Source organism: Ptychodera flava, chromosome 19 (assembly GCF_041260155.1).
Source record: "Ptychodera flava strain L36383 chromosome 19, AS_Pfla_20210202, whole genome shotgun sequence".
NCBI lineage: Eukaryota > Metazoa > Hemichordata > Enteropneusta > Ptychoderidae > Ptychodera > Ptychodera flava.
The window spans coordinates 32,163,419-32,307,597 of record NC_091946.1 but is presented as its reverse complement, the minus strand read 5'-3'; the positions used below and the strand labels follow the sequence as shown (position 1 = coordinate 32,307,597).

The following is a 144,179-nucleotide window of genomic DNA, read 5'->3' as shown; positions in this document are numbered from 1 at the left end:
GGTTCAATAACCGAACTAAGTTGTTACATTTTTCTGACTGCGACCCCTCCACACGCTGGAGAGTTCGTGAAGCACTCACGCTCGTACGCTCGCTATCACACATCACACACAAACTTTATCGAAGCGAAACAATGAATGCATCGCTTAAAGTGGGCGAAAGACAGCCTCGGGGACAATTACAACTGACTTTACAGAAGCATGCCTTTATAGACGGCAAGCAAAGATAACTCTCTATGCGTCCTCTGCAAAGTGATATTTTACACTTTATTAGCATTCCAACCAGTACTTTGCACAAAGACACTGCCGTGCTATTTCACAACACTAAAGAATTTATGTTTAAACACTCTACGATTTATGCTCGAATGGTGTAAATCCCAATCGCCGAGTTGACTGTATTAATACCCAGGTAGCACAGAGCAATGGAAGCAGAAACGATCAAAGATTCTTAAAATTGTTTCAGTTTCAACCCAAGCGGACAATCGCTATGCAGTTCTTCGCCCGTGGCTACACAAGCCGTACACGAGGCTACACGTGCATTAGAGCATTTCCACGCAGCAAGTCATCACTCATGCAACAAACGCGTACGCCACATTGACATGGAAACAGTGGCGTTGAACAATTTGCTTAATTCATAATTTAACTAATACATTGATGATAGAATTATTTACTCTTTTTGTAAATTGGCGTAGACATCAGAGTGACAGTTGCAATGGTTCAGCTTCAACTTAAGTATCTCAGTGTTCAGTAAAGTCAACATTTCTACAGATGTACACAGATATTTGGCACTGCCAAATTTACTAACCTCATATAGTCACTGACGATTGCTTGATGTCGACATATGTTGTATTTCCAAATCTTCCTGACGTATAAGGGTCCTACTGCATGTATTCTCTATCTGTGATCAAGATATTTGCTGTTGGCTTTGGACACAGCTCCACCGAAGGTTATTTAGGGACCGCTCATTTTTTCGACCCGGGCGTTTTTTGGTTTTTTTTCGGGAAAAGGCAAGATCACAGTAAATAAAGTAGCGGACCGTTTCCAAAGCAGCAATCAAATGAAGGGGGTCACTTTATAAAAAATGATTAGGTAAACCACGCCCAGAATATTTCGTTAATGGAGCAACAACGCCAAGGGCACCTTATAACGGGTAGATCACACAATTAACAGCTTTGTCTGCAATATATGAGCTCTACGCACCAGTTCAAAGACGTTTTGTGTAGAGATCTATCAGCTACCTCTACATATTCATCAAATAATTTTACATCCCCAAGGACCTGGGATCAGATTTCTTACACGAGTTGGGGATAGTATGTCTTGATTTGGATATCTATCAAATATGATAGATTTGTATACTGAAGTCGTTTTGGAGCTTAGTTTGAGGGGAAATGTTGCAAAAGGCTGGGGTCACTTCGGTTAGAGCTATGAAACATAAGAAACTTAGCCGAACAAGAAAAATTTTCGTCCATCCCTCCCGTCCGTTTAAAATGACTGGTCCCTTTGACCGGCAGAGGTCATACTTTCGCGCCAACGATTCAGTTTCCACTAATACACAAAGTTGGATTTGAAATTTATTTCAGTTATTAATTCGTTCAAAGCTCGATTTTACAAGTTAACATGGTACTAGTATTTAGCATATGAATAAATGAGATGCTGAGAGATAAATCAGAGCACCCAATAATAATAAACCAACTTAAAATCTAGATAAGGCTGAGCAATATAACTGTCTGAGGCGACCTCGTGGACTACTAGGGAATGAATAAGTTCTTTCACCACCTGTTTACATTTCTATATCATTCAGAGAATGGGTAAACAGGAAACGACCAGTTAAGTGTTTTACGAAATTGGCACAAATTTCACCGTTTTCAAAGATAACAAATTATAACGACCATGTCGTTGGGCAAACAAACACGTCAAACATGGCAGTACTTTGCGGGAAAAGATTAAAACAAGAACATTGCCCGGGGGCATGGCACTTCTACACTATTTTTGTTCACCCATGTTATCATGCGACACTCCCTGTCGATATTTACTGTTTCCATGTACTACCGATAACCCTAGAAAGAGCAATCCCCTGTAAATTGCGACCACATTTCTCACTCGCCTTAAATGTTTATATGATCGAGGCGACTATGGGAACATGTCTTCCTATGGCCAATAGCGCCAGGTAATTAGGGATAAACAGTTTCATAAAATTTGCATAAATAAAATCGGTAAGTTTACCGCCAACTCTCCAAACCAGGACTTCGAAAGACTGTTCCCGTAGGTACAATATCAGATCTAAGAGGGGTGACATTTTAGTGTGTGACTTAAACTGCTCATAATTGTACAACACTCATCAAATTCTTTGTCGATGAATGCGGTGATAATTGATAATTATATCTGTCTTTTCATACCACAGGTCATAAAGACAGGTACAAAAGACATGCTCACATGTTGCCAGAAGGCTTGGCAACTGTATTCGACAAAGTACTGACCGTTACAGTGTCACATTGACCTTGACTTTGCATGAATTTTTTTCTTCCTCTAAAAACCTGAATATACGTGATTACACCCCATCATTTAAAATATCTACAATTGAACATTTTATCATTTTTTCACTCGTCAATATCTTGACAAAATAGAATAGAGGTCATTCACTTTGACGTAAACTTTGATAATATGCAATATTTCGAAAATCGTACACTTCTTTCCTTTTGTCAATCACTCAAGAACTCATAACGAAAGCATTAACAATTTATGATGTTGACATAGAAATATGAGAGGTGTGATCACGGGTGATATCAACAGGTACAGGGAATGATATGAGGAGTTTACATTTTAACTAGGTGCAAATAAGTAATCATTGTATATAAAAGGTTGAAAGGTCAAAATCTCGCGGTATTAACGTCCATGTGTAATATGTAAACGCTGTTATCGTTGGAAACTTTGAGTCAATACTCTCTTTCTGTGTCCCGGTCGACGACCCCGCGTTGACTATTTCCCAATGAAAGACGATGACCCATAATATATGGTGAAGAATCCGGATACCGACTAAAATGCACGAAGAAACAAACACCTGTACCAACGACAAGAACCGAATTGTAACAACATTAAGAAAACACGTCAGTGAATCGCTTTTGTTAGAAACCCATGAGACCTTCCCTTTAAGTTCAACATGGTGAGGGTAGAACACTGTAACTTCAAGGCATAGTTTTAGCATTGTTCGTAATTAAGGCAAATTCCTGTCCTTTGTTAATATAGATGGTTGGTAGATTCTATTGTGATACTGTGATGTCCGTGATGGCGGCGACTGTCGATTTTGTTCACTAAATTTTCTCAACAAAATTATCATCACTATATGATCACGTCGTAAATCGCACGGAAAACCGTACTAAGAAAGCCCGAGCTATCCCCCATATCTTATTTTGTATATTGAGATAAGCACAACTTATTTTTAAATTCGTAGCACAATATACGAGCAGGTCTGTACGGCTTGTCGATTTAGACTTGAGCTTGGCTATCGAAAGCTTTGTAAGTTTGAAGCAGGATTTTATAATCAAGGCTACATTGAACTGGTAGAACTGAAATAGTCGATGCACACAACGCATAATTAAAGTCGAGAACCATGAATGTCTACATGCTTATACCCTAGATGAGCCGCAATAGCGATGATATCAATGATTTTTGGAATGTTCTGCCATAATGTAATTTGGTTGCCCCCCTACAGCTGTATCTACATATATATCAATGTTCGACAAGGCTCCGACCCGAGAGTCTGTCATCTTGTATCCAAATTGTTGAAGCCACGAAAGAAAGACTTTCAGATCAACTCCAACGTCTCTCGAAACGATGAAGTGGATATATTTTGGAGGATTCTCTCCCGCCAAAATTTTCTTCGCGCCGTAAATAATAAGAGGTCCGTCAAATTGTACGTCAATGTTGAGTAACCATATCTTTTTGTCAGGTATGACGTCATCCAGCCTCTTCATTTCAACCTTGTGTCTTGTTGCGTCACACTCCATGTTAAAAGTACCTGAAAATACGTAGAATTTCAAATATTCATCCTTCTATAAGAAAGTTAATTATTCACTGTAAAGAAACTGATTGAACACAACACGACATTTACGAGATCTCATTGGCTAATAATAGAGACCGTCACGAACATTGGCACTCTTATCACAGGATAACCGCAGCAATAAGTGGATAATGTTTATTTATTTTACAAAAATGCGTACGCGAGATCTAACAATTCATTTTCGGAACAATCAGAAGAACCTATGTTGTCTCAGGTACATTTAGACAATGCGTACAATGACATGAGGGCATATAAGATGACAAATTAAAATTGAACGACAAGAAAACAAAATAAATTAATACTTTTCAATATGCTAAGTTCTCTTACTTTTAAACTAACAAAATATAAGCCATTAGGGATCTCAATAAAAATGAACGAAATACCATGAAAAATTCGATCAAGAAGGAAATCGAATCTGTGTAATCACTCCAATAAAGAAAACTGAAGTAATACACTCACCAGCGTCGATCTTCGCAAAGGCTTGATTTCCCGTTCCAACGGACATGCAGTATGATGATGTTTCGTTACCAAGGGCAATGTTAAAAGTTTCAATCATAGACTGGTCTTCTTTATCATCCATACTGTTCAAGAGGATGCTCTCTCGTAACAGCCCATAGTTGTGGGCGAGCGGCTCCATTGCAATAGTTCTGTGACCACTTGCAACCATTGAAAGCGCCAAAAACCCTGTTTAGAGTGAGTGAAAAAAATTACATATGACAGTAACAGGTGTGCTTTTAGTTACAATATTACATTCCTCCAACCCCACCCCGAGTTATACGATTAACAAAAAACTGAATATCCTTGAACACTGTTCTAAAATTGACATCCACTTTCAAGTTTTCGAACTTAGATTTGTAGTGTTCTTGGCCTGTGTATCTACTGCAGATTTTGTTCTACTCCAAAAAGCATGCCACATTTACCGATAAAAAAGAAATCTTAATCTAAGGATATCATCACGACCCTTACATTATGAATTCTCCGCACTTTCTGCCGCAAAACTGAATATTGGCATCATTAACAAACATTTTCATTGACTGAACGTCATCACAAGATCAAACAGTGTCTTCTCGTGCCACCAATTTTACCTGGAAATCTACAATTTTCAACGCTCTTCAAAACAACACAAAAGTTATGGAACGTATTCACATATTTTCATGCTCATAAATGCCAAGCTGCGCTGATGTCATTCTCTAACTGTAGAAATTTCAGGTGCCGCAAATTACGCTGTTCGTAAAAAGAAGTGTTCGCGCGCAGTTTTTCAGTGGGCGGGCAAATTTCAAAACTAATCAGCGGGCGAGAAGAAAAAAAATCGATATTTACTGTGGGAGGGTAAGAAATTTCATTTTCTTAAATAGACCTTGAGGGGAGATTAAGCTCCTAACTTAGAGGGGAGCAATGTGCCAAGGTTATTGCTAGCTGCTCGATTTTGCGTTGATCTGGATTACCTATAGTGGGCCTCCGTAATAGGCAATGGGGAATTTCAGTAGTGGGGAGAGAGCAGTGGGAGGCTTGAAATGTTGTGGGGAGCGGGCAGACCATAGATACACTGAAGGGCAGTGGGCATCAAAATTTAGTGGGGGCACATTTTCCGTGTATGCAGGTGGGAGGGCAGTTACGAACAGCTCTATTTCCCCTTCCAAATTTTAGCTCAAGGTCAAGAAAATAAGTAACATCCTTCAAAATATGTTTTCTGATGGTTTTGCGAAATTTACCAGTAAGGCAGTTGGCGGCACCTAAAAGTTTACGTGGCGCATAGCACGAAGACTCGAGGATCAGATGAGCCCTCTTACCTCTAGTGAAGGGACGAATGACGTCATAAGTCTCGCTTTGTTTTCTTCAAGTCCACCAGTGAACAATGAATATTACTAGTATTGCCTAACACACTATCTTGATAGACTGAGTATGGTAGGGGTAATGTCGTTTGTAATGTTTTAGCAAGGAGAACAAGAATATTTTATAGCTGGAAAAAACAGAAACACTGTACTACTCATAAGGAAATCTCTACTGTGTCGAATTTGTCATCTGGTAAAACATCTCGATTTCAGCAGAGAAACAAAAGAGGAAATTAAATAAGAAAAACTAAGAAAGGAAAACTACCAAAAGGGGGCTCTGTTCAACAGAATTATGATGTAGTACCTATATGTGCCCCTACATCCACAAAGTAGTAGTCGTTTGGTGCGTCCGCCATGTACAAGAGTAATTTGCTGACCTTCTGACCTTCCCAGTGACCCGTTGACAGGATGACCTTACTGGCAAACTGGTCCTTGTCTGGAGGATGTAGAGACATATAGAAACCCGGAACCCTGAAAATATTCGAAATCGTCCACAAATAAAAAGGTCATTATTGTAAGTTACAAGGCGCGTTGTGAAGCCTATCATGCTAACTTCACCGCAATGTAAACATTTTAGTGTCATAACTGACACAGTTTACAGTAACGGTTTGCGGACGATGCTCAGTATTAGAGTCCCCTCTCTTGTTACAGATCCTGCTTTTACCGATCATTGAAAATTTATGACCAGATGCATTATGTATTCAAAGATTCGACATCCATTTTAAGGAAGTTAAGTAGTGTTTTATGAACATTGCGTTCATATCCGTGTTCTTGACAAATGACCAAAAACATTGAACACTTTAAAGATATACTTCTCCCACTAACAATCGCGCCATTCAATGACGCACTGCGACAAATGAGCAAACAAGTTCCCTTGGAATGCACTACAAACACAGATAATCGATGCACTCGAAAAGCACACTTAAATTCAAAACCTATACGAAAACAATACTGCCTTAATTAATTGTAGCTAGTCACGTTTCTTCAATAATTTGTTCAGGTAAATAACTGCTGAGGACTTCAACTTCTACTCCATACCAAAAGCGTTTTATTTAAATGAGATCACAAAATAAAGCTTACATTCAGTGTCAGTGTGGCTACTGCAATTAATATTGTATGGAGTCAGATCATAGCCCTCGTCAACAAAAGAACCCTTGTTGTTAATAAACTAGCCTTCTCAAAGCTATGTATGTGTTAATTGTACAATAATGTGCATGAATTTCTCTGCAACCCCTTTTCAACATTTATCTATGGGTCAAAATGTTTCTCCATGTGCGAAAAACAAACTTTATGAAAATCTTATTTGAATGCGTAACTACTTTTCAAGTCATGGTATTTCTGCATCTTTTTACTTTTTATAATTCAATGAAAATCTATGAGAGTGATATTAATCATAACATGATTCTACCGAACCATACCTGGTTATGCCTCTTGTTTTTGCGATGATTAGGGGATGGTTTCTCTGCTGCGTAACGTGCTCTTCCAGGAAAATCCTGATCGCTGGAAAATCGATTTGGCAGCTTTGACATTTTGGGCACTCTTGAACGGGTTCTTGACAAACTGGACAGTTGAGAGTACCTCTATTCGTGTCATCATGCCTAGTTTTCGTCTGTTTATCTCCACCGAAGACAAGCTTTGGTCCTTCAACTTGCGGCTCACCGAACTGCAGTAAGGACGTCCCGATGGTAATTTGGAAGACGAGGAGGGCGCCACCACAGGCTAACCACAACCAGACCATAAAATTCAGTCTACACTGCATGGCACTGTCGCAGTTGATGTCTGGAAGTTCCCGGTGATTAAAAGTAAGTTCTAGACTACGGTTCAACTTCTCAGAGTTCTCGCGACTTCCTTGCTAGAAATTGTTCCTGACACGCCGGCAAAATCGAAGGCTTCACTTGTTCCAAAACGTTGGGTTACCCGCAAATCAATAACCCTGCATTTAATCTTGTTCATGTCAACGCTGGGTCATTCATACGCAAAACATTTGGATCAATACACTCACTACTGACGTCATCAGTCTCAGTTTACCCTATGATCAATCAGCAGTCATCTATACTGAACTTCGAGAATTGATAATTAAATGATACACAACAGTGATAATATGCGGCATGTTGTGGTCGTCACACCCCACGAGCGTACTGTGTACCCTCGAAAAACTCACCACTTTTATTACACAATTCCCCCCTTACAACGCATTGTCAAAAGGCAACGGAAGATCTATAAAACTGCATCACAAGATTTAGAGAATACACACATAAAAAAAATACTTGTGTGCACATCGTGGAGTTTCGACCGAGACTGAAGACAAAAGACCTTTACACCAATATATACGCATTCAAGTTCAACACCTGGTGACACAAGCGTCAATCAAAGGAATTCTCTTATGTAACGAATAGATAGATATTCTTGGTCTCGCCTGTTACCTCATAAATCGTCCTGTTATCGTCGACGTTTATGAAAGTTACACGTCGCACATGTCATGGTACTTGATTACACAGTCTGATATATGTCAAATATGTCTAACAAAATGTCGATGTCGCGGGAAGCAAAGCATTACGACCGAAGAATTTTTCTCTTGTCACCTTTGAAATTACACGTATTTTGCGAATTCAATATAATTTCCCTTCTCATAGCAATGTGGCCGTAAATGGTTTCTGTGTAGTCAAAAATACTTTATCGAATTTCAGCCCCGGTCACGGCCAGCAAAACAAAATCAAAGAATTTCACAAGCTATATCTGCCAAATCCATATTTTTAAAACACATGTCAAAATTCTTTGGAGTATCAATGTTTGTCGAAGTCAGATATCTTGACAGAAACAAACGATTCGATACTTACCGATAACGTCGTCGGATAAGCTTGCGTCAAATGCCGCGGGGTCTCGCATCGAGCAAACGACTTCAATTGATAACAATTTAGCCAGGGAAAGTATCAATTTTCAGTATAAAGTGACTAAATGAGCTTTTATTTCACGGCGAATGCTTAAAGGGCCATTATTTGTAACTTTTGACCATTTTCACCTCGGAAAATTCCATGTTGGAGGCTCATATTTGTTGCAAAATGTTGTTTTACGAAGAAACAAACATGATTAGTGATGTTATAGCCACATAAAACTGCTAATTTTTCATTCAAACATGTTGCCCTTCCGAGCTCGTTTGTTGACGTCTGGCATGCTCAGCGTGCTGGGGAGAACGCAAATATGGTGACGCCGCGATCACACCAGTACAAGTTCACGTTTATTGCGGGATCAAAACAATATCGCGTCGCGGATTGCCAGACATCTGGCTACGCAACGTGCTCGGACAATGGATTACGACGTAGTTCCGGGCATAAGTAATGAATATTTATTTTGAATTTTTGTAAATGGCTCGCGCAGGTGCAGAAGAATGCCTACGTTGCAATCCGCGTGTCAACAGAGTTTGTATTTCTGTCCGGACAAAAATTGAAATTTTCGTTGTAAAATCACATGTTATTTAGTTGTAGGGCACGTAATGTTTCCGAATAATATGCGATTCTCTGTTATTTGACAGGCTATTCAACATGAGCCAGTGATCATTTCAATCAAAACTAACGAAAAAATCGCCAGAAGATACAGCTAATGGAACTTTAAATGGCAGTGCGAGTTTAACGAAAAAGGTAGACGAGTGTTATTTGTCAGGGTGTGCCCCATACTCAGTGAAAACATTGAAGTACAGAATCTTAATCATATCAATATCAATACATAGACTGTAGTTTCTCTAGGGTCTATGATTAATGTTATCTTTTCAAAGGGCATGGAAACAGCATAATGCTGAAACTAGATGCCTGGTAATTGCTGCTGTCAGTCTGACAGCAAAAGAAATACCGCCAGTACTGATAAGAAACCCTGTGATCGAATATCGGATACTGGTAACACAGGTTTATGTTTGAATGTTAACCTAGGTTTTCCAACTTTAAATTTTACAATCAGAGGAAAATAAAGAGAATTTCACACCAAAACTGTATATTCATGCGACGACCTCAACGATCTGATACCGAGAACTATCAGGTATGACGATGATATGGCAGTCACAAAAACTGTACAATACTGGATCGTCTTTGGCAGTGCATGGCGTCATTTTCTCCCTATCTCGATAGTCCTCTCAGAATATTTAATCTTTTACATTATTTCGTCTTTTCAAAAAGCTTCCTAGATGAATAAGGTTACGCAATGACGGAGGAGCGATAGACATTCAAAGTACAATCGTTGCTGTGATATTCAGTATCGACGTAGCGGTAATGGAAATCTGCCTTTGACGAACACTGTAATTCAGAAGAGTTTTGAAGGCGCTGTGCATGTATTTGTGTGGGCTCAGGGGTGTCTGCACATAACATTGATTCTCAAGCTAGCCACTGCCTATATTAAGGAAAATGTTATTCAGGAAAGCTTTAACGCGATGTGGTGCGGCCTATTTAACGCATTTTGTTGTGAGGCAAAGAGGGATAAACACTTTGGAAGAAATGAAATAAGTTACATTTCGGCAAAACTAAGTTGTCATGAGCGAGTATCACCATCAGTTCACTTACCCTATCTGGAGCCATATTGAAATTGCGCAGTCAGTGATGGAAACCAGATATAAAAACCTACTTCGGATGAGATCAATGGTTTGCCTTTTTTCAGGTATGCAGTAACTTTGTATTTGAAGCGGGGTTATAAATTAACTTGTATCACGTGATTTACGGGGGTATACAGTGTTGCAGCCAGGACGTGCCCTTGCGACAATGTCCCAAAACGGAACCCTTTGTCCTGCATTTTAGCGGGGCTAATGTGCAGCGCTGAAAAAGATCTGACCCAATTGGGTGGCTGAATGTGACCAATATAATGAAAACAATACAAATAGACTCCCTAAGTGGCTGTGAATAGTGAAAATGGACCAATTAGAGAAAGAGCTTATTCAAGCTGCACATCAGCAGTTTTAGCGCACTACGGGTCACCTCGGGTCGACTGTGTTCAATGGGTGTAGTCTGCAAGTAATACTTGTTACTGACGATGTCATTTGTTTTGTTTTGATTAGTTTCGGCTTATATTTACGTACTTTGGAGGCTATGATTAAAAGTAACTAAAACGCTGCACTTTGTTGTAGTCCGATTGAGCCCTGATTGGAGGCAAATACGGTATACTGTTACAATTGCCTGAAAATAAAGCATAGCGATGCGGTCCAGATAGCTTAAATTTTGTTTAGTGAAACAAATTTATGATAAAATAATGCATAATTTGATTGACAACTGACGCATGTTGTGCCCAAAATGTGCAAAATGTCCCCAAAAATAAACGGTAAAGGGACACAGTGTTCCCTGTTTTAAAATTCCTGGCTACAACACTGGCGGTAAGTGGACGACAAGCGATGCTGTGCTGTTTTAAAGCCTCTATTTTGGAAGTAAACATACCTGAATATATTTAGCATATAGCACGGGATAAGAATTACCTCATTAGGTAACAATCTATGACAAATTGCGTCCAGCCTACGGTTTTGAATTATAGTGTTCGTCATCTACAGTATTCCATTACAACCGCTACATCGATACTAAATATTGAATGTCGATAGCTGCCCCCATCATTGCGTAACCTGTTTAATCTAGGAAGCGTTTTGAACAGATGGAATGATATAAATAGATATTTAGACAGGGCTATCGAGATCTGAAGAAAATTACGCCATTATGCACTGCCAAAGACTATACCAGTGTTGTACTGTCTTTGAATTAATGACTGCCATATCATCGTCATACCGGATAGTTCTCTGTATCAGATCGTTGAGGTCGCAACATGAATGCAAAGTTTTGGTGTGAAATGGTCTCTATTTTCCTCTCTATAAAATTTTAAGTTGGAAAAACCTAGGTTCAACCATAAACCTATGTTAAAAGTACCCGATAATCGATCACAGGGTTTCTTATCTTTACTGGCGGTATTTCTTTTCCTGTAAGACTGACCGTAGCCAAATATCAGGTATCCAGTTTCAGTATTATGTTGTTTCCATGCCTCTTGAAAGGATAATATTAATCATAGACCCTAGAGAAACTATAGTCTATGTATTAATATTGACAAGATTAAGAAACTGTACTTCAATGTTTTCACCAGTATGGGGCACACCCTAACAAATAAAACTCGTCTACTTTTCTCGTTAAACTCGTGCTCGGTAAAATCACTCATTTAAGCATTGATCGTGCAATAAAAGCTCATTTAGTCACTTTGTAAGGAAAAATGATGTTTTCGCTGGCTAAATTGTTATCCGTTGGAGTCGTTTGTTCGATTCTAGACCTCGCGGCATTTGACGTAAGCTTGTCCGACGATGTTATATCGGTCAGTATCGAATCGTTTGTTTCTGTGAAGATATTCTGACTTCGACAAACATTGATACTCCGAGGAATTTCGACATGTGCTTTAAAATATGTGGATTTGGCAGATATAGCTTTCTTTGATTTCGTTTTGATTGCTAGCCGTGACCGTGGTTGAAATTCGACAAAGTTTATTCATATACCGCATGTCATAAGCCAAAGGGCCCCTTCCGTCCCTTTAAATATGGGATAATTTGCTTCAAAAATTACGCTGTTTAATTTGTGCGCACGTCCGCAATATTTCCATACGAAGAGAACAGAAGAGATAATATAATTATATATTATCGCTTCTATTCTCTTCGCATAGAAAGATTGAAGGCGAGCACACTAATTTCAGCGTAGTTTTTGAAGAAAATGAGGCCAATTTAAAGGGACTAAAGGGTTCTTTTGCTTCCCTTTGAAATTATTGCACTATAAAAGTCAATTGCAAATAGGTCATGACCCTATTCCAGCAGGTGCTGTAACGTCATAGCTGCCGCAACCCTCATTAGCAATACTCTACGACATTCGACTACTTCATAGATTCAAAACATAATACGCCATAAACCCAAAAAAAACTTCAAGCCCTTTAATCTTTTCCTTTTTTCAATGGCATTCACGCCCTCTGTCGTTCGAGGAAGAACGCATGAGCGAGCTCTTTTACAATCTTTTCAAGTTATTCTATCAATCAAGTCTCCACATTAAGGTAGCTCGCGCCTCGACAGTGAAAGACTAAACTTTTGTCCAAACTTTCCTAAAGCAAACTTTAGACAATTCCCTTTAAAACGAAGAATAAAAATCGGCAGTCACTGTGTAAGTCTGGTACTACTTACTCGAGAAAAAAATTACCTAAAATTCACAATGGCCGCCATCCCCCTGGCATTTCTTTATCTTTTGTAGAAAAATTTCCAAAATTTCACAATATTAAGCTGGTAAAAATTTGCTTTCCTCGGAGTCAATAAGCTTCGAAATGAGCCTCAACAATTGGTATGCCAAAATAATATTGTAGGATACATTAAGCAGCTCCTTTACTCAAGGACTCATTGCATTACACCAGCATGATTATCACTCATACGTGTAATTTGACGAAACCAGAAAGTTCATTTGAACTGGTCCCATTATGAATTGTACGAAATGATGCTTCTCCTAAAAAGGAAGGGAAGAAATGCAATGCTAAAACTGTCCTTAATATTGAATTTAATCTGAATTTTTACCGACACATTTCAAGAGACCTATTGACTTTCAAGATCAATCCGGGAGCGAAACTAGGAACGTCGTCCAGCTTTGACGGCGAGATCTCTTGTTCTTCTGTGCGAAAGGGGTTCCGTCTATGGAGACTTTAATGAATACATGTACCCTGTGATTCCATGGAGATCAAGTGGTTGTTACGTGATGTTGTCGTCGGTTATTTCAACTGCATTTCAATAAAAGAGGAAGTTATAATTCATCTGAACAATGAAGAAAGGCTACTATTAAATAACATAAACACTCATGACCCCTTCAACTTATTTTCTGCATGGAATAGAAGTCTTGAGTTTGATTTATTTAGCTTCCTGAACTCGTCAATCGTCTTCTCACAACAGTTTCGTTGCTGAAATTGCCATTCCCAAAATAAACAAACAGTTGAACAAATATAGTCGTGTCTCCGCGAGGTCATATATCTTCATGTATGGCTTCACTTCCCTCTAACCTTAAGAAAGTGACAAACCCTATGCAATATGTCACAGAAATAAAGTGCTCTACTTTTAAGTTTTCACGACATGTACTGTACATTTATATCCTTCATTTTATTATTAAAGTCACGTTTTCTCGTGAGCTCAAATAAAAGCAGAAATACATAGCCGCAACTGATTTGAAATTAAATATAAAACAAAGGCTCGCAAAGTATGGAGAACAATATCACTCAAAACATTTAGTCAAATTAGAGGCGACGACTCGATACGTATATATGGGTACAAGTTAAGGTAGCATGCGCCGAGAAAGTGAAAGGCAAACTTTTGTTCAAACTTTCCTTAGGAAACTTTTAACCTTTCTCTCAGCGAATAAAGTATAAAAATCAGTTGTCACCATGCAAATTTTGGTATACAGAAACAAATAACCTAACCTTTACCAATATTTGAAATTCAAAATGGCCGCCATTCCTGTGTTAAATCTATGCAGAAAAATAAAATTTTCGAAAAACCAAGAAGGTAAATAATGTACTACACCAAGAGCTTTAAAATGAGCACCCGCAAATGGCAGATCAGAAGAGATTTGTAAAAGTTTTTGAGTAGGAATATCTGTCCCCGAGGCGCATTCTACCTTACCATTCAAGGACGCTGTGCGTGCGTGGCCATAGATACATGCATGTAAGTGGTAAGTATGGGCAAAGGCATACACTGATTGCAACTATGATTCGTTTACGCAGGGAGTCGTAACCAATGAATGTTACTAGGCTGACACTCAATTATTACCTCCAGCACTACGACGAAGATATAATTACATAATGATAACGTGATGACATATCGAAATACACATTGCACGACATTTCAAAACATCCATAAAAGATAGGTTATCCTCAGTCATTTAGCCAGTAAACTTATCAAATGTAGTAAATGCAAAATGTTCGCCTGACAATTTTCACCTGAAATTAAATTTCTTTAAAAGCTACGATTCGTTTATATAGGAAGTTTTAACAAACAATAACCATATATTTGAGGTCATCTGGAGGCATTTTCGGTGACCACGAGCATTCATAACAATATAAATTCATAAGACACCAACATTACTGAAGTTCAGTTTGTGAATCTGAGGACGTTGATAATTACAACACGTGCGTAACAAGCGAAACTGCTGTGGCTAGGGGGTCAAGCTTCATTTCGATTATCTTGCTCGAAATTCACGCGAAATGTATACGCATGTACGGTTACGCTAATGACACAATGTATACGCTGTGTATACCAGTTGGATTTCGATATAGAAATTCCCGGGTTTTTTTTCTGTTGACAGCCTAAACTTCAAACAACCTATTTGAGTAATTCATCTTTTTTCAAAGGATTTCAAGTTCCAAACTTTCATTTTGAAAGTGAGTTGAGATGTCTTGAGATTAAACACAATGGATTTTCTTTATCAATTATCAACGACCTCTTAATTTGTTGCCGCGGTGTACGATCTAGTGGTCAATAATGAGCGATGAGGGACGTATGTCGTGATGGAGGTTATACACTCATTTCAATAAATCTTTAAAAATGTGCAAATGTACAGTACTCTGATATTCAAATTTTAATATTTAAGAAGATTCTGAACATTTTTTGCATAGAAAAGATTACGAAATACTTGATAAATGCGAGTGCACGATCGACGCTTGTCGATGTCATTTTATTTGACCGCCAACCTTTCAGTGACCGCTAAGATCGAAATCCGTAAAGCCTGACACAAAGAAAAGTCGGAAGCACGGAGTTACCATCGTTTATTGGTTGTTTTAAGTAGAAAAGGGGATGAAAACTTTCATATAATGCGTTCAGTCCCTTTCAGGTTAGGAAATGAAACAAGTACTTCGATTGACAGCTTGTCGATCAATGGACCTTGTTCCTCTGTGCATTCAGTTACTCACGTAACCAAAACTGCTCAAATATTCTGTTAATTTGTCGGTTGTTTTTGAAAACTCTTCAACAGATTTATTGATCAAGAGACATTTGTGATGGATATCTAAGAATTGGAGTGCAGTTCGTGTATATATTTGCAATGAACATTGAACTCTACAATAGTATAGTGAAAAATCGATTTCTATCGAAAATTAAAGAAACCGAGTCCTGCAGTTTAACTGAACAAGCTGTATACTGTGACTCGGTATGTAAGTGTAGAAAATAAGACACTGATCAACAAATAATTTAACAAAAAGAAAAAATCAGCTTAAGGTAGTGCGCGCCTCAAAAATGAAAGAGTTAGACTCTTCCTCAAGATTTCCTCAAGTTAACTTTCAACCATTCTCTCTAAAAGTCAAGAAAGAAAATCTTAGGTCATCATGCAAACTTTGTGCATAAGCTTCAAATTGAGCCCTTATGAATGGAAGGTCAAAAGGCCAAATGAATATTGAAAAAGTTTTAAAGTCCGAAAATCTTTCCCCGAGGCGCGGTCTATCTTAAGGTAAAACGTTTTTTCGTTAAAATTCAAAAATACATTAAGTTTTCTGAATGAATGGCAAATTCGAGCACATGCACATTCCTTTGGCGTGAGCGAGCAACTTTGGGTCCAACTTGAAAAAATTGCACTCGATTGTTCTCCAGCTTGAATGTGCAATATCTTTTCAGAAATCGGGTACATCGTGTTCGGGTTTCAGGATAAAGTAGTAAGCAACTGACATCATGAAGCTTAGGATGCCACATACTGCTGAAGCTATAGTTAAATCTCGAGCCAACGCAGATGAGGCCTCTGCTTTTTGTCGATTTCCAATCGTAATGGCCTTCTGTGTCTATTGATAAAATGGGGATATTAAAAAGGAATGATTAAAATCATTCAATATGGATATTTGCTTAGATAGATTGTTTTACAACACATATAATACTAGTACATGCATTAAAAGTTGTCTGGTTGCACATTTAATGACATTATCTACTTTGTCCATGTCAAAATTTCCAACGTTACTTCCGGGGCCGGTCTGTTTGTTCTTGTATTTGTTGTTCTTATATCATTCTTGTTTATAGATCTTCATGATAAAGTGACCGAATCAAATTTGATTGAAAACAAGCGTTGTTCTTACCTCTGAGGCCTCAATAATAGCGACCAATCCAATGGGAAAACAGCAACAAAGACACGTAAATACTGCAGGAATCATCCAAGTGTACGGCAGATTTTCCATCTGCTGATCGCCATACCAAATTTGAACGTGGATGTCGTTTGATTCTGGTGCAGTCTGTGGGGAGACACAAAGAAGTGAAGAGAAACTTGTATAACTTGCGACAAACATGCGATGAATGTGAATTTGGTGCGCCCTCAAGCAAGCCTAAGTGCCGACCAGTTTACAATGATGTGTTGTCCTACCATGATGATGGGAACTCAGTTTATCAGGCGAGTAAGTTTACTGAAAATATGACAATGCAAATGTTCGACATCGATACACTGATCATCGTACTGTGAAAGGCCGGTCAAATAGTGTTGTTTCGACCAGTTACATGTTTAAAGCCGTGATAAAATGTATTTTTTTTAATTCAACCATGGGAAATCCAGGCTGGTAGCGATTAATTTTAATAAACATATGAAAATTATCATCATCAAGTCAGTTTTTTTTTATGTCGTTTGTACGTGCGCTTGATATCTCAGTAGAGACTGTAAAATAAAGTAATATTTAAAGCCTAATAACCTCCGAGTCGCTCAATGATATTGCCTATTGTATGAAGGATTGGATAGGATGCCAGCATCGTTGCTTTACACCACGCACAACGTATTCCTTTACTAAAACCTAGTCTACCATAAATCTCAACCTTCCTAATCCTTATTAGACCAGTCCTCAATTTTCCCCATCCTCACATGAATTAAAATAAAGAACACTGAAAATTCATTTCACATTGTACTAGACTGCACCGTTGTATACGTCGCGTTCTCAACATTTTCACTAAGATAGGGGACAGCCCCTCTGCCGCTCCCCCAGCCTCTCGCGTGTTCTCCCCCACGTACTTTTAAATTCTGTCCTGTCAGATATCCTAGAATACCTATACAAATTAAACAATACAATATGGTTGGATACTGGATGTAGCGTCAACTTTTCTACCTGTATTTTGTTGTCACTTTCAACCGTCATGAGATAATCGATGATAATTTAACAGGGTACATTAGGCTTTGAAAGGTCTTAATCTTTACGGCCCTGTGCACGCATGGCGCATGCCTATGAAGCAATCTCGACATGACAAACATGTCTCTACAAAAAAAATAATTGTCGAAATGTCCTCTATTAATTCGACCTGAACATGACTTGGTTGGAGTTTCTTTTAATTCGACTATTTGAATTTCAAGCAAACGAAAGCAAGTGTAGGTAGTCCGATCCAAATAAGTCGCCGCGCGCTCAAAATTTTGCCAGGTGCATTAAAGCATAGCTTTGATAAAACATCCGGTAAATTACAAAAACCCAGTTGCACACTTGTGTAAAAACATCATATCAAGGTAAGAGCGACGTTGCTCCCAAGTCGTTAAGTTAAACATAGTACAGAGAGCTTCATACTGGTCAGCATGATATGAAATATGAGTTTTGAAACAAATATTTTATGCATTTACGTTGAACATTTTCAAGTAATTCCATATATGAGTTTCGCCAAGGGTTCCAGACAATAGAATATACTCAAGACAGCGCCTTACAAGAGAAGTTTAAAGAGAATTAAAAAATTCAACCTGAGTAAAATTTAGAGAGTTTCGTTTTATAAATCCCAACAGAAAAGATTTATTTACAGTAAAAGAAATATGATCTGAAAAACTTAAGTTTGAGGTTAAAAGAACTCCCAAATCTTTAACTTTTTGCTGTCTATTAAGAATTGTTTCTAAAATACAATAGTCAAAATCAATTAAAACCCTCTCGATGGTAAAAGAGATCACAGAACACTATTCGAAATTTAAATCGAGTTTCCAACATCGACACCAAATGGCTACTCTTTTAACATCTTCTAGAAGTTTTAAACAGTCTGAAATAATTTTGATAGGTCTAAAGATTTTAGCATCTTCTGCATATGAGATATATTGTGAATCTATACAAACATCTGGTAAATCGGTTACATAAATACTGAATAACAATGGGCCAAGTAGTGACCCCTTGGGAACACCCGATGATAGTGGGTCCCACTGAGAAAAGCGATTGCAATAACTACTCTTTTTGCCGGTTACTTAAATATGATTTTAACAACTGTAGAACTTGACCAGAAAAACCATAACGTTCTTGTTTATAAACTAACAGTCTATGATTAACAGAGTCAAAAGCCTTAAAGAAGTCAGTGTAGATGCTATCAACTTGTACTTTTCTGTCAAAACAGTTTGCAAGAAAATCAACATAGGTTACAAGATTGGTCTGAGTAGAGCGAGTCTTAATGTGGACATGCTGTGATATATGGTTAAATATATGGTTAAATATATCATCAAAGATCACTTTCTCAAATGTTTTATTTATTAATGAGAGAAGTGACACTGGTCTATAGTTTGTGACATCACATTTACTACCACTTTTGAAAATTGGTACAACATTTGCTTGCTTAAACCGGCTTTGAAATGTTGCTTTTCTCAATTGATTTGTTAAATAAAACAACCAGTGGGTAAGCAAGTTGATTTTCACAACGCTTTAATAAAATGCCTGAAACGTTATCTGGACTCGGGCTTTGTTAGGATCCAATGTATTGAGATGTTTGAGAATGATGTCTCCAGAAATAAGTACATTGCATAAGGCATTGCTTATGACATCATTAAAAGGTGGAACGGCTGTGGTTTGGTCGTCTTTTTTGAAAACGGACTGGAAGAAATCGTTAAATAAATCTGCAACTTCTTTCGATTTAGAGGCAAACTGATTGTTATAGCGCACTGAGTTTGGGACAGATTTTGATTTACATCTTGATTTTACATGTCCCCAGAAACGTTTAATATTGTTTTGAATGTCATATTCAACATTTTAATCATACTCTTTGTATTTAATTCTACTTCTACTTGCTCATTTAAATTCTGCTCGAGCTTCAGAAAATTCACAATAAGTAGCAGTACCCCATTTATAATTACGATAAGCAGATTCCTTCTCCCGAGCGAACAACTAAGATCACTGTCATACCAAGGAGGGAATTTCCGTTTGCCTGCATTGACTTTTTGGATGCAGTCATTGATCGCGGAAAACAAAAGATCATAAAGCAGGTCAATGCACTCATCAAAATCTTGTTTTGTCTTCTAGGATACACCAGGGTATACAAGCCAGTGTTTGATTTCAATGATTAAAATCAGCATTCCTATAATTATAGATTACTCTGTCAGATTTGAGGGGAGCACTGCTGCAACATGTGGCAGACAGTTCACACACTATTGCCTTATAAATTGAGTTAACCTTGGGTCAACACAATGTACTTCTATATTGTTGATGTTACAAAATACAAGATCTAGAAAGTTGTTGTTACAGGTTCTGTCTTTAACACACTTATAAAGTGCATGTTCAAAATAAAGCAATTTAAAAACATAATCTGACCTGTTCGATGACCATATTATAGGTTCAATTATGTTATCTTCTGACACAGACCATTCAATATCAAGGAAATTAAAATCTCCATAGATAAGGACAATGTCAATCGGTCGTTTGGATTTGTTGACTATTCTAATGATTATAGCTGTGTTTGGTGAATCACTTGGATGGTAAATACTTCATATGTATATAGTCTGTCTTGGCAGTTTGATTTCCATCTAAATAATTTCAGCTGATGTTTCAAATTCAGTACAGCGACGAGATGTAAGAATTGATTTCACCACGACCAATACACCTCCACCATCTAGTTTCAGTGAAGGAGACTAGATTCTGTCCCTTCGGTAGATAGAGTATGTGTCGACATCAAGCAGCTTGCCGTCATAAATGTTTGGATTAATTCATGTTTCAGTAAGGAGTAAAATGTCAAACGTAGCATCTGAGAAACTTGCATAAAAGTCTTAAAGCTTAGTTCTAAGTCCCTGGGTATTTTGATAAAAATACTGAGCGGTTTCCTCACATCTGTTGAAGAAGTATTGGGACGACGGTGATTTTATTCTGAATTTGGACCTGGGTATGGGATGAACTTCCCTATCACTCAATAATAAATTGAAGGTAGCCGTATGATTGCTGTAGTAGCAAACGCGAGCTCCATACTTCACTCTCTTACTGCCACAAGGATAAACATCTGGCTTGAAAAGTCTATGTACCGTGTACTTAGACTTCTGCTCAAGGTTTCCATAAGTAAACTTTCAACCACACGGTCTTTAATATCAAAAATGATAATTCGGGGTCATCGTGCAAACTTTGTGCATAAACTTTAAAATGAACCATAACAAGTGTTAGGCCAAAGAATATTTTAAAAGTTTAAGAGTCCGAAAATCTGTCTCCAAAGTTCTTTCTATCTCCAGATAAAAAAACATCATTTCGTTAAAATTCAAAGAAAATATATTTAGTTTTCTGATTGAATTGCCTCGTCATATTCAAGCACATGCACACCGAGCTGTGTGAGCATATTTGGGTCTATTTTGGAAAAATCTTACTCGATTCTTCCAAGCTTGAATGAGGAATACCTTTTCAATATTCGAGCACATCATGTTCGGGTTCCAAAAGAACGAAATAAAGCAGCTAACTGAGCGATGTAGATGCCCCTACTACGGAAGCTATCGTTAAGTCTCGAGCCAACACAGATGAGGCCTCCGCTTGTTGTCGATTTCCAGCCTTAATGCCGTCACGAGCCTATTGATAAATTGGTATATTGAAATGGGAAATATTTGAATACATTAAATAGGGATTTTGGCACCGATATTGGCTTGGATAGATAGATTGTTTTACAAGTCATATAATACCAGTACATAAATTGAAGTCATCTGGTTCCACGTTTAGTGTACAATATCTACGTGCTCCGCTTGTTGTCGATTTCCAGCCTTAATGCCGTCACGAGCCTATTGATAAATTGGTATATTGAAATGGGAAATATTTGAATACATTAAATAGGGATTTTGGCACCGATATTGGCTTGGATAGATAGATTGTTTTACAAGTCATATAATACCAGTACATAAATTGAAGTCATCTGGTTCCACGTTTAGTGTACAATATCTACTGTGCTCATATAAGATTTTATAACATTACCCCGAAGGCAAGTATTTTTGTGGTTAATTTTTTTTGTTCTTATATCATTCTTGTTTCTTGATCTTTATGATAAAAAGTGACCGAATCAAACTTAATTGAAAACAAGTATTGTTATTACCTCTAAGGCTTTAATAATTGCGAGAAGCCCAAAGGGCAAACAGAACAGACACGCCAGTACTGCAGGAATCAGCCAAGTGTACGGCGGATTTTCCATCTGCTGATGGCCATACCTAAAATGAACGTGGATGTCGTTTGGCTGTGGCGCGGTCTGCGGGAAGATATTCATAAGAAGACGACAGAATTAATCTTATCATTTGCGACAAACACGAATGTTGAATTTGGTGCACCCTCAAGAGAGTGCCACTGACCAGTTTACTTGTGATGTGTTGTCCTACTATAATGATGTGAAGTCAGTTTATCAGATGAATAAGTCGACTGAAGATATGACAAGGCAAACTTTCGACATCGAGACACTGATCATTGTACTTTGAAAGGTCGGTCAAACAATTTAAGTTTTTACAAGTTGCATGTTCAAAGTTGTTATAAAACGTATTTTATTCAACTACACAGAATCCAGTCTGTTGATTATTAATTTAAATGAAAACGTGAAAATCATCATCACCATCATCATCATCATCATCATCATCATCATCATCATCATCGTCACCATGCAGCAAAATTCAAACCAATGTTCGCCAACCCTTACGTAAAGTACTCCCTGTATACACACAAGGAATGCAACTTGCTCCTTGCTCTGATCCGTGTAAATCATCCTTACTCGCCTACAAAGTCACCAAATCAACATCTAAATGGCGAAATGTTGGCCTTTGCCAAGCTGTCATTTATCATATCATCGCACTGTGTTCCAGGCTTTACCTGGCAACATTTGCAAAACCAGAACATTGGTAGTTTTCTGCGATGGATTTTGCCATTGCACGTGGTATTATGCTTTGCCACCTCCTGTGAGTACCAACGTGGGCGCTAGCGCGATAAAGCCTTCGTGCCAGCCGATGGACAGCGCAAGACAATGACTGACAAGTTCTAGTGACCGAATACGTATTTTTATGTCTGATGGCAAAGACGGTATCAAAATTTCAACTTGGCTACCAGAACGCGAGAGGAACTAATTTGGGAAAATTGGATCTTCATATTTTTCTCAAAAAGGTTAGGTGCCCTATCGTTGAATGTTGCAATATAACAAATTACTAATAAAAACAATTGTGTAACGTAAAAAGAAAAGCAGATGAGGTTAGATTTGTAGATGAGATCGACATCGCTTCACCATCCAATTATCCCAAACTAGATCCAATCGTATTTTAGGTTTATGAATGAAAGTAGGCCAGTAAATCATTTGCATATCTCAAGGGTGATGGGAAGTTTTACTCATCTGGGAAAATAAAAACCCAGATCGTGGCAATACTTTTGCAATCTTCTACAATAATGCTGATTTATCCAAAGTAAACTAAAAGTAAGAGGACTCACTGTTCATGTGATAAACATATTAACCCATGGAATTTGTTTTGTTTGACGTCATAGTATACTCGTGTGTTTTTCGCGGTGTGGCATTACTTCACGTCTGGTGGCTCGAACTTTGTACGGCTCCGCTAAAAACAATCGTTGCGGCGTTCGTGTTGAAACTGTCACTACCGCGAACGAACAATCGAATTATACCACTGTAGAATCTCACAGAGCGAAGGGTAGAGAAATTTGCAAAGGTATAGGACAGTCATGGATGGCCTCACTGTGAAGCTGTAATTGATCGGAGAGAAACGAATCATGACTCTGCGGAAGGCATTACGAAAGAAGAAACAGTCTTTTCAGTGTCCACAAGCAAGGTGTACTTTACTAGTACTTTTCAATTTTTATTATTATTATTAATCTTTATTTCAGGCCATGAATGCCCATAATATAAAATAAATAGATGCAAAAATATACAGAAGTTAAAAAAGAGCAAAAAACTTAATAAAGAACCTTTCTACAATGTTTCCAAAAAGCTGAATGAAAATACGAATCAGACTCTACACAGGTACGGATAACTGGGTTTTCACTCACGGACAGACGCTTGCAAAATGCGAACAGCAGTCTGCGGTGAAGGGAAGCAAAATTAAAGATGTTCTTGGTCACAAAATTGTGACTAATACTGACGTCACGCTTCAGATCAAAAATCAACCTCAAGGCATTATTATAAGCTATCCTCAGTTTTGACATTATTTTAGCACTAAAATTACACCACACGTTCAAACAATAAACACTATACAAAAAACTTTTAAAAAGGACACATTTTACTTCTGAGAGCACTGGCCAAAGTTACGAACAATAAAATTGGCTCTCGCATAAAAAACTACGAAGCTGTCTTTGCATATCTGCATCGTCCATCCCAGTGGAGGACATAATGTAGCCAAGATATTTCTTCGAACTTACAAATTTAAGAGAATTACCATACAAATATACATGAGGAATCCTATCCTGCTTCCAAGATTTCGGAAAAATAGCCATACACTCAGTTTTCTCAGTATGAAAGAGAATATCATGCTCGTTACCATAGTGTTCACAAATGTTGATCAATTTTCGTAAAGCTTTCACAGATGGACAAATCAAGGCCAGATCGTCAGCATAAAATAAGTGATTCATAATATGATTCGCTAAATAACATCCTACGCCAGCAGACTGTAGCTTACTACTTAACTGGTCTACATAAATAGCAAAAAGTTTTGGTGAAAGAATACTTCCTTGTCGTACGCCATTAGAAACTTGAAAAGGATTAGAATCAGCTGATGCCCAGTGGACGAAAAACAGCTGATTACTATACCAGTACTGCAAAATACGAATAATAAACAATGGAATGTTGCGATTGATCAATTTTCTAAACAAAGTCCAGTGGTTGACCCTGTCAAATGCTTTCGTGGCATCCATGAAACACAGAAAAACTGGCGAATTTTGCCTTTTATAAAAATCAACAATTTCCTTAAGCACAAAGATACACATGTCAGTAGAATGTTTGCTTTTAAAGCCGAATTGAAGAGCACTAGTTTCTATAAATGAATCAATCCTGTGTAAGATACATAATTCCAAAGTCTTCGAAATAGCTGTTACAATTGCAATGGGCCTATAGTTGTCAACGGATGTAAGATCTTTTGACTTATCTTGCACAATAGGGCATATCGTAGCATACATAAATGTGTCGGGTAAATAACCATGTATAAAGAAACTGGTAAAACACAAACTCAATAGAATGTATAAAATTGAGCTAGCATAAATCAAATGCTCTGCGGCAATGCCGTCTTTACACTTGCTTTTCCCTTTTCAAGCATTTTAACACAGCGAGTAATTTCGTCTGCAGTAACCACTATATCTTTGTGAAAATCAATTTCTTTCAATAACGACAACACAAAATGCTTGTAATTGCAGTTTGAAACTGAGTTAAGCAGCTTCTCATAGTGATTTTTCCACATGTCAGCAATGTTGTCGTGCCCTCAGCAACCACCTACGTTAGTTGGAAGGGGACAGCTCCGAGTGGCGGTAACAGATTTCCAAAATTTGCGCGAACCTCCCTGCGTCAAATTGTTAGCTAATGCATCCGCCTTAGCTTGAACTTCATCCCTTTTACATGCCCTGAGTACAGACTTAAACTTAGCACGAGTTTTACGCATTAGGTCAAACAGCGGACCAGTTCTTGGCCTACCTTTAGCGGTCCATAATTTAAACGCATCGCGAGCGGCGTTATGAAAGTTACGCGAATGCTCATTCCACCCTGGAACTATGTTGAAACCCGTAGTAGTAATATTATTGTGAGCTGCTGTAGTGAGACCAGTAACAATATTTGAGTACAGAGAGTGCAAACCGTCAATATGGTCGATATTCTTACAATTACAGTCACGACACTTTAAAGCATCTACTAGCATATCTATAACACGAAGTAACCGATCTGAAATGTGCTTGTAAGTGGACAAATTCTGTGGAGTCGCTTTGCTCCAATTTAATTCTTCTTAACATTGTTGTTATCAAGACAAAGAGGATCAGTATGAACAAGATCTACAATGTCAATATTAACGGAAAGCGGAAAATGATCCGAGGAAATATAGTCGTACAGAATGCGAATACTAGAAACAGCCTTGTGCACTGCATGGGTACTCAAGATATGGTCTAACCAACAAGTACTACCATGAGCTTCACTAATGAAAGTAAAATTATCACTGCTTCTACCCAGCTTTTCGACATCAGAAACATGCAAATTATTATCAATACAGAAGTCAAAAAGCTCATTTGCAAATAAAGTGCCTGGGTTTGCATTAAATCGCCTAAAATAATCACATTTGCAGTATCAATTTCACAGACAATGTCATTGATTTTCGCCAGATAATGCATATAACTGTCAAAATTGTCATTCGAACAAGTGGGAAGATAAGCACATAAGACAAAAAGTTTCCCTGAGGAAGTTAATATCTCAGCGCCTAAGAGCCTTGTGTCATCTACAAATTTGATATTGACGAATTTACCAATGGACTTACGCCACATGATAGCAACCCCACCAAATGGACGCCCAATACGAATTCCACATGTATCATCGATGGCAGTAACACCGACGGCATCGAATTCCTCATGAATATTGAAAGCATTGGAAGCTCTGCTTTGGTCAGCCAATGTTCTTGAACAAGAATAATATCAGTAGGTTGCCAGACGCCGTCACCGAGTGCCAGCCGGTCTCATTTATTCCACAAAAACAAAAAACTGTCGAGCATTACAGACAGAAAAGTACTTTCTGGGGAAAAAAAATACATAACAGTACAACGCCCCTTTTCCAGCGCATAAGACCGCCCAGGAAAAACCAGACAAAAAAACAAACGTATATTTGAAAAAATCCTGGAAACCTGTACCCGACGCAATGTCAAATGCGCTTAGGGGAGGATTCGGGTGTCATCCTTACTTGTCGACATTAAATGCAAACTCAAAATATTTTTAAAATTTCATAACTCTGCATCATCAATAACACCTAATATTGAAAGTGGCTGCACAAGCAGTGAGTGCTGGCCTAGAATGGTCAGCCTAAACACCTGGCTTACGTTAAATACCCCTAAACACGTGACCAACAGGCGCCTCTGATTGGCTGTCACTACGACGTTCAGACAAGCATTTCCCGCTATACAACGAACCGCGGGAAATTTTATGTCTTAACTACGTTCGCCCGCTCACACTGCGTACACACAAACACACAAAAACCCATATTAATGGTAGGTTGCCAGACGCCGTCACATAGAAAAACTAAAGAACGGGAAGGGAAACGCCCCCCCCCCCCAATAAAATTGCTACAAGCCTAACTTTTTGGTCACCTGAAGCCGATGAGCAAGAGAATCAACAACGTAACCATCTTTGGCCGTGTCGGACTTCCAACGACCATGACGCTTCCAGCATCTATCACCAACGTCAGCATTGGCCGCCGCTGTGGCACCCCCTGCCCTCAATGAATGCAAACCCAGGCGCCGGTCAAGACCGCAAACTTCCTGCAAACGACCAACAATGGTTTCCCGAGCCCGTGTATAGCTCAGTTTTTTGTTTTGCCGAATTAACCCCCTACCAGACTTGCAATGAACAATGGGCTTAAAAAGAAAATCAGTACTTAAAAAATCAATTGCAGCAGCAGACGCATACCTTTGTAACATAGCGTGAGGGCAAGCAACGGAAGAAATCTTAGCAATAACTACACTATCACCCTGACGGTACTGGTCAGTTTTGCTATGCAAAATACACATCGAATTCGACTGTAATGTCGCAACAACGTAAATTGCTTGCTTCATCAAAACGCAAAAAAAAAAACAGAAAAACACAACAAAATCATATACAAATCACGTAAAACTAAAACGTCTGTACTGTTCTTATATTTCTCGCAAAGGGCACGGACTTCCGACACTGTGACTGGGATGTAATTATCATTGAAGTTCCTTGCCGGGGCGATAATAGCCACAAAAGGTATGACATCGTGGTCTCAGCCTAATTATTAACATTTTGGATTGAATACGAGACACAGCGAGCTTCCAAAGTCATTAAATTAGGAAAACTCACAGACTGGTAGCTCCAAACTCTTTACCTGGTTAATGGGTATCAGAGCAATGTAAGATGGCTGTTGTTGTTCCACAGGCTGACCACCTTCTAACAAAGGCTCTGTTGGTGATAAAAAACAACACAAAACTGATTTCTACCTGCTACATAATATGATCGGGCAAGCATTTGCGTAATGCAGTTGGCGCGTTTAATCATCGTATTGTTAGATTGAATAAGGAAGTTTAATACAGTTGTCCCGGTTCCAGGGTGCGTTGAACGAAGTAATTATTTTGGCTCCGAAAAACGGCTTCAAGAAACAACTAAAGAGAGAAGAATATTTCTGCCACCTTAGTAGCCATGTGCGTTTTAAATCATAGGCTTGCTTACCTTTGTTACCTGGGTAACAGGTTTCAGAGGACTGTAGGGTGGCTGACATGTTGAAATCAAACTGTTCAGAATCTAAACCAAAGGCATCCGGCTTCTTCGGCTTCCCTTTTCTTTGTGCTTACAGTATAGTCTTTATTGAGCAAAACTGATGACGTGACGTGGCATGACGTGTGGTCTTTTATTTGGACAAAAAGAAGAAGTATTTCATCAAAAACAGCCTCCTTTCCCCTACTCCACTGTGAACTCACCGCGTCATGAGTTCCCTCTTGAATATAAAAGTTTCCGATCGCCCCTTCCCCTCTGTAGACAACTTTCTATCGTCCTGTCAATGCAAAATATTTTTGCCTTTCCTCCCTACTTGGGTAAACCCAAAGAGCAACAGTCTTACTCTTTGTCTACTTTGCGTTGTGATAGCTACCAAAGTTGATGGCGGTGAAACACGGAAGCATTTTAAGACTAAAAATAAAGTCAGTAGTGAATAAAATGAAGAAGTATATGTGTCAATGTAGACAATAAATGTGACCCTTCTACAGTCGATGGTATTAGCTATAGGAGAAATATTTCATGATGGTTCCGGTATGAATACGAGGTATCAGAGCATATGGGCAGCCTCTTATTCGAGCGTAGCTGGTTTCATGACTTAGACCTGAAAGATAGAACTTTGTTAGTTCTGAACATTTCGGTTGTTTTGGCTGAAATGTTCACTACTCGGCTTTGGATACAATTTAGTTAGCTTTGCTGTACGAAGAGTTAGTGTCCATCAGTTCTGGAATGAACAGATTTGTTGAATGTGTAGATTCTCTCTCTGTCTCTGTCTCTGTCTCTCTCTCTGTCTCTCTCTGTCTCTCTGTCTCTCTGTCTCTCTCTGTCTCTCTCTCTCTCTCTCTCTCTCTCTCTCTCTCTCTCTCTCTCTTCCGAGAATCTACGTGCACAGTCAAATGTTGCATCCTAAGCTTTCTCCGAAACGCATGCAGTGTACAAGGGCAGCACTACGCCTGTAGGGACCATCTCTTGGAAGAGATGTCTTCAATACATTTATTCGCTATAAAAATAATTTATATATAATCAACGTAGGATGCACTCGATATGTTTGCAACAAATCATGTACAAGATTATGTATTGATGAAGAGGAGGCACGATTAACTTAGTCAATGAACTCAAAGCCAGCGAAAATACAAACGGTGAAATGACTGCCTCGGTCTAGGGTGACACTGCTTTAACTTATGGATGGATTACCTTCACTTTCTCTGCAACAACTGAGGGCGCTACACCGAAAATACCATGCTGATGTGCGCAGCGCAGCTGGCTCGAAAAGTTATATCTAAATTGCTCGATGGTCACTATTCACAGTATCTTAGAGAGTCTATTGTGTATAACTCAATTACAACGGCAAGATTCGGCCAACCAACTGAATAACAGCTTCCGTGATGCTGCAAGTTTGCCCTAAATATGTGCATTAGAACAAAGGCTCGTAAATTACTGAGTACACAGTGTCACGCAAAGTACTTGGTCACATAAGAGACCATGGACTTGATAAGTATACATAAGTATACATAGGATCATACGCTGTGACTGGCCATATATGCATGTATGTTGTAACCATGGACTTATTAAGGACGCACGGATTGCAACTATGATTCGTTTACGCAGAAAGTTGTAACCAATGTTACTAGGCTGACACACAACTCATACCTTAAATAATCAGACGAAGATATAATTGTAGAGTAGACCGGCCGTCCATACGCATTGCACGACAGTTCAAAACATCTAATGGAAGATAGACTGCACTTATTTGTCAGGAAACTTAGTATCTTCGCGTGACAAATATTCACTCAACATCATAACTTTTTCAAAGCTACAATATGTGCAGGAAGTTGTAACAAACAAAATAACTCATTTGAGCTGTTCTGGGTGTATTTTTGTGACCTTTTTCATTAATAACATTAAAAGTTCATTTGTTAAGTTCAGTTTGTGAATCGGGGACATCGTGTATTAAAACGTTCTTGTTGTCACGTGGACGTTTCTGATGTCATATCAGCTGCTATTTATATCTTAAGTTGGGGAAAAATGTACAAAATAAGGGCTGAGCACAGAATTAACAATGGGGAGGGCTAGTGTCTATATCAATCATGACTTATCTATGAAATGACTCATTTGAAGTCATGTCGACATTTGGAAGTCATTCTAATCGCTGCTCTTAAATACATAAAGGGATATGAAGCAAAATTTGCAGCAGTGCTGTGGCGTATCAATCGCGCTTGCTGGTCAGAAATTCATCGCCACAAGCCAGCCCATAGACATTTTTGGTAGTTTACTTCGACCGGGACTATAACACTGGTCGGTTCACGACCCATTGTCTACTTCTGCTAGCTACCTCGATAATATAAAAATGTATTTTCAATCATTTTCCCGCGAGCTGACGTCCCCGAACTCTTCAACGTTTGCCCTTTCGCGTAAAACGTATTGAATACGTTGGATCTGTCAAAAGTTCAGAACCGAGCAGAAACAGTCGACGGCTCTTAAAAACGGTTGAAATTAGATGTTACCATATTCGACATAATTAACGGAAGTAAACGATGAGTCATAGATAGTCAGAGATAAAGTAGGTACATGTTCATTTATTCAAAGTTAACATCAGTTAAGACTGATGACACAGTCCTTTGGGTAAAAGAACTTTGTCATTCAAAGTCACTGAAATGTACCATTACGGGAAAGTTCCATTAACTTAGGAGTAGGAATACCCTACTTCCCTACTTAGTTATCAGATGAACAATTTCACAGACCTGCCTTTCCTACAATAGCACCAGCTGGATAAGATAAACATAACAATGGAACATTCACAGCTTGGGGGGATTAAAAGTCTTCTGTTTGTCACCCGAGTTGGTCAGGCAAGGACCCACGTTTCAGGTACCATGCAAGTTAGTGCAGTCTTTCCCTAATGCGTTGTACAATGATGTGAAATGACCTAACATACAATGAAAGCATTGTGCATGTAGAGTACGAATTCAACACATGGAAATTAGACAACTGGAAACAAACTGGCTGCCTGCAAGCCACATCAGACGGTGTTACAAACAGATGCAAGTTAGTAAATGCACATTTACGGAACAGGCTATTATCATTTTCATTCAAAATGGCTCTTGGTTATGTAGCAACTCATTGAACAACCACAAAATCACATTTGAAATCTCTCAGAAAATACTACTATTTCAGTCATACAAACAGCAGCATTATTACTGATACACATGATAGTGTGAGTATATTGTATCCTGCAGATACATATTTAAAGGTCTGGTGAAATCAACCTGTACTACTGAGCTATTTAGCTTCCGGGTGGCAATATTGTTACATTCGCAACAGAATTTCTACATAAAAGTATGCGCGAGTGCTAATTTTTTATATTTCTATGTGCAGGGTCAATTCGGGGTCAATTCGCTAAACTTAGGCCACGCCCTCAGTTTGGTCATGGTTGGCGCACTCTGACGTCACAACGGGATTCATTTACATCGAATAGCGGTCCCCCTGCCATCCCTTATCTCTGCCCCGTATCCGCTAACACAACATGTTAACAAAGTAAGTACATCCATGGGGCAAACCACGCTAGCCGTCCGTTTCTCACCAGCAGACTCTCCTGCTAGCGCTACGTCTGTTGGAGAATTGCTCGACCAAAAGAATACTGCAAGCGCCGTCTGCTTTGTTAAATGAAATCCAAGGTCAATGAAGGTCGGCTTTGCTCGTTCACGTAAATCGTATCGGCAATGACTCTGTACCGACAATGTGTACGATGCACACATGCATAAGAATAGCATGGTCACGGTCAGCATCGACTTTTCTGCTCTTCCAGACAGACCACATTTAAAAGCAAATTCATGACTAGAAATGAGATAAAACAACCAAACATACTTCTCTGTGCTTCGATTATTTTTTCGAGCCAAACAATTCATTTATTGCCTGTAATTATCCCTTGTGAAAACCGGATCGACGCCGGTATGAACTTCACGACGCCTTTGTGAAAAGGCTAATGGCAATTGACTGTGTAAAAATGTTAGCGAATCAGAGCCGCCGATAAATGTCGGGGATGTAAACGAACAAATCACAGAATACAACACATTGATTGTACATCACATTGATTGTACATCTCATGATTAGATATATGGAGGACAAGAATGAGACCTCGATTGAGACCCGGAAGTAACTTAGCGAGAATAGAATATGTCATCTATTTGCACCGTTTATCGCGTTTTGTTTTCTTTTCAATTTTAGAAAGATAATTGCCTTATCGTCTATGTAAAAGGGTAAAAAAGCGATCTGAGCATATTCCACCCGGCGATCACCCTGTTTTTAGACAGCGACTTTCCGCCGCCTGACGGCTAGCCGCTTTGATCAATCGGCAAAACGTGTAGCTTTGGCTGGCGAAACCGAATTTCACGCTTACCCCCATTGGAAGCTTACGAAGGTGTGAATTACTTACTTCCTGTTATCAGTGTTATAAGATACAACGTCGGGCAAACTTCAGAAAGCCGAAAAAAGTCGACTGGACAGGGTTTGTTGACACGCCCACATTGCATTTTCCTTTTGCCATATTTCATAATCGCATGCGCTAAACGAAAAAAGAAATCACCATAACTGTTCTATAGACCATCAACTGTATTTCTGTGGTTTTGCAACATAGGCAGTTCACCAGACCTTTAACTCGGGCAATAAGGTGCTAATCACTGCTTCAATATTTCTGTTTGCTGACAAAGCTTATCAGCAGCTTCTATAGTTATACCATGTTTTGTTGCAGCAAGGACAGCTATTGCTTCCTTAAGTAAAACATCCTGCATGCCAGGAAATCCCAAGAGATTTTGACCGGTTGACCTCGCTGTTAATTTTATGCAGGAATTACAATAACAATGCTTGCTCGAATGACGCAGTGCCTTGAGGGTGGGATCGCCAGTGGTATATGGGGAGGAGTACCTTCCCGATGGTGATAAGTGGTGCAGATTACCGTCGCCTAGGTGACTGGCGTATACGCGTGCCAAAAGACAACTATGGTTGATTTCCTGTTGACCAGTCGGATGGCAGAGTTGCAAATACCTGGACTGAACCATTTGGTTTTTTGTGGGTGTCGGTGGTACTTTGACAATATAAGTAAAGATGCACATATATTGAGTTTATTGTCTTGTTTATGAGCGGCCAGTATTTCCAACAGCATAAATTATGTGCATTTGCCCTTGAAGAAATAAATAATTTTCGAATAAAACATCGCGAATGTAACTACATTCCTTAAGCTCGACGTACACATAAGTGCCCCAAGAACCATGAAATCGCCCGACTTTCGATTGAAGAGATGAGTTTTGCCAACCGCGTATACAGAAAAAGTGGCAGATGACTTTATTTTTAGAATCATAGACAGTATAGCGAGATGTAAAAAATGTGAAACAGGCTCCCCACCTAACTATCTTAAATGTTTTTGTGTCGAGTTTGTGTTTGATTCGTTTCGAAAATGTGTTCCTACATTCTTGTCCGATTGTTTGTGTTAATGAAATGTTTGTTTCGCTTTGCAAAGCTGGAAAATAAGGCAGAATTAAATGTTACATTCAATATTTATAATGCATTAATTATACCTGTCTTGGTTAAAGGAACTTCATTTTCAGGAGCAGATTATATCCAATCTATCTGAATCAACAAGAATGTGTAAAAGTCATTATCACATGCACAAGCAAAATTTGTAGTCTCAAAACTGAAAAACAAGGATTTATAATCTGGTCACTTTACGCCATGACAACCTGCGTTTATGTCATCAATTTGATGTGTCAAAATTTTTTGCATTGATCTTAGATATGCTCATCAATGTATTAAACAAACAATATGGCAGCCCATACATTATATCACTACGGTCCCACTTTGTCTGACAGTTAAATTGGTTAAATCAGTCATAATTATTACAATCTGACCAAATAAATCCACAATCCAATATGAGTTCTCTTTTTGTTCTGTCGCATTATAAGAACTTTCAAGTCACAGAGTACATTCATGTTAGACATTGTTAGACATGCAATTTCCACTGCAACAAGGCGAGTCAAGTGCTCATCCAAGCTGCATAATGAGTGTTGAAAAAGTAGTGTTATGACATATATATTTCAATAGACAACAATAATCATAACTACTGAAACACAAGAGTGTAACACTTGTAATATATCGATAATAAATTATGTGAATAATTTATGGAAACAACGAACTTGAAGCTGGTTGCATTACTATGGGTTCTGTATGCACTACAACAAGATCGGGTAGGGTGATGTTACACAGTATGTTTGTGCTGTTAAGATTATGTCGTTTTTTTTTCCTCAAAAAATAATGCAACTTAGCCTAATTTAAATTTCTAGGCTTATGCTATCTTTGAAATCGTGTGTAACTCCATCATGGAAGGCACCTAATGTGTAAGGTTATCTGGCCCCTCCGTATACCTTGGTCATATGACAAACAAGTGAAAATGATTGACAACTTCCCAACAATGTGTGGATATTGTTGCAAAAGAAGTTCAGAATTTTAAAGGCAGAATTGTTGAGAAAAACTATTTTTCAAAAACTAATCATTCTTGGCTTTTGCATGTGTTAAGTATCTTACTTCCAAATAGTTTTGTATTTTTTTTGGCTCTGAAATTAAGCATGACGTAATGACTGAGTCACCACTCATCTCTGACTCATGGTAACACAGTCATTACCTCAAACTTATTTTCCTTCGCTGAGCGAAGAACAATATTAGGTAATAAAGTCAGTGAAGGTATGATGGGATGTTGTTTTTGATATCAAAATCCATGGTTACACGGTTTGCTGGCCATATTGGCTTGCACTGCTAAACAAAAAATGTGTTCAATCACTAAAAGCAGTACTTTCCAATATTTGAATGTGTCATATTGGGTTGTATGATTGACTGTGCAACAGTAGATACTGCCTATAAGACGTACAACTATATTTGCCAAATTACTTCATCAACTATTAGAACAATTATACTACTTACTTCATTGGTGCATCAATAGCTTCCTTCTCCATGACGATCTTTTTTTCGAGGTACAAACGAAATTGGTCTTCACTTCAAATATGCTGGAATTAAAAATAACAGCTTAAATTTATCTCTTACTGCAGGGGATTTTAAATAAGAGTATAGTTGCTGATAAACTTAGCTATATAGACACATGTACAAAAGTAATATTGTAACATCAACATGAAAATACAAAAAAGGGATTGGCAGTGAACAACAACGTCAACATCAACATACAAAAAAGGGATTGGCAGTGAACAACAATGTAATACATTCAAAACATACCAAAGTACTCTGATTACCCTAATTAGCCCTTAAAATATTAGGAAACGATGCTTTACACAAGAGTTATCCTAACTGATTGATGGCAACCTAAATACACATTAACTGAAAGTAGAACACTACATATACTTAAAATGTAGCAACATCTTACAAAATTAGTAACTACCTTTTTGTCATGCTCTTAAGCATTGTATGCTTTCCTTCCAATTGATGCAGAAGTTGCTCTGAAACCTGGAAAGCCAACCTTTATATATTAGGATACATGGATTCTTAGCACCCTGTAAGACTGTTCTGAACACAAGATGTGCCTGTGTCTGTGTGGGTATTGTTGAAACAAAACACTTTTTAAAATGTCTCATGCATAGCTTCTTTTAAATGTTTATTTCACAACAATGCTGAGGATTCGTGCCTTTTCCCACAAATACATGTATTCATGTATTGCCTAGTTGCAAAAGTCAATAGGCATAATCTTTAGACTGCCAACTTATATCAAGAATTGTTATACACTTACTGGTGTTGATATGTAGGCGCTACCATAGCCATACAAAACTCTACTTTTCCTTAAACAATACACCATATAATAATTCTTGATAAAATCTTTATGCCTCTTTGAGTGATTTTTGCAGGCTGTGTTGCACTCCAGAACATTATCCATTATGCCTCTTTGAGTGATTTTTGCAGGCTGTGTTGCACTCAAGAACATTATCCATTATGCCTCTTTGAGTGATTTTTGCAGGCTTTGTTGCACTTCATAACATTATACATATGTATGAATAAGTCTTTGTACTGTATGGTTAAAAACAACTGCAGTTGTTTTGGAAACAATGATAGGGCAAAGAATAAGTCATGCATGACAAATTAAACTCCATATCAATTATCAAATTTCTGAAGGTTCGTATAAAAAAGGTACATTGTGTGCAAACTGCACTGCAAGATGTGCATCTGTCATTGCCTTTGGAAATTGTATTTTTTTGTATGCTTATATGCGAGAAAGAATCAATGGTCATGACCATTAATTCTTTCTCGCGATGGTTTCATTTATCTAAATCCAAGGTCGAATATATGCATGACCACCCATTCATTATCCTTACTGGAACCATAATTTTAAGATCATTATGGCTCAGTTGAAGATTATGCCAGGAATGGGCTAAAAGGGAGGATGTAGAGTTGGACACACTGTCAGAATGGGTCAAATCTGTGAGGAAAATAGTGCGTGGCCGTATTGGTCGACTAAGATCACATGTTTGCAGAAGACCCTATTCTGTATTTAAAGATCCTGATGCTGTTAAGTGTTTGAATGATATCCATGACAAATATGTTGTCGTCCCTGCTGATAAAGCTGCCAATAACATTGTATTTGTCTGTAAGAAGTATTATTTTGAATGTCTTATAGACGAACTTGGTGTAACTAAGACCTCAACCAACTCCACTTACAGACAATCAATGTTCAACAAATCTGAAATTTTGGCAAACCATAAGTCATTCATGGATAATTTTAATATTACAACAAAGGATGACCATAATAAGTTGCCTAGCTTATACTGGATACCAAAGCTCCATAAAACACCTTACAAAGCTAGGTTTATCGCAGGATCTTCAAAATGTTCAACAACAGAGTTATCGAAGATACTGACTTCTGTTCTTTGTACTGTTAAACGGGGACTTCAATCATACTGTGATGTTGTCTTTTCTCGGAGTGGTATAAATCAAATGTGGATATTAAAAAATTCGAAGGAATTCTTGGAAAATTTGAAATCAAGATCTGTTTCAAAAATAACATCTATTAAAACTTTCGATTTTTCCACATTGTATACCACAATGCCACATGATAAATTGAAAGAACGCTTGAAAAACATCATCAACCAAGCATTTTTCTACAAAAACGGTTCACGCCGTTACAAATATGTGGTATTAGGGTATAATTCTACATATTTTGTTAAAAATACAACTAATGCTAAAGTGTTTTATACCGAGAAAGACATTATCAGTATGCTTGATTTCCTCATTGACAACATATTTGTTGAATTTGGAGGACACATTTTCCAACAGTGTATAGGAATTCCCATGGGCACTAACTGTGCTCCCTTACTTGCCGACTTATTTCTGTTCTCATACGAGGCAGAATTTATCCAGAACCTTATCAAGCAGAAAAAGGTCTCTGTAGCTCGTACTTTCAACCTAACATTTAGATACATAGACGATGTTATATTGAATAACTCTGTAGTATCTCATATCAAACAGAATTGGAGATTAAAGAAACTACAGAAACGGCCTCTTCTGCTTCATATCTGGACATTTTACTTGAATTTGACTCCAATGGTCACCTTTCTACTAGGCTATATGACAAGAGAGATGATTTCAACTTTAGTATAATTAATTTTCCACACCTCATCAGTAATATTCCACTCTCACCTGCTTATGGGGTATACATTTCCCAGCTTATACGATATGCAAGAGCATGCAGTTCATATGGTGATTTTGTAGAGAGACATGGCCATCTCTCTTTCAAACTGTTAAATCAAGGTTACACCAGAGCAAGACTTGTCTCTACATTCAAACGCTTTTTTGGCAGGTATCGCAAGCTGGTAGATAAATACAATATCTCTCTTCGACAAATGATCACTGATGGCATCGGTGACATTGGGCCTTAGTTAGTGACCACTACCTATCTGACTTACAGATTGATATATGGCGGGTGCCACATGTGGGGCAGGATGCGCTTACTATTTTCGAAACACCTGACATCACTTCTTGGTCTTTTGGCCAGAGGTCCATATATCTTTCTTTCATGAATTTGACTTTGTTTGTACCGTCTATTTACTGTCTGTTCTGTGCTGTTTTGTGTCTATGTTTACAACTATTGTCCTACAAATTTTGACCTAGTGTTATTGGATTATGGATTGGTATGATTGCGATTATTTTTCATCATGTCAAACAATATAAGTAGTATCTCATATCAAACAAAATTAGTAAAAATTGGTCGACTTTGTCTCTTTAAGGAGAAAATATGATCTAAATGATAACCCCTTTAGCAGATTTTACTTCCTTTTGTTTATAGAAGTCATGGGTGTAAGCAGAACAGCAAGAGTTATTTTTACACTATGATGAATTTGAACAAGCTCATGTGTAGGAATTGAGTACCAAAATAATTCTGATGTTGAATTTCTAGCAGAAAATTAAAAATCGTACAAAGTTAAAAAAAGTTAGCCATACACTCAGATATGTTTCAAATGTAATACCTGGTCCTCTGTAATCGATGTTATCTTGTTAATTTCCTCATCACGTTCTTCAACTGTGGTGCAACTCGCTGAAATTAAATTGGGAAAATATGTCAACTAATTCTGTGTGAACATGAATATCAGTTAAAGCTAACAACTGAAAGACAGCCTAGTGATGCTTTTACATGTAATGCCTAGCTATGCATCAAGTTTTAAAACAACCTGAGTTTAACATCAAGAGCAATGATATTTAATGCTGGAAATATTGAAAGAGAAATCATTCATGTCAACAGCTGTGAACAATGAGCATTGGCACTAAGTCAATCAACAGGAGCTTCTTTTAAACTTCTGCTGATGGTTTATCAAGATAAATATCACAGTACTCTCACACTAGATATATTATTGTAAAATTTATCAACATCAAACACAATTATTCACTATGTAACAATATTTTTAAATGAGATCTGATGACACACTTTCTGCAGCTTGCCCATCTTCTTGATTTCCATCATTCCTGTGAGATGAAAGAAAGAGTTAGTAATGAATTTTAACAAGAAATACAGCATTGAAAAATAAAAATTATTATGTTCAATGATAAGGTGACAAAATATACACACTATCTTGTGAGATTTTTCAAGTATTTTATAGACAACAACATACATACCATTTCCCGTCTTCTGTGATCTCATCCATGATACTTCAGCCTACAATAAAAATTAATGAAATTATTAGAATTGGTAGGTCTGTAAACGTTTTAGCATTTTCAAGTATTTGTTGCCAGAAACCCATATTAGTAAAATTCTAACAATTCACTGGAATTCATTGAAAATGCTAAAGTATTGGCAAGGTTACAAAGTTCAACAACTTTATGCAATATATGAATGAAAAAATCCCTGGACTTCGTAAAAGTTTAGTTCAATTACAACTACGGCGACCACTTTGAAGTCGGGGAACACTTTGAGGTCTTCACATACGACCTACGTGATTAATTGGATTCAAAATTTTGAATCACGTTGGTACTCACACTAAGTGGCAAAGCATACCTAGAGGAGGTGGCAAAATGCATCGTGAAAACTACCAATTTTCTGGTTTTGCAAATGTTTTCTGGTAGAGTATTGAGCAGAATACGGTATATGATAAATGACATTTTTTCCTAAGACCTACATTGTCATTCAGATGTTGATTTGATGACTTTTTGGTGAGTACAGCTGACTTGCACGGATCAGAGTAAGGAGCAAGTTGCATCCTTTGTGCGTGTATGTAAGAGTGTATACAGGGAAGAGTACTTTACGGAAGGGTTGCTACATAATTACGATGGTGATGACGATGATGACGATGAAGATGATAATGTATGATGATGATGATGATGATGATGATGATGATGATGATGATGACATACTTTTTCACATTTTTATTGGAATTAATAATAATATTTTCAATTTTCATTTAAATTAATAACCAACAGCCTTGATATCCTGTGACTAAACCACATTTTGACTCCTCACTGTCCGACAGTCTTTTTCAAGGCGATCCCTCACAGTCGCTTGTGAATCGATACATGACCGTCACGGTCACGAAGTGAAATGCATTTCACAGCAGGAAGATTGGAAACGGACTGGCCGCTATACGTAGTTATCGCCGAGTTCGGAGACTGACTCCCCTCACAAAGCAATAATTTGTTGTGTTAACTGGATCGATTGCTTCAAATACATTTTCGAATTTATACCTGCTATCCTCTTTGCCTCAAAAATACTCTGTGCAATTTTGGGTGCGATTTCCTAAGGAACCCGCGCTTTCGACATAAAACCGCGACTTTCTTAAAACAGCAGCAGGTGTCAGTGGGTGCTTTGAAAGTAGTGATGCTTTGTCGGATTGGCTATCTACTGTCGGTGCGAAATCGTTTGAATTTAGGATATCAGTACTAGCGCCACTCCTCTCACGGACGGTTAGGTTATTTTGTCGGTCAAATCAGGAGAGACACGGTTACTCTGTGAGGCAGAGTATTACCATCGGAGAGGGCATTGATATCAGGATGAAAATACTTCGATCAATCCTTCACAAAGACTGAGAAAAAGGTCGGTAAATTTCAACTGACAGGGGACGAAATATTTCGATTTCAGATTACGCTGACAGTTTTGGTTACTGTATCTTCAACTTTAGTATGTGTCACGTTTGCTGCTCTGAGTTGCCTGGACTTATTTTCAAACATTCTGCAAAGGATGACTTGGTGATTTCTGCAATGCTGTACACGATATATATCATATATCAAAATGCCAGATATACAATGATTTCATCACATTTTCCACATCCTAAAATAATTGAAACTCGCGCCTATAATGATAGAGTATTAGTAAGAAATGACGAGAGCAGTCAATCACGAACTGTTGATGCACGAAGTCACAGCGAAGTGTTTGTTTTTATGTCCTTGTAATATTACCAGCGACGTTGACAGTCGGCAGTGATTTGTAGACGAGATTAGGTTAGAGAAATCGGCTTTTTCTCAATTGAGGATGAGTTATTCACACATTTCTATATGTAATAATATGACAGAACTCCATGACCTTGCCCTGGCGTTTGTGTGGTACGGAAGTTATTTTCACGAGTGGTGCGGTGTATCCTGCGGCCGTATTTTCACGAGCGAAGCAAGTGAAAATACAGCAAGGAAACACCGCATCACTCGTGAAAATAACTTGCGTACCACACAAACGTCAGGGCAAGGTCATGGGGTTCTGCTATTATTACATATGTTCCCAAATTACACATGTTGGTAACTTCGTCGAACAAGTAAATTCTTGGGTAAGCGGATGGATATTACTTAACCTATAGAGTTATTCGCCCCTCAGCTGGTACACTCAAACAACGTCACTCACACACACATATATGACACTGCAAAATGTTTTCAAGTGAAACCGTTCGTATTTTATATCATTATAATCGAAATTCATGTACACTGGAACAAGAACAATGAGTAAAACTTCAAAACGAGAAAGTCTAATTATGTTATCGGTTGAATCATTCAATCTGAGTCGGAATCAGAGTAGATCACTGAAGGTCGGCGACGTTTGGAGGCGATGCAACGACGCGTGATATACAGGCGAAGACTGTTGAGATAGGGAATTATTTCCGGTGATGTTGAAGGTAAAGTTGAACGATCCACCACTGATTTGTGCATTTGAGAACATCCCTGGTAGTTGCGGAAACTGATGGAGGGCATTTTGATGCATTGACGACAAGGGACTTCGAATAGCATACGAAGGACCGGCCATCGGTCGCGGTGTATGTTCGGCCGGCATCAGGCTTGTACTTCCGGTCGCGGTCGATTGTGGATCAAATGCAGGTTGTATACCAGCGAGTATGTTGCTCATCTAACGCTGCTGGTCTGCACTGGCCATAGAATAGCGGTTGAGTAATGCTGGATTTTTGGTGCCCGCTTAGCTTAATAGTTGTGAAGCCACAGTTGGTGGCACGCCGGCATTGAGCAGTCGTTGTACGAGGCTTTACCGTACGAGCGCTGTCAGCGAGTCCCGTCGCTCAGAAAAAACAGGCTAGCAATTGATCTAACTCAGGCGGTGGAATGTTCAGAACTTCGCAAGTTTCTTCTGTCATGGTGTGAAGCCATTCCTTGAAAAGTGCCACCGTCTTGTTTTCATTTCCGTTTTTCGGTTTTTCTGCGGTGCAACTTTCGACATGTCAGCTGTGTTGACACGGGCACATCTCCCTGTGCAGTCCCAGACGGCACTGTCAACGACGCTACCGTCGCGTTATCCTTGGTAAATACTTGTTTCTCTGAGTGTCACAAGGGTTTCCATTGTGTCTCCGTAATAAAATTCACTTTCGAAATGATCAACATACTCGCAATTTTGCCAGTCGTAATGCCGGTCCTCCATCGAGCGGGTTTCAATATACAGTAGACGACAATTTTTACCAAAGTATAAAGTAGTCCGCCAAATTTGATACTCATTTGCATAATTTAGCGTGAAAATACCGAAAAATTATTGAATGGGCACGTGACTAATTTGCATAGTTATTTGATGGCTTGTGACATTCTCCCTCAATCTGTAAGTACGTTTTTAGCTGTTTGACAAGGAGTTTATTGTTAACATTTTGTATTATTATGATAAAATTAATAAAGTGTAGGAAGCAACTGTGTGGTCAATATGATATGCAATTTATCCTGCCAAAAACCGAATTTTGAAAAGGAACTATTTTTCTCATATGCACATTACTGAGATTCAATACCAACTTTATGTGGTGGGGCACAATAGAATAATCTGCAGTACATATGTAATAATATAAGGTTATTCCCAAAATACCGGGATTTATGTCCGAGTACATCGTGCAGCGGAGGTATTGTCCGAGACGCGTAGCGTCGAGGACAATACCGAAGCGTACGATGTACGAGGACATAAATCCCGGTATTTTGGGAATAACCTTATTATTGTACACCTTTTTAGTCCAACTTTACAAGAAAAAAGTCGAAATTAAGGCGTCTTTTGGATGCTCGTCGCGCACTGTACTGAGCGATCGCGAGCAGACTGGGAACGCGTTGAGCGCGTCCGCTAAGCGCGCAGAACGAAATTTCAACCCGCGCTGCTCAGTGCACATTGTAGAAATTGTACGTCAGCAGCATAATTTCACTCGAATTCACAGGTTTTGGACTGACCACGATTTTATTTAGGAAGTACTGAATGCCATAAGTAATATTTGTGTAAAAAATGTAAATTTCCTCTTCTTTTTCTCCTTGTTGACGGAAAGGTGTTTTGAGGTCAAAGGTCAAAGAGCGTCTAATAACCCTAAAGTTATTGTACCCGCGTCAAAGTTTTTGGACTCCGCGTCTTCTGATACCGAAACTTACTGTACGAAACCCCATAGGTTACAGACGCAAGTGTATAATAATGTTGAATATCTAATGATTTGCTTATCATGTTTCATGTATCGATTGGTGCTTGCCTACGACAATCTGCTTTAGTATCTTGCTCATTTGTAAGGCTTATTTCCCGTTTTGTTATTATCATAGACCGTTGACTTGTGATATTTGAAAGCCAGACAACCCCTAATATAAGAATTACTGTACTGTTTGGAGCTTGTGTTGCCTTCCCTTCATAAAATATTTGAAAATATTCTAAATAACTCATGTTATAGTACGATAACTGTGGGCCAAAGCCCGAAAAAGCCTTCCTGCCAGCCGATGGCCCAGTAATTTCCTTGGCATCGGGGCAGCGCAAGGCAATGATTGACGAGTTCGTGTGACCGAATCCGTACGTCTGATTGGTAAAGATGACACTTGGCGTATCAAAATTTCAACTTGGTCGCATTTGTGAATGAAATTACCCAGTAAATCGTTTTGCATATCACTAGGGTGATGGGCGGTTTTATTCATTAAATGAAGGTAATCCTGGGAAATAAAACCCGGATCGTGACAATACTTTTGCAATCTTCTACAATAATTTTGATCTTTCCTCATCAAGTAAGAGAACCGACTGTTCATGTGATAAATATATTATCCCATGGAATGTTTATCTGCTGGACGTCATTGTATACTCTTGTATTTCGCGGTGCAGCATTACTTCACGCCTTCGGCTAGCAGATGTACGGCTCCGCTCAAAAACAGTCGTTGCAGCGTTCGTGTTGAAAGTGTCACTTCCGCAAACAAACAATCGAATACCAATGTAGATTCTCATGAGAGCAAAGGATAGAGAAATTTGCAAAGGTATAGGACAATCATATGGCCTCAGTTTGAAGTAACGGGTTGGAGAGAAACGAATCAAGGCCCGCGGAAGGCATCACATAAAGAAGAAATAGTCTTTTCAACGTCCACAGGCAAGGTGTACTTTACATGTACTTTCGTGTTACCGTGAACATGAACATAATATTTATCAAAGTTCCTTGTCAAGGCGAATCTAGCCACGAAAGGTATGGCATTATGGTCTTTAGCCTAATTATCGACATTTTATCGTATTTAGTACAAGACACAGTGAGCTTCTCAAGACAATAAATGAGGAAAACTCACAGACTGCTTGCTCCAAGCTCATTACCTGGGTAAGGGGTGTCAGAGGAATGTAGGCCTGTGGTTGTTTGGCACAGGCTGACTGTCGTCTAACAAAGGCTCTGTTAGTGAGAAAAACACAGAAAACTGGTGTTTACCTGCTACATAATACGATCGGGCAAGCATTTGAGTAATGCAGTTAACGCGTTTATTGATTGTATTGATAGATAGAATAAGGAAGTTGAATACAGTTGTCCCGGTTTCAGGGTGCGTTGAACGAAGTAATCTTTGCTCCGGAAAATTATTTTAAGAAACAAGGAAGGGAGGAATATTTCTGCCACCTTAGTAGCAATAAGCGATTTAAATCTTATATGTTATAGCCCAAACATGGGACTATGTGCCCGAGGGCAGGTGACCATTTGCCCGACGTAAGGAGGGCAAATGGTCTCCTTCACCGAGGGTACATAGTCCCATGTTTGGGCTATAATGTTTTTATTACATGTCTCTCTTACACAGTTTTCACGCAAATATTTAGATTTATTGGCAAATGATAATCCAATGATTTGTTTCCATCTTAGAGGAAAATACGTTAAAAATGAAACGATTTTCATCATCGACTGGCGCAATTATATATTTAGACTACTGTTATGCGGTTTATCAATTTTGTTCTGCAAATTTTTCAAAACCGGATTTCCTGTCCAAAACATGGAATTTCGACATGTTTACATAAAAAAGTTGTCAAGTTGAAAATAGTTCCAGTTCACTTTCAGTCCAATGATGACTATGCAGCCCGCAACGTCATCGACGAGTTGACATTGAATCCTATGGAGCGCGTGACGTTCGATATAGGAGGCATGTAGTAATAGGCTCACCTATACCTTTGTTATCCTGTAGGACTGTAGGGAGGAAGACATGTTTAAATCATACGCTGCGGGATCTACACCAAAATGCTGCCTGCTTCTTTGGTTCCTTCTTTCTTTGTACAATGTTTCTTTGTGGAAACTGATGACGTGATTCGGGAGAATACAGACGGAATTACATGACGTTGTATCTTTTATTTCGATTTGAAAAAAGAAGAAGTATTTTATCAAAAAACGGCCTCCTGTCCTCTGCTCCACTGTGAACTCTCCGCGTCATGAATTCCCATTGATATATAATTGAATATAAACGTTCCCGATCGCTCTTTCCACTAGAGACAACTTTCTGTTGTCGTGTCAACGCAACATATTTGCCTTTTCTCCCTACTTTGGTAAATCTTGTGAGCAACCGAGGTCACTACCAGTGTGACATAGAGCGGGACTGATAAAAACCCATAAGTTCTACCGGATTCCTTTCCTGCAGGCTGGAAAGCACAGATCGATCTGTTGCGATCGAATTACGAAAAGTTGGTCCGATTTATTCATACATGGAAACATGAAAGGCATGCTAAACGAAATTTCGAGTCTCTATAAATCTTTAGCTATTTCCCAGAATCGAATGCGGTGCCGTCGATCAATTTAATAGCTTACGATAGAACGCGCCTCAGTGTGCAAATTTGGTACTAGAGAAACAAATTAACTAATGTTTACCAATACTTGAAAATAGGCCTGTGTTATTCTTTGAGTAAGCAAATTCCTAAGTTTTACAAAATTAAGGCGGTGGAAATTGTTTTACTCCGAGTCCTAAGCTTCAAAATTAGCTCCAACAAGTGGTAGGCTAAAATAATATTGTAAAAGTTTGAGAGTCCGAATATCATTTTAAGAGACATGTTGACTTTCAAGATCAATGCGGGAGAGAAACTAGGAACGTCGTCCTGCTTTGACAGCGAGATCTCTTTATCTTCTATGTGAGAAAGTGGCTCCGTCTATGGAGACTTTAATGAATACATGTGCCATGTGATTCCATGGAGATCAAGTGGTTGTTAAGTGATGTTGTCGTCGGTTATTTCAACTGCATTTCAGTAAAAGAGGAAGTTATAATTCCTCTGAACAATAAAGAAAGGCGCCTCTACTATTTCTGCACACCATAAACACTCGTGATCCCCTTCAAATTATCTTCTGCCTCGATAGGAAGTCTTAAGCTTGATTTGATTTGGTTCCTAACCTCGTCAATCGTCTTCTCACAACAATTTCATTGCTGAAATTGCAATTCCCCAAAACAAACAGTTTAATAAATATAGTCGTGTCTCCTCGAGCGTAACATATCTTCAGGGATGGCTTCACTTCACTCTGATCGTAAGAAAACAACAAACCAAACCACATGCATTATGTCACACAACTAAGATACTTTTATTTTTCGGACATGTACTGTATATGTATGTCTGTCATTTTTTTAATTAAAGTCACGCATCCCGTGAGACTAAACAAAAAAGGCAGTAAGTAGCCGCAATTGACCTGAAAGTAAATACAAAACAAAGGCTCGCGAAGTACGGAAGATAGTGTGACGTAAAATATTTGGTGACATTAGAGGCGACGACTCGATATGTATACATGGGAACAAATTAAGATAGAATGCTCCGCGAAAGTGAAAGACTAAAACTTTTGTTCAAACTTTTCTCAAGGAAACTTTTAACCTTTCTCTCAAGTATCAAGTATAAAAGTCAGTCGAACGGTGATCACCATGCGACGTTGGTATAAGAGAAAATAACCTAAGAGATATTTTAAATTCAAAATGGCCTCCATCCCTGTGTTAACTCCATGGGGAAAAAAAAATTTTCAAATAACTAAGAAGGTAACTAATTTATTACACCAACAGCCTTGAAATCAGCCGCTGAAGTGGTAGATCAGAAGAAAATTGTGAAGTTTTATAGTTCTAAAATATGTCCCCGAGGTGGGCGCAGAAAGTGGCCATCACATATATGTATGTGGTAACTATGGGCAAAGGCATACACCGATTAGAACTACAAGTCCTTCATGCAGGAAGTCGTAATCAAAGTTACTAGGCTTACACGCAATTATTACAGTTGTACCTTAAACAATAAGACAAAGATATTATTATGACTCATACGGTGCATGCGCATTACACAACATTTCAAAATAGCTAATGAAAGTTGGACAACCCTCAGTCATTTAGTCAGGAAGAACTTATCAAATGTGTAAATACAGTATGTTCGCGTAACAAATTTTCACCTGACATTGTATTTTTTAAGGTTTAACGCGCTCGGGGACAGATAGCCAGACTCTCAAATTTCTACAATTCTTTTCCGATCATCCACCTGTGGAGGCTCATTTTAAAGTTCTTGGAGAAGATAAACTTTCAACGTCTTAGTTTTTTCGAAAATCCAAAACTTGATATTTCGCCCATAGAGCTAAAACAGGAATGGCGGCTATTTTCAAATATCGCAAAATGTCCGGTAATTTGTTTCGCTAGTTCTAAACTTTGTACGGTGACCCCCTATTTAAACTGTTGATTTGGTAAGAGAATAGATTAAAGTTCCATTTAGGAAAGTTTGAGTAAAAGTTTAAGTCTTTCACTTTCGAGGCGCATACTACCTTAAAAGCCACAATTTTTGAGCTGATCCGTACGCATTTTCGGTGACCACGTGCATTCATTTAAAGTTCATAAGAGATTCACGGGAGACTTGCATAATTAAAACAAGCAAAATCAATTGCGATTAGGGGCAAGCTGTATTACCGATTATCCTGCACAACTTCATAAAGCTTCTTCGAAGCGTATACGCATGATCTGCCATGGCTACGCTTATCAAACAATGTACATGCAGGGTACTACCAGTCGGCTCGGAATCATGGATTTGATATGGAATGGGTTTTTTTTAAACTATTGACAGCCTAAACTTCAAACAACAATAAGTCACATAAATTACAGGGAAATTCTTTTTAGTGGAGCGGTGTACGATTTAGTGACCTCTGATGAGCAAAAAGCGGCATAGATCATGGGGGTTATATACACTCATTTCAATGAAAATTTAGCTACATGTACTATGACATTCAAAGATAAGAAGTTTCCAGACTGTTCTTAAATCGAATAGACTACCTTATTCTTGATAAATGCTAGTGAACGACTGATGCTAGTCGATGTCGTTTATGTGACCGCCCACCTTTCAGTGACAGTTCGGATCGTAACCTTTTAAGTCCGATGCAAGGAGTTACCATCCTTTATTGCGTTCTGAACATGTTTATCGAAAAGGGGATGTCAAAAATTCACATAACATGTTGATTCTCTTTCAGGAAAGGAAATGAAACAAATACTTTGAACTAGTTTTTTTCAACATTCAATTATTCAAGTAATAAAACTGCTCAAATATTCTGTAAATTAATTTGTCAGTGGTTATAGAAAACACTTCAACAGATTAATTCATCAAAAGACATTCATGATAGTTTTCAAAATGTGGAATGTAGTTCACATTAAATGGATTTCTATCGAAATTCCAAGAACTCTAGTCTAACTGCTGTTTGGAATACCAGGTGTATAAGAGTGGAAAATAAGATAATGATCCAATGTTGAACAACAAAAAGAAAAAGATCAGCTTAAGTAGTGCGCGCCTCAAGATTTCAAGTTTTGCTTAAGGTTTCCTCAAGCAAACTTTCAACCGTTTTACCAGATATGAACTGAAAATTCTCACGTGGCATTATATATTGCAGCTGTGTGTAAATTTAAACTTTTGCCACATGTTTACGACTTCATTGAAAATGTTATGATCAACATCATGAACAATATTCACAACAGATTAATTCTAAAGGTCATTAAGTATACAAATATGTAATTAGCTGAAATTAAAATACAAAATTCCTTTAAGACTACTGTCATTGTATCATCACTATATATAGTAAGTGTAATTGCCTTTGGTCAAGTCCATCAAGCTATATATGCCAAACTGTGCAAGGTCATTAGATATGCAAATTATAAATAAGCTGACATGAAAATCCGCAAATGACTTTCAAAATTGTTTTTCCCTGGTCTCATCAATGTACATAGTATGTTTCGCAAACTTTGATCCAGTTAATTCCGGTATATATCCCTAATTAGGAAAGTCTGTTAAACATGCAAATTGGGAGTTGACTGAAATGAAAATGCTTAATGACTTTGAATAATGTTGTATGTAAGTATTTTCCTTGTGAATAGCCAGTTTCGTCAACTTTGGGCAAGTCAATCAAGATATATATCCTTAATTAGGAAAGTTCATTAAATATGCAAACGAGGAATTGGCTGAAGTAAGAATGTTAAATGACTTTCAATACTATTATATTATAGTATCTTAATGTACATAGCAAGTTTTATTAATTTTAGTCAAGTCAATTCAAATATATCCCTAATTAAAAATATCATTAAATATGCAAATCACCTTTAATAACTTAAACGGCTGATATATCTTGGTGTGATTAACATTTTTACAAAATTTCATCAAATTGTGTGCACTCATTCTCTATGTGTATCTGTTTATTCTAAAATCATTAATTATGCAAATGAGCAAAATGTATGCATTCCACACCCACTAAAAACTAACTAGTTCTTGCCATTTGCAAACTGAATCTATGTACCAGATTTGATTCTGATCTGATAAGCCGTTTTAGGGATATAGGGCCAACAGACAGACAGACAGACAGACAAAAAGACAGACAGACAACGCTGCGACATAAGCTCACGTGTGTGAACACGTGAGCTAAAGTCAAGAATGACGATCTCGGGTCATCGTGAAAACTTTGGTATAAGAGAAGCAGATTATCCAAAAGTTAACGATTTTGACATTCAAAATGGCCGCTATCTCTATGTTTTCTCTAGTGGCCCGAGTTTTACAAAGCTAAGCCGGTAAAGCTTGATGTCCACCATTAGCTTCAAAATGAACCCTAACAATTGGTAGGCCAAAAGGTTAAGAGAATATAACACGATTGGAACTAATTTGGGATAATTGGATGGTGAAGTAAGGTCGTTTTAACCTGCAATGCAAGCTCATTGCTTTTCTTTTTAAGTTACATACGGTGAAAGTTTTTTACTTCAAGAGCTTTAAAATGAGTCCCCACAAGTGGTAGACCAGGAAAGAATTGTAGAAATGAGAGAGTACGAATCTCTGTCCCGGGGCGCATTCTACTTTTAAGATAAAAACATTTTTTCGTTCAAATTTAAGAACAATATATTTAGTTTTCTGAATGAATAGCCTCGTCATACTCGAGCACATGCACACAGGCTTGGGCGAGAAAGTTTGGGTCCATCTTGAAAAATTTCACTTGATTCTTCCCAAGCTTATGTGGAACATCCTCTCAATAATCGGGTTTCGGGATAATGAACTTAATGAGTAATGTAGCGAAGAATATGACGATGCCACAGATTACGGAAGCTATCGTTAAGTTTCGAGCCGACGCAGATGAGGCTCTGCTTGTTGTCGATCTCCATTATTTATAGCCTTCTGAACCTATTGATAAAATGGGTATATTGAAAAAGGATACATTTATATACATTCAATATGAAAATTTTGCTTCCGATATTTGCTTAGATAGATCCTTTGCAACTCATATTATACCAGTACAGTATTGAAAGTCATCTGGTTGAACGTTTAATGTACATTTATCACTTTGCTCATGTCAGATTTTTTAAAGTTACTTCTTGAGCCAGTCTTTGTTTTGTGTTGATATTTTTGTTTGTCTTACATCATTCTTGTTTCTGGATCTTTATGATAAAAGTGATCGAATCGAATGTAATTGATAACACGTTGAAAACACGTGTTGTTCTTACATCTAATGCCTTAAAGATTGCGGCCAGTCCAAGGGGGCAACAGCAACAAAGACAGGCCAATACTGCAGGAGTCATCCAACTATCCAGCGGATTTTCCATCTGCTGATGGCCATACCTAAATTGATCGTGGTTGTCGTTTGGCTCTGGTGCAGTCTGTGGGGAGACGAAAAGAAGAGAGGAGAATATTATAACATTTGAGAAAACACTAATTTTGAAAATGGTGCGCCCTCAGGCGAGTGCCGATCAGTTCACTATGATGTGTTGTCTTACAATGCTGATGCTGATGATGAAATGTCGATCGAAAATTGAGGTAAAAGCCAAACGGTTAAGCTCATCAGTTCAGACCAAACGTTCCATGCAAATTCACAGCAGGTCTCTATCTTCATGGTTACGTGTTCATTGCCAATCATCTTGTCGTCCAAGTACATTAGTCATATCAAATTATCGAAAAAAACTTTCATATTTTATTCGCAAGTGCTCTCTTTTTGGACGATGTGGTGGTCCTAAAAAGGACCGTTTAGCATATCCGAGAACGACTGTTTTGTGGCGTGTATGTGCAATATTTTTCACCATGTGGGCTCAGGCCCACCTATGGCTAACCGAATTCAGGTACAACTTACGGACAAGAAATGTCATGCCGACTTTGAATTCGTTAACAAAGGGTTTTATTTTATGAAAGGAATCTGCTACAGACAGTTAGGTTAGGCCAAAGTAATTAAATTCTTTGTCTTGCGTCCACTCTAAATGGAAAAAGGTACGCGTCTAAGCGGCTGAAAAACACACACAAGAAAATTAACACAATGTAATTTGATTGTAGCAAATACAAATTGTAACAAAATTTCGTTCAGAAAAGCTAAGCGGTAATGTCCTAAAATTTCCTATTCAAATACACTGTGTGTGTTTAAATAATAAAAATAATAATTTTTATTTTCATATACCGTAAATCCATAAAATGCTCTAAACGGTTCACAAATGTAAAAATATAAACAAACCTTTGACACTAAAAAAACATGCAGACCACAGGAAAATGTATAAAATCTTAAAAAGACAATTAATTAAAAGCTTTGCGGAAAAGATGCGTTTTTAGACGTTTCTTAAAACAATCGATGGTATTGCACATTCTAATATCAGCCGGTAAATCGTTCCATAAACGCGGAGCGACATGGCTGAAGGCCCGTTTGTATATGAATGAAGACCTCGTAAACGGAACTTCAAGCAAGCCCGAATCTGAAGAACGTAGACGGCGCGTATTACTCTTGGGTGTTAAGAGGTCAATAATATAGATAGGCGCAAGACCATGAAGTGCCTTAAAAACCAGTAATAAGACTTTGAATTCAATTCTACGCTCGATTGGGAGCCAGTGAAGATATGTGATCATACTTGCGGCAGCCAGACAATAAGCGAGCCGCGCTATTTTGAACTAGCTGTAATTTCCGTAGTAAACATAAGGGAAGCCCAAGAAACAATACATTGCAATAGTCCAATTAGAAAAAATGAAAGCATGAATGAGCCTTCCAAGTGACAAACGTGGGAGAAATTTTCAGATGCGAGCTATATTCCGTAAATGGAAGTATGCACTCCTGCATGTGGATGTCACATGCCGCTCCATCGTCAATTGGCTATCGAGAAGAACACCAAGATTTTTGACAACTGGCGCCGAATTCACGAGGGAGCCGCCTATTGTAACATCCACAGGCCCGAGACGGGAGAGGGAATGCCTCGTTCCAAAGCAGATGACCTCCGTCTTACTGTCATTCATCTTCAAACGGTGACTCAACATCCAATACTGCACACCCCTGATACAATCAGAAATCTGAGCAATGGCGGGTGCCGAGTCATCAACCTCAAACGAGATGTAAATCCCCGTATCATCCGCATACAACTGATGTGAAACACCGCGATCAGTGAGCAATTCAGCTAATGATGATGTGTATAGTGTAAATAAAATGGGACCGAGTACACTTCCCTGGGGAATCCCACATTCCAATTTTTTGGTGGCGGACACAGCACCATTGAGAATTACACATTGATCACGGTTCGAGTAATAGGAAGAAAACCATGATTATAGCACATTTCCAGTAATGCCAATTGAACGAAGTTTGTGTAACAAAAGATTATGACTAACAGTATCGAAGGCTGCCGATAAATCAAGCATGACAAGCAAAACAACTTTCTGTTGACCAATAGCACAAGCGATATCATTATGTAAGCGGAGTAGAGCGGTCTCAGTACTATGATATTTTCTGTACGCAGATTGACGAGGTACATGTAAATTATTGACATTGAGATGGCTCTGTAATCGGGCAGCTACGACTTTCTCTGTAATCTTTGATATAAATGATAAATTTGACACTGGTCGATAATTGTTTAAAACATCCTGATCCAATGATGCTTTCTTCAGAATTGGAGTGACCATTGCCAGTTTCAGACGATCAGGAAATTTTCCTGTCGACAACGAAAGATTGATAATTTTGAGAAAAACAGGGAGCAGTGAAGAAATACAGGCTTTGACCAATAAACATCTAGGCGGGTGGGGACACAAAACAAAGAATTTAATTACTTTGGCCTTAGTGTGTCGGTGAAAATACTTGATCAATCCACAAATCGGAGAGAAACGGGTCAATAAATTTCAACCGATAGGGACGAAAATATTTCAATTTGGTCACTGCATCTTCAACTTGAAAATTATTAAGCATTTTAGCTACTATAGACTATAGTCTATAGAAGCTATTGGGATGGGTATCCGTCCGGCGGCCGTCGTCAGCCCGTATGTATATATGTATGTCCGTTTGTTAGGCGTCCGTCCACTCAAATATCTTGAGAACCGCACTACTTACTGGTTTGATATTTGTTGTGTAGATGTAAAATATGATTATGAGAAAATTTTTTTAATTGTTTAATATTGTTGAAAATATGCAAATTAGCGCAAAAAAAGGCGTTTTTGGTAAAAAAACGTCTTCTTCATAACCGCTGGTCAGACAGCTTTGTTATTTGATGTAAAGGTCCCTAGGGATAACCCAACTTAGATTTGTTCAAATTGTGATGAAATATGCAAATCTGTATTTTTAAAGATTTTTGGGGTCATTTTCGGTCAAAACTTTATTTCATCAAAACCGCTCGTCTTACAGCTTTTATATTTGGTATACAGGTTCCTATAGATGAACTAAATATGATATATGGAATATATGATGAAATCTGCAATTTTGTATTTTTGGTGCAATTTTGCCATTTTTGGTCAAAAATGTGTTTCTCAAAAACAACGTGCCTGATGCCTTTGATATTTGGTATAAGTTTGCAGGTTTTAGAGGTTGTCTTAGTGTGATATATCAAAATTTGATGAAATCTTCAATTTTGTATTATTAGGTCAATTTTTGCGATTTTTGGTCAAAATATTTGTTTCTCAAAAGTTAATCATCCGATAGCTTTGATATTTGGTATACAGACTCTTAGGCTTTATCTTAATGTTATATGTCGAAATTATGATGAAATCTTCAATTTTGTCACTTGTTTTTTGCAGCTAATTTTGCCATTTTTGGTCAGGCCATCCTGAAATAAGCTATCAAAGATATCCACCTTCTTCATCAATACATGTGTCACAAAAAGTTATTCTCTACATAACACAGCAGAGCTCTGTCGACTGTTGGGTCGCTTGTTTTTTTCAAAACCGCTGGTCAGACAGCTTTAATATTTGGTTTACAGGTCCCTAGGATGACCTTAGTGAGATAATTTCATACAGTCAGGAAATACTTAATTTTGTATCCATGTCTATAGTAGCTTCAGGGACTTTGGCCCTATGTTTACTTAAGCCAATACCTAATTTGCATAATTAATGAACTTTCCTAATTGGGGCTATATATATCTGAATTGACTCAACCAATGTTGATGAAACATTGTTATGGATATAGAAGATAATATGATATAACTTTATTCAAAGTCATGAAGCATTTTTACTTCGGGCAATTCTGAACTTGTATATCTAATGACTTTCCTAATTTTTGGATATATATATGGATTTATTCGAACAAAGGTGATGAAACTTGCTATGTACGTTGAAGATACTATGATACAGCATTATTCAAAGTCATTGAGCATTTTTACTTCAGCCAATTCCTAATTTGTATACGTAATTAGGGATATATACCTGGATCTCCTTAATTAAAATTGACAAAACATGCTATGTACATTGATGATAGGTACTAAGTTAAAACAATATTGAAAGTCATTTCGCATTTTCATGTCAGAATATTGACAATTTGCATATCTAATGTGCTTTCACAGTTTAGCATGTAGAGATTGAAGGACTTGACCAAAGGCAATTACATCTGCTATTTAATGCGGTGATACAATACCAGTAGTCAAATAAATTTATGTAAGTGTATTTTGTTGATTTCAAGCGACTAACTACCGGTAAGCCAATGTAAACTGTTGATATCGTTGCCTTCTCCGGCTGATGCAAGACCGCCATGACAGTTGACCCGGTTTGTTCACAAACGTTGTTGTTCTAACTGTTGACATCGTGACGACACATTTCCTAAGTCTAACGCATTTTAACTGAAATAAACCCGTTTACCATGCATGAAACATGTTTTTTTTTTCTCTCAATACTTTGTGGTTTCTCATAGATAGCAAACTGATGACAAAGTAGTGAACATGAACACTGAATTTTTCCCTGTAAATAATTTCCACCTGGAGAAATCAATAAACAAACAAACAAACAAACAAATAAATATGGTAGACAAGTAAAATAATGTTTAGGCAACACAATCATGCTGTTGCTCCATATACAATAGCTGTCAAGCTACACTAAGTGCATTGCGCCATTAAAATATCATCATTTGTAATTTTGTAGAGATCCATTTGCATAGAGAGCATTTTTATTGTTTAAAATGACCAACTGATTGTTTGTTGTTTATTATTTACTTATACGTTACAGGATGCTAGAAATATGTACCTGAACTTTTGTCTTTTGATTAGATTTAAATTTTATACAGTTTGTATGCTGTCGATAAATTAGATACATTTAGATTTTGAACCAAAAATGTGCTTTCTAGCTTAATTTTACACCTTTAACATGCAAATTAAAGCATTGCATCGTTCTGGAGAGAATATTCTGAGCATTGAAAATCATATTTGGTTGTAATTAGTCTGTATAACAGGCGCCTGTTAATAGACAACATTGGGCTATAGACATGAGGGCCGATTTTCGCCAAAATTCACCACTTGTTAGTGAAATAATTGGTTGCTCTCCCACGTCAATGAAGGACACATTATTCTGCCTTGTAGAAATTACAAAATACGTTCCAATACGTCACAAATTCAACGTTTTGAACGCAGTACCGAAAGCCGTCATACGAGGTGCCGTATCACCCGAGCGGTAGCATTAGCCATGGTCCTGTACATGTTCTGCAACGTATATTTTGGCCAATAGATAATACTTGTATGGTACAATCAAACATTGTAGTGGTGATTAAGTCCGTTTTGCAGAGTAAAGTCGAAAAATTCTAGTTCACGTCACATAACTATCACGACATTCATCGCAATTTTCGATGGCTGTAAATACAGACAGCTCATCGCCTTCAACTACTGTGTTCAACATAGCTCCTATGGCCGCGCTGAAAAATGGCTATTGCATTGGTTACGACATTCTGATACGTCATCAGACGACCCAAAATAACAAGCTGAAATACCAGAAGGAAAACAAGTGTAATTTAAAGCGAAGTGAAGCTTGCGGCAGGAGCCAGACAGAAAGATCCATAAAAGTTTCAACGAACGATAGGGGCTCCAACACCGTAACCTTTGACCCCAGGTCGGTCGATGTTCCAAAGTTATTACCTGGGTAACGGGTGTCAGTGGAATGTAGAAGGCTGGTTGTTGTTGTATCACAGGCCATGGTCCCTCCACAAATTGTGTGGACGGACCGTGCACAGGCTGCCCAACTACGTTCAAAGGCTCTGTTGGTGACAGAAACAAAGAAAACTGGTTGTTACCTGCTACACATAGCATGATCAGGAAAGTGTTTGTGTGATGCATTTGAAACATTTAATCATCGTATTTTGATGGAAGGGGGAAGTTGAATACAATTGTCTCGGTTTCAGAATCCAGAAAATGACCAAACAAGGAAAGCGAGGAGAGTATTCCCACCACCTTAGTAGCCATGAGCTATTAAAGTCTTAGGCTCGCCTACCTTTGTCACCTTGGTAACGGTGTCAGAGGACTGTAGGATGGCGGACATGTTGAAATCAAACGGATCGAGATATAAAGAAAATACATCCGGCTTCGTCGACCGCGCTCATGTGTTCCCCTTTCCTGTGTACTGCCAGTATAGTAGTGTTTATTGTTAAAAACGTATGACGTGATTCGGGTCGAATGCAGATGGCATCATGTGACGTCCGGTCTTTTATTTCGATTTGACAAAAAGAAGTACTTCATCGGAAAAACTTACATGACAGCTTTTCCCACACAGATTTACACGTGGTTGCAATGGCCTATTTGGCCGAAATCGCCGTACCCACCACGTCTATAGTTCATGACTTTTTCTTGTTTACACACACGCCCCCGGCCGTACCCACCATGTCTATAGTTCATGACTTTTTCTTGTTTACACACACGCTTTATCGATGGAAATAAGGGGAATGGCTATTACAACCCTCACATGTGGACAGCGAATTCTAATTACTCTTTGCATGGAGCTACCTGTATGCTCTTTGTAACACAGTTGCGATTCTGAATAATGTTTGTTTCAATAATTTCCCTACAATTACAACACTAACGCTCATCAAACAGGGAAAACTATGCAGACCTAGCAAAGCCGTGTGTAATGACATTCGAAACACAGTGAGCATGTAATGACCAATATATTTCGCACTGCTTGCCGTATAGCATTGAGGTACTAGCTCCGCTCCTGGCTCCATGACTAACCATGGAGGAAAAACTTAGCTTTCTGTCCTCTACTCCACCGTGACTTCTCCGCGTCATGAAATCCCTTTGGCGACCTATCTAATTGTGTACAAAAGCCCCTTCCTCACTATAGACAACTTTCTATTGCCTTAAGCTTGTCAATGCAACATATTTTGCCCTTTTGCCCTAGTTTCTCTTTACTTTGGTAAACCCCGCAAGCAACCGAATCTTTCCCTTTGTTTTCTGTGTCTTATGACGGCTACCAAAGCCAACAATTATATTGTGTCCATGTATATAATAAGTGTGACCCTTTGAATCAAAATTTTGTGTCAGAATCCTGGACTGGTGTGCATGAATACTACATAAAAACTAATAAAATCGGTGGAACTATCTGCTGCCGACCAACCATTTTCGATGAATTTGCTTCCTGTTTTTACATGCTTTGACCTACTTCTTTACAAGCAAGGCAAAGTGATATTGGTTTTGGACTCCTCAAAGGAGGAACTTTTCCAAGTAACCTGTCGACAAGTCCCACAGCTTGCTGCCCCAAGTACTCACTTGTACCGTGCATGGATCTGTTATAGCAGCTCAGTATGCCGTGAAGTCAAACTGGGAATAAAACGTTTAAGACTGGTATGCAGCATCATATTGAGGACTGTGCAGACCAGTCGTGATCTAAGATCACCTAAATTCGGCTTTGAGTGAAGAAAACAGTGTAAGTTTCAGGAAAGCCGTCGGGGCAATACTATGTCAAATAATCGTGTACGATAGAGTCAATGGGTACAGATTTACCCTTAAGCTATAGGAGAAATATTTCATGATGTTTTGGGTAAGAATACAGGAATACGAGGTGTCAGAGCATGTACGCAGCCTCCTATTCGATTGTATCTGATTTCATGACTTAGATCTGCAAGACACGAACAAGAAGACAAAAGGAACTTTTCATGGGCTTTGCTGAAAAAAAAATGTTTTTGATATTTCGTTAGCAACGGAACTTTTCATTGAGTGTTCTGAATAAAATGCTTTGTTAGTTTTGAACATTTCGGTTGTTTTGGCTGAAAATGTTCTTATACGCATTTAGAGAGAATTTCGTTGACTTTGCTGTAAGAATTAATTTTGTTGAATATCTGTCTCTCCGAGACGTGCATAGTCAAATGTAGCTTCCAAGCTTTCTTCGAAAATCATGCAATAACAAGGGTAGCACAGCGTCATTAGAGATGATCTCAGGGAAAGAGATGTCTTCAATCCATTGGTTTCTAACAAAAAACCATAGACGCTGCACAAATGTCCATCCAAAAGGGCAGGGCGTGGGTAGGGGTACGGTGTCTTGGGCCTAACACAGGGTTCTTCTTGGTATGGTTTATTTTATTTTAATACGTTTGACTATGATATGTATTGCCAATAAGTAATACTGCCAACCTTTGGTGTCTTGATCTTATGTTTGCACTGGTTTTGTAACAATTTCTTTTTCTCCTTCACCGTGTCACGTATTTTTTCGTTAACAATCTTACGCGAAGTTTTGTCACTGTGTTGCGTCTATTATGTGACGCGTTTGATTGCCTCATGCGCCAAATCAAGCAAGGGTAAATGAATAATCTATGGACGCCGTCACGAGATTATCACCGCATTAACTTTGACAAAGTCAACAAAGAACGCACCAGCAAGGTGCAACAGAAGAATTTCTGTTACAGATTAGTAATTACCCTTGCCTGCTTTGGCGCATTAGACGATCAAACTCTTCAGATAATAAATGCAGCATGGTGATTAGCGTGTACGGATGATTGTCAAGGGCAGTGCTAAAACACAAAAGGTTGGTAGAATAAACCTTTATTAGCAATACAATAAAACACTTACCCCCCCCCCCCCACAAGGTACGAAAATGTAAGCGACCCCTTAGGAAAAAGTTGGGTGCACAAAATACTGTTTGCGCCAAGGAGCAATGGTAAATGACCCCTTGATCAACTCTTGATCAAAGAAGCAGTGACAATCTCAGTCTTGAGCGATACAGCTTCATTATCTTGATAATGAAATACATTCGCTGTCTTTCAGTCTGGTCCCCTGACCCACTTCTACCGCTGGCTGCGCTGCTAACGAAATAGGGGAGGGCTATTCTTAGCATGGTTGTAATTGGTCAAAACTTATGGAGGTTAGAAGACGGGCTGACTTGAAAGTTTTGCTTTGCATATAGGGGGACTGAAAATGTTGGTTCCCTTTCTTCACGATTCAAAGGTTTGGTGGGTATTCAATGGAAATTTAATAACATTTTATTGTCATCAAATAGATCTAATGTTCGTAACAATTTAACAAGATCTAGAACCATTTTGTCGCATTTTATTACTTTTGTCTCGAAAAATCTAAAAATGTATGAATGTTCGTAAAAAAACAAAGAAGTGGGCAGAAGCTGTAACTATTGATACTTTTTTTCAATATTTCTATGCAGTATATCAAATAATGTACAGCTTTTTGTTGTCTCCCTACAGTATGCTGAAACACATAATATTCAGTTTGTCAACGAAAGCTTGCTTATATGAATATTAGATGATAATCGAATCACAGTCCACAGTCAAAGTCATTTGTCAATGATACAAATGCGGGGTACATATTCACAGGCTGTGTTTGCAAGCTGAATACTCTACTGTTCAATTCGATGTACGCAGTATAACAAGAATGCAGTTGTATAATCTGAACAAAATTATTATCAAAATTATCGAAGTTAATACAGCTACTGCCTTGCTACTGCCTATGGCAGTGTCACTGCAGTCAGCAGTGACAGAGATAGGTCTGACTATGAAATAGCTGAAGAAGAGTTGGGGTCATGTGACACTCATGACCGTGAATCATACTTGAATGTACACAAGATCAGGCCAGAACATGTCACCCTATTTGTAACAATCAACTCAATTGTCACATGGAATACCAGGAGACTTGAAAGTTATTAGGGATTTTTGAATTCTGGCATATGAGAATAATCAAATATTAAAGGAAAAAGGTGAGGGTCACCATGCTAGATTTTCTAAATTTTCACATTCTAATCGTAAAATAACACAAAAGTAAAACTTTGAACAGTAAAGACTCTAATTTAAATGAAAAAATGTGTGACTAAATCAAAAATCTTATAAGTAGCATCTAATGTTGCCAGAAATAGATTATTGCATACTCTCTCATGATTGTCAGTTTTATGTGCTCGTCAACAGGTGTCATTGACCTACCCAGAAATTGATCAACTCAAGTCGGCTTGACTGATAACTAGTGTTCCAGCGTGTTTTCCTTCAAACAATTTTGAGATTTATCACAATTCAAGAACCAACCCGGTCACTACCAGTGTGACATAGAGCGGGACTGATAAAAACCCAGTTTTAGTTCTACCGGATTCTTTTCTTGCAGACTGGCAAGCACAGATCGATCTGTCGCGATCGAATAACGAAAAGTTGGTGCGATTAATTCTATACATGGAAACATGAAAGGCATGTCCACGAAATTTCGAGTCTCTATAATTAGCTAATTCCCAGAATCGAATGCGGTGCCGTCGATCGGTTTAATAGCTTACGATAGAACGCGCCTCAGTCTGCAAATTTTGTACTAGAGAAACAAATTAACTTAATGTTTACCAATACTTGAAAATAGACCTGTGTATTCTTTGAGGAAACAAATTCCTTTGAATTGAGAGTCCAAATATCATTTCAAGAGACATGTTGACTTTCATGATCAATCCGGGAGCGAAACTTGGAACGTCGTCCTGCTTTGACGGCGAGATCTCGTGTTCTTCTCTGTGAGAAAGGGGCTCCGTCTATGGAGACTTTAATGAATACATGTGCCATGTGAATTCACGGAGATCAAGTGGTTGTTAAGTGATGTTGTCGTCGGTTATTTCAACTGCATTTCAGTAAAAAGGGAGTTATAATTCCTCTGAACAATGAAGAAAGGCGCCTCTACTATTTCTGCACACCATAAACACTCATGATCCCTTCAAATTATCTTCTGCCTCAATAGGAAGTCTTAAGCTTGATTTGATTTGGCTTCCTACCTCGTCAATCGTCTTCTCACAACAATTTCATTGCTGAAATTGCAATTCCCAAAAACAAAGAGTTTAATAAATATAGTCGTGTCTCCTCGAGCGTCACATATCTTCAGGGAGGCTTCACTTCACTCTGATCGTAAGAAAAACAAACCAAACCACATGCATTATGTCACACAACTAAAATGCTTTTATCTTTTCTCGACATGTACTGTATATGTATGTCTGTCATTTTATTATTAAAGTCACGCCTTCCCGTGAGACTAAATAAAAACAGGCAGTAAGTAGCCGCAATGATTTGAAATTAAATACAAAACAAAGGCTCACGAAGTAAGAAGGATAGTGTAACGTAAAACATTTGGACACATTAGAGGCGACGACTGAATACGTATACATAGAAACAAATTAAGATAGAATGCTCCGCGAAAGTGAAAGACTAAACTTTTGTTCAAACTTTTCTTAAGGAAACTTTTAAACTTTCTCTCAAGTATCAAGTATAAAAATCAGTCAAACGGTGATCACCATGCAACGTTTGGTATAAGAGAAAAAATAACCTAACCGTTACAGATATTTTAAATTCAAAATGGCCTCCATCCCTGTGTTAACTCCATGGAGAAAATTAAAATTTTCAAAAAACTAAGAAGGTAACTAATTTATTACACCAACAGCTTTGAAATCAGCCGCTGAAATGGTAGATCAGAAGAAAATTGTAAAAGTTTTACAGTTCTAAGATATGTCCCCGAGGTGGGACGCAGAAAGTGGCCATCACATATATGTATGCGGTGACTATGGGCAAGGGCATACACCGATTAGAACTACGAGTCCTTCATGCAGGAAGTCGTAATCAATGTTACTAGGCTTACACGCAATTATTACAGTTGTACCTTAAACAATAAGACGAAGATATTATTATGATTCATACGGTGCATGCGCATTACACAACATTTCAAAATAGCTAATGAAAGTTGGACAACCCTCAGTCATTTAGCCAGGAAACTTATCAAATGTAGTAAATACAATATGTTCGCGTAACAAATTTTCACCTGACATTGTAATTTTTAAGGTTTAACGCGCTCGGGGACAGATAGCCGGACTCTCAAATTTCTACAATTCTTTTCTGATCATCCACCTGCGGGGGCTCATTTTAAAGTTCTTGGAGAGAGATAAACTTTCAACGTCTTAGTTTTTTCGAAAATCCAAAACTTGATTTTTCGCCTATAGAGCTAAAACAGGAATGGCGGCCATTTTGAATTTCAAATATCGCAAAATGTCCCGTAATTTGTTTTGACTAGTTCTAAACTTTGTTCGGTGACCCCCTATTTAATTCTTGATTTGGTTAGAGTATCGATTAAAGTTTCATTCAGGAAAGTTTGAGTAAAAGTTTAAGTCTTTCACTTTCGAGGCGCATACTACCTTAAAAGCCACAATTTTTGAGCTGATCCGTATGCATTTTCGGTGACCACGTGCATTCATTTAATGTTCATAACAGATTCACGGGAGACTTGGATAATTAAAACAAGCAAAATCAATTGTGATTAGGGGTTAAGCTAATTTACCGATTATCCTGCACAACTTCACGAAGCTTCTTCAGAGCGTATATACGCATGATCTGCCATGGCTACGCTAATCCGCCGGACAATGTACCTGCGGGGTATTACCAGTCGGGCCGGAATCATGAATTTGATATGGAATGGTTGCTTTTAAACTATTGACAGCCTAAACTTCAAACAACAATAAGAAGTCACAGAAATTACAAGGAAATTCGATTTAATGGAACGGCGTACGATTTAGTGACCTCTGATGAGCAACAAGCGGCATAGATCATGGGGGTTATATACACTCATTTCAATAAAAATTTAGCTACATGTACTATGACATTCAAAGTTAAAAAGTTTCCAGACTGTTCTTAAATCGAATAGACTACCATATTCTTGATAAATGCGAGTGAACGACTGATGCTCCTTGATGCCGTTTATGTGACCGCCAACCTTTCAGCGACAGCTCGGATCGTAACCTTTTAAGTCCGATACAAGGAGTTACCATCCTTTATTGCATTCTGAACGTGTTTATTGAAAAGGGGATGTCAAACATTCACATAACATGTTGATTCTCTTTCAGGAAAGGAAATGAAACAAATACTTTGAACTAGTTTTTTTCAACATTCAATTATTCAAGTAATAAAACTGCTCAAATATTCTGTAAATTAATTTGTCAGTGGTTAGAGAAAACACTTTAACAGATTAATTCATCAAAAGACATTCATGATAGTTTTCAAAATGTGAAACGCAGTTCACATTAAATGGATTTCTATCGAAATTCTAAGAACTCTAGTCTAACTGTAGTTTGGAATACCAGGTGTATAAGAGTGGAAAATAAGATAATGATCCAATGTTGAACAACAAAAAGAAAAAGATCAGCTTAAGTAGTGCGCGCCTCAAGATTTCAACTTTTGCTTAAGTTTCCTCAAGCAAACTTTCAACCGTTTTACCAGATATGAACTGAAAATTCTCACGTGGCATTATATATTGCAGCTGTGTGTAAATTTAAACTTTTGCCACATGTTTACGACTTCATTGAAAATGTTATGATCAACATCATGAACAATATTCACAACAGATTAATTCTAAAGGTCATTAAGTATTCAACTATGTAATTAGCTGAAATAAAAATACTAAATTCCTTTAAGACTACTGTCATTGTATCATCACTTTATATAGTTAGTGTAATTGCCTTTGGTCAAGTCCATCAAGCTATATTTGCCAAACTGTGCAAGGTCATTAGATATGCAAATTATAAATAAGCTGACATGAAAATCCGAAAATGACCTCAAAATTGTTTTTCCCTGGTATCATCAATGTACATAGTATGTTTCGCAAACTTTGATCAAGTTAATTCCGATATATATCCCTAATTAGGAAAGTCTGTTAAACATGCAAATTAGGAGTTGACTGAAATGAAAATGCTTAATGACTTTGAATAAGGTTGTATGTAAGTATTTTCCATGTGCATAGCAAATTTCGTCAACTATTTGCAAATCAATCAAGATATATATCCTTAATTACGAAAGTTCATTAAATATGCAAACCAGGAATTGCCTGAAGTAAGAAAGTTAAATAACTTTCAATACTGTTATATTATAGTATCTTAATGTACATAGCAAGTTTCATTAATTTTGGCAATTCAATTCAGATATATCCCTAATTAAAAATATCATTAAATATGCAAATCACGCTTTAATAACTTAAACGGCTGATATATCTTGGTGTGATCAACAGTTTTACCAAATTTGATCAAATTGTGTGCTCTCATTCTCTATGTGTATCTGTTTATTCTAAAATCATTAATTATGCAAATGAGCAAAACGTATGCATTCCACACCCACTAAAAACTAGTTCTTGCCATTTGCAAACTGAATCTATGTACCAGACTCGATTCTAATCTGATAAACTGTTTTTGAGATATAAGGCCGACAGACAGAGAGACAGACAAAAAGACAGACAGACAACGCTGCGACATAAGCTCACGTGTGTGAACACGTGAGCTAAAATCAAGAATGACGTTCTGGGTTCATCGTGAAAACTTTGGTATACGAGAAGCAGATTATCCAAAAGTTAACGATTTTGACATTCAAAATGGCCGCCATCTCTTTGTTTTCTCTAGTGGCCCGAGTTTTACAAAGCTAAGCCGGTAAAGCTTGATTTCCACCATAAGCTTCAAAATGAACCCTAACCATTGGTAGGCCAAAAGGCCAAGAGAATATAACACGATTGGAACTAATTTGGGATAATTGGATGGCGAAGAAAGGTCGTTTTAACCTGCGAATGTAAGCTCATCTGCTTTCCTTTTTAAGTTACATACTTGTTTTTATAATTAATTTTTAATATTGCAACAATAAACTATATGGCTCCTAAAACTTTTGAGAAATTTGAAAAATACAAAAATCAAATAAGCCCAAAATTAGTTCCAATCGTGTAGTTCCTGAGGCGCGTTTTATCTTAAGGTTTAGTATGCGCCTGGAAAGTGAAAGACTTAAACTTTTGCTCAAACTTCAAAAATGGAACTTTCAACTTTGCTCTTTCATAAAATCGGGGAACACCTTGCAAAGTCTGGAACTAGCGAAACAAATTACCCAGCATTTTGCGATATTTAAAATTCAAAATCGCCGCCATCTTGTGTTAACTCTATATTGGGGAAAATTAAATTTTGGATCTCCAAAAGCTATGACGGTGAAAGTTTTTTTCTTCAAGAGCTTTACAATGAGTCCCCACAAGTGGTAGACAAGGAAAGAATTGTAGAAATGTGAGAGTACGAATCTCTGTCCCCGGGGCGCGTTCTACCTTTAAGATAAAAAACATTTTTTCGTTCAAATTCAAGAACAATATATTTAGTTTTCTGAATTAATAGCCACGTCATACTCGAGCACATGCACACCGGCTTGGGCGAGCAAGTTTGGGTCATCTTGAAAAATCTCACTTGATTCTTCCAAAGCTTGAATGTTGAACATCTCTCAATAATCGGGTTTCAGGATAACGAACTCAATGATTAACGTAGCGAAGAATATGACGATGCCACAGAATACGGAAGCTATCGTTAAGTTTCGAGCCGACGCAGATGAGGCCTCTGCTTGTTGTCGATCTCCATTATTTATAGCCTTCTGAACCTATTGATAAAATGGGTATATTGAAAAAGGATACATTTATATACATTCAAGATGAAAACTTTGCTTCCGATATTTGCTTAGATAGATTTTTGACAACTGATATTATATCAGTACAGTATTGAAAGTCATCTGTTTGAACATTTAATGTACATTTTCACTTTGTTCATGTCAGATTTTTAAAGCTACTTCTTGAGCCAGTCTTTGTTTTGTGTTGATATTTTTGTTTGTCTTACATCATTCTTGTTTCTTGGATCTTTATGATAAAAGTGATCGAATCAAATGTAATTGAAAACACGTTGAAAACACGTGTTGTTCTTACATCAATTGCCTTAAAGATTGCGGCCAGTCCAAGGGCCAACAGCAACAAAGACAGGCCAATACTGCAGGAGTCAACCACTATCCGGCGGATTTTCCATCTGCTGATGGCCATACCTAAATTGAACGTGGATGGTGTTTGGCTCTGGTGCAGTCTATGGGGAGACAAAAGAAGAGAGGAGAATATTATAACATTTGAGAAAACACTAATTTTGAATAAGGTGCGCCCTCAGGCGAGTGCCGACCAGTTGACTATGATGTGCTGTCTTACAATAATGATGCTAATGATGAAATGTCGGTCGGAAATTGAGGTAAAAACCAAACGGTTAAGCTCATCAGTTCAGACCAAACGTTCCATGCAAATTCACAGCAGGTCTCTATCTTCATGGTTACGTGTTCATTGCCAATCATCTTGTCGTCCAAGTACATTAGCCATATCAAATTATCGAAAAAAACTTCATATTTTATGCGCAAGTGCTCTCTTTTTGAACGATACGGGTGGTCCTAAAAAGGACCGTTTAGCATATTCCGAGAACGACTGTTTTGTGGCGTGTATGTGCAATATTTTTTCACGATGTGGGCTCAGGCCCACCTATGGCTAACCGAATTCAGATACAACTTACGGACAAGAAATGTCATGCCGACTTTGAATTCGCTAGCAAAGGGTTTTATTTTATGAAAGGAATCTGCTACAGACAGTTAGGTTAGGCCAAAGTAATTAAATTCTTTGTTTTGCGTCCACTCTAAATGGGAAAGGGTACGCGTCTAAGCGGCTGAACAACACACACAGTAAATTAACACAATGTAATTTGTAGCAAATAACAAATTGTAACAAAATTTTCGTTCAGAAAAGCTAAGCTGTCATGTCCTAAAATTTCCTATTCAAATACACTGTGTGTGTTTATCATGGAAACCTTAAAAACCTAGGCGGGTGGGGACACAAAACAAAGAATTTAATTACTTGGCCTTAGTGTGTCGGTGAAAATACTTTGATCAATCCACAAATCGGAGAGAAACGGGTCAATAAATTTCACCGATAGGGACGAAATATTTCAATTTGGTCACTGCATCTTCAACTTGAAAATTATTAAGCATTTTAGCTACTATAGACTATAGTCTATAGAAGCTATTGGGATGGGTATCCGTCCGGCGGCCGTCGTCAGCCTGTATGTATATATGTATGTCCGTTTGTTAGGCGTCCGTCCACTCAAATATCTTGAGAACCGCACTACTTACTGGTTTGATATTTGTTGTGTAGATGTAAAATATGATTATGAGAAAATATTTTTTAATTGTTTAATATTGTTGAAAATATGCAAATTAGCGCAAAAAAGGCGTTTTTTGGTAAAAAAACGTCTTCTTCATAACCGCTGGTGAGACAGCTTTGTTATTTGATGTAAAGGTCCCTAGGGATAACTCAACTTAGATTTGTTCAAATTGTGATGAAATATGCAAATCTGTATTTTTAAGGATTTTTTGGGGTCATTTTCGGTCAAAACTTTATTTCATCAAACCGCTCGTCTTACAGCTTTTATATTTGGTATACAGGTTCCTATAGATGAACTAAATATGATATATGGAATATATGATGAAATCTGCAATTTTGTATTTTTGGTGCAATTTTTGCCATTTTTGGTCAAAGATGTGTTTCTCAAAACAAACTGCCTGATGCCTTTGATATTTGGTATAAGCTTACAGGTTCCTAGAGGTTGTCTTAGTGTGATATATCGAAATTTGATGAAATCTTCAATTTTTGTATTATTAGGTCATTTTTTGCGATTTTTGGTCAAAATATTTGTTTCTCAAAAGTTACTCATCCAATAGCTTTGATATTTGGTATACAGACTCTTAGGCTTTATCTTAATGTTATATGTCGAAATTATGATGATATCTTCAATTTTGTCACTGTTTTTTGCAGCTAATTTTGCCATTTTTGGTCAGGCCATCCTGAAATAAGCTATCAAAGATATCCACCTTCTTCATCAATACATGTGTCACAAAAAGTTATTCTCTACATAACACAGCAGAGCTCTGTCGACGGTTGGGTCGCTTGTTTTTTTCAAAACCGCTGGTCAGACAGCTTAATATTTTAGTTTACAGGTCCCTAGGATGACCTTAGTGAGATAATTTCATACAGTCAGGAAATACGTAATTTTGTATCCATGTCTATAGTAGCTTCAGGGACTTGGCCCTATGTTTACTTAAGCCAATACCTAATTTGCATAATTAATGAACTTTCCTAATTGGGGCTATATATATCTGAATTGACTCAACCAATGTTGATGAAACATTGTTATGGATATAGAAGATAATATGATATAACTTTATTCAAAGTCATGAAGCATTTTTACTTCAGCCAATGCCCAATATGTATATTTAATACAATTTCCTAATTAGGGATATACATCTGAATTAACTTTACAAAAGTTGATGAAAGTTGTTATGTACATTAAATATATTATGGTACAACAAAATCATTAAGCATTTTCACTTCAGCCAATTCCTAATTTGTATTCCTAATTAGGGATACATACCTGGATTTCCTTGATCAACATTGGCGAATCATGCTATGTACGTTTGATGACATTAGGTTAAAACAATATTGAAAGTCATTTCGCATTTTCATGTCAGTTCATTTATAATTTAAATTTCCAATGAGCTTTCCCAGTTTGGTATGTATAGATTGAAGGACTTGACCAAAGGCAACTACATCTGCTATTTAATGCGGTGATACAATAACAGTAGTCAAATAAATTTATGTAAGTGTATTTTGTTGATTTTCAAGGACTAACTAACGGTAAGCCAATGTAAACTGTTGATATCGTTGCCTTCTCCGGGTTGATGCAAGACCGCCATGACAGTTGACCCGGTTTGTTCACAAACTTTGTTGTTCTAACTGTTGACATCGTGACGGCACATTTCCTAAGTCTAACACATTTAACTGAAATAAACCCGTTTACCGTGCTTGAAACATGTTTTTTTTCAATACTTTGTAGTTTCTAATAGATAGCGCACTGATGACAAAGTAGTGAACATAAACACTGAATTTTTCCCTGGAAAATAATTTCCACCTGGAGAAATAAATAAACAAACAAACAAACAAATATGGTAGACAAGTAAAATAATGTTTAGGCAACACAATCATGCTGTTGCTCCATATACAATAGCTGTCAAGCTACATTAAGTGCATTGCGCATTAAAATATCATCATTTGAAATTTTGTAGAGATCCATTGGCATAGAGAGCATTTTTATCGTTTAAAATGACCAACTGATTGTTTGTTGTTTATTATTTACCTATACTCTACAAGATGCTGAAATATGTACCTGAACTTTTTTCTTTCGATAAGATTTAAATTTTATACAAGTTTGTATGCTGTCGATAAATTAGATACATTTAGATTTTGAACCAAAAATGTGCTTTCTAGCTTAATTTACACCTTTAACATGCAAATTAAAGCATTGCAATGTTCTTGAGAGAACATTCTGAGCATTGAAAATCATATTTGGTTGTAATTAGTCTGTATAACAGGCGCTTGTTAATAGACAAAATTGGGCTATAGACATGAGGGCCGATTTTCGCCAAAATTCACCACTTGTTAGTGAAATAATTCCTTGCTCTCCCACGTCAATGAAGGACACATTATTCTGCCTTGTAGAATTTACAAAATACGTTCCAATACGTCACAAGTTCAACGTTTTGAACGCAGTATCGAAAGCCCCGTCATACGAGGTGCCGTATCACCCGAGCAGTAGCATTAGCCAAGGTCCTGTAAGTGTTCTGCATATATTTTGGCCGATAGATAACACTTGTACGTTACAATCAAACATTTTAGTGGTGATTAAGTCCGTTTTGCAGAGTAAAGTCGAAAAAATCTAGTTCAAGTCACATAACTATCACGACATTCATCGCAATTTTCGATGGCTGTAAACACAGACAGCTCATCGCCTTCAACTACTGTGCTTCAACATGGCTCCTATGGCCGCACTGAAATGTGGCTATTGCATTGGTGACGACATTCTAAAACGTCGTCAGACGACCCAAACTAACAAGCTGAAATACCAGAAGGAAAACAGGTGTAACTTAAAGCGAAGTAAAGCTTGCGGCAGGGGCCAGAGAGAAAGATCAATAAAAGTTTCAACTAACGATTGGGGCTCCAACACTGTAACCTTTGACCCAAGATTGTTCGATGTTCCAAAAAAGTTATTACCTGGTTAACGGGTGTCAGAGGAATGTAGTTGGATGTTGTTGTTGTATCACAGACATAGGCTGCCAAACTACGTTCGAAGGATCTGTTGGTGATAAAAACAAAGAAAACTGGTTGTTACCTGCTACATATAGCATGATCAGGAAAATGTTTGCGTGATGGAGTTGAAACATTTAATCATCGTATTTTTGATGGAATGGGGAAGCTGAATACAATTGTCTCGATTTCTGAATCCAGAAAATGATGAAACAAGGAAAGAAAGAGAAGAGTATTCCCACCACCTTATTAGTACAGGTGCAGCCAATGAACAATGCAATTTTAAAGGGGTCCTTACTATGATAAGATATATTGTACATGACAAGTAATGTGAACTAACTAATTTTAAGTCAAGAGGGTAATATTTTTAATTAGCTGTTCATAATTTGCCCTCCCACTGAAAATTGTTCGACTTACCCTGCCGCACTCAAACTTCATTTTTACCCGCTCCCCACATGTTTTTGCCTATTTCCCTCCCACTGTGAATGTTTGAAGCTCCCCTGCCCTGTGGCGAAAAAAAACTTGCCGGTTCCCCTGCCCTGGAAAAAATCCCATCGAAATTTTATCATACCATTTACCCTGCGGACATGAAGCTACGCTACCCTGTGATGAAAAAAAATCTGTTGATTTTCCGCCTGCCCTGAGAAAAAAATTCCGCTGAAAATTAACATTCCAATGCAGAAACATACTGCAGTGGCCTTCTATTGGTTTCCATCTCACAGTACATATAGTGAGCTTTGGTGTCAATCGATAGGCTAAGCAGTCTGGGTAACCTTTAAAAGGTATAAGTACTTGCCCTGTGTCCCATCCCCGGAAACACCACGGCTGAAATTCCCCTGTCCCCGTTTTAAAAGTAACTTCCCCTTTCTCGTTTTTCGCCAAGCCCTGTCCCCAGGACAATAAACCAATATCTGCCCTGCCCGATAAAAAAACTAAAATTTGCTCCCCTGCCACCTAAAACTATGTCCCCTGCCCTCAAAAAATGCTTCAGGAATAGCTTTTTTGATGAATAGCTCCGTTGGCTGCACCTGTTAGTAGCCATGAGCTATTTAAATCTTACGCTCGCCTACCTTTGTCACCTTGGTAACGGGTTTCAGAGGACTGTAGGGTGGCGGACATGTTGAACTCAAACGGTTCAGGATATAAAGAAACGCCTCCGCCTTCGTCGACTGCGCTCATGTGTTTCCCCTTTCCTGTGTACTGCCAGTATAGTAGTGTTTATTAATGAAAACGGATGACGTGATTCAGGACAAATAAAGATGGGATCACGTGACGTCCGGTCTTTTATTTCGATTTGACAAAAAGAAGTACTTTATCGGAAAAACTTTCATGACAGCTTTTCCCACACAGATTTAGACATGGTGGATATGGCCGATTTGGCCGAAATCGGCCATACCCACTACTATTAAAATTCATGAGTTTACTTTTCTTGTTTATGCACACGCTTTATCGATGGAAATCTGGCGAATAAGCTATTACATCAGGTTGACAACCCCCACATGTGGGCAGCGAAATCAGATAATCTTTGCAAGGAGCTTCCTCAATGCTCTTTGTAAGACAGTTGCGATTCTGAATAATGTTTATTTCACTAATTTCCCTACAATTACAACACGAACGCTCATCAAACAGGGAAAACTATGCAGAACTAGCAAAGCCTTGTATAATGACATTCGAAACACAGGGAGCATGCAATGACCAAGATATTCCACAATTCTTGCCGTATAGCATGGAGGTACTAGCTCCGCTCCTAGCTCCATGACTAACCATGGAGGTAGAAGAGAACTTTTGCCTCCTTGGACTGACGTACGCGTGACCTAAAAATAAAGTCACGGAGGTTACTATTAAAGTAATTTTCTGCCACGGTATCAACCGATGTGCGATGGTCAGCTATTAGCCCCACGGCCGGTATGAGTCAAGAGTGCTCGGCTATGACTACGCCGTAGCCGTATTATAGCCCTGCCATGCAGAGCGGAGTAGCGCGTGTGTAGACGCCAAAGAAGTAGCCGAGGTCCTTCTTTTATTGTACATGTGGTCTTTGGTCCTTGCAAACTTTGCAGCCACCTAAGTCTGTGTACGGTGATTTGTGTTCGTCCACAGTGTTTCCCTCTATTGTGGTGCAGGGTAACATAGTGAACGGAACATGTACACAAAGGTCCACACAGCATCGTACCTATGGTGCATCAGAAAAACATGAGAATTTTTTTCTCTTTAGAGAGGGATTGAATGCATACAATTAGCACCTAGTTAAAGCTTGTGGCAACTTTTTAGAGAACACAAACTGACCCTGAATCATTTCCGCTAGTATTAACAATCCATGTAGGCACAGACCTTGTCCGTGATGTAGGGGACATCATAGTTTTTTACTCCATGGATCCACTATGTGGATTCAGTGGATTGGAGGGACACCATGAAATTTAGTTTCGTTCCTTTTTCGGCCCAACCACGTGTGTTGCAAATTTGATTGTATGTTTTTCTATATGACCGTCACCAACTTGAACAATTTGATGTCGATTTGTTGCTGTTCTAGCACCCCCTGCCCCCCCCCATCCCCAACGGCTTCTCTATATTGTCGTCGCGAAACATCTGGGTTTTAGCGTGGCGATGGAGTCATTTGTTGCATGGAGTTACCTCCATATTTGTTCACAGGCGACCCAGACACTATTAATAAGCTTATTATTGAGTTATTCTCACTGTTTTCTCTGTCAGTTCCCTTCTTTTCTTCATCACAGTCTCTCTATGCATTTTCTTTTTTTAATATCTGTAGATATTTTTAAAATTTCTTTTGTTCATTTACTTTTTAAAGTGTATTTTAAGTGTCTCTGATCACTGTTTTATGTGGATTTAGACTCTATAGAAATAAATTATTATTATAAATTATTATTATAATTATTATATAGGGACTGTGTCTCCATGCTCTGACTAATTGGAGTTAATAAAATATACGGTTATATAACCTAACCTAGCCTCTTGACTCTTTATTCATTTTACACCCCATTACAAGGACGTTTATCTCTCATAGACACATCTTGTAATTAATTAGTCATTACAACTAATTATGTTAATCCGTGGACTTATCAAGGGTTGGACAACATTGGAAAGATAGAAATGTAAATGAAAAATGAGTTTTAGTAACCTTTCCTATCTTTCGCGATGTTGACAACCCATAAAATCCCTGATAAGTCCACGGATTAACATAATTAGTTGTGCTGACTAGTTAATTACAAGATTTGTGTATATGAGAGATAAACGTCCTTGTGATGGGGTGTAAAATAAATAAAGAGTCAAGAGATTAGGTTATGCTATATAGTCACTTATTTTATTTACTACGATCAGTCAGAGCATGAAGAAAAGGAGAGGAACTGATAGAGAAAACTGAGAAAAACTCAATAATAAGCTCATTAATAGTGTCTTGGCCGCCTGTGGATAGGCCAAGGGGTAATTACAAATGCTCAGAAAAGCCATTTTATCCAATCACATACGCGCTTCGTGAAAGGTGTCAAAACATTGCGCTGATCTAACATTTGTAGATTAATATCGAGAACAATAGTATTATGCATGTGCTATAATCCCGAGCTGGCCAGTTTCTGTGTGTTGAAAAGTAGGAATGTAGCCTTTTATTTCGATTTAATAATAATAATAATAATAATTTGACAAAAAGAAGTACTTAATCGGAAAAACTTAGCATTCTGTCCTCTACTCCTCGGTGACTTCTACGCGTCATGAAATCCCTTTGGCGACCTATATAATTGTGTAAAAAAGCCCCTTCCTCACTATAGACAACTTTCTATTGCCTTAAGCTTGTCAATGCAACATGTTTGCCCTTGTGCCCTTTCTCTTTACGTTTGTAAACAGCGTGAGCAACCGAATCTTACCCTTTGTTTACTGTGTGTTATGACGGCTACAGAAGCCAAAGGAGGTGATACACGGAAGCATTTTAGGACCAAAATACAGCCAGTAGTGAAGTAAATCAACAAGTATATTGTGTCCATGTATATAATAAGTGTGACCCTTTGAATCAAAATTTTGTGTCAGAATCCTGGACTGGTGTGCATGAATACTACATAAAAACTAATAAAATCGGTGGAACTATCTGCTGCCGACCAACCATGTTCGATGAATTTGCTTCCTGTTTTTACATGCTTTGACCTACTTATTTACAAGCAAGGCAAAGTGATGTTGATTTTGGACGCCCCAAAGGAGGAACGTTTCCAAGTAACCTGTCGACAAGTCCCACAGCTTGCTGCCCCAAGTACTCCCTTGTACCGTGCATGGATCTGTTATAGCGCAGCTCAGTATGCCGTGAAGTCAAACTTGGAATAAAACGTTTAAGACTCCTATGCTATTTTAATGACTTGACTGGTATGCAGCATTATATTGAGGACTATAAAGACCAGTCGTGATCTAAGATCACCTAAATTCGGCTTTGAGTGAAGAAAAACAGTGTAATTTTAAGCCAGCCATCGGGGCATACTATGTCAAATAATGTATTAGGCGAAGAAACATCGTGTACGATATGGCCAAAGGGTACAGATTTACCTTTAAGCTATAGGAGAAATATTTCATGATGGTTTGGGTAGGAATACATGAATACGAAGTGTCAACGCATGTACGCAGCCACCTATTCGATTGTAGCCGATTTCATGACTTAGATTTGAAAGACACGAACTAGAAGACAAAAAAAAACTTTTCCTCGGCTTTGCTGAAAGAAAATGCTTTTTGATATTTCGTTAGCAACGGAACTTTTCATTGAGTGTTCAGAAAGAAAATGCTTTGTTAGTTTTGAACATTTCGGTTAATCGTCTTGGCTGAAAATGTCCTTACTCGCCTTTGGAGAGCATTTCGTTGACTTTGCTGTAAGAAGAGCGTTCATCAGTTCTGCAAGGAACAGATTTGTTGAATATCTGTCTCTCCGAGAATCTACGTGCACAGTCAAATGTAGCCTTCCAAGCTTTCTTCGAAATCATGCACTTAACAAGGGTAGCACTGCGTCGTTAGGAACCATTTCTGGGAAAGAGATGTCTTGAATCCATTGATTTCCCACTAATAACCATAGGAGCTGCACAAAATGTCCATCCCTAGGGGCAGGGGCGTGGGTTGGGGTGTCTTGGGCCCAACACAGTGTTCTTCTTGGTATGGTTTCTTTTATTTTAATACGTTTGACTATGATATGTATTGCCAATAAGGATATTGCCAACCTTTGATGTATTGGTCTTATGTAAGCACTGGTTTTGTAACAATTTTCTTTTTCTCCTTCGACGTGTCACGTATTTGTCCCTTGACAATCTTACGCGAATTTTTGTCACTGTGTTGCGTCTATTATCTGATGCGTACGATTGCCTAATGCGCCAAAGTAAGCAAGGGTAAATTACTAATCTGTGGACGCTGTCACCAGATTATCACCGCATTAACTTTGACAAAATCAACAACGAACGCACCAGCAATGTGCTCACCAACAGGTGTCATTGACCTGGCAAGAGTTTGATCAACTCATGTCGGCATTGACTGATAAATAGAAAGAAAGGTAAACTATGTTTGAAAGTAAATAAATATATTACTCGCCTTAGGAATATGGCTCTATAAACTGCTTATAATAGGTAGCGTTGGACATCTGCGAGCAGGTCTGCCCAACACATATGTATTTTTTTCTTTGCATTCATCACTAACAATAATATATGCAGCTATAATAGCCTATATAATAATTAGGGGGGACTTGAAAACTTTGAGGGTATCAAGGGGGGTCTGAAAAAATAAGATACTCTCTCGTGATCGTCATTTTTGTGCTCGTCAACAGGTGTCATTGACCTGGCCAGAGTATGATCAACTCGAGGGCCCGAATCTTCACCTGTGTGACGTAGAACAGGACGGATAAAAAACCCGAATTACCCGTGTCCTACGTCATCAACCGGAACGTTTTCTCTACACATGCACGCCGCGGCAGTGTCTATGCTGCCTGCAAGGCCACTCAGGTTTTATTCACCTGATCATACTAGTGTTCCAGCGTGTTTTCCTTCAGACAATTTTGAGATATCACAATTCAAGACCCGACCCAGGTCACTACCAGTGTGACATAGAGCGGGACTGATAAAAACCCATAAGTTCTACCGGATTCGTTTTCCTGCAGGCTTGCAAGCACAGATCGATCTGTTGCGATCGAATTACGAAAAGTTGGTGCAATTAATTCGGACATGGAAACATGGAAGGCATGTCCTACTAAAGTTCGACTCTCTATAATTCTTTATTCAATTATTTAATTATTTATTTATTTATTTATTATATATTTAGTCGAATAACCAACAGTAGTAAATTCCCAATTACAGGCTCCGCGAATCATAAAAATACATAAAATACTGACAAACACAAAACAAACGCAAAGGACAATTACAAAGAACATACAAATCAGGAATTAAAGTAATTCCTTACACTTGTTTTAAAAAGATTACATCTGTTAAAAATGTCAATACTCGAGCGCAATTTTGCAATATCGTTATAAGTACTTAAAGCATGTGGCAAAAAGGAGAGTTTAGGAACATTGATTCTGGAAAAGGGTACTCGTAATGGTAGGTTTACCCGTAGACTACCTTTAACGTTCAGTTGGATTTGATTTAAATGAGAACAATTTACCGCAGAATGAACACATTTGTACAGGAAGCTAAGATCAGAAACTTTCCCACGATTGTATAGAGGAGGCAAATTGAAAATTTGCACAATTATGTATCCTGATGAACAGTTACGCATATTCAGTTTAAAACACAAGTACTTATTGAATTTCTTTTGAACACCTTCAACCTTATCAACAAGATTCTGCTGCCACGGATTCCAGATAACAGAACAGTATTCGAGGCCGCTGCGTACCAGGGCGATATACAGAGTCTTTAAAGATTTTACATCACTGAAATCTTTACAATAACGCTTTAAAAAGCCAAGGTTACGCATTGCTTTCTTAACTGCATTATTGATATGCTCAGAGAAGTCCATGGAGCTACTAAGGATGACACCCAAGTCCTTTACAGATGTACATCGTGCAATCGGTACTGTATCGGTACTGAATAGAATAATTAAAAGAAGTACTTAAAAGAAAACTTCTTGGTTTTTCCCAGATCGAATGGGAGTGCCGTCGATCGATTTAATAGCTTACGATAGAACGCGCCTCATTGTGCAAATTTGGAACTAGAGATAAACATAACTAATGTTTACCAATACTTGAAAATAGGCCTGTGTTATTCTTTGAGGAAACAAATTCCTAAGATTTACAATTAAGCAGGTGAAAATTTGCTTTCCTCGGAGTCCATAAGCTTCAAAATGAGCCTCAACAAGTGGTAGGCTAAAATAACATTGTAAAAGTTTGAGAGTACGAATATCATTTCAAGAGACATGTTGACTATCAAGATCAATCCGGGAGCGAAACTAGGAACGTCGTCCTGCTTTGACAGCGAGATCTCTTGATCTTATCTGTGAGAAACGGGCTCCGTCTATGAAGACTTTAATGAGTACATGTACCCTGTGATTCAATGGAGATCATGTGGTTGTTAAAGCTCCATAAGCTGAATCTTTTGGCTTTTTTCAGAACTTTTGTTTTGCGGTTATCCTACACTTTCTGCATTGAATCCTTAAACTGTAATTTTATGCCAAGTATTTAGCATATCAGCACAACCAATATGTCATAATCTATATTGTTATTGTTGAAACTTGCATTCAAGTCCGGACTAGAATTCATTTTGAAGAATGATCACTACACACATACAAGCTGTATTGATAAAAAGAATACTCGAAATTTCAGCATGACAAAATAATTAGGGTCAGACATAGTTGTTAATATACAGAAGCAGAATACTGAAAAACTTGCCACAAGTTACAGCTTATGTCCCTTTAAGTGATGTTGTCGTCGGTTATTTCAACTGCATTTCAGTAAAAGAGGAAGTTATAATTCCTCTGAACAATGAAGAAAGGCGCCTCTACTATTGCTGCACACCATAAACACTCATGATCCCCTTCAAATTATCTTCTGCCTCGATGGGAAGTTTGATTTGATTTGGCTTTCTAGCCTTGTCAATCGTCTTCTCACAACACTCTCATTGCTGAAATTGCAAGTCCCAAAAACAAACAGTTTAATAAATATAGTTGTGCCTCCTCGAGCGTCACATATCTTCTGGGATGGCTTCACTTCACTCTGATCGTCAGAAAACGACAAACCAAACCACATGTATTATGTCACACAACTAAAATGCTTTTATTTTTTCACGATATGTACTTTATATTTATATCCGTCATTTTATTATTAAAGCCATCCTTTCCGTGATATTAGATAAAACAGGCAGTATAAGTAGCGGCAACTGATTTGAAATTAAATACAAAACAAAGGCTCGCGAAGTACAGAGGATAGTGTGACGTAAAACATTTGGTCACATCACAGATAAATTTTGGACAGACTGGAAACGCGATATGCCTTTTGTTCCATGGTCGTCTCGGTAGACTATTGGCTTTTCATATTAAAATGAGCTTCAAAGGTGTTAAACTTTTTGAGGCTTTGTTTGTGGTTGATAATTGCACGAGATTATGCGGAAAACGAGGAGATGGCATCGTAATGCCAGTCGCGTAGCAACCATAGTTACTCTGTGAGCTCTCAGGCCAGAAACACTGCTTCACGCCAATCAAAACATAACACGCCAGCAGTTTCATAAACATGTCCTTCCTTGACGCACGTGTAAAAGACGGTATGACTGACCGTAAACCATTGAGTAAAACCAGACAGTATAGATAAAAGACTTTCAAATTTGATTCAAACACACTCATTATATATATATATCCATAAAAATATGAGAGGAATTTTTAAAACGGTAAAACTCACTTTCCTGAAGCTCAAAACACTCCCGTTTTCGCCAGCACGTCAATTCCGCTCAGCATCACACGACAACAACTTTGCCAAACATTCTTTTGCTTAAAGGGGAAGTTCACCAAGGATGATTTTTACATATGTGGTAGCTCTGTGGTCATTTACCCCAGAAAAGCTATTTTCACCATTTATAACTCGCCCGATTTTCTACGAAAATGATAAAAATAGTACAGGAAGTTGCCCATGTAATTTGAATCATGGGAAAAAAGCCCCAAGCTTGGAGCTTGCATCATGTGATATGGAAGGGACCATCTTCGGATGGGTATGGCCCCCACATTGTCCACTCACAGTAGTACAGTAGTAAACAGCAACACAAAATCTGACAGTGGACAGTTTATTATAAGTGATTCACCGTTTATGCAAGGATACTCAGTATAAACAAAATTATGTTAATACGCACAGCCTGGTTTGAGCCTGGGTGAGTGGACAATGCCATACCCATGGGAAAATGGTGCCTCCCATATCACATTATGCAAGCTCCAAGCTTGGCGCTTTTTCCCATGATTCAAATTACATGGGCAACTTCCTGTACTATTTCTATCGGTTTTTGTAATAATCGTGCAAGTTATAAATGGCGAAAATAGCTTTTCCGGGGTAAGTGACCACAAAGCTAGCACATATGTAAAAATCATCCTTGGTGAACTTCCCCTTTAACAATTGGCGAAAATCCGAAAATTACTGAAGGATGCATGGTCGGTACTCTTCGGAAAAGAGAGGCGAGAGCAACCTGAGGCGAGGCGAACATGGATGGGTTACGTAACCGTTTCACTCCTTAAACAATACCCGTTGCGAGTCTGTCCATGTTTGTCTGTGGTCGCATTAGAGGCGATGACTCGATACTGATACACAGGAACAAATTCAGATAGAATGCTCCGCGAAAGTGAAAGACTAAAACTTTTGTTCAAACTTTTCTTAAGGAAACTTTTAATCTTTCTCTCAAGTATTAAGTATCACCATGCAACGTTTGGTATAAGAAAAACAAATAACCTAACCGTTACAGATATTTTAAATTCAAAATGGCCTCCATCCCCATGTTAACTTTATGGAGAAAAATAAAATTATGCAAAAACTAAAAAGGTAAATAAATTATTACACAAACAGCTTTGAAAACTTATCAAATGTAGTAAATACAGTATGTTCGCGTGACAAATTTTCACCTGACATTGTAATTTTTTAAGGTTTAACGCGCCTCGGGGACTTATATTCGGACTCTCAAATTTCTACATTTCTTTTCTGATCAACCGCTTGTGGGGGCTCATTTTAAAGCTCAAGGAGAAAGATAACCTTTCGCCGGCTTAGTTTTTTCGAAAATCCGAAATTTAATTTTTCGCCCCTAGAGTTAATACAGGAATGGCGGCATTTTGAATTTCAAATATCGCAAAATGTCCGGTAATTTGTGTCGCTACTTCCAAACGTTGCACCGTGACCTCCGATTTTTATTGTTGATTGGTAGGAGAATATATGAAAGTTTCACTCAGGAAAGTTTTGAGTAAAAGTTTAAGTCTTTCACTTTCGAGGCGTACACTACCTTAAAAGCCACAATTTTTAAGCTGACCCGTGCGCATTTTCGGTGACCACGTGCATTCAATTCATTGAATGTTCATAGCAGGTTCAGTTTGTGATTAAAACAAGCAAAACCTATTGCGGTTAGGGTTTAAGCTATATTACCGATTATCCTGCACAACTTCGCGAAGTTTCTTCGGGGCGTGTACTCATGATCTGCCATGGCTACGCTAATCCGCCGAACAATGTACATGCAGGGTATTACCAGTCGGCCCGGAATCATGGATTTTTTAAATTTTGTAAAAATTATTTTTAAAACTTTTTAAAGCCAGGTTTGAAATGGAATGTTGTTTAACTATTGACAGCCTAAACTTCAAACAACAAGGGGAAGTCACAGAAATTACAAGGAAATTCGATTCGGTGGAGCGGTGTACGATTTAGTGACCTACGATGAGCAACAAGTGGCGTCGGTCATGATTTGGTTATACACTCATTCCAAGAAAATTTAGCTACATGTATTATAACATTCAAAGTTAAGAAGTTTCCAGACTGTTCTTAAATCGAGTAGAGCAAAACTTTCAAGTCCACCCCCCTCTTCTACTCTCCAAAGGTTTTGACCAATTACAACCATTCTTTAAATAGCCCATATCTGACCCCTATTTTCGTTAGAAGCGCAGAAAGCGGTAAAAGTGGGTCAGGGGACCAGACTGAAGACAGCGAATGCATTTCATTATCAAGATAATGCTGTTTCGCTCAAATCTGGGATTGTCATTACTTCTTTGATCAAACGTTGATCAAAAGTTCATTAATCATTGCTCCTTGGTGCAAACAGTACAGTATTTGGTGCATAGTATTTTTTTCATAGGGGTCGCCTACGTGTTCGTACCTTTGGATGGGTAGGTTTTTTGTTGTATTGCTAAAAAGGTTTATTCTATCAATCTATTGTGTTTTAGCACTACCCTTGACAATCATCCGTACACGCTTTATCACCATGCTGCATTTATTATCTGAAGAGTTTGATCGTCTAATGCGCCAAAGCAATCAAGGGGAAATTACTAATCTGTGGACGCTGTCATCAGATTATCACCGGACTAACTTTGACAAAGTCAACAACGAACGTACCAGCAAGGTATAACAGAAGAAAGGGAAAAACATTCAAAAGCCGTGTCCAGAAAAACCTATGAAACCTGCTTTATGATAAACACTTCCCAATTTTACAAACGCCAGCAGTTTTGTAAAGTGTCGAAACGGGAACAGCTCAATTGATGGGGTCGTCGGTTGCTTCTTTGGGCTGCAGAACGCTTTTCGAAGCCGTGGAGTTGTTGCCTTTGTCAAAATTAATGCGGTAATAATCTCGTGACAGCGTCCACAGATTAGTAATTTATCCTTGCTTGCTTTTGCGCATTAGGCAATCAAACGCATCTGATAATAGACGCACACAGTGACGAAGATTGTCAAGGGACAAATACATGTCACGGCGAAGGAAAAAAGAAATTGTTACAAAATCAGTGCTAACATAAGACCAAGATACCAAATATTAGCAGTATTCTTAATGGCAATACATATCATAGTCAAACGTATTAAAATAATAAACCATACCAAGAAGAACACTGTGTTTGGCCCAGACACCCTTAACCCTGACCCAGGGGATGGACATTTTGTGCAGCCCCTATGTTTTTTTTTGTGGGAAATCAATAGATTCACGACATATCTTCCCCAGAGATGGTTCCGAAAGAGGCAGTGCTACCCTTGTTAAGTGCATGATTTTCGAAGAAAACTTAGAGGGCTACATGTGACTGTGCACGTAGATTCTCGGAGAGACAGATATTCAACAAAATTAATTTGTTCCTTGCAGAACTGATGGACGCTCCCCTAACAGCAAAGTCAACGAAATTCTCTCTAGAGGCGAGTTAGGACATTTTCAGCCAAAAAAAAGCCAAAATATTCAAAGCTAACAAAGCATTAAAAAATCGAAACACTCAATGTCACACATCAGCGCCAGTGGCCTCCTGAGCAGTAAACGTAGGCGTGACATCAGTTTTTAGACCGTCCAAAAATATTTTCCACAATATGGTGTGAAGTGCAGTGTTGAATCGATGGAGGGGCTGTAAACTCAAGGGATAAACAATTGAAATATGTCGAATAAGCGACATCTGCGCCTTTGGTTTATAGCCAAAACGACTCCGTCACGTGAACTCATAAAGATAAGTTGGAAATAAGTCTGAAGATGTGAAGCCTGCCCAAGTTTGCTTTGCATGCATCCACATGCCGTCCAAGGTGTTGGTGTGGGCGAAGGTTTGAGGATAAACAAAATGAAGATAACGATTAGCGGTGAAATGAGAGAACTGAGGAGACTATGACAAACGAAGAATAAGGCCCCCACCATTTATCAGAATAAAAATGGAACCAGGAGGAACAATTCGATAAAGCATTGGCATTACGCCGGTCCAAAGAAATTACAAAGCAAACACAATTACCAAATGTCTGTCACTGTGTCGAACCAAGCTGTATTTGGACTTCCGAAACTTGAATTCATTATAGATGTGTTTTTACATCCGTGGATTCATAAATTTCCATAATACAGCCGGGCAAAAATCTATTGAGAGGCATGATCGCAAAGATAAAGGAAACACATTTCTGGACAAAATTCAACCAATTAATAACAGAGTTTTGTGTAAGCCGATTTTGACGACATCAGTTTGTGGCTATACCACTTGTAAAATGGTACCTTTTCTTTCAACAAAGCCAATAAAAAGTTCCTTTTTTGTCTTCTAGTTCGTGTCTTTCAGATCTAAGTCATGAAACAAGCTGCAATCGAATAGAAGGCTGCGTACATGCTCTGACACCTTGTATTCGTACCCAAACCATCATGACATATTTCTCCTATATCTTAAAGGTAAATCTGTACCTATTGACCCTATCGTACACGATGTTTCTTCGCCCAATACATTATTTGAGATAGTATGCCCCGATGGTTGACTTAACTTAATACACTGTTTTTCTTCACTCAAAGCCGAATTCAGTTGATCTTAGATCACGACAGGCCTAGGTCTGCACAGTCCTCAATATAATGCTGCATACCAGTCAAGTCATTAAAATAGCATAGGAGTCTTAAACGTTTTATTCCCTGTTTGACTTCACTGCATACTGAGCTGCTATAACAGATCCGTGCACGGTACAAGTGAGTACATGGGGCAGAAAGCTTTGGGACTCGTCGACAGGTTACTGGGAAACGTTACTCCTTTGGGGAGTCCAAAATCAATATCACTTTGCCTTGCTTGTAAAGAAGCAGGTCAAGCATTGTAAAAACAAGAAGCAAATTCATCGAAAATGGTTGGTCGGCAGCAAGGATAGAATATGGTTCCACCAATCTATTAGTTTTTATGTAGTATTCATGCACACCAGTCCAGAATTCTGACACAAAAAGTTGATTCCAAGGTTTACACTTATTATATACATTGACACATACACTTCATGATTTACTTCACTACTGGCTGTATTTCGGTCCTAAAATGCTTCCTTGTATCACCTCCTTTACCTTTGGTAACCGTCATAACACACAGTAGACAATAAGATTCGATTGCTTCAGGGTTTACAAACGTAAAGAGAACAGGCAAATATGCTGTATTTACAAGGCAATAGAAAGTTATCGGTAGTGGAGAAGGGGTGATCGGAAGCTTTCGTATACAATAAGATAGCCTCCAAAGGAGAATTCATGACGCGGAGAGGTCACGATGGAGTAGTCTATAGGAGGATAGGTTTTTCCGATGGAGTACTTCTTTTTGTCAAATCGAAATAAAAGACCGGAGGTCACGTGATCCCATCTCTATTCGCCCCGAATCAAGGTCATCTGTTTTTATCAATAAGCACAACTATACTGGCAGTACAAAGGAAAGCGGAAACACGTGCGTGCAGCCAAAGAAGCCGAACATACTTGATTTAGATCCCGATTTAGAAGCATTATATAATTGTACTTAGAAGCATAATATAATTGTACTTAGAAGCATATTGGGCAGTGTCAAGTTAATAAATAGCCCATGTCCATATTTTATGAAGTTTATTAATTAGTCATATAACTCTGAAATAAATGCACAAATTTGATGAAATCCGCTGCAGATACTGATCCGTCAGATATCTGACTGCTGTGAAAAGCATTAAGTAGAATGAAGTTAATTATAGGTTCATTTACATATTTAATAAACTTTTTAATTAGGTATATAACTCTAAAATTAAGGCACCAAATTTCGATGAAACCTGCTACAGATATTGATCTGATAAATATCTAATTGCGCTATGAAATATTGAAGCGTGTCAAGTTAATTAAGGGTTCATTTGCATATTTCATGAACTTTGTAATTAGTGATATTAGTGTAAAATTACAGCATTGAATTTAATTAAACGTGCTACAGATGTTGATCTGTTAGATATCTAATTGTCCATTGGAGCATTGAGCAGTGTCAATTTAATACACAACTCATTTACATATTCAATTAAGTTTTGTAATTTGTGATTTAACTTTGAGAGTACTGTGCGAAGGTTGATGAAACCTGCCACAAATAGTGATATAACAGATATCTGATTGTTCTTTGAAGTGTACCACTATTAATGAAACTGTTGTAAAACACGGGAGCACATTCAGGTCACATCTGTTTTCAGTGAAATTTTGAATGGGGAAGTTTGTCTCGTTGTATTTAGGTCACGAGTAATCGAAACTGGGGGATGTAACGTACTTCCCCAGTGAAAGGAAAAAAAGAAACTGTCACTCCCGCAAACAAACAATCGAAACACTGTAGAGTCTCCAACAGCGGAGGGTAGAGAAATTTCCGAAGGTATAGGGCAATCATGGATGGCCTCACTTTGAAGATGTACTTGATTCGAGAGAAACGAATCAAGACCCTGCGAAAGGCATCAAAAAAAGAAGAAATAGTCTTTTCAGCGTCCACACTGGTTATTAACGTGTACTCTATCTGTACTTTTCGTGTTACCGTGAACTTTAAGGTCATTGTCATTTAAGTTCCTTCTCGAGGCTAATCTAGCCACAAAGGTGTAAGTCTTATAATTATTATCGACATTTTATTGGATTTCATTCGAGACACTTCGAGCTTCCCAAGTCATTAAATGACGAAAACTCACAGACTGCTAGCTCCAAGCCCATTACCCGGGTAACGGGTGTCAGAGGAATGTAAGATGGCTGTCGTTCTGTCACAGGCTGACTACCTTCTAACAAATGCTCTGTTGGTAACAAAAACACAGTAAACTGGTTTATACCTGCTAAATAATATGATAAGGCAAGCGTTTGCGTAATGCAGTTGACACATATAATCTCCGTATTCTTAGATGCATTACGCAAGTTGAATTCAATTTGTCCCGAATACAATTGGAACTAATTTGGGATAAATGGATGATGAAGTAATGTTGGTTCGATCTGCAAATGTAAGCTCATCTGCTTTTCTTTTTAGGTTATACACTTGTTTTTAAGAGTAATTTGTAATATTGCAACATCCAGGTATACAGTACTTATACTTTGAGACATTCATAAAACGTGACAATCCAATTTCCCGAATTAGTTCCAATCGTTTCCGGTCCCAGGGTGCCCTTAACGAAGTAATTTTCGCTCCAGAAAATGAAGAAACAAGGAAAGAGAGAAGAAATTCCCAGCACCTTAGTAACCACGAGTGACTTAAATGTTAGGCAAGTCTAACTATGTTTTGAGACATGTTAAAATCAAACTGTTCGGGATAATAAGTGTAACCCTTGGAATCAACTTTTTGTGTCAGAATTCTGGACTGGTGTGCGCGTGCATGAATACTACATAAGAACTAATAGATCTGTGGAACCATATTCTGTCCTTGCTGCCGACCAACCATTTTCGATGAATTTGCTTCTTGTTTTTACAATGCTTGACCTGCTTCTTTACAAGCAAGGCAAAGTGATATTGATTTTGGACTCCCTAAAGGAGCAACGTTTCCAAGTAACCTGTCGACGAGTCCCAAAGCTTGCTGCCCCATGTACTCACTTGTAAGGTGCACGGATCTGTTATAGCAGCTCAGTATGCAGTGAAGTCAAACAGGGAATTAAACGTTTAAGACTCCTATGCTATTTTAATGACTTGACTGGTATGCAGCATTTATTGAGTACTGTGCAGACCTGTCGTGGTCTAAGATCAACTGAATTCGGCTTTGAGTGAAGAAAAACAGTGTAAGTTAAGTCAACCATCGGGCATACTATCTCAAATAATGTATTGGGCGAAGAAACATTGTGTACGATAGGGTCAATAGGTACAGATTTACCTTTAAGCTATAGGAGAAATATTTCATGATGGTTTGTGTAGGAATACCAGGTGTCAGAGCATGTACGCAGCCTTCTATTCGATTGTGGATGGTTTCATGACTTAAATCTGAAAGACACGAACTAGAAGACAAAAAAGGAACTTTTTATTGGCCTTGTTGAAAGAAAAGGTACCATTTTACAAGTTGTATAGCCACAAACTGATGACGTTAAAATCGGCTTACACAAAACTCTGCTATTGATTGATTGAATTTTTGTCCAGAAATGAGTTTCCTTTATCTTTGCGATCATGCTTAACAAATGGGTAGCATATTGAATAGCGCCGGCGCCACAACTCTCGCGAGAAAATGTGGGGTAAGGTCTTTCGCCTGGATGCATTACAGATCAGTCTGTTCACTTTCTATTTGCGAATTTCACGTTTTGCAAATCTCTTGAAAGAATAAATTTCGTATCTCTGAATAATTGTGTCTGGTATTTAGCTTAGCAAAACGTTGGGTAAACTTCTTTCGATATAGTGAAAATTACTGGCCCGCGTCTTTAGGAACTGCAGGACATCTTTCAGGAGTGACTGGTCCAGCATGAAAATAGGCGGTCTCGGGCAATCGGGTTAGCGTGAATTTCGCACGCTGTTTCCAACTTATCTTTATGAGTTCACGTGACGGAGTCGTTTTGGCGATAAACCAAAGGCGCAGATGTCGCTTATTCGACATATTTCAATTGTTTATCCCTTGAGTTTACAGCCCCCTCCATCGATTCAACACTGCACTTCACACCATATTGTGGCAAATATTTTGGACGGTCTAAAAACTGATGTCACGCCCACGTTTACTGCTCAGGAGGCCACTGGCGCTGATGTGTGACATTGAGTGTTTCGAAAGAAAATGCTTTGTTAGCTTTGAATATTTTGGCTTTTTTTTGGCTGAAAATGTCCTAACTCGCCTCTAGAGAGAATTTCGTTGACTTTGCTGTTAGGGGAGTGTCCATCAGTTCTGCAAGGAACAAATTAATTTTGTTGAATATCTGTCTCTCCGAGAATCTACGTGCACAGTCACATGTAGCCCTCTACGTTTTCTTCGAAAATCATGCACTTAACAAGGGTAGCACTGCCTCTTTCGGAACCATCTCTGGGGAAGAAATGTCGTGAATCTATTGATTTCCCCCCAAAAACATAGGGCTGCACAAAATGTCCATCCTCAGGGTCAGGGTTAGGGTGTCTTGGGCCAAACACAGTGTTCTTCTGGTATGGTTTATTATTTTAATACGTTTGACTATGATATGTATTGCCATTAAGAAAACTGCTAATCTTTGGTGTCTTGGTCTTATGTCAGCACTGGTTTTGTAACAATTTCTTTTTTCCTTCGCCGTGTTACGTATTTGTCCCTTGACAATCTTCGTCACTGTATTGCGTCTATTATCAGATGCGTTTGATTGCCTAATACGCAAAAGCAAGCAAGGATAAATTACTAATCTGTGGACGCTGTCACGAGATTATTACCGCATTAATTTTGACAAAGGCAACAACTCCACGGCTTCGAAAAGCGTTCTGCAGCCCAAAGAAGCAACCGACGACCCCATCAATTGAGCTGTTCCCGTTTCGACACTTTACAAAACTGCTGGCGTTTGTAAAATTGGGAAGTGTTTATCATAAAGGAGGTTTCATAGGTTTTCTGGACACGGCCTTTGAGTGTTTTCCCCCCTTTCTTCTGTTATACCTTGCTGGTGCGTTCGTTGTTGACTTTGTCAAAGTTAATCCGGTGATAATCTGATGACAGCGTCCACAGATTAGTAATTTACCCTTGCTTGCTTTGGCGCATTAGGCGATCAAACTCTTCAGATAATAGATGCAGCATGGTGATAAAACGTTTACGGAAGATTGTCAAGGTTGCTAAAACACAATAGGTTGGTAGAATAAACCTTTATTGGCAATACAACAAAAAACCTACCCATCCAAAGGTACGATCACGTAGGCGACCCCTATGAAAAAAAAGTAGGATGCACCATATACTGTACTGTTTGCACCAAGGAGCAATGATTAATGAACTCTTGATCAACTTTTGATCAAAGAAGTAATGACAATCTCAGACGAGCGAAACAGCATTATCTTGATAATGAAATGCATTCGCTGTTTTTTTCAGTCTGGTCCCCTGACCCACTTTTACCGCTAGCTGCGCTTCTAACGAAAATAGGGACAGGTATGGGCTATTCTAAGAATGGTTGTATTGGTCAAAACCTTTGGAGAGTAGAAGACGGGGGTGGACTTGAAAGTTTTGCTTTGCCTATAGGGGACCTGTCAATTTCGGTTCCCTTTCTTCACGATTCCAAGGTTGGGTGGGTATTCAATGAAAATTAAATAACACTTTATGGTCATCCAATTGTTCTAATGTTCGTAATAATTTAACTAGATCTAGACCCATTTTGTCGCATTTTATTACTTTGTCTCTAAAAAATCTAAAAATGTATGAATGTTCGTAAAAAAACAAAGAAGTGGACAGAAGCTGCAACTTTTGGTAATTTTTTCAATATACTTTCAAATACTTAACAGCTTCTTGTTATCTCCCTACAGTATGCTGAAACACACAATATTCAGTTTGTCAACGAAAGTCTGCATATATGATATTAGATGATAATTGAATCAAAATTCACAGTCGAAGTCATTTGTCAACTATACAAATGCGGGGTACATATTCACAGGCTGTTATTGCAAGCTGAATACTCGACAGTTCAACTCGCTGTACGAAAAAACAAGAATGCAGTTGTATAAACTGAACAAAATTATTCACAAAATTATCAAAGTTAATACAGCTACTGCCTTGCTACTGCCTACGGGCAGTGTCACTGCATTCAGCAGTGACAGAGCCAGTTCTGACTATTGAATAGCTGAAGAAGAGTGTCATGTGACACTCATGCGCACAAGATCAGGCCTGAAAACGACACATGGAATACCAGGAGACTTGAAAGTTATCCGGCATTTTTGAATGCAGGCATATGAGAATAATCAAATATAAAGGAAAAAGGTATGGGTCAACATGCTTGGTTTACAAAATTTTCACATTCTTATCGTAAAATAACACAAAAGTAAAGGTTTGGAAGTAAAGACTCCAATTTAAATGAAAAAAATGTGTGATCAAATGGAATTATTTTAATTTTACCAAATTTTCAATTATTACACAAAAAAATTCAGTGATTAAAACTCTTATTTAATGGAATATTTTACTTTCCAGTATTGCCAATTTTGTAAAAACTTATAAGTAGCCTCTAATGTAGCCAGTAATTCATTATTTGCACACTCTCTCACGATTGTCATTTTATGTGCTCGTCAACAGGTGTCATTGACCTTGCCAGAGTTTGATCAAGTCGGCTTTGAATGATAAATAAAAAGAAAGCTCCACTGTGTTTGAAAGTAAAGAAATATACTACTTGCCTTAGGAATATGGCTCTACAAACTGCTTATAACAGGTAGTGTTGGACATTTGCGAGCAGGACTGCCCAATACATGTTTATTTTTTCTTTGCATGCATCCCTAATAATTTATGCGGCTATACGATAATTCGGGAGACTTGAAAATGTTCAATCATACAAACGGGGGACTTGGGTATCAAGGGGGGGGGGTCTGAAAAAATAAGATTTCAACGGCGATTCCTCCAGCCCCGCCCCCGCCCCCCCCCCTTTATGAACGCAGCCTGACTGGGCGAGAATCGTCACGCGTGTGACGTAGAACAGGACGGATAAAAAACCTTAATTACCCCTGTTCTACGTCATCAACCGGAACTTTTTCTCTGCACATGCACGCCGCGGAGCTCTCCATGTTGCCTACAACGCCGCTAAGGGTTCATACACCTGATCATCCTAGTGTTTCATAGTGTTTCCTTCAAACAATTGTGAGATTTATCAAAATTCAAGAACCGACCCAGGTCAGTAACAGTGTGACGTAGAGCGGGACGGATAAAAAATAAGATTTAGTTCTACCGGATTCTTTTTCTTGCAGGCTTGCAAGCACAGATCGATCTGTCGCGATCGAATAACGAAATGTTGGTGCGATTAATTCAGACATGGAAACATGGAAGGCATGTCCAACGAAATTGCGAGTCTCTATAAATCTTTAGCTATTTCCGAGAATCGAATGGGGTGCCGTCGATCGATTTAATAGCTTACGATAGAACGCGCCTCAGTGTGCAAATTTGGTACTAGAGAAACAAATTACATAATGTTTACCAATACTTGAAAATAGGCCTGTGTTATTCTTTAAGGAAACAAATTCCTAAGTTTCACAAAATTAGCCCCAACAAGTGGTAGGCTAAAATAATATTGTAAAAGTTTTGAGTCCGAATATCTGTTCCCGAGGCTCGTTCTCAAAAGTTAACCTACACATTTCAAGAGATATATTGACTTTCAAGATAATCCCGGAGAGAAACAAGGAACGTCGTCCTGCTTTGACAGCGAGATCTCTTGATCTTCTATGTGAGAAAGTGGCTCCGTCTATGGAGACTTTAATGAATACATGTGCCATGTGATTCCATGGAGATCAAGTGTGGTTAAGTGATGTTGACGTCGGTTATTTTAACTGCATTTCAGTAAAAGATAGACTGAATCTTTGAGTCTAAATAAAAGTGGAAGTTATAATTCCTCTGAACAATGAAGAAAGGTGCCTCTATCATTTGAACCCTGATTTTAATTGTTCATTTAGTAAGAGAATGGACGAAAGTTCCATTCAGGAAATTTGAGTAAAAGTTTAAATCTTTCACTTTCGAGGCGCATACCACCTTAAAAGCCACAATTTTTGGGTTGGTCCGTACGCATTTTCGGTGACACGTGCATTCATTTAATGTTCATAAGAGGTTCACGGGAAATGTGGATAATATATAATATACTATTGCCTGAATACATAGGTTTATGTGCCCGAGAGCAGGTGACAATTTGCCCGACGCCAGGAGGGCAAATTGTCTCCTGCTGCGAGGGCACATAAACCCATGTATTCAGGCAATAATATTTGTATTACATGCCTCTTCACAGTTAATAGTATATGACATTTAGTTACATGTAGGACATTTTCAAACATTTTTACCATTATCGAGCAGCATCAAACAGATTTTAACGAAAATCAAAATAGAAGTACGTGTATGGCTATTTTACATCTAGCGTTAAGCGTCTACTTTGACGTCGCAAACGTCGAAGGGCTTCACTGGACCCTTACCATGAAAACCGGTCAGTACATCGTTCACAGGCCCGCTAACTCCCGGATGTTCCTATTCAAATCAATGCACTCACATCAAGGCATGTAATAAAAGAGAATCCGGTCCCACAGCGTACCGGCCCCCGCGACGACTTGGCCCACGACCCACTGTTGATCACCATTTCTAACTTCTCTACGTGGCAAGAAATAGTCAAATGACAGGAAACAATAGACAAAACGAGCGGTTTTTCGCGGCATTTAGCAGGAAAATTGCACGGGTACACATAGGGACGTATCGAGAGATCCTGTGCACGGTCATGGCAGTGATCCAACGGCTAGCTATTATTGGCCTACTGGTGCTACGCAAACTTCGTTGTTGTACCTCCTGATTGCCGGGTAGCCATATACCCGATTCTCTTGACACGGACGTTCATGCAGACCACGGAACATATGCTTCTTGCTGCAGCGGGCATTGCTCTGACAGCTGTAGATTTCTGTAGCTTGCGTTATTGTCAATTGTACTCCTGTTGGGCCTCTTGAAATGAAAGCTCTCGTTCTTGCTAGCGATGTCGTAGACTAGAGCCCGGTCATTGATAGTCTGTTGGCATATACACGCGTACAGGTAAGTGTTTAGCTCCATGGCTCGAGCGATAACAGTAGCCGAGCCCCATTCAACTGATTCAAGAAAGTCATGATCAAATGTGATCTCAATCCAGCGTGTAATTACTAGATTTGGTAAGTTGGTATGCTTGTGACAGATCAGCCGCCATTTTAACAAGCGGCAATATCGCAAACATTATAATCAACCCGTAACGTATAGTGCGGCATTCTTGGATATGTTGACAACAGGGGGGGGACCCCCTCAGGAGCATGCGCAGCGCGACGACCACTGCGCTTTAAGGCGGTGAAAATTTGTTTTACTCCGCGTCCTAAATTCAAAATTAGCCCCAACAAGCGGTAGGGTAAATACTATGGTAAAAGTTTTAGAGTCCAAATATCTGTTCCTAAGGCTCGTTCTCAGAAGTTAATCTACGCATTTCAAGAGACGTGTTGACTTTCATGATCAACCTGGGAGCGAAACGAGGAACGTCGTCTTGCTTTGCGAGATCTCGTTCTTCTCTCTGCGACAGGGGCCCCGTTTATGGAGACTTTAATAAATGCATGTACCCTGTGATTCTATGGAGATCAAGTGGTTTTAAGTGATGTTGTCATCGGTTATTTCAACTGCATTCCAGTAAAAGAGGAAGTTATAATTCCTCTGAACGATGAAGAAAGGCGCGCGTCTAACTATTGTTGCAGACCATAAAACTCATGACCCCCTTCAACTTATCTTCTTTCTGCCTGAATAGGAAGTCTTTAAGTTTGATTTAATTTGGCTTCCTAACCTCGTCAATCGTCTTTTCACAACAATTTCATTGCTAAAATTGCCATTTCCAAAAACAAACAGTTAAATTGATACAGTCGTGTCTCCTCGAGCGTCACATATCTTCATGCCTGGCTTCACTTCACTCTAACCTTACGAAAGCGACAAACCAAACCTACGTACATTGCAATCGCGTACGTACAACATTATACGCTTTCGTTAACTCACCATGATTATCGTGTCTCGTAGTCGTACCCATTACTAGTCAATCAGTTTTCAAAGTTGAATCTCGTATTTTGACAAATCGTTCATTAAATGGAAACAACACACAAAGTATTTCAGTGAAAAAAAATGCGCAAGACGTAGGAAATGTGTCGCGAGGTCAACATTTTAGAACAACTACGTTGGTAAACCAAGGGTCAATTGTCATGGTGGTCTCGCTGCAGGCTGAAGAAGGCAACGATATCAACATCGGCTTATCGGTTGAAAATCAACAAAATACATTTCACTTTCACTTAACTCTTACAAATTTCTTCATTATGCATGTTTTGGACTACGAAAATCTCAACCGCGGGCTCCACTGTTAGCGTTTGGCATGACACAATGCCACAATTACTCCATCGCTACGTTCAATTTAAGTTCACAATCGCGATCAATTTGGTCAGCGAATAGTTCCACTTTTCCGTACAATATTCTCAACAAAATGGTAAAATCTGCCAATTCTATCACTCAGAGGGCTATAGCTTTCCGATAATATAATGGTCTTCTGTGTTCAATGGGCGGAAAAGTTTTCAAAGCTTCTCTCATTGACTGCACAGCAGCTGATGAGGGGTTACCTGATGATATCCTGGGCGTCATGAAGATTTAATAGGTTGCATATTTTTTCGTACCTGATCCACTGTTCAATCTTTTATAAATCTCTGATTACCGGTAGCTTTTTTCTCGCACTGCTCATTTTGATACTTATTTTTCACGACAACAATGTACAGTCAACTACTATGTACGAAGTAAAATGTTGCTGCGTGTTGCTGCGCGCGACAAAGGTAAACAAAATATAAACTCAATAATTCAGTATATATATATATATATATATATATATATATATATATATATATATATATATATATATATATATATATATATATATATCGAAGTATACAGATGTCCTCGTGGGAAATTACAGTGCTCAATGCAAAAGCAGAGCGTTATAAATAAACAGATTACTTCAAGTACAAAGTAATGAAATCTATTACTTAAGTTTCATGCATCTTGCTATGCTCAGATAGAGTGAAAGGATTACTAGCTCGACACTCTTACCTATATGATTGGGATGAACCATTCTATTTGTAGGTGGTTTTAAAATTAATAATAGGCCTATTTGTTTTGGTGGCGACATTTTGAAACCAACTCAGAGCGTTTGTTTAACAGTGTAGATTTGTCAGCATTGATAATGTGCAGCTTTTCTGATATACAAAGATTACATCGCTTGTTCATGTTAGAGTAGCTCAATGCTTTATCAATGATTGACCATGAAATGTCAAAGTCTGATCCCTTATTTCTTAAGTTCCGTACAGATTTTGACAACTCGGTGTCGTTTTTGTATCTCTCGTTACGGAACGATTTCATGTGATTCGTGTAGCGCGTCTTGAAGGTGTTATCTGTGAGGTCGATATAAACCCTCTCTCCGTTGTCCTCCGTTGATGCTTTGGCCTTGTACACCACGCATTTGATTCTGCATTTGTCGACTACACTTGTCCGGTTCCACGATAAAATAATGATGCTAAAGAGTCTATTTCGACTTTGTTGTACTAGGTTGCCCTTGCTTCACATAGTGCCAAAGAGGGCGCTCTTCATCACTTGCTTAGTGGGTCAGTGCCCCGAATCCTGAATCAATAGGCGCATAGGCATGGCTATAAATCGAAAACGGGTAATTTATTTACATCACTTTACTCGAGAAGACTGTCATATAAGTAGGATGTTCTGAACACGATGGCCCATAGTAACTTGGCCAGCCTGCAACTGTTGCATATGCCCGAGAAAAGCCAAGTGGTCGGTCAACATGAGGGAATTGGCCGGCACAAACCATGTATAGGTAGACTAATCCCCTGAGAGCGGAAAAATTCCGCATTGCCGAATTAACGGCTTATGACTCCCCAGAGAGTAAATAAACTACCGATCAATAGAACAAAAGATCACAATGTTTATGAATATGACATCACCCGTGATATTTGTAGAGCAATCACCGATTGACAGTAAGTTCACACCTCAAGTAAGGTATCTTTTCATATGGAAATGATTTCAAACCTACAGCGTTTGTGCCGGGAATCTTGGCATGAAACAGTCCGGTACTTAGCCCCCTACTGGCGGAATACATTCAGTCATTCTGTATTTAAATGATATTTTTGTCATGTCAGTTGTAAAATAGGAACTAAAAAGTGTCAATTCCAAAAATTGAATACAGTTTTTTGAATGAGCTGTAAATGTATTCCACACTTTATGCATAACCAGATGTCCAGAAACGTAGAAATGTGATTGTGAAATAGTAGTGCATGTTGCTTTCTAAAGCTTAATTTTCAAAGAGAAAACAGAAAAGTATCAGGAACTTGTCATGCTTTTTATATGAACTGCAGATTTCATGTTTAGTACACTTTGCAAAACAGACTTTCAATTTACAGACATCGAGAACACGATTGGAATAACTGGATGGTAAAGTAATGCCGATTTAATCTACAAATGTAATCACATCTGCTTTTCTTTTTATATTACACACTTGTTTTTATGAGTAATTTGCAACATTGCAACATTCAGCTATACGGCACCAAACACTTTTGAGAAATTTTAAAAATATGAAAATCCAATTATCCCAAATTAGTTCCAATCGTGTTCGAGATATTTCTTACACAAGCTTATATCTCTGTTATATTAAAGTACTGCGCCTGAAGGGCGCGCAGAAAAATATTAAACATCCAGATATCTCTGATATATATGTCTGATATATTAAAGTTTCGCGCTTGGAACTTGGGCTCTGAAAAATATGTCTTATTATTATTAAGGGCGCGCCAATAAATGCAACTGAATGATGAAATCTGTTCCTTGGACGATGTATTTTAGGCAAGTATGAGCAATCTTTTTTTCCCAAGCCCCCTCTGGCTGAATTTTGTTTTCATTGACATTCGCTGAGAATTTTTTTTGAAAATCTTCCAGACCCCCCCCCCCCCAGGATATCAAATGGTCTACCCCTAAGCAGCTAGCAGTTTAATGGTAAGGGCTGCAGATCTGATTTTAAAATATTCATGAAAACAGCCTACCTCTTCTTGGAAAGTTCGCATAAATTACTGGAAATCGAACCAACGGATTTTACACCTCGATGCTGTTGTTTTTTCCGTCAGTGGGGCCGGCTACTCGTTTTTGGTCAATGACGTTTAAGCGTACGGAACTTTGAAAGTATGTTCTGTTGATCGTTGACAGTGATACATCGAATCACTGATGTGATTTGGTGAGCACTAGCTTAAAACTACCATGAAAACAGTGAGACATAATCATTTTCATTGCCATGGTTTGTGGAGTGACCGTGATGAAACGGACCTAATACTAGTCAGAATGGGGAAATTTCATTCACAACGTCAAGACAGCCAGTCACAAACGAGATCAAATAATATGGTGAATCATTCAGATATGACAGCTTGAAAACCAAGAAATCATGAAATATCTTACCTACTGCTGAAGTAAACCAAATAACACCGTAGGAAATGTATGGCTTCTATTCTGGTCGATTAAAAATTAGACGCAAATGTTCAATGGCAGACTCGTTGAGAGAAAAGTGCCCTTGCGCACATGAAAGACGTGTTGTGGGGTAGCATATAGATAGATAAGATATAGATAAGATATAATTACAAAGCAGACGTCAGTGAGCATAGTAGGACATTTCAAACATCTAATTGAAGATAGACTGTCCTCATTTCTCAGCCTTTAGTCAGGAAACTTATCAAATGCAGTAAAAACAATATGTTATTTTCACAAATTTTCACTCAACATTGTAACTTTTCGAAAGCTACAGTTCGTTAATGCAAGACGTTGTAACAAACACCAAATAACACCGTAGAAAATGTGTGGCTTCTATTCTGGTCGATCCAAAATTAGACGCAAATGTTCCATGGCGCACTCGTTGAGAGGAAAGTGCCCTTGCGCACACGAAAGACGTGTTGTAGGGTAGCATATAGATAGATAAGATATAGATAAGATATAATTACAAAGCAGACCGTCAGTGAGCATAGTAGGACATTTCAAACATCTAATTGAAGATAGACTGTCCTCATTTCTCAGCCTTTAGTCAGGAAACTTATCAAATGCAGGCGAGTGTGAGACAAAATATCCCCAACGAGTGTGAGAAATCTGATCCCAGGTCCTTGGTGTGTGAGATTCTTTTTCTCACATGACCACAAAATGCGTTAAGTTCATATTGAACACGTACAATATTATCAAAAATCGTGACAACTCTGTCGTCTGCCGCTGTACTTTGACCTGCTTACGTTGTAGTTCTAGTCCGTGTGTTACTCGTCGTGCCATTGGATAACATTTTGCGCGTGGAACAAAACAGACTGCTTATCATCCAATCAGAGGTCGTGTAATATTTACTGCAGAGTGTGGGACGGTTTCTGAGAGTGTGGGATCGATTTATCCCACACTCTCGATCCCGCACTCCCAGCAGCCAGGAATGTGAGAATAATAGAATCTCACACCCCCAAGGACCTGGGATCAGATTTCTCACACGAGTTGGGGATATTTTGTCTCACACGAGCCGCAGGCGAGTGTGAGACAAAATATCCCCAACGAGTGTGAGAAATCTGATCCCAGGTCCTTGGTGTGTGAGATTCTTTTTCTCACATGACCACAAAATGCGTTAAATTCATATTGGACACGTACAATATTATCAAAAATCTGGACAACTCTGTCGTCTGCCGCTGTACTTTGACCTGCTTACTTTGTAGTTCTAGTCCGTGTGTTACTCGTCGTGCCATTGGATAACATTTTGCGCGTGGAACAAAACAGACTGCTTATCATCCAATCAGAGGTCGTGTAATATTTACTGCAGAGTGTGGGACGGTTTCTGAGAGTGTGGGATCGATTTTTCCCACACTGTCGATCCCGCACTCCCAGCAGCCAGGAATGTGAGAATAATAGAATCTCACACCCCAAAGGACCTGGGATCAGATTTCTCACACGAGTTGGGGACATTTTGAAAATATCCCCAACGAGTGTGAGAAATCTGATCCCAGGTCCTTGGTGTGTGAGATTCTTTTTCTCACATGACCACAAAATGCGTTAAATTCACATTGGACACGTACAACGTTATCCAAAATCGTGACAAGTCTGTCGTCTGCCACTGTACTTTGACCTGCTTACTTTGTAGTTCTGGTCCGTGTGTTACTCGTCGTGCCATTGGATAACATTTTGCGCGTGGAACAAAAAAGACTGTTTATCATCCAATCAGAGCTCGTGTAATATTTACTGCAGAGTGTGGGACGGTTTCTGAGAGTGTGGGATCGATTTTTCCCACACTGTCGATCCCGCACTCCCAGCGGCCAGGAATGTGAGAAATTATCTGTCACGCTTGCCAATGAAACCATTTTAATGCTGAGCATATAAGTCGGGTATTGATATGAAATGCCTGTTTTGCAAAATCTGTGGATAGTTACACTTTATACAACCTGTTTGAACAATTTAGCGTTTTGAAGGAAGTTCAAATAACAATTTCGTTCTCGTACTTTTGCAATTCCAAATTTAATTTTCAGAAGGGGATAGGTTGTCTTTGTTAATTATCGACGGCCTCTTATTTAATTTATCAAAAAAATAAAAAGAAAATTTTGATGAGCAGCGTACGATTTATTGACATATGGACGACGAGCAACAAGTGACGTACGTCTTGATGTACGTGATACACTCATTTAAAAGAAAATATTGCTTCATGTGCTGTGACATTCAAGTTTGCAATATTTACATGTAAGACGCTTCTAGACTGTTATTCAATCCAATAGACTACGTGATCCTTGATTAATGCTAGTGAACGACTGATGTTTGTCGATGTAGTTTTTGAGTGACCGACAACCTTTGAGTGACGGCTAAGATCGTAGTCAATATTAAACCCTGACACAAAGAAAGTCCGATGCAAGGAGTTAAAATCGTTTATTAGGTGTTTTTCTGTATAAAAGGTGATGTCAAAATTTCACATAACATGTTGAGTCTCAAGATAGGAAATGAAACAAGTACCTTGATTTTTAATTTGTTAATCAGTCCACCTAGTTCCTCTCTACATTCATTTATTCACGAAAACTACTCATATCAAATATTCTGTTAGTTTGTCGCTTGTTGGAGAAAACTCTTCAACTGATTTATTGATCAAGAGATATTCATGATGCCTATCTAAGAATTGGAGTGCAGTTCGTATAATGTTTGCAGTGAATAACGAAACTCTGCTATACTGTAGTTAAAAATTGATACAGTTATTAGATAACTAAACTCTACTATACTGTTGTAAAAATTGATTTCTGTCAAAAAACTAAGAAACCGAGTCCTGCAGATCGAACAAGCTAAATGCTCTGTGTATTTATTTGGAGAATCAGACAATGATCTAATGTTGATAAAAACATAAAAAGATAACATAAAAATAACATTGTTTTGCGAAAAGTCAACGGGGAAATATATTTAGTTTTTGAAAGAATATCCTCCAAATATTCGAGCACATGCACATCCCTTTGGCGTGGTCGAGCAACTTTGGATCAATCTTGAAAAAAATGTACTCGATTCTTCCTCAGCTTGAATTCGGAATATCTTTTCAGTGGTAGGGTACGTGATGTTTCTTTCAACAGTATCTGAAGTAAAACAACGCATATATCTTCGCGCCACATATTACGGAAATCATCGTTAGTATTCCAGCCCAGTGAGATGCAGCTTTTGCTTCTTGTCGATTTCCAGCATTAATAGCGTTCTGAACCTATTGATAAAATGGGTATATTGAAAAAGGAAATATTTGAATCCATTCAATACAGATTTTGCCAACGATATTTGGTTGGATAGATTGTTTCACAAATAATATAATTCTAGTATTGTAGTTCGTCTGGCTGCACGCTTGGCCGGTGGCTGTTGTCGAGCTGCGCAGGCTCATGATAATGTCCCCCCCCCAGTTCCAGAGCTGAATGCTGGCCTACCGCACGTGGATGCACCACAGCAATTTTTCGTAGCCTTTCTCGAAGCAATTTTTCCCTTCCCTTCTGCAGATTCAATTTTTCAAGCATTTTGCCAGCAGCATTTTTTTCGACAATCCCCGACCCCCCGAAATCAAATGGGCCATCCCTAAGTTACGGGTTGGCTACAATATGTGCGATATTGCCACTTGTTAAAATGGCAACCGATCTGTCACAAGCATACCCACTTATCAAAGGTAACACGAAATAAAAGGTATATTAATCTTAGTTAAATATCTGCTTAATATTGAACGGGAATTACACACTATATTGGAATCACATTTGGTCATTGGGCTTGGCTACAGTTATCACTCCAGTGTACTTGATAACACGTTTTAATATACCCAAATACTATCAAATGATAGTGACTCTAGTCCACGACATGGCTAGCGAAGACGAGAGATCTTATTCCAGAGGCAAAAACAGGGGTCCAGTAGACAATATCTGCAGCAAGTAGAATCTGTTCCGTGGTCTGCGTGATCATCGGTGGTCAAGAGAAACAGACAGACAGACAGACAGACAGACAGATATATATATATATATATATATATATATATATATATATATATATATCTATATATATATATATATATATATATATATATATATATATATATATATATATATATATATATATATATATATATATATATATATAGAGGCCAATTGCATTGTCAAAAATTGCTTCGAAAGTCATGGAATTTGTAATTTGGGCAAGAATGATTGCTACCTTGATTCATCACACTACCAAGGAGGGTCAGTCAAAATTCCTCAAATTAATCATGATTGGCAAAGGATTACCCAAAATTTCGAGGTTTTCAATGAAATTCAGCCGACCCCACAGGCCGTAAATAATGACGGTTTCCTTATGTTTATTCAAATTATGTTGAAAACAAAAAAGTAGCAGCCCGACGACATTTCCACTTTTATGTACATTATCTACTTTGCTCATGTTAGATTTTCTAACCTTACTTAAGGGGCCGGTCTTTTTGTTGTTATTTTTTGTTCTATATGTCATTCTTGATTCTGGATCGCCATGATTTAATTGAACACAAATGTTGTTCTTACCTCTAACGCCTTATAGATTGCGACCAGTCCAAGGGGGCAACAGAAACACAGACACGCACATACCGCAGAAAACAAATGAGTGTCCGGCGGATTTTCCATCTGCTGATCGCCATACCATTTTGATCGTTGACGTCGTTCGGCTCCGATACGGTCTGTGGGAAGTTAAAAGAAGAGAAGAGAAACTCGTATCACATGAGACAAAAACAAAAGTTGAATTTGGTGCGCCCTAAAGCGAGTGCCGACCATTTTTTAGCTCATGTGTTCACACTATTTGTCTGTCTGTCTTTTGGCCCGATATCTCAAAAGGGCTTATCAGAGAGACTGTGATTTAATACTATTAAAAGTCATTAAGTATTTTACTTCAGCCAATTCCTAATTTGCACGATAAATGAACTTTCCTAATAAGGGATATATATCTTGATTGACTTGACCAACCTGACGAAACGTGCTTCATACATTGAAGATATTATGATACAACATTCGTGAAAATTATTAAGCATTTATTAAGCAAACTCCTAATTTGCATAATTAATGATATATATTTGGGGATATATATTTGGAATGACTCAGCCAAAGTTGATGAAACTTGTTATTTAAACAATGGTGACACTATGGTAACCAAATGTTCCCCTGTATCTAGGCTTTCAAAAAATATATAATTTACGGGGGGATTCTGAGCTTATTTACCACCAGAGAATTGTTAGCTTAATAAGGTCCATTTATTGTCTTGGAATTTTAATGACTTTCCTCATCTTTGGGTATATATCTGAATTGACTCGACCAAACTTGATGAAACTTGCTACATACATTAGTGATAATCTGATTATAATTATTGAAATTCATGAAACATTTTTACTTCAGCCGATTCCTTATTTGCACATTTAATGAACTTTTCTAATTAGGGATATATGTATCTAAAGTGACCTGGCCAAAGTTGATGAAACTTGCTATGTACATTGAAGATACTATGATACAGCATTATTCAAATTCATTAAGAATTTTTACTTCAGCCGATTCCTAATTTTTATTCCTAATAAGTAATACATGCCTATATCTACTTAATTAAAGTTGAAGAAACATGCTATGTACATTGATTATACGTACTAGGTCAAAACAATATTGAAAGTCATTTCTCATTTTCATGTCAGCAAATTGTTAATTTGAATATCTAATGAGCTTTCACAATTGAGCATATATAGCTTGAAGGACACGAGCAAAGGCAATTACATCTGCTCTTTAAACACGTGATACAATGAAATAGTCAAATAAATCAATATGTAAGTGCATTTTGTCGACTTTCAAACGACTTACTACCGGCAAGCCAATTTAAACTGTTTATATCGTTGCCTTCTCCGGGCTGGTGCAAGACCGCCATTACAGTTAACCCGGGTTGTTTACAAACGTTGTTGTTCAAACTGTATCGTGACGACACATTTCCTAAGTCTAACGCATTTTTAACTGAAATAAACCCGTTTACCATGCATGAAACATTTTTCTCAATACTTTGTGGTTTCTCAAAGATAGCGAACTGATGACAAAGTAGTGAACATAAACACTGATTTTTTCCCTGGAAAAGCATTTTAATCTGGAGAAATCTATAAACAAACAAACGAACAAATAAATATGGTAGACAAGTAAAAAATTGTTTAGGCAACACAATCATGCTGTTGCTCCATATACAATAGCTGTCAAGCTACACTAAGTGTATTGCGTTTTAATATATCATCATTTGTAATTTTGTAGAGATGCATTTGCATAGGGATCATTTTTACTATTTAAAATGACCAACTGATTGTTTGTTGTTTATTATTTACATATACGTTACAAGATGCTAAAAATATGTACCTGAACTTTTGTCTTTTGATAAGATTTAAATTTTATACCAGTTTGTATGCTGTCGATAAATTAGATACATTTATATTTTGAACCAACAATGTGCTTTCCAGTTTAATTTTACACCTTTAAATGCAAATTAAAGCATTTCATCGTTCTTGAGAGAATATTCTGAGCATTGTAAATCATAGTTGGTTGTAATTAGTCTGTATAACAGGCGCCTGTCAATAGCAATATTGGCTATAGACATGAGGGCCGATTTTCGCCAAAATTCACCACTTGTTAGTGAAACAATTGTTTCTCTCCCACGTCAATGAAGGACACATTAATCTGGCCTTGTATAAATTACAAAATGCGTTCCAATACGTCACAAGTTCAACTTTTGAACGCGGTAGCGAAAGCCCAGTCATACGAGCTCCCGTATCACCCGAGCAGTAGCATTAGCCAAGGTCCTGTACGTGTTCTGCAACGTATATTTGGCCGATAGATAACAGTTGTACGTTACAATCAAACATTTTAGTGGTGATTAAGTCCGTTTTGCAGAGTAAAGTCGAAAAAATCTAGTTCACGTCACATAACTATCACGACATTCATCGCAATTTTCGATGGCTGTAAACACAGACAGCTCATCGCCTTCAAATACTGTGCTTCAACATGGCTTCTATGGCCGCACTGAAATGTGGCTATTGCAGTGGTGACGATATTCTAAAACGTCGTCAGACGACCCAAAATAACAAGCAGAAATACCAGAAGGAAAACAAATGTAACTTAGGGAGCGTTCAGTTATTATGGTCGGGGAGGGGCCGGCAAATTCTTCCTGCGCATCAGTCAAAATAAATGAACCCCTACCCATTGCACCGAAAAATTGATGACCCCCCCCCCCCCTTTAAAGATGACAAAAATTTCATGACCCCCCCCCTCACATTGCTTTAGTAAAGATATGGATCCATAGAATCCCCCAAAAAAGAGCTTAGATTTTTTCAAATGACCTTCCTTACAAACTCAAAAGGTGTTAAAGCTCCGATTTCCACTTCTGACATGCTATAATTTTGAAATTACCCTTTAAAGGGGTTGGACAGAAATTACTGGTGGGTCGCAATTTTTTGCAAGCGTGTGTGTACAAATTTTGATATTTGGATTTAATTAAAAATCAGCTGTTGATAATGTTGATTCACCGTACATGGTATACATATATTTTCTCATACATGTATGAGAAATCTATGTAATACTTATTCAATGCAAACTATATCTGTGCATTTATAGATATTTGATAATTTACATAAATGTACTTAAATGAAATATGGTTGTTACAACTGGCATGTGGACAAAAAGTTTGACCTTAGAATTTCACCAAAAAATGTTCATCCACTATACATGGGAGTCTATGAGGAAAGTATGAATATTTTTTTTCAATACAAAAATAGGTAAACCCATGTATTTATGTACTTTCGATTATTGATATCAATGTACTTGATTAGATTAGGGTGGTAACAAATGGATGTGTTCGCCAAAAATTGGATTTTGGAATTATACCAAAATGTAGATTCACTGTACATAGGAGTCTATGAGGAAAATGAATATTTTTTTTCCATACAAAACTATCAAAATCTGTGCATTTAAAGACATTTGATAATTCATTTTAATGGTTAAAGGTTGATATGTGTGCAAGAAATTGGATTTTGGAAGTTCACCGAAATGTTGATTCACCAAACATTGGAGTCAATGAGAAAACTAAGAATAATTTTTTTACAATGCTAAACTAAATTAATTTGTGCTTTTATAGGTGTTTGATAATTGATACAAATGTACTTGATTCAAATAGGGTATTTAAAAGTTCAGATGTGGACAACATTTATGAAATATTTAAATTTTTTTTATTATTATAATATTGTAATTTCACCTAAAGTATAATTCACTTTTCATGGTACTAGTAGTCCCAGTACAGGTAACTGTTAAATAATTTCCCTGACAAAACTTGCTATATCTCTAATATGTAAGTAATAGGAATTGTCCATGGCCCCCAGTGCAGTGAGCTTGATTTACAATAAGACAAGCCTCAGAGTTGTCAAGTCAAGATGTTCATGTGACAGATAATTATACTTTTGTTCAGATTTACAGGTGAATAACTTCAGAGAATGAAATCATGCAACGAATCATTTTTATCTCCCAGAATATTTCTGAACACTGAAACTGCTTTTTGACGGGACGGATACTTATGAAAATTAAGTGACCCCCCTCTGAGCTGTTTGAAAAATACATGACCCCCCCCCCCTTTGCAGTTTTTAAATTTGAGGTGACCCCCTGGATTTTGCCGGCCCGCCCCCGGCCATAATAACTGAACGCTCCCTTAAGCGAAGTAAAGCTTGCGGCAGGGACCGAGAGAAGATCATAAAAGTTTCAACTAACAATTGGGCTCCAACACTGTAACCTTTGACCAAGATCGGTCGATGTTCCAAAGTTATTACCTGATTAACGGGTGTCAGAGGAATGTAGTTGGATGGTTGTTGTTGTATCACAGACATAGGCTGCCCAACTACGTTCGAAGGATCTGTTGGTGATAAAAACAAAGAAAACTGGTTGTTACCTGCTACATATAGCATGATCAGGAAAATGTTTGCGTGATGGAGTTGAAACATTTAATCATCGTATTTTTGATGGAATGGGGAAGCTGAATACAATTGTCTCGATTTCTGAATCCAGAAAATGATGAAACAAGGAAAGAAAGAGAAGAGTATTCCCACCACCTTAGTACAGGTGCAGCCAATGAACAATGCACTTTTAAAGGGGTCCTTACTATGATAAGATATATTGTACATGACAAGTAATGTGAACTGACTAATTTTAAGTCAAGAGGGTAATTAATTAGCTGTTCATAATTTGCCCTCCCACTGAAAATTTTTCGACTTACCCTGCCGCACTCAAACTTCATTTTTACCCGCTCCCTACATATTTTTGCCTGTTTCCCTCCCACTGTGAATGTTTGAAGCTCCCTGTCCTGTGGCGAAAAAAAACGTGCCGGTTTCCCCCGCCCTGGAAAAAAAATCCCGTCGAAATTTTATCCTTCCATTTCCCCTGCGGACATGAAGCTACGCTACCATGTGATGAAAAAAAATCTGTCGATTTTCCCTGCCCTGAGAAAAAAAATCCCCTGAAAATTAACATTCCCATGCAGAAACATACTGCACTGGCCTTCTATTATTTGGTTTCCATCTCGCAGTACATATAGTGAGATTTGGGGTCAATCGATAGGCTAAGGAGTCTGTCAGGAGTAACCTTAAAAAGTATAAGTACTTGCCCTGCGTCCCCATCCCCGGAAACACCACGGCTGAAATTCCCCTAGCCTGTCCCCGTTTTAAAAGTAACTTCCCTTTCTCGTTTTTCGCCAAGCCCTGTCTCAAGGACAATAAACCAATATTTGCCCTGCCCGACAAAAAAACTAAAATTTGCTCCCCTGCCACCTAAACATATGTCCACTGCCCTAGTAAAAATGAAATTTCCCCTCCCTTCAAAAAAATGCTTCCGAAATAGCTTTTTGATGAAGAGCTTCGTTGGTTGCACCTGTTAGTAGCCATGAGCTATTTAAATCTAAGGCTCGCCTACCTTTGTCACCTTGGTAACGGGTGTCAGAGGACTGTTAGGGTGGCGGACATGCTGAAATCAAACGGTTCAGGATATAAAGAAAATGCCTCCGCCTTCGTCGACTGCGCTCATGTGTTTCCCCTTTCCTGTGTACTGCCAGTATAGTAGTGTTTATTAATGAAAACGGATGACGTGATTCAGGACAAATAAAGATGGGATCACGTGACGTCCGGTCTTTTATTTCGATTTGACAAAAAGAAGTACTTCATCGGAAAAAACTTTCATGACAGCTTTTCCCACACAGATTTAGACTGATTTATGGCCGATTTGGCCGAAATCGGCATACCCACCACTATTAAAATTTATGACGTTACTTAATTTCTTGTTTATGCACACGCTTATCGATGGAAATCTGGCGAATAAGCTATTACATCAGGTTGACAACCCCCACATTTGGGCAGCGAAATCAGATAATCTTTGCAAGGAGCTTCCTCAATGCTCTTTGTAAGACAGTTGCGATTCTAAATAATGTTTGTTTCACTAATTTCCCTAAAATTACAACACTGACGCTCATCAAACAGGGAAAACTATGCAGAACTAGCAAAGCCTTGTGTAATGACATTCAAAACACAGGGAGCATGCAATGACCAAGATATTCCATAATTCTTGCCGTATGCATGGAGGTACTAGCTCCGCTCCTAGTCCATGACTAACCATGGAGGTAAAAGAGAACTTTTGCCTCCTTGGACTGACGTACGCGTGACCTAAAAATAAAGTCAGGGGGGTTACTATTAAAGTAATTTTCTGCCACGGTATCAACCGATGCGCGATGGTCAGCTATTAGCCCTACGGCCGGTATGAGTCAAGAGTGCTCGGCTATGACTACGTCGTAGCCGTATTATAGCCCTGCCACGCAGAGCGGAGTAACGCGTGTGTAGACGCCAAAGAAGTAGCCGAGGCCCTTCTTTTATTGTACATGTGGTCTTTGGTCCTTGCAAACTTTGCAGCCACCTAAGTCTGTGTATGGTGATTTCTGTTCGTCCACAGTGTTTCCCTCTATTGTGGTGCAGGGTAACATAGTGAACGGAACATGTACACAAAGGTCCACACAGCATCGTACCTATGGTGCATCAGAAAAACATGAGAATTTTTTTCTCTTTAGAGAGGGATTGAATGCATACAATTAGTTGCAACTTTTTAGAGAACACAAACTGACCCTGAATCATTTCCTCTAGTATTAACAATCCATGTAGCACAGACCTTGTCCGTGATGTAGGGGACATCATAGTTTTTACTCCATGGATCCACTATGTGGATTGGTGGTACACAATGGAATTTAGTTTCGTTTCCTTTTTCCGGCGCAACCACGTGTGTTGCAAATTTGATTGTATTTTTATCTATATGACCGCCACCAACTGAACAATATGCTGTCGATTTGTTGCTGTTCTAGTACCCCTGCCCCCCTCCCCATCCACAACGGCTTTTCTATATTCTCGTCGCGAAACATCTGGGTTTTGGCGTGGCGATGGAGTCATTTGTTGCATGGAGTTACCTCCATATTTGTTCACAGGCGACCCAGGCACTATAATAAGCTTATTATTGAGTTATTCTCACTGTTTTCTCTGTCAGTTCCCCTCCTTTCTTCATCACAGTCTCTCTATGGATTTTCGTTTTTTCAAATATCTGTAGACATTTTTAAAATTGCTTTTGTTCATTTACTTTTTAAAGTGTATTTTAAGCGTCTCTGATCACTGTTTATGTGGATTTAGACTCTATAGAAATAAAATATTATTATAAATTATTATCATTATTATATGGGACTGTGTCTCCCATGCTCTGACTGATTGAAGTAAATAAAATATACGGTTATATAACCTAACCTAGCCGCTTGACTCTTTATTCACTTTACACCCCATTACAAGGACGTTTATCTCTCATATACACATCTTGTAATTAATTAGTCAACACAACTAATTATGCTAATCCGTAGACTTATCAAGGGTTGGACAACATTGGAAAGATAGAGATGTAAATGAAAAATGAGTTTTAGTAACCTTTCTATCTTTCGCGATGTTGACCAACCCATAAAATCTGATTTCATGACTTAGATCTGCAAGACAAGAACTAGAAGACAAAGGGGAACTTTTCATAGGCTTTGCTGAAAAAAATGCTTTTGATATTTTGTTAGCAATGGAACTTTTCATTGTGTGTTCTGAAATAAAATGCTTTGTTAGTTTTGAACATTTCGGTTGTTTTGGCTGAAAATGTCCTTATACACATTTAGACAGAATTTCGTTGACTTTGCTGTAATAAGAGCGTTCATCAGTTCTGCAAGGAACAGATCAATTTTGTTGAATATCTGTCTCTCAGAGACGTGCATAGTCAAATGAAGCCTTCTGAGCTTTATATATAAAAAGGGTAGCACTGCGTCATTAGAGATTATCTCTGGTAAAGAGATGTCTTGAATCCATTGGTTTCCAACAAAAAACCATAGGAGCTGCACAAAATGTCCATCCCAAGGTGCAGGGGTGGGTAGGGGTACGGTGTCTTGGGCCTAACACAGTGTTCTTCTTGGTATCATAATGGTTTATTTTATTTTAATACGTTTGACTATGATATGTATTGCCAATAATAATATTGCCAACCTTTAGTGTCTTGTCTTATATCTGCACTGGTTTTGTAACAGTTTCTTTTTCTCCTTCGCCGTGTCACGTATTTTTTCCTTGACAATCTTACGCGAAGTTTTGTCACTGTGTTGCGTCTATTATGTGATGCGTTTGATTGCCTCATGCGCCAAAGCAAGCAAGGGTAAATGAATAATCTGTGGAGGCTATCATGAGATTATCACCATTAACTTTGACAAAGTCAACAACAAACGCACCAGCAGGTGCAACAGAAGAATTTCTGTTACAGATTTGTAATTTACCCTTGCCTGCTTTGGCGCATTAGACGATCAAACTCTTTAGATAATAAATGCAGCAAAATGATAAAGCGTTTACTGAAGATTGTCAAGGGCAGTGCTAAAACACAAAGTTATAATTCCTCTGAAAAATGAAGAAAGGCGCCTTTATAATGAAGAAAGGCGCCTTTGTAATTCCTCTGAACAGTGAAGAAAGGCGCCTCTACTACACCATAAACACTCATGATCCCCTTCAAATTATCTTCTGCCTCGATAGGAAGTCTTAAGCTTGATTTGATTTGGCTTCCTAACCTCGTCAATCGTCTTCTCACAACAATTTCATTGCTGAAATTGCAATTCCCAAAAACAACAGTTTAATAAATATTGTCGTGTCTCCTCGAGCGTCACATATCTTCAGGGATGGCTTCACTTCACTCTGATCGTAAGAAAACAACAAACCAAACCACATGCATTATGTCATACAACTAAAATGCTTTTATTTTTTCTCGACATGTACTGTATAAGTATGTCTGTCATTTTATTATTAAAGTCACGCCTTTCCGTGAGACTAAATAAAATCAGGCAGTAAGTAGCCGCAATTGATTTGAAATTAAATACAAAACAAAGGCTCGCGAAGTACGGAGGATAGTGTGACGTAAAACATTTGGTCACATTAGAGGCGACGACTCGATACGTATACATAGGAACAAATTAAGATAGAATGCTCCGCCAAAGTGAAAGACTAAAACTTTTGTTCAAACTTTTTTAAAGGAAACTTTTAACCTTTCTCTCAAGTATCAAGTATAAAAATCAGTCAAACGGTGATCACCACGCAACGTTTGGCATAACAGAAAAAATAACCTAACCGTTACAGATATTTTAAATTCAAAATGGCCTCCATCCCTGTGTAAACTCCGTGGAGAAAAATAAAATTTTCAAAAAGCTAAGAAGGTAGCTAATTAATTACACCAACAGCTTTTAAATCAACCCTGAAATGGTAGATCAGAAGAAAATTGTAAAAGTTTTATAGTTCTAAAATATGTCGCCGAGGTGGGACGCAGAAAGTGACCATCACATACATGTATGCGGTAACTATGGGCAAGGGCATACACCGATTAGAACTACAAGTCCTTCATGCAGGAAGTCTTAATCAGTGTTACTAGGCTTACACGCAATTATTACAGCTGTACCTTAACCAATAAGACGAAGATATTATAATGATTCATACGGTGAATGCGCATTACACAACATTTCAAAATAGCTAATGAAAGTTGGACAACCCTCAGTCATTTAGTCTGGAAACTTATCAAATGTAGTAAATACAGTATGTTCGCGTAACAAATTTTCACCTGACATTGTAATTTTTTAAGGTTTAATTATAACGCGCTCGGGGACAGATAGCCGGACTCTCAAATTTCTACAATTCTTTTCTGATCATCCACCTGTGGGGCTCATTTCAAATTCTTTGAGAAAGATAAACTTTCAACGTCTTAGTCTTTTCGAAAATCCAAAACTTGATTTTCGCCAATAGAGCTAAAACAGGAATGGCGGCCATTTTGAATTTCAAATATCGCAAAATATCCTATAATTTGTTTCGCTTGTTTCTAAACTTTGTACGGTGACCCCCTTTTTTAATTGTTGATTTGGTTAGAGAATAGATTAAGTTCCATTCAGGAAAGTTTGAGTAAAAGTTTAAGTCTTTCACTTTCAAGGCGTATACTACCTTAAAAGCCACAATTTTTAGGCTGACCCGAGCGCATTTTCGGTGACAACGTGTATTCATTAAATGTTCATAACAGGTTCAGTTTGTGAACCGGGAGATGTTGATAATTAAAACGCGATTAATTAATACAAGCAAAATCAATTGCGATTAGGGGTTTAAGCTGTATTAGCGATTATCCTGCACAACTTCGCGAAGCTTCTTCGGAGCGTATATACTCATGATCTGCCATGGCTACGCTAATCCGCCGGACAATGTACATGCAGGGTACTACCAGTCGGCCCGGAATCATGAATTTGATATGGATTGTTCTTTTTTTAAACTATTGACGGCCTAAACTTCAAAAACCAATAAGAAGTCACAGAAATTACAAGGAAATTCTATTTGGTGGAACGGCGTGCGATTTAGTGACCTCTGATGAGCAAAAAGCGGCATAGATCATGGGGGTTATATACACTCATTTCAATGAAAATTTAGCTACATATACTATGACATTCAAAGATAAGAAGTTTCCAGAGTGTTTTTAAATCGAATAGACTACCTTATTCTTGATAAATGCTAGTGAACGACTGATGCTAGTCGATGTCGTTTATGTGACCGCCAACCTTTCAGTGACAGTCGGATCTTAACCTTTTAAGTCCGATGCAAGGAGTTACCATCCTTTATTGCGTTCTCAACATGTTTCTCGAAAAGGGGATGTCAAAAATTCACATGACATGTTGATTCTCTTTCAGGAAAGGAAATGAAACAAATACTTTGAACTAGTTTTTTTCAACATTCAATTATTCAAGTAATAAAACTGCTCAAATATTCTGTAAATTAATTTGTCAGTGGTTGGAGAAAATTCTTCAGCAGATTAATTCATCATTAGACATTCATGGTGGTTTTCAAAAATGTGGAATGCAGTTCACATTAAATGGATTTCTATCGAAATTCTAAGAACTCTAGTCTAACTGAAGTTTGGAATACCAGGTGTATAAAGTGGAAAATAAGATAATGATCTAATGTTGAACAACAAAAGAAAAACATCAGCTTAAGTAGTGCGCGCCTCAAGATTTCAACTTTTGCTTAAGGTTTCCTCAAGCAAACTTTCAACCATTTTACCAGATATGAACTGAAAATTCTCACGTGGCATTATATATTGCAGCTGTGTGTAAATTTAAACTTTTGCCACATGTTTACGACTTCATTGAAAATGTTATGATCAACATCATGAACAATATTCAGATCAGATTAATTCTAAAGGTCATTAAGTATTTAACTATGTAATTAGTTGAAATAAAAATACTTAATGTCTTTGTATTTCATTTATATTTATTTATATTTAATATTTCATTGTATCATCACTTTATATAGTAAGTGTAATTGCCTTTGGTCAAGTCCATCAAGCTATATATGCCAAACTGTGCAAGGTCATCAGATATGCAAATTATAAATAAGCTGACATGAAAATCCGAAAATGACTTTCAAAATTGTTTTTCCTTGGTATCATCAATGTACATAGTATGTTTCGCAAACTGATCCAGTTAATTCCGGTATATATCCCTAATTAGGAAAGTCTGTCAAACATGCAAATTAGGAGTTGACTCAAATGAAAATGCTTAGTGACTTTGAATACTGTTGTATGTAAGTATTTTCCATGTGCATAGCAAATTTCGTAACTTTGGGCAAGTCAACCAAGATATATATCCTTAATTACGAAAGTTCATTAAATTTGCAAACTAGGAAACTGGCTGAAGTAAGAATGTTAAATAACTTTCAATACTGTTATATTATAGTATCTTAATGTACATAGCAAGTTTTATTAATTTTGGTCAAGTCAATTCAGATATTCCCTAATTAAAATATCATTAAATATGGAAATCACACTTTATTAACTTAAACGGTGATATATCTTGGTGCGATCAACATTTTTACCAAATTTCATCAAATTGTGTGCACTCATTCTCTATATGTATCTGTTTATTCTAAAATCATTAATTATGCAAATAAGCAAAACATATGCATTCCACACCCACTAAAAACTAATTAGTTCTTGCCATTTGCACACTGAATCTTTGTACCAGACTTGATTCTGATCTGATAAACCGTTTTTGAGATATAGGGCCAACAGAGAGACAGCAGACAAAAAGACAGACAGACAACGCTGCGACATAAGCTCACGTGTGTGAACACGTTAGCTAAAATCAAGAATGACGATCTGGGGTCATCGTGAAAACTTTGGTATAAGAGAAGCAGATTATCCAAAAGTTAACGATTTTGACATTCAAAATGGCCGCCATCTCTTTGTTTTCTCTAGTGGCCCGAGTTTTACAAAGCTAAGCCGGTAAAGCTTGATTTCCACCATAAGCTTCAAAATGAACCCTAACAATTGGTGGGCCAAAAGGTCAAGAGAATATAACACGATTGGAACTATTTGGGGTAATTGGATGGCGAAGAAAGGTCGTTTTAACCTGCGAATGTAAGCTCATCTGCTTTTCTTTTTAAGTTCGTACTTGTTTTTATAATTAATTTGTAATATTGCAACAATAAACTATATGAACCTAACACTTTTGAGAAATTTGAAAAATACGAAAATCCAATAATCCCAAATTACTTCCAATAGTGTAGTTCCTGAGGTGCGTTTTATCTAAGGTTTAGTATGCGTCTGGAAAGTGAAAGACTTAAACTTTTGCTGAAACTTCGAAAATGAAACTTTCAACTTTGCTCTTTCAAAAATCGGGGAACACCTTGCAAAGTCTGGAACTAGCGAAACAAATTACCCAACATTTTCGATATTTGAAAATCAAAATAGCCGCCATCTTGTGTTAACGCTATTGGGAAAATTAAATTTTGGATCTCCAAAAACTATGACGGTATGAGTTTTTTTCTTGAAAAGCTTTCAAATGAGTCCCCACAAGTGGTAGACAAGAAGAGAATTGTAAAAATGTGGGAGTACGAATCTCTGTCCCCGGGGCGCATTCTACCTTTAAGATAAAAACATTTTTTCGTTCAAATTCAATAACAATATGTTTAGTTTTCTGACTCAATAGCCTCGTCATACTCGACCACATGCACACCGGCTTGGGCGAGCAAGTTTGGGTCCATCTTGAAAATCCCACTTGATTCTTCCCAAGCTTGAATGTGGAAAATCCTCTCAATAATCGGATTTCAGGATAACGTAGTCAATGATTAACGCAGCGACGTTCAAGACGATGCCACAGATTACGGAAGCTACCGTTAATTTTCGAGCCGACGCAGATGAGGCTTCTGCTTGTTGTCGATTTCCAGCCTTGATAGCTTTCTCAGCCTATTGATAAAATGGTATATTGAAAATGATACATTTATATACATTCAATTTAAATTTTTTTCTTCCGATATTTGCTTAGATAGATCCTTGGCAACTCACATAATACCAGTACAGTAACGAAAGTTGTCGGGTTGAACGTTTAATGTACATTATCGCTTTGCTCGTTTGTCTTACATCATTCTTGTTTCTTGGTTTTCATCAAAAGTGATGGAATCAAATGTAATTGAAAAGAGGTGTTGTTCTTACTTCTGATGCCTTACTGATTGCGGCCAGTCCAAGGGGCCAACAGCAACAAAGACACGCCAATATTGCAGGAGTCATCCAACTATACGGCGGATTTTCCATCTGCTGATGGCAATACCTAAATTGAACGTGGACGTCGTTTGGCTCTGGTGCAGAGTGTGGAGAGACAAAACGAAGAGAGGAGAATATTATAACATTTGAGACAAACACTAATGTTGAATATGGTGGGCCCTCAGGCTAGTGCCGACCAGTTGACTATGATGTGTTGTCCTACAATGATGATGCTGATGCGTAAATCTACTGAAAATATGACAGGGCCAGCTTTTGACATTGATACACTGATCATCGTCCTTTGAAATGACGGTCAAAAACTGTATAGCCGGGAGTGGTTTTGAGCAGTTCAAATTAGAAGCCGTCAAAACTTATGGTTCAACCAAACTTTGACTCCGGACCATGGCCTATACATTTCCTTAAAAGTGGCCTGGAAGCCCGCTATAAATAGATATACAGTGACGGCGACGTTCACTATGGAAAGGAAAGTTGACGGGGTTGCACGCAGAGACACGTTCCCGAAAATGTGGCTTTTCGATCGCAAAGTCAATCCAGGGCACGTGAACAGCCGTTGGATATTTGATAATCTCTGTATCTCCATCAAATGATTGTGAAAACTGGAACACCAAGTCGGTGGTTTATACATTGCTAATCTGTATTTCTGTTGATTTTACGTGTAAATAGAAGAAATCATTGTCAACGGATCCATAGAGGAAGAGAAAGGGATCGTAAAATTGAGTAAAAGCCAACGGTTAAGCTCATCAGTTCAGACCAAACGTTCCATGCAAATTCACAGCAGGTCTCTATCTTCATGGTTACGTGTTCATCGCCAATCATCTTGTCGTCCAAGTACATTAGTCATATCAAATTATCAAAAAGAAATTTCATATTTTATGCGCAGGTGCTCTTTTTTGGACGATGTGGTGGTCCTAAAAAGGACCGTTTAGCATAATCCGAGCATGCCGGAAAATGCCAAGAGAGTTTGACCGGTTAAGAAGGGCTTGACTACGCAGTTTCTGCGTAGTGAAGCTTCATACGTATTCATGGTGACCCCTGGCCAGCTGTCAATAACTTTGGGGGCTTTTGTATTTTGGCCTGCTTTGCATATGCGTCGTTGGACACGACCTGCCAATCACCCAGGTAGTCAATTAAACTATTAATTGACTGTTTACCGACCCAATTAACACTATCCAGCAGTATCAGTCATATTTTAATCGCATGGCCCGGTGGGCACAACGTAGGAACGCGTGTATTTCTATGTGTACGTTTCACTTGTGGTGTTGTTTGTACCATCGTGTGTTTGAAGTCCGTTTCACCTACAGCATTACCTTCAAGGTGACAGGCTTACTATTAATGTTCAGTATCATTGCACCGAGTTCTGCCCACGGTGAAAACCACCTGTTTTGCCTACTAATTACTGCCCGTCGCTGCCCGTCCTGAATGTAGCCTATCTATAGCTACAGTAATCACATAAATCATTTATCAGTTTTGATATATACTCCTAAATTGTAAGTTTGATAAAAATCGAGACCACATTCAAGGGCTATGCAGACTGTCCATGTACGCACACACAGTGACAAGAAGGCGGCAAACACCTACTCACCAAGCACATCGAATCGGCGAAAAGAAGCATAAAAAAGCTAGGCTCATCGCCAAAACAAACGCGCCAAGCGCTAACAAAAACCCATACCAAGTTGTCCTTTTCAGGGCCACCAAATACTCCAAAAAGGGAACTACCAAAAATACGATAAAATGACATAGAACACACAAACACTTTAAAGAAATAACAAAAATCGTACACATAACAAACAACTGAAACACAACATTAAATACAAAATAAACAATCACAGTAACGTAACAGAAAACATGGCCGTGGAAATAAATCAGCTATTTCCAAAGAAAAGCCGACAACAACATGAAATTCAACAACAACCTATCATCGCTCAAACTTTGAAACTCCGAAAAATAGTACTAGGCAAAAGCCTTAAAATTCATTCGGACACCAACAAAACCAAACAGAATAAAACCACCTCAGGATTTTCAACAAATAAAGTCGTATAATGTGACTACGCTACATCGTGAGACACAAACAATCGCAACAACACCAATTCAAAGAAAAGTCAAATTGGACTCCACGAACAACAAAAAACAAAAACTTGAAAGTTATCTGAAGCTTCTAAAGTCGCACTTCTAGAGATACCCTTTCAAACAAGGAAACAAAACATGTCGCGTGCTAAAGAATCGCGATAAACCAGCTTGCAAACATTGGACAAATTTTGGGAAAATAACCCTTCGACAAGGGTCGGTTTTTCGTTATTGTCAACACAAACGATTACGTACTCGAATGCGAAAGGCAATTACGTAACACTCAGTATTATACACAACAAGCCAGAACAAACAGTAAACAAAGTAAACGAACTATTAATTAAAATGTACGAGAACAAGCACATCAACCAGGATACTTGTAAGTATCTTGATCCAATAAACATAAAATCCGTACCCCGCAGTGGTACTTATTGCCAAAAAATTCACAAACCTCCGCAAAAATCTAAAAGACACACCAGTCAAAACAAAATTTACCGAAGTAAAGAAATATAGAACAAACAAACCTAACCACCAAACGGACTCACAACGTGACCAAAATTAATATACTTGCCTCGCTAATCGGAAAGCAAGACCACTAAATGCATTAAAATAAATTTTCACAAACACAAACTAAGGAAAGAATCTACACTGCGACTGATGAGAAACCACACTCGGGTTTCGAAACGCAAGCGTCAAAGGGCGACTCTATCAACTTTTGTAACAACATAGGTCCGGCTGCGTCTCGCCATAAGCTTTCCCCACACAAACAAAACATTACCGTACACACTAATCCAAACTTCTCTACAAATATCCAAAGCGAAACAAACATTTCATTAACACAAACAATCGGATAAGAATGTAGGAACACATTTTCGAAACGAATCAAACACAAACTCGACACAAAAACATTTAGGATATTTAGGTGGGGAGCCTGTTTCACATTTTTTCATCTCGCTATATTGTCTATGATTCTAAAAATAAAGTCATCTGCCACTTTTTCTGTATACGCGGTTTGGCAAAACTCATCTCTTCAATCGAAAGTCGGGCGATTTCATGGTTCTTTGGGGCACTTAAGTGTACGTCGAGCTTAAGGAATGTAGTTACATTCGCGATGTTTTATTCGAAAATTATTTATTCCTTCAAGGGCAAATGCACATAATTTATGCTGTTGGAAATACTGGCCGCTCATAAACAAGACAATAAACTCAATATATGTGCATCTTTACTTATATTGTCAAAGTACCACCGACACCCACAAAAAACCAAATGGTTCAGTCCAGGTATTTGCAACTCTGCCATCCGACTGGTCAACAGGAAATCAACCATAGGTGTCTTTTGGCACGCGTATACGCCAGTCACCTAGGCGACGGTAATCTGCACCACTTATCACCATCGGGAAGGTACTCCTCCCCATATACACTGGTGATCCCACCCTCAAGGCACTGCGTCATTCGACCAAGCATTGTTATTGTAATTTCCTGCATAAAATTAACAGCGAGGTCAAACGGTCAAACTCTCTTGGCATTTTCTCTCATGGGGGCTGTTTTGTGGCGTGCATGTGCAATATTTTTCACGATGTGGGCTAAAGCCTACCTATGGCTAACCGAATTCAGGTACAGCTTACGGACAAGAAATGTCATGCCGACTTTGAATTCGCTAGCAAAGGGTTTTATTTTATGAAAGTAATCTGCTACAGACAGTTAGGTTATTGTCTCGGTGAAGTCGGGAAGAGAAGCGGTTACTCTGTGGGGCAGAATATTTCAATAGGAGAGGGCACTGAGGATAAAATACTTTGATCAATCCACAAATCGGAGAGAAACGGGTCAGTAAATTTCAACCTATAGGGACGGAAATATTTCAATTTGGTCACTGCATCTTCAACTTGAAAATTATTAAGCATTTTAGCTACTATAGACTATAGTCTCATGAGGGAAAATGCCAAGACGATTTGACCGGTTAAGAAGGGCTTGACTACGCAGTTTCTGCGTAGTGAAGCTTCATTACGTATTCATGGTGACCCCTGGCCAGCTGTCAATAACTTTGGGGGCTTTTGTCTTTTGGCCTGCTTTGCATATGCGTCGTTGGACACGACCTGCCAATCACCCAGGTAGTCAATTAAACTATTAATTGACTGTTTACCGACCCAATTAACACTATCCAGGAGTATCAGTCATATTTTAATCGCGTGGCCCGGGTGGGCACAACGTAGAAACGCGTGTATTTCTATGTGTACGTTTCACTTGTGGTGTTGTTTGTATCATCGTGCGTTTTAAGTCCTTGTTTCACCTACAGTATTACCTTCAAGGTGACAGGCTTACTATTAATGTTCAGTATCATTGCACCGAGTTCTGCCCACGGTGAAAACCACCTGTTTTGCCTACTAATTACTGCCCGTCGCTGCCCGTCCTGAATGTAGCCTATCTATAGTTATAGGTAAACGGAAGAGTAGGAGGCGGTTTACGGAATTTAACGGTACAGTTTGCCAGTAAAACTCCGAGGCCCGCAGGGCCGAGGAGTTTTATGGCAAACTGTACCGTTAAATTCCGTAAACCGCCGACTACGAGTTCGCTTACCGTGTTATACCACGAATTTGCCGAGTTTTAGAGCCTTGTTTGCACGCCGAAAGTTTTTATTTGTAATTTTAGTGCAGTGCAAGTTGAAACTTTGGCAGGAAAACATTGACGCGTTTTGACACCTTGTTGAACGACAGAATAAAAAAATAACCCATGATTGGATAAAACAAAGTTGACATGTGTTGCTACTGTAGTGCGATGACGTGGTTGAGCACCTGGTTTGATTTGCATTGTATGAATTATGTTTGATTGATTGGTTGGTTGAATGAAGTGAAAAGGTGTTTGCAGATCGACGTTAGAGTCACGCTTTGCTCATTTGAGTCGAAAACTTTGAGCAGCATACACGCAATTGCCGAGTCGCTCTACGTATTTCGATATGGCGGATGAAGTACAAATGAAAGCTGTATCCGATGCACTTCAACTACCAAAGCCAAAGATGGAAAAGAAAACTCCCCCTGTCACGCCAGTGCTAATTAACGGCCACAATCGGAAGACCAAGCTACACAGCCACGTCAGAGAAAGGCGCAACAGAAACTGCAAGTACAAAAAAACAATATGTCTAGATCCACAATGACTGTGGTACTGCGTGTGTGTTTGCCTGTAGCTAGATTTAACTTTACCAAAGGCGGCTGAAATCTCCACATTCAGTGTTTTACAACTGACTTTGAAGTCTTAAATTTCAGCTTCGAATGATCGTGATAATAATAACCTTAACACAGAAGTGATATTTGCAATCAATACCGTTATTTCACGGTGACCTGTAATTGATTTTGAGATGTACAGTCGTGCAAAATTAATTCAGTCCGGTGATTCTTTTAAAGTGTCTTTACTCTGTACTCGATGGTGAAATAAATTTCTTCTGGTTAATGTCTCGCATGTGTTTGGTTTTTTTTATTCGTCGCCACGTGACTTTCTTTTGTTTAAAAAGTGTCCATTTTACAAGTTCTTTTGTTTAAAAGTGTCCGATTTACTAGTAAACCGGACAGTTTTTAACAAAAGAACTGTCCGATTTACTAGTAAATCGGACACTTTTAAACAAAAGAACTTGTAAATCGGACACTTTTTAAACAAAAGAAAGCCAGGTGGTAATAATAAAATATTCGGTTATGGAAATTAGAAAGCATGGTTAGAACAATGGACACGAGGCGGAGAGTGGTATAACTACAGTAATCAGTCAATATATAATACCCCGCGCCTTATACTTTCTATATAAACCACAGTCCCTCTATCCACGAGGGACTGTGTATAAACTTATAAAATCATAGTCCGAGCCGTAAAATTGTTGACGTTCGATCCGATATACAGGCTGATCGTTGAATCGCACCGGCGCATCCATGTTTACTTGCCCCATAAGCTTACTACTCTGCAAAGGGTGGGCCCGGTGGGTAGATGGAATTCCTGGGCCAAAAATGAACACCGGGGCGAAACTTTTTGTGAACCCATGTGAAAATATAAATCGTTTATCAGTTTTGATATATACTCCTAAATTGTAAGTTTGATTGTAAATCGAGACCACATTCAAGGGCTATGCAGACCGTCCATGTACGCACACACAGTGACAAGAAGGCGGCAAACACCTACTCACCACACGGGTCCCTCCACTTTGGTGGAGGGACTGTGTCACCAAGCACATCGAATCGGCGAAGGGAAGCATAAAAAAGCTAGGCTTATCGCCAAAACAAACGCGCCAAGCGCTAACAAAAACCCATACCAAGCGGCCCTTTTCAGGGCCACCAAATACTCCAAAAAGAGAACTACCAAAAAAACCCCATAAAATTACATAGAACACACAAACACTTAAAAGAAATAACAAAAATCGTACACATAACAAACAACTGTAACACAACATTAAATACAAAATAAACAATCACCGTAACGTAACAGAAAAAATGGCCGTGGAAATAAATCAGCTATTTCCAAAGAAAAGCCGACAGCAACATGAAATTCAACAACAACCTATCATCGCTCATGCTCAAACTATGAAACTCCGTAAAATAGTACTAGGCAAAAGCCTTAAAATTAATTCGGACACCAACAAAACCAAACAGAATAAAACCACCTCAGGATTTCAACAAATAAAGTCGTAAAATGTGACTACGCTACATCGTGAGACACAAACAATCGTAACAACACCAATTCAAAGAAAAGTCAAATTGGGCTCCACGAACAACAAAAAACAAAAACTTGAAAGCTATCTGAAGCTGCTAAACTCGCACTTCTAGAGATACCCTTTCAAACAAGGAAACAAACATGTCGCGCGCTAAAAGAATCGCGATAAACCAGCTTGCAAAAAAAGACAAATTTCGGGGAAAAAACCTTCGACAAGGGTCGGGTTTTCGTCATTGTCAACACAACGATTACGTACTCGAATGCGAAAGGCAATTACGCAACACTCAGTATTATACACAACAAGCCAGACAAACAGTAAACAAAGTAAACGAACTATTAATCAAAATGTACGAGAACAAGCACATCAACCAGGATACTTGTAAGTATCTAAACATAAAATTGCCAAAAATTCAAAAACCTCCGCAAAAATCTAAAGACAAACCAGTCAAAACAAAATTTACCGAAGTAAAGAAACATAGAACAAACAAACCGAACCACCAAACGGACTCACAACGTGACCAAAAATTAATATACTTGCCTCGCTAATCGAAAAGCAAGACCACTAAAATGCATTAAAATAAATTTTCACAAACACAAACTAAGGAATGAATCTACACTGCGACTGATGAGAAACCACACTCGGGTTTCGAAACGCGAGCGTCAAAGGGCGACTCTATCAACTTTTGTAACAACATAGGTCCGGCTGCGTCTCGCCATAAGCTTTCCCCACACAAACAAAACATTACCGTACACACTAATCCAAACTTCTCTACAAATATCCAAAGCGTAACAAACATTTTTATTAACACACACGATGGGATAAGAATGTAGGAACACATTTTCGAAATGAATCAAACACAAACTCGACACAAAAACATTTAGAATAGTTAGGTGGAGAGCCTCTTTCACATTTTTACATCTCGCTCTGTCTATGATTCTAAAAATAAAGTCATCTGCCACTTTTTCTGTATACGCGGTTTGGCAAAACTCATCTCTTCAATCGAAAGTCGGGTGATTCCATGGTTCTTTGGGGCACTTAAGTGTACGTCGAGCTTAAGGAATGTGGTTACATTCGATTTCTCCTAGGGCAAATGCACGTAATTCATGCTGTTGGAAATACTGGCCGCTCATAAACAAGACAATAAACTCAATATCTGTGCATCTTTACTTTTATTGTCAAAGTACCACCGACACCCACAAAAAACCAAATGGTTCAGTCCAGGTATTTGCAACTCTGCCATCCGACTGGTCAACAGGAAATCAACCATAGGTGCCTTTTGCACGCGTATACGCCAGTCACCTCGGCGACGGTAATCTGCACCATTTATCACCATCGGGAAAGGTACTCCTCCCCCTATACCACTTGCGATCCCGCCTCAAGGCAATACGTCATTCGACCAAGCATTGTTATTGTAATTTCATGCATAAAATTAACAGCGAGGTCAACCGGTCAAAACGTCTTGGCATTTTCTGGCATGTACGTTAGAAGCTATTTGGATGGGTATCCGTCCGGCGTCCATTGTCTGTCCGTATGTATATATATATATATGAATGTATGTATGTCCGTTTGTGAGGCGTCCGTCTGCTGAAATATCTTGAGAACCGCAGTACTTACTGATTTGATATGTGTTGTGTAGATGTAAAATATGATTTTGAGAAATTGTTTTTTTCAATTTTTTGATATTGTTGAAAATATGCAAATTAGCGCCAATAAAGGCGTTTTGGTAAAAAAATCGTCTTCTTCATAACCGCTGGTCAGACAGCTTTATTTGATATAACAGGTCCCTAGGAATAACCCAACTTATATTTGTTCAAATTGTAATGAAATATGCAAATCTCTTTTTTTAAGAATTTTTTCATCATTTTTGGTCAAAACTTTATTTCATCAAAACCGCTCGTCTGACAGCTTTAATATTTTGTATACATGTTTCTACAGATGAACTTAATATGATGTATGGAATATGTAATGAAATCTGCAATTTTGTAATTTTTGTGCAATTTTTGCCATTTTTGGTCAAAAAATGTGTTTCTAAAAAACTATTTGTCTGATGCCTTTGATATTTGGTATAAGCTTACAGGTTCCTAGGGTTGTCTTAGTGTGATATATCGAAATTTGATGAAATTTTCAATTTTTGTATTTTTGGTCAATTTTTGCGATTTTTAGTCAAAATATTTGTTTCTGAAAAGTTACTCATCTGGAAGCTTTGATATTTAGTATACAGATTCTTAGGCTTCATCTTTATATAATATATCGAAATTATGATGAAATCTTCAATTTTGCTTTTGTAGCTAACTTTGCCAATTTTTTTTCAGGTCATCCTGAAATGAACTATCAAAAATATCCACCTTCTTCATCAATACATGTGTCACAAAAAGCTATTCTCTACATAACACAGCACAGTTCTGTCGACAGTTGGGTCGCTTGTTTTTTCAAAACCGCTGGTCAGACAGCTTTAATATTTTAGTTTACAGGTCCCTAGGAGGACCTTAGTGAGATAATTTCATATAGTCAGGAAATACTTAATTTTGTATCCATGTCTATAGTAGCTTCAAGGACTTTGGCCCTATGTTTACTTAAGCCAATACCTAAATTCATAATTAATGAACATTCCTAATTGGGGACATATATATCTGAATTGACTCAACCAATGTTGATGAAACATTGTTATGGATATAGAAGATAATATGATATAACTTTATTCAAAGTCATGAAGCATTTTTACTTCGGCCAATTCTGAACTTGTATATTTAATGACTTTCCTAATTTTTGGGTATATATCTGAATTGACTCGACCAAAGTTGATGAAACTTGCTATGTACATTGAAGATACTATGATACAGCATTATTCACAGTCATTAAGCATTTTTACTTCAGCCAATTCCTAATTTGTATTCCTAATAAGGGATATATACCTATATCTACTTAATTAAAATTGACAAAACATGCTTTGTACATTGATGATAGGTACTAAGTTAAAACAATATTGAAAGTCATTTCGCATTTTCATGTCAGAATATTGATAATTTGCTTATCTAATGAGATTCCACAGTTTAGCATGTATAGATTGAAGGACTTGACTAAAGGCAATTACTCTGCTCATTAAAGAGGTGATACAATAACAGTAGTCAAATAAATTTATGTAAGTGTATTTGTTGATTTTCAAGCGACTAACTAACGGTAAGCTAATGTAAACTGTTTATATCGTTGCCTTCTCCGGGCTGATGCAAGACAGCCATGACAGTTGACCCGGTTTGTTCACAAACGTTGTTGTTCTAAACTGTTGACATCGTGACGACACATTTCCTAAGTCTAACGCATTTTTAACTGAAATAAACCCGTTTACCGTGCATGAAACATGTTTTTTTCTCAATACTTTGTGGTTTCTCATAGATAGCGAACTGATGACAAAGTAGTGAACATGAACACTGAATTTTTCCCTGGAAAATAATTTCCACCTTTAGAAATCAATAAACAAACAAACAAACAAATAACTATGGTAGACGAGTGAAATGATGCTTAGGCAACACAATCATGCTGTTGCTCCATATACAATAGCTGTCAAGCTACACTAAGTGCATTGCGCATTAAAATATCATCATTTGTAATTTTGTAGAGATGCATTTGCATACAGGAGCATTTTTATTGTTTAAAATGACCGACTGATTGTTAGTTGTTTATATTTACTTATACGTTACAGGATGCTAGAAATATGTACCTGAACTTTTGTCTTTTGATTAGATTAAATTTCGAAAGCCCCGTCATACGAGCTGCCGTATCACCCGAGCAGTAGCATTAGCTAAGGTCCTGTACGTGTTCTGCAACGTGTATTTTGGCCGATAGATAACACTTGTACGTTACAATCAAACATTTTAGTGGTGATTACGTGAATTGCTTTGGAGCATTGGCATTAGACTAACTAGACACATAGTCTAAATCGAGGTGTTGCCAACACTGTCAGGTGTAATTATCAGCTGAGCAGTAATTCCAGTCGACCACAGAGAAATCAACTCTGCCAAAGTTGAAACATTGTCTCGCAGCAGGTCAGATGTAGTCAAAACAACTACACCTGAAAGCAAGTGATAAGACTTGGACAGTGCTTGTGTAACCTCCACAAATGTAATAATCTCCACAAATGTAATATCAACCACAATTGTAATAAAATGCACCCATAAATGTAATATCGCCCATAAATGTAACAAAAATCAACCATAAATGTAATAAAAACACCAACCACAAATGTAATAAATGGTAACCATAAATGTAATAAAAAAACACCCATAAATGTAATACTTGTCAACCATAAATGTAATAAATCTATTTTGTCGTTGCAATTCAGGAATTAGCCCTTAAATATTGATGTATGTAATAAGGAAAGCAACTCCACACATTATTCATTTCTTAATTGTTTGCGTTTAGTGTGTTTTGCATATTTGAAAGTGTATTTTACGTTTCCCTGTTTTGTGTACAGAACTGATTGGCCATGGCTAGACACAGCCGTAATCTGAACGTCAGTGCAGTCTCTACTCCAGAGTGGGGAAGACTGTTTAACACTACGATCCTTTAACGCCGTTTTTTTCGAAAATTGCCGTACTTTCTTAAGCAATCGCCTCAAATTCGTCTTCAGTGGATAAATTGTGTGGAATAATCGATAGATTGTCTGTATTCCTATGTTGTCCCACTTGAAGTTTGTTCCTTCACTAGGGATGTCAGGATGTCTAATTGTGTTCAAGGTAATGTTCGTATTGTTTTTTACTAGATTGAAATATATGTTCTCGTCAACATGTTTTGTGTTGTAAGTTTCTGTTATAAGGTTTTATATTTCTCTGTTATTTATTCTGAGTCATCTGTCATAAACTTTGTGTGGTATCACTGGTTGACAAGTTATTTTGACGCTTCCTTATTATGTAATTATCAGTGTCTAGAACTGCTGTTCCACTTCCATTATCTAACGGTTTGATCAGTACCTCGCCGTTTTCTGATAGCGTTCTCAAAGTATTCTATTCTGTGTTTCGAAAAGGAAACCTAGTTTCAGGAAAGTATGCAATAACATTACACTAGTCTTATTAAAGTTATTATTTACTCAGGGCATTGATAAACAAATGATCACATATGCAAGTTCAAGTTTATTACATTTATGGTTGAGTTTTATTACATTTATTGTTAATTTGTTTATTACATTTGTGGTTGCGGGTTGTTACATTAATGGTTGACTGTTTTATTACATTTGTGGTTGATTTTATTACAATTGTGGTTGATATTACATTTGTGGAGATTATTACATTTGTGGAGGTTACAGCTTGGACATATGTGGTGGTTTGTTTAGACTACGTCTGACCTCCTTCTAAACAATGTTTCAACTTTTGCAGAGTTGATTTTTTTATGATCGACTCATGTTACCGCTTAGCTTTTAATTGCACCCGACAGTGTTGGCAACACCTCAATTTAGACAATATGTCTAGTTCGTCTAATGCCAATGCTTCAAAGCAATTCACAGTAAGTCCGTTTTGCAGAGTAAAGTCGAAAAAATCTAGTTGAAGTCACATAACTATCACGACATTCATCGCAATTTTCGATGGCTGTAAACACAGACAGCTCATCGCCTTCAACTACTGTGCTTCAACATGGCTCCTATGGCCGCACTGAAATATGGCTATTGCAGTGGTGACGATATTCTAAAACGTCGTCAGACGACCCAAAATAACAAGCAGTAATACCAGAAGGAAAACAAGTGTAACTTAAAGCGAAGTAAAGCTTGCGGCAGGAACCAGAGATAAAGGTCAATAAAAGATTCAACTAACAATTGGGGCTCCAACACTGTAACCTTTGACCCCAAGATCGGTCGATGTTCCAAAGTTATTACCTGGTTAACGGGTGTCAGAGGAATGTAGTTGGGTGGTTGTTGTATCACAGACATAGGCTGCCCAACTACGTTCGAAGGATCTGTTGGTGATAAAAACAAAGAAAACTGGTTGTTACCTGCTACATCATAGCATGATCAGGAAAGTGTTTACGTGATGCAGTTGAAACATTTAATCATCGTATTTTTGATGGAATGGCGAAGTTGAATACAATTGTCTCGATTTCAGAATCCAGAAAATGATGAAACAAGGAAAGAAAGAAGAGTATTCCCACCACCTTAGTACAGGTGCAGCCAATGAACAATGCACTTTTAAGGGGTCCTTACTATGATAAGATATATTGTACATGACAGGTAATATGAACTGACTAATTTTAAGTCAAGAGGGTATTTAATTAGCTGTTCATAATTTGCCCTCCCACTGAAAATTTTTCGACCTACCCTGCCGCTCTCAAACTTCAGTTTTACCCGCTCCCCAGATATTTTTGTCTGTACCCTCCCCACTGTGAATGTTTGAAGCTCCCCTGCCCTGTGGCGAAAAAAAAACTTGCCGGTTTCCCCTGTCTGGAAAAAAATCCCATCGAAATTTTGTCATTCCATTTCCCCTACGGACATGAAGCTACGCTACCCTGTGATGAAAAAAAATCTGTCGATTTTCCCTGCCCTGAGAAAAAAATTCCCCTGAAAATTAACATTCCCATGCAGAAACATACTGCAGTGGCCTTCTATTATTTGGCTTCCATCTCGCAGTACATATAGTGAGATTTGGTGTCAATCGATAGGCTAAGCAGTCTGGGTAACCTTTAAAAGGTATAAGTACTTGCCCTGCGTCCCCATCCCCGGAAACACCACAGCTGAAATTCCCCTAGCCTGCCCCGTTTTAAAAGTAACTTCCCTTTCTCGTTTTTCGCCAAGCCCTGTCCCCAGGACAATAAACCAATATTTGCCCTGCCCGACAAAAAAACTAAAATTTGCTCCCCTGTCACCTAAAAATATTTCCCCTGCCCTAGTAAAAATAAAATTTCCCCTGCTTTCAAAAAAATGCTTCCGGAATAGCGTTTTCGATGAATAGCTCGTTGGTTGCACCTGTTAGTAGCCATGAGCTATTTAAATCTTAGGCTCGCCTACCTTTGTCACCTTGGTTACGGGTGTCAGAGGACTGTAGGGTGGCGGACATGCTGAAATCAAACGGTTCAGGATATAAAGAAAATGCCTCCGCCTTCGTCGACTGCGCTCATGTGTTTCCCCATTTCTGTGTACTGCCAGTATAGTAGTGTTTATTGATGAAAACGGATGGCGGGATTCAGGACAAATAAAGATTGGATCACGTGACGTCCGGTCTTTTATTTCGATTTGACAAAAAGAAAATACTTCATCGGAAAAACTTTCATGACAGCTTTTCCAACACAGATTTAGACAGATTTATGACCGATTTGGCCAAAATCGGCCATACCCACCACTATTAAAAATTTATGACGTTACTTAATTTCTTGTTTATGCACACGCTTATCGATGGAAATCTGGCGAATAAGCTATTACATCAGGTTGACAACCCCCACATGTGGGCAGCGAAATCAGATAATCTTTGCAAGGAGCTTCCTCAATGCTCTTTGTAAGACAGTTGCGATTCTGAATAATGTTTATTTCACTAATTTCCCTACAATTACAACACGAACGCTCATCAAACAGGGAAAACTATGCAGAACTAGCAAAGCCTTGTATAATGACATTCGAAACACAGGGAGCATGCAATGACCAATATATTCCACAATTCTTGCCGTATAGCATGGAGGTACTAGCTCCGCTCCTAGCTCCATGACTAACCATGGAGGTAGAAGAGAACTTTTGCCTCCTTGGACTGACGTACGCGTGACCTAAAAATAAGGTCATGGAGGTTACTTTTAAAGTAATTTTCTGCCACGGTATCAACCGATGCGCGATGGTCAGCTATTAGCCCCACGGCCGGTATGAGTCAAGAGTGCTTGGCTGTGACTACGCCTAGCCGTATTATAGCCCTGCCATGCGAAGCGGAGTAACGCGTGTTTAGACGCCAAAGAAGTAGCCGAGGTCCTTCTTTTATTGTACATGTGGTCTTTGGTCCTTGCAAACTTTGCAGCCACCTAAGTCTGTGTACGGTGATTTGTGTTCGTCCTCAGTGTTTCCCTCTATTGTGGTGCAGGGTAACATAGTGAACGGAACATGTACACAAAGGTCCACACAGCATCGTACCTATGGTGCATCAAAGCTTGTGGCAACTTTTTAGAGAACACAAACTGACCCTGAATCATTTCCGCTAGTATTAACAATCCATGTAGGCACAGACCTTGTCCGTGATGTAGGGGACATCATAGTTTTTTACTCCATGGATCCACTATGTGGATTGGTGGGATACCATGGAATTTAGTTTTCTTTTTTCGGCCCAACCACGTGTGTTGCAAATTTGATTGTATTTTTATCTTTACTGAACTGATATGACCGTCACCAACTTGAACAATTTGATGTCGAATTGTAGCTGTTCTAGCACCCCCGCCCCCACCAAGATCCCCGACGGCTTCTCTATATTCTCGTCGCGAAACATCTGGGTTTTAGCGTGGCGATGGAGTCATTTGTTGCACGGAGCTACCTCCATGTTTGTTCACAGGCGACCCAGACACCATTAATAAGCTTATTATTTTTTCTCACTGTTTTCTCTATCAATTCCACTCCTTTTCTTCATCACAGTCCCTCTATGGATATAGGGACTGTGTCTTCATGCTCTGACTGATTGGAGTAAATAAAATATACGGTTATATAACCTAACCTGTCTCTTGACTCTTTATTTATTTTACACCCCATTACCAGGACGTTTATCTCTCATATACACATCTTGCAATTGATTAGTCAACACAACTAATTATGCTAATCCGTGGACTTATCAAGGGTTGGTCAACATTGGAAAGATAGAGATGTAAATGAAAAAGGAGTTTTAGTAACCTTTCCTATCTTTCGCGATGTTGACCAACCATAAAATCCCTGATAAGTCCACGGATTAGCATAATTAGTTGTGTTGACTAATTAATTACAAGATGTGTGTATGTGATAGATAAACGTCCTTGTAATGGGGTGTAAAATAAATAAAGAGTCAAGAGACTAGGTTAGACTATATAGTCATTTATTCTATTTACTACAATCAGTCAGAGCACGAAGAAAAGGAGAGGAACTGATAGAGAAAACTGAGAAAAACTCAATAATAAGCTCATTAATAGTGTCTTGGCCGCCTGTGGATAGGCCAAGGGGTAATTACAAATGCTCAGAAAAGCCATTTTATCCAATCACATACGCGCTTCGTGAAAGGTGTCAAAACATTGCGCTGATCTAACATTTGTAGATTAATATCGAGAACAATAGTATTATGCATGTGCTATAATCCCGAGCTGGCCAGTTTCTGTGTGTTGAAAAGTAGGAATGTAGCCTTTTATTTCGATTTGACAAAAAGAAGTCACTTAGCCTTCTGTCCTCTTCTCCTCGATGACTTCTCCGCGTCATGAAATTCCTTTGGCGACCTATATAATTGTGTAAAAAAGCCCCTTCCTCACTATAGACAACTTTCTATTGCCTTAAGCTTGTCAATGCAACATGTTTGCCCTTGTGCCCTTTCTCTTTACGTTTGTAAACAGCGTGAGCAACCGAATCTTACCCTTTGTTTACTGTGTGTTTTGACGGCTACAAAAGCCAAAAGAGGGTGATACACGGAAGCATTTTAGAACCAAAATAAAGCCAGTAGTCGAAGTAAATCAACAAGTATATTGTGTCCATGTATATAATAAGTGTGACCCTTTGAATCAAAATTTTGTGTCAGAATCCTGGACTGCGTGTGCATGAATACTACTAAAAACTAATAAAATTGGTTGAACTGTCTGCTGCCGACCAACCATTTTCGATGAATTTGCTTCCTGTTTTTACATGCTTTGACCTGCTTCTTTACAAAAGTCCCACAGCTTGCTGCCCCAAGTACTCACTTGTACCGTGCATGGATCTGTTATAGCAGCTCAGTATGCCGTGAAGTCAAACTGGGAATAAAATGTTTAAGACTCCTATGCTATTTTAATGACTTGACTGGTATGCAGCATCATATTGAGGACTGTGCAGACCAGTCGTGATCTAAGATCACCTAAATTCGGCTTTGAGAGAAGAAAAACCGTGTAATTTTAAGCCAGCCATCGGGGCAATACTATGTCAAATAATGTATTAGGCGAAGAAACGTCGTGTACGATATGGCCAAAGAGTACAGATTTACTTTTAAGCTATGGGAGAAATATTTCATGATGGTTTGGGTAGGGATACATGAATACGAAGTGTGAATACGAAGTGTCAACGCATGTACGCAGCCATCTATTCGATTGTAGCCGATTTCATGACTTAGATTTGAAAGATACGAACTAGAGGACAAAAAAAGAACTTTTCATCGGCTTTGCTGAAAGAAAATGCTTTTTGATATTTCGTTAGCAACGGAATTTTTCATTGAGTGTTCAGAAAGAAAATGCTTTGTTATTTTTTAACATTTCGGTTAATCGTCTTGGCTGAAAATGTCCTTACTCGCCTTTGGAGAGCATTTCGTTGACTTTGCTGTAAGAAGAGCGTCCATCAGTTCTGCAAGGAACAGATTTGTTGAATATCTGTCTCTCCGAGAATCTACGTGCACAGTCACATGTAGCCTTCCAAGTTTTCTTCGAAAAACATGCACTTAACAAGGCTAGCACTGCGTCTTCAGGAACCATCTCTGGGAAAAAGATGTCTTTAATCCATTGATTTCCCACAAAAAAAAGTAGGATGCACCAAATACTGTTTGCGCCAAGGAGCAATAATTAATGAACTCTTGATCAACTCTTGATCAAAGAAGTAATGACAATCTCAGTCTTGAGTGAAACAGCATTATCTTGATAATAAAATACATTCGCTGTCTTTCAGTCTGGTCCCCTGACCCACTTCTACCGCTGGCTGCGCTGCTAACGAAAATAGGGGTCAGGTATGGGTTATTCTAAGCATGGCTGTAATTGGTCAATAGTAGAAGTGCTGTGATTGCGTTGAATTTGTTTCACACTTGAGCTATCTTCGAATTTAGATTTCATACGCCCATGGAGTAATTTTACCTCCATAGTTTGCCGAACCAAGCATCCTATGTCGACATCGAATGGAAAAGGAAGGATAGATACTAAGACAATTGGTCACAATGGTCACCAGGTCACGTCTGAGAAAAAAAAATCATCGACGACAATCGCTATTACACCGCTAAATGCCATCCAGAAGAACAGAGTCGGAAGATTAAAAGTGAAGACGTGCAAATAACTCCTACGTTCGACGTTTCGTCGCCTGTTTTCCGAGCTTGCCACTATACAGATGTGCTGATCAAATGTCAGGTGAATTGTTCATTAATATGCCTTCAAAATTTTGACTGAAATATTATCGCACACCCAACCCCATTTCGTTAACAGCGCAGCCAGCGGTAGAAATGGGGCAGGGGACCAGAATAGCATTCTTTGCAACAATTGAGGGCGCTACACCGACATTACCTACATGAATTTGATGAATACAAAGGCTCGCAAATTACATAAGAGGCAGTGGACTTGATAAGTATCCATAGAATCAAGTTAAAATGGGATGCTGTGCGTGGCCATATATGCATGTATGTGGTAACTATGGACTAATTAAGGACACACTGATTGCAACTACGATTTGTTTACGCAGAAAGTTTATTACCTTTAACAACGAGACGATTATATAATTACAAATCATACCGTGCATGCGCATTGCATGACATGAACAATCTCATAAAAGATAAACTGCCCTCATTTATTTAGTCAGGAAACTTATCAAATGTAGTAAAAGTAGCACGTTCGAAAGAAAAATTCTCAATTGATATCGTGACTTTTTCAAAAGCTATAATTAGTTATGGAAAATTGTAACAAATAAAAGAAAACCATAATTGTAACTGTTCTGGGTTCATTTTTGTGACCACGTGCATAAATAACATTAAAAGTTAATACGACGCCAATATTTGTTAGCCTCAGCTTATGAATCGGGGAAGTGGATATTTAAAACTTGGAATTGCCGTGCAAATTTTGGTACTAGGGAAACAAATTACCAATAATTTAACGATATTGAAATTCAAAATGGCCGCCATCTCTGCGTTATCTCTATGCTGGAGGAAAATAAAATTCCTGAGTCTCACAAAATAAGTCGGTAGAAATTTTATTTTCCCCATAGGCTTCAAAATGAGCCCCCACAAGAGGTACTGGACGAAAAGAATATTGTAAAAGTTTGGGAGACCGAATATCTGTCCCCGAGGGGCGTTCGATCTTAAGGTAAAACACTGTTTCGATAAATTCATATAAAAATATTTTTATTTTTTGAATGAATAGCCTCATCATATTCAAGCATATGCATATCCCTTTGGCCTGGGAGAGTTAGTTTGGGTCCATCTTGAAAAAGTGTCACTTGATTTTCCCCTGGTTGAGTGTTGAATATCGATCGACTCAATAGAAGGGTTAATAATCATAGGGTTTCAAAAGAACAAAGTAAACGACTAAAATAGCGACCTTGATGACAATGCCACTGATCACAGAAGCTATCGTCAAATTTCGAGCCATCGCAGATGAAGCCTCTGCTTGCCGTCGATTTCCCTTCCTAATAGCTTCACGAGCCTATTAATAATAATGAAAAAGCAAATATTTGAATACATTCAATATAGACTTTGTTGCCGATATTTTGCTTGGACAAATTATTTTACAACTCATATAATACTGGAACATGAATTGAGAGTCGTCTGGTTGCATGTTTAATGTACTCTATCTACTTTGCTCATGTCAGATTTTCTAACGTTACTTTCGGGGTTGACTGAAAGATTCCGTCGCGTGCGGGCGCTCAGGGTCGTAGGTTGCAGTGCGCCGGAGCGCCCCGGCCGCACGCGACGGAATCTTTCAGGCTACTTTCGGGGTTGGTCTCTGTTTTTGTGTTGAAGTGTTTGTTGTTTATAAAATTGTCATTTTTTTCTGGCTCTCCATGATGATAGTGATCGAATCAAAAATTAATAGAAATCAAGTGTTGTTCTTACTTGCGAGGCCTTAAGGATTGCGAAAGCTGCAAACGGCGGACAACAACACAGACACGCAAATAATGCAGGAATCATCCAAGTGTTCGGTGGATTTTCCATCTGCTGAGCGCCAAACGTAAATTGAACGTGGAAGTCATTTGGCTCTGGTGCAGTCTGTGGGAAGACAAAAAGAAGAAAGGAGAAGATGTTATGATTTGCGACAAACGCGAAACTTGAATGCGGTGCGCCCCAAGCGAGTGCCGACCAGTTTACTGTCATGTCTTGTCCTACCATGCTGATGGAAAACTCACTTTATCAGGCTAGTAAGTCGACTGAGAATACAAGTTATCGGTATCGATACACTGATCATCGTACTTTGAAATCTCGGTCAAATACTGTACATCGAGAGAGGTTTCGAGCATTTCCACTTTCAAAGCTGTTATTATAAACTGTATGTGCTGGTTCAACCACACTTTGGCTCCTGACTGTCCGATACCTTTCTTTCCCCGGTATAAATAGAGATGCTATGATGGCTATATTAATAATAATAATAATAATAATAATAATAATAATAATAATGATAATTTGTTGTGACCGCTACACAACTTTGTTTTGGCGATCTGTTCATTACATTACATTACATTACATTACATTATAATTACATAACGTTACGTTACATTACATGTCATTGCATTGCATAAAATTGCATTACATTGCAACATATTAAATTGCATTACATTGCATTGTATTACATTACATTGCATTGCATTACATTACATTACATTGCATTGCATTGTATTACATTACATTGCATTGCATTACATTACATTGCATTGCATTGCATTACATTGCATTGCATTACATTACATTGCATTTCGTTGCATTATATTGCATTGCTTTACAGTAAGAAATAAAAAATACAAAGAGAATACAATATAACTCTGTGGTAAAAGAATGTAATTAAGACCAATAGAAAAAACAAGCTAAAAAGAAACCAAAACTAAAATCGACAAAGAAAACATTTAAAAAATTCACTTAAAATATAAAATGCAATAAAATAAAATTTTTAGTAATTTCTTGATTTTCGGGAGCCTGGGCGGAAACTACATGTATTTCACAATTCAGAGGTATACACGCCAAAAGCTCTGTCACCACATGTTCTAGAAAATTGTTTCCATGATCTCTGAGAGAAAAGATAGACACGCATCTAATTCAATGCATAGGATGTTCGCCATACACATCTAGTATGATCAAACTTTCGAACAGTAGAGGAATGTTTCACATCGTATACGGGACGGCAGTTACGAACAGTTGTTATAAATACACAGTCTCCTAGGCTTCTGCCGTTTTTAAAACTATCTCAGAAAATTTACATCTAAATCCCCTTCCTCTGGTGACAATAGCTTGCTGGTTTCGTGTCCCTCTGATGTATTCCGTGAACTGTCACTAGTGACAGGGTTCAGAAAACGCTGCTGGTAGCCTTACTGCTGTTGAATTATGCATGAAAAACAAGCACGTACAACAAATATTTATCAGGCTTATCGATCAAACAGAACGAAAGGGGTAATCTGAAGGGTTTTTCCCGTGTTTGTCCGTGTAATATTTTTATTATGGGTCGTTATCATTATTTATGATTATAATTTAGTGCTCGACTCGAGTTTTCATTTGTCAGTAACTCCAAACTTCCCCTGACTGCCATTTCAGCCTGTCCTATAAATCGGCACGCCCCTGTTTTAGCCGTAAATCCTTGTCCCCGCATAAACTGGGCTTTTCCCGTCTCCTCCAATGAACAAACGGATAAAACTTTCCCCTGCCGCTGCAAGAGAAAAAATGCCTACCTTGCTAAAGGCTTTGTTGACTAACCTTCACCTCAAAGCCAAATTCTAAAATAATGCAAATTTCTCGACTGAAAGACCACGTAAAAACAGGGCCTATGTTCACACGTACATCAAGTGAACTTCAAACTATTCTCTTTCAAAATCAAAAATGAAAATTATTCGGGGGTTACCTCGAAATTTTGGTACGAGAGAAACAATACCCAAGATTTAACAATATTTGAAATTCAAACTCCCTGTGTTATCTCGATTAGGGAAATAAAATTCCCAATGTTTACAAAACTAAGTTTGTGAAAATTTTATTTGCTCCATAAGTTTCAAATGAGCTTCTACAAGTGACAGGCCAATAGAATATTGTAACTGTCTAAGAGTCCAAAAATTTGTCCCGGGTTGATTTCTATCGTTACTAGCAATTCTGCATTCATTGCCACTTTGAGTGCTTACAAAGCTATTTAAGCAATAAATGGCTACCATGATACAACACGATATAATATGATTAAAACACCAATACATCAGACTATTGCTTGAAGGGACAAGATATGCCTGCCCTTAGATGAGGAGGAATTGATTAATTGAACAATTTTAGGGAAATGACAAAAGAAAGAGATCCTTCCGGAGCCTGGATATTTTGTCATAAGACCGAGCCATTTTATCTGTCGTCCAACAATAAATATTTCACTTTTTCACTGTTAGTCATTGGCTTTTCGAAACGACTGCATGCTTTAAGGAGTTGGACTAAGTGTCTTTGCATTAACTCCATCGCCTAGCTCCAGCTACAAAACTCTAGCACTCCCCTTATTAGTTGTCAACATTGCAGAGCTTTCGCAGTGAAATACAGGAATCATTTCATTGTTCTGAGCGATCAGGTAACGTTATTTTTTTATTTGAGTACGAAAGTTGGTGCATTCGAGTTTCAACCTCGTCACCCCTATACTTTTTTTAAAAAAATATTTTTGCCACAAAGTTAAGTCCTCATTTTGTATAATAGTTTCCTTACTTCCGTCAATGATTTCTTTGACAAGTACATTTACACTGTAACGTTCGTGACCGAATGACTACTAAAGAGTCTCACAGAGCGTAATGTAAAACAACCGCTTGGGTATTGGACAATCATGGATGGTCTTACTTTAAAATTGCAACGGGTTCAGTGGAGAGAAACGAATCTAGTTCCCGCGCAAGGAATCACAAAAAGAGAAAATAGTCTTTTCAGCGTTCACAAGCAAGGTGTACTGTACATGTACTTTTCGTGTTACCGTTAAGTGGAATGTTATTGTTATTAATTCCTTGTCGAGGCTAAGCTAGCCACGCAAGATATGGCCTTATGTGGTCTCAGCCTAATTATCGACATTTATCGGATCATTAAATGAGGAAAACTCACAAACTGCTAGGAGCAAGCTTATTACCTGGGTAACGGGCGTCGAAGGACTATAGGGTGGTGGTTGTTCTGTCACCGGCAGACCATCGTCCAACAAAGGCTCTGTTGGTTAGGAAAACACAGAAAACTGGTTTCTACCTGCTGCATGATCAGTCAAGCGTCTGCGGAAGTTGAACACTGCTGCCCCGGTTCCACGGTACATTGAAGGAAGCAAAGTTTGCTCCGGAAAATTACTTCAAGAAACAAGGAAAGAGAAAAGAATAGTTCTACCACCCTACTAGTCATGAGCTTTAAATCTTGGGCTCGCCTACCTTTGTCTAAAACCATGTTGAAATCAAACGGTTCGGGATATATACCAAATACATCTGCCGCCTTCGGCTGCACGTGTCTCCTCTTTTCTGTGTGCACTGGCTCTGCCAGTATAGTATTTCCTGATAAAATAGTATGACATGAGTAGGGCGAATACAGATTGGATCACGTGACGTCCGGTCATATATTTCGGTTAGATGAAAAACAGGACTTAATCAGAAAACCTTAGCCTCGTGTTCTCTACTCCCCTCTCCCAGTCACCCTCATGAATTTGCCGGCGATCTTTCCTATACAAAAGCTCCCTACGTCCCCTTCCCCATACAAAACACAATATGCAATTCATATTGTCCTCCATTAAGCACGATGGAAGCCCCGCGGTCGAAAGAATCATATTTACTTTCTGTCTACTGCCTCAAGTTTTTAGTTGTGACTGCTATCCCTGCTTTTTAGGTGATGCATGGAAGCAGTTTCAGACCATCAATACAGTCATTTATGAAATCAACTGAACAAGTATATGGCACGAACGTGTGGCCTCTGAAGTTGTTTTGTATCAGATTCGGATTAGTATGAATATTACATTTAAACTATTATAATTGGGACATCTATATTCTGTTCCGGCTACCGACCATTTTGATAAATCTTACTTCTTGTTTTCCCCTGTTGATCCGCATCTCTAATTGTCAATCGAAACAAAGTGATATTTAGTTTGGACGCCCAATATCGACCTCCTGTCGAGGAGTCCCAAAAGTTTACCGCACAAACGAACTTACTTGTACCGTACACGTATCTGTTAGAGCAGCTCTGTATGCCGTGAAGTCAAACCGCGATCCATGCATTTGATGCGTTTATCAGAAAAACAAATGTACTGGTATTCTACACCATGTTGATGACTATCAATAACATGGAATATAGTCGTGATCTACTAAGAGTGACGTAAACAGTGTACGTACCGACCAGTGCCTGGGCAATACTGTACAGTGTCACATATTGTATTGGGTCAACAAACATCGTGTACGATAGAGTAGATGGGTACAGATTATGCTTATAGGCTACAGGGGCAATATTTCATTATGGTTCGGGTAGGAATACAAGGTGCTATAATGTACAATGTAGGCAGCCTCCTTATCGAGCGAGGGTGATTTCATGACTTAGAATCTGCAAAACTTATACATAGCAAAAAGACAAAAACTGGAACTTTTCATCGACTTTGCTAAGAGGAAATGCTTTAATATTTCGTTGGAGACAGGAACTCTTCATCAGGTGTTCTGAAAGAAAGAACTTTGTTAGTTTTGACATAGACATTAGAAGAGGAACCTCTTTGTCTATGGTTTTGAATATTTTGGGGTTTTTTTTGCAGAATTGTCCTTACTCGCGTTCGGATTTAGTTTCATTAACTTTGCTGTAAGAAGAGTGTTCATCAGTTCTGACAGGAAAAGATTTGTTGGATGTGCAGGCTCTCTCGGAGAATCTATGTTTGCTGTTAAATGTAGCTCACTAGGCTTCCTTCTAAAAGCATGCATTAAAAAGGTCAGCTCTACGCCTATAGAGACCATCTCTGGCGTAGGGACGTCTTCAATACAGCGATTCCAGAAAAAACGTATGGAGCGCCAGATATTGTTTGCATCAAAATGATGAAATGACTTTCATTTTGTTCAAGAAGTACCTCCTCTTTCTTTGCAACAACTGAGGGTGTTTAACAAAAAATATCTGCATGAACACAAAAGCTCGCACTACTTGCTGATAGTAGAGGCAATTGCCTTCATAAGTATTCACTGCAGCATGTTAAAGCTCTATTCGATTATCCTGCATCAATCTCGCGAAGCGTATATGCAATATCAATGGCCTTTTATTTTTGTCACAAAAGAAGATTCGATTTTGTGGAGCGATGTACGATTTAGTGACCTACGGTGAGCAACAAATGACGTTAGTCATAAAATTAATACACTCATTTTAATCACAAGTTTACTACATGTGCTGTGACATTCAAATCTACAGCATTTAAAAATTTTCCCGGCTGTTCTTAGGTCGAAGAGACAATGTTATCCTTTATATATTCGAGTGAATGACTGATGTTCGTCGATGTCGTTTTATGTGAGTGCCAACCATTCAGTGACAGCTACAAACGTAATCCTTATACACAAACACAAAGAAAGTCCGATCCAAGAAGGTAAAATCCTTTATTGCAACGTGTTTATGCAGAAAAAGGGATGTAAGCATTTCACATAACATGTTGAGTCTCTTTCAAAAAGGAAATGCAACAAGTACTTCGAATGACAACTTGTTGATCATTGCACCAAATACCTCTCTGCTTTCAATTAATAAAGCAAGAAAAACTGCTCAAATATTTTGTAAATTAATTTGTCCAGTGTTTGGAGAAAACCATTTATTGATCGAGAGACCTATCTTACCATTATATATATATATATATATATATATATATATATATATATATATATATATATATATATATATATATATATATATATATATATGTTCGACTGTGGTTTTTCAGGTTGTCCCCAGTGTTGTCGGTGGCGTGGTTATGATAAATTCGTTTGTAGGATATTACACACGTACCAATCTTCTGGTTCAAATAGTTTATTATAACAGCACAACGTTTCGTCCTAAAAGTAGGACTTCCTCAGGTGCTACAGATCAAAAAGTTTCAACACGGAGTAAGTCACAGTGATATTTACCGTACAAAAGTTACATGTCGGAGAAATACTAAGTGACAGTATGGTGAAAATACAGGAGTTGTTTCTTACCTATTTGAATGGCTCAGATGTTGAATGGCAATTGGGAGAATGTTTGAATGTGTATTTATAGTGTGGCTGGGAGGGCGCTAGTGTTGGAATTTGAATAAAGACAATGGGAGTAGCTAGCTATGAATATTTAGGCCGTCAGGTGTTAATGTCTTTAATTTGGAAATCCACAAGGATTCCAGTTTTTTTTCGAAGCGGGTCGTCCATTTTATTGATTTTCACAATGCCAACTATTGAAACGTCTTGGATTGTGTGTTGATCTGAATTGAAATGGAGCGCTACTGGCATGTTTGAGTTACGACGGATATATATATATATATATATATATATATATATATATATATATATATATATATATATATATAATATATATATATATAATTGAAGCACAGTAGCACATATATATATAATTGAAACACAGTAGCACACACATATATATATATATAATATATATATATATATATATATATATATATATATATATATATATATATTGAAGCAGTGAATAATTGAACAGTAGCATACTATACAGTAATTATAGTTAAAAATTAATTTCAATCGAAAATTCAAGAAACCGAATTCTATAGTTGAACAAACTGAATACTCCTGTGTGTAAGTGTGTAGAGTAAGACAACGATGTAATGATCTTAAATGTAACAGTTTTGAAATTCAAAGCGGTCACTATCTCTGTGTTATTTCTATGGGGATAATAAGCCGGTAAAAACTGTACTTGCTCCATAAGCTTCAAAATAAGCACTCACGAGGGATAGACCAAAAGGCCAAAGAATTTTGAAAAAAAGTTTGAGATTCTGAATATGTGTCCCAGAGGCGTGTTCCGTATGTCATATTATCATTCAAAGTAAAATATACTCAGTATTCTTAATGGATAGCCTCGTCATACTCGAGCACGTGCACACCCCTTTTTGCGTGGGCGAGCAAGTTTTGGTCCATCATGGAAAAAATTAAATCGGTTCGAATTCTTCAAAACTTGAGGAGTGTGGAGTATGTGGAGTACTTAGGTCATCGTTAGAAAAGGACCAACGCACCGCCGATGATGTACATGCCACACCTTAAGGCAGCTTTCGTTAACTTTCGAGCCATCACTGACGAAGCCGCTGCTTGTTGTCGATTTCCAGCCTTAATAGCGTCACGAGCCTATTGATCAAATGGGTATATTGAAAAAGGAAATATTGAATACATTATATATAGACTTTGCTACCGATATTTGCTTGGATAGAATCTTTTACAACTCATATAATACTAGTACATAAATTGAAAGTAGTCTGGTTGCAAGGTTAATACTTTGCTCGGGTCAGATT

General features: G+C 38.2%; 3 protein-coding genes and 1 long non-coding RNA gene across 11 annotated transcripts in view; all 4 read right to left on the bottom strand.

Moving 5' to 3' along the window:
• Positions 1-2,060, bottom strand: part of LOC139118159 (sorting nexin-16-like) — a 9,658-nt gene extending 7,598 nt beyond the window's left edge. Inside the window, exon 1 of the mRNA XM_070681453.1 lies at positions 803-2,060. The gene's annotated coding sequence lies outside the window, so the exon portion shown is untranslated. The remainder of the gene's footprint in view (positions 1-802) is intronic.
• Positions 2,061-12,829: 10,769 nt separating this feature from the next.
• Positions 12,830-28,595, bottom strand: LOC139119301 (transmembrane protein 91-like). Its single transcript, XM_070683049.1, has 4 exons — positions 28,441-28,595; positions 28,100-28,173; positions 16,954-17,106; positions 12,830-16,665 (listed from the first exon to the last, which is right to left on the bottom strand). The coding sequence occupies exons 1-4, from the start codon at positions 28,487-28,489 to the stop codon at positions 16,501-16,503; spliced, it is 441 nt and encodes a 146-aa protein (XP_070539150.1). The 5' UTR covers positions 28,490-28,595; the 3' UTR covers positions 12,830-16,500.
• Positions 28,596-35,447: 6,852 nt separating this feature from the next.
• On the bottom strand, positions 35,448-36,392 carry LOC139118313 (uncharacterized). The gene is made up of 3 exons (XR_011548677.1): positions 36,260-36,392; positions 35,915-35,979; positions 35,448-35,528 (listed from the first exon to the last, which is right to left on the bottom strand). It is a non-coding gene; the product is annotated as an uncharacterized lncRNA (long non-coding RNA).
• A 12,387-nt stretch (positions 36,393-48,779) lies between these two features.
• On the bottom strand, positions 48,780-130,775 carry LOC139119299 (uncharacterized). 8 transcript variants are annotated; one of them, XR_011548898.1, is made up of 4 exons: positions 108,705-108,845; positions 107,570-107,652; positions 51,619-51,771; positions 48,780-51,298 (listed from the first exon to the last, which is right to left on the bottom strand). XR_011548898.1 is itself a non-coding variant. In XM_070683047.1 (4 exons), the coding sequence occupies exons 1-4, from the start codon at positions 130,685-130,687 to the stop codon at positions 51,230-51,232; spliced, it is 351 nt and encodes a 116-aa protein (XP_070539148.1). In that variant the 5' UTR covers positions 130,688-130,775; the 3' UTR covers positions 48,780-51,229. The 8 variants fall into 8 exon arrangements, 2 of the variants coding, with proteins under 2 accessions (XP_070539148.1, XP_070539147.1); XR_011548902.1 differs by lacking the exons at positions 107,570-107,652; positions 108,705-108,845 and adding exons at positions 71,716-71,797; positions 72,819-72,940; XR_011548900.1 differs by lacking the exons at positions 107,570-107,652; positions 108,705-108,845 and adding exons at positions 57,451-57,569; positions 57,803-57,933.
• Between the last annotated feature and the right edge of the window lie 13,404 nt (positions 130,776-144,179).

Excerpts from the sequence above, each read along its gene's own strand:
- LOC139119301 (XM_070683049.1), bottom strand. The coding sequence starts at position 28,489 with ATGTCAGCCACCCTACAGTCCTCTGAAACCTGTTACCCAGGTAACAAA. Across the intron at positions 17,107-28,099 it reads CTCTGATACCCATTAACCAG|ACTGCACCAGAATCAAACGA; the intron begins GTAAAGAGTTTG and ends GTCTCCCCACAG. Across the intron at positions 16,666-16,953 it reads CTATTATTGAGGCCTCAGAG|ACACAGAAGGCCATTACGAT; the intron begins GTAAGAACAACG and ends TTTTATCAATAG.
- LOC139119299 (XM_070683046.1), bottom strand. The coding sequence starts at position 130,687 with ATGTCCGCCACCCTACAGTCCTCTGACACCCGTAACCAAGGTGACAAA. Across the intron at positions 107,653-130,638 it reads CCGTAACCAAGGTGACAAAG|ATCCTTCGAACGTAGTTGGG; the intron begins GTAGGCGAGCCT and ends TATCACCAACAG. Across the intron at positions 51,299-51,618 it reads CAATCTTTAAGGCATTAGAT|GTTCAGAAGGCTATAAATAA; the intron begins GTAAGAACAACA and ends TTTTATCAATAG.